Source organism: Cupressus sempervirens, chromosome 8 (assembly GCF_028749045.1).
Source record: "Cupressus sempervirens isolate cs-2001-9-10 chromosome 8, ASM2874904v1, whole genome shotgun sequence".
NCBI lineage: Eukaryota > Viridiplantae > Streptophyta > Pinopsida > Cupressales > Cupressaceae > Cupressus > Cupressus sempervirens.
Genome location: NC_143125.1, coordinates 783817312 through 783961490, shown reverse-complemented (window position 1 = coordinate 783961490; position 144179 = coordinate 783817312).

The following is a 144179-nucleotide window of genomic DNA, read 5'->3' as shown; positions in this document are numbered from 1 at the left end:
TCATCTCCTTTTTCCCTTGCTGCTCATGTGTCCCTAAGGTAAGATGGCATGTGAAAGGTAAATGATTGACAATACAACTTTCTCCCACATTTAATAAGCTACTCTAGGTTTAGGTGCCTAAGGAAAGTTTTTTTTTTAGGACATAAGAAAGGAAGCATTTATGTTGACTTTTTACCCAAGCATTGTCTCCCCTTGCAAATCGACAGGAAGGGGGTGGGTGAGGATGTGACCCCTCTCCTACTTGCACTTAATATTTTTTTTATAAAAAATTAGGAGCCTGCCAAGCCTTAAATGCTCCTAGTCGCCTCTTAAGGAAGGGGGTGCTATTATTATTATTATTTTATTTGTAACTCGAATATTCTATCATATTCATGATAGTGACCCATATATATTATATTACAAATTTTAAAAGAAGATTATTCTATTCTTTTTTTATTGACTGTATCTAGTGAGAGGGTATTTTTTTTGCTTCCCATACATTTTCTAGAGAGTGATTATACACATACAAGTCTTCTTTTTTCAAACTTAACTAATTTGTCTAGTTTCTTTCATGCAATCTCTATGGTTGCTAAGAATGAATTAGTGATGCTCTATTATTGCACTATACATTAACATTTTCTATTCTAATAAACAATTTAGCATGAAGCAAACTATCATATTGCTAATAAAATCTAATTGCAAATGGAACTCAAGAAATCTTTGAAACTAAAATTACATTGCATCAAAATTCAAAATACTTTAATGCCATCCAAATTCCATAATTTGAGCTATCTACAAATTCATTATTTTCAATTGCATATCTTACAACTAATTCACTTTCAATACTAAACATCAAACAACTAATTTATTCTCATGTAATTGAGGAGATAAAGATATCAAGGAGATCATGTCCAATTCATTTGTAATGGTATATCATGACACAAAATTCTTTTCTTTAACACATTCCAAATTTAAGTATAGATAAGACTACATCAACACAAAAAATCTCTCCTTCATGTTCCTTTCAAAATTTAATTTCAATCACAATATCAAACATGAACAAGGGTGGTGGACTAGCCATATCAAGCTATACACAATGGAAGGACCTTTTGATACATAGATTTTGTCAATCTCTCTCTATGGACATATGAATGAGAACAATAACAACTCTACTACAATACAAACTGCTTCACATAACAAGTGGAGTTTATTACTCCATTTCCAATACAATAATAAAGATTCTCCTTCTCTTATGAAAGAATGAACTATATGGACTTCAAGCTTCCAAGCTCATCAAATGAAAACCTGAAAAAGAAAGAAAAATACAAAAGAATTTAGGAACAATGGAGGCTCACCTCCCAACCTAGGCCATAAGGAGGCCACCCACTGAGCTTGGGGAAATAAGGCATAAATGGTTGCATACTACACATGCACATGCCATGTATATTCACAACAATATAACAAGTTTTAACACAATACATTACAACACATCCCATCCCAAGGCTTTTCACAAAGATTCAACAATTGAATCAAGAATAGGGTGAAGGTGGGCTCTCACCATGAGGAGGATTTTCAAGCCATGATTCACAATATACACATCTTCTCATTATCAACATTCCCTTTTGGGGCTTACAATATCTTCCCTTCAACACACCTCCTTATACTACCCAAAATGCAAGTAACCAAGATGAACACATTCCATTGAACATATGCAATCATCTCCACACATGGGAGAGTTCCTCTACCACACACCTCCTTATACATCCCAAAATTCAAGTAAGCAAGATGAACATATTCCATTGAACATATGCAATCATCTCCACACATGGGAGAGTTCCTATACCACACACCTCCTTATACCTTCCAAAATGCAAGTAAGCAATATGAACACATTCCATTGAACATATACAATCATCTCCACACATGGGAGAGTTCCTCAACTACATGTGTGAGCCCAACTAACCCCTTCACCCAAGAATCTCTTCCCTCCCAAGGGTGAGTGATGCTTCACACCCATTACACAAAACAAAAAACATGAAAACAAAGCAAGAATTGAGGAATAATTCTCACAAAACTTCTCACATGCAACACTCAAAACAAGATATTTTCCACAAACCACATCTACAATATACCAAAAATTCACCATTAAATGAAGAACACCACATCTATTCTACATACAAAATGATGAACACCATGGATCAAGGTGCCAACCTCACTCCAAGCAATGGCAATGGATAGTTGTAGTAGAGCTCCTTATCCTCTTTCTCCAAACCCTAGTTGTCTCTAAAGATAGAGAGTGGCCAAGTGAGTTTCTAATTTAGCCATACCCCTATATATCCTTCTCATTTTTGGATTCAATAAAGAATGCAATTTTTTTGGGTCTCCTAGGTCAACTAGGTACCTAACTTAAGGTACTAACATGGGTAGGGTTTATTTTTGTTACAAACTCACCTTAGAGTTACTTTATGGCCCTCCCAATGCTAGGTAATTTAATTTCAAATTTTTCCAAGGTGATAACTTTGTTCTCTTTACTAACTTTTGCAATAATCAAATTTCTCAATTAAGAAATTTTACTTCGAATGAGGTGGCCACATGATCTATCATCAACGAACATGTCATTTCACATAACAAATACAAGTGTCAAGTGACACACACATACAAAATGCACTATACATCACACATGACATGTTCAGAACCTACTGATGAAATGCATACTATGCACTTACATCACAAGTTTACAAAATAAACACATCACAACGAGGTTTACACAAAGATTCACCTTGGCAGAGTCATTTAAACATGTGCCTATAACTTTTTTCCCTGTTAGATTTCCATGGTTACTCTTCTTGCACATCAAACTTGAGCATCAATAGTCCAAGGGTTCAAATAAACATATACTACATAAGTGCACATAATAATAATATCCATATTAACATAATTCAAATTAGATTCTTTTTCCTAGTCTTTCAATTCTTCCATTTGAAATGTTAAGATATCAAAATCTACATGTCATAAGTCATCATTATCAAATTCACATCTATCTACATATCCTAACCATTCATATGCATGTCATAAAACATCATAATCAATTTAACATTTATCTGTAAATCAGAAAGCATCAAGATCAAATTAACATTTGCATTGCATCACAATCTGATATATCATGTCATAAAACTGCATCCATATATGTTTGAACATTTCTTACACAATAATAGGTTCTTAGTGCATATAACAATGTAAAACACTACTGAAGCATCAAAATCAATAGATAAAGCAATCCACTATCCATCTAAGTCTCGAATAACTGTCAAAATATCAAGGTCTCAAATATCAAAATGTAAATAAGATATCCATGCTATGACAGGTTGGGGTGAGGCCTCACATAACAAAGATGATGATAATGAACCAGAAACGAATAATGAAATTGATGTTGAAGAAGTTACACATTTTGATAATTTAAATGATGAGGAAGAGGAATAGGGGTAGGAAGCTATTGAGGAAGATGCACAAGATACTGAGGAGACTAGCCTAATGCAAATTGTTGCAGCAGTCATAGCCTCACTTCCTCATTGTCCAAGAAAAGCACTAAAAACATCAAGCCTAGAGAAAGCTTTAGTAAGGTTGATTGTGATAAACATAGTTGGCACAAGTGCTCAAACAATTTTTGCACCCATATAGCTCAGCACCCCATTGACACAAGTGACAAGCACTTCAACTACCAAATAGCCAACACTTTCCTCTACATTGGTTTTGGTAACTCTAGGTATTTCTACTATTAATATTTTGATAATAAGTGTAGTATCTATGTTTTTAGTGAGTCTTACTACTTCTATTATTGTTTCCATTCCTAGCATGCAATTAATAAATTCAAGGACAATTGAGACCAAGCCTCAAATGAGCACAAGATTTTTGGGTAAAGGAAAATAGAAGGAAGAAGACATAGATCTTGATGAGCAGATTGTTATTCCTGATTGGGACATCTCAAATCTCAATCATGATTAGATGCATATTTTTGGAGAAATTATTTAGAAGAAAGATAAGCAGTAGAGACTTAGAGAAGAAAGGAATAACGAATTCTAGATAATTAAGAATGCTAAGAATATCCTAGCAGAGGCTCTAAACATAGAAATTGATATTTCTCAACCAATTTTGAACCAATTAGCAAAGGTAGTCAAAAATTTCAATAATGATTTAAATGGACAAGACAAATTGCTTCAAAGAGCTGAGAAGAAATTTGAGAATAAAGTTTTAGAACTTATCGCTCAGCAAATTGCTATCCATCAAGTAGAATTGTCTATTATTCTAGGCTCACTAGAGACCTCTTGCAACAATGTGTCTTTACTATTCAGTAAACTCTATGATACATCAACCTTCACTAAGAAAATAAAGGATAAAATATTAAAGATTGATGAGGATTTGAAGACAGTTGCAACTTGACATGAGCTACAGGTCTGCCCATTACACTAAGATCATATTCCTGATTGATATGTAGGAAGAATTACTGAGAGAAGAGGTAAGAATAAGAGCTACATTGATAGATATATAGAATATGATTCTCCCAAACATGGATACATTGCAAAAACACATTGCACATGAAAAAATGCTCATCCATGACAACAACTTCTCCATTGTAGACCATATGATAGAACTGTCAGTAGAAGTGTAGATTGCATTGCACACATATGGGACAAGACTTTGCCACTTATCTTGAAGGTACATTCAGATTTCTTATCACATTTTGGCATTGTTGTATACTATATATATATATATATATATATATATATATATATATATATATATATATATATATATATATATATATATATATATATATATATATCATAAATCTTTGGAATTAATGTCAAAAAGGGGGAGAAGATTGAAGATTGTAGAAAAGATGTATATTGTATAAAAGGGGAGAAGATGTATATAGATGTATTGTGAAAAAGAAAGATTTATAGAAAAGAGGAGAAAATTTATATATCATATGTGAAAAGATGTAAAGTATACTATATATTATGTATGGGAGACCATTATTCTATTATTCATGTACAAAAATACATCTCTTACAAAACCAATTTTGAAAAATCTCAAAAATAATATACTCTACCAAGTTGGAGACATAAGGTGCTGGATAAAGGCGTTCTTAAACATTTTGAATTTAGTTTTGATTGATAAGTGTTTTTTTCACTAATGCCAAAGGGGAAGATTGTTGACATTTCAATCATGTTTTTTATTAGCGACATACACTTATTCATATTGTAAGTATCTACCAAGCATATTGTATAGTTAATAGTGTTAAACAAGCATTTTAGATGCTATCAATTTCTAGAGTTACTATCGAGTCCCTTGGAAAGTATTCAATTTGTGATGAGCAGTTACTACAAAGTTATTGATCAGTAGCATAAATCATGCATCATAGTATATGCCAAGTTTATCAATGCAAACCAAGTTGTGCAGTGCTTACCGAGTTTGTAGTTGATGAGATGTGAGTCTAGTGTTAACCAAGATACTCAGTGTTAACCAAGTGACTCAGTTTATACCAAGCTCATAGTGATAACATTAACTAAGCTATACAATATGAATCAAGCATTTTAGTTTATATGCCAAGTTGCATAGTATTCATCGAGTCACCAATGTAGACTAAGTTCAAGACTACTTGAAAGTGATCAGTATGGACTGAGCTTCTACGTGTATTGAGTGCATGAAAATGTCGAGCATTGATAGTAGATGTTGAGTATCAGAAGTTCACCAAGCTAATCTTTAGAACCTAAGTTTATGACGCAGGGAACTCCCCTTAATACCATAAATAGAAACAAAGAAACAATAACAAATTAAAGAACAACTATGGACTTCTTATTATCACCACAAATGTAGAATTATAGAATTCTCAATTATAATATGCTAACCCAAATGGGTACCTTTATTACAATAATCTGCAAGACAGTGCTACGAACTATCACCCAGAGCTCTACTAGACAATGTTTAAGCCTTTCTTAAATAGGTAGTTTTATGCCACCCGGGAAGGTTCTAGATGCTCAAACTTATTACCTCAGGTTGACAGACCTTAAGAATACACATAGAGTTGGCCAAATACATCTTTGACAAATTATTTTATAAATTTTGGTAGCCCAACTTTTGAAGGCCATAACGCATGAACCATTGCTCCAATTGGCTATTATAACCACTTTTTGAAAATACCAGCTCCTAATATATAGGCTTAGAACTATGCTAACACCCTTCCATCAAATTTTTTGGACCTCATTCGAGCACTCTAAGGCCTTGAATGGTGAGCCTAGAGATTTTTCTACAAATTTTTCCACCAAAAATCTGCAATAACTTCTTTGATACTTAAGTTAGAGCAATGAAATTTTTATGGTAGGCTTATATCTCTAAAATGAACCTTCCTAAAGAAAATGAGAACATTTTGAGCTTGTATGAGAAATTTACTTAAAATAGCAAGTTCTCATAAATAGTAACCACCTTGTCTACTAGTCCTTATTAAAATAGAAAAGACTGAAAATAAAATATTTTTTGGGTGATGCAAGATTGCCCTTACACCTGGGGCTATTTGAGAAGTGACCCCATCACATCTTAGGTGTTCAGGGGAAAACCAAGATGGTTGACCTCCTCCTTTGCTAGCCATAATGAATCCTCAATATGACTCTCTAGTATCTCTTCAATCTCTTTGGTAGTCAAACTAGCTATTGGAATTCTCCACTATGCATCTGCAACTTCATCTCCATCACCTCCTTCATAATGCTCTATTAAATCTAAAATATTAAATACTAGTGAAATATTCAGTTTAGTAGGTAACTCCAATTGATCCATATTTCCAGAATCATGCTTCTTCACTATCTTGCATGATCCAAACTTCTTCATCTTCAGCTTATTATATGTACCTACTAGAAAATGCTCCTTTCTCAAATGAACCATGATTTCATCTCCAATCTAAAATTACTTATATCTCCTTTTCAGATCTACCTTAGCCTTATACTATGTATTCATCTTTATGATGTGCTTCCTCACCTACTCATGGATGTTCTTCAAATGTTCAACAAAATATTCTGCTTCAACACTACTTATCTCTCCCTTATCCAACTTCCTCAATTCAAAAACATTTATGCGACTACTCCCATATACAATCTAAAATGATGATTTACCAATATTCTTATTAATAGAATTGTTATATGCAAATTCTATCTATGGTAAAATCATATCCTATCCTTTCAGTTTATCTCCAACCAAGCATCTCAACAAGTTTCCCAAACTATGATTCATAGCTTCTGTCTATCCATCAATCTGTGGATGATGTAATGAACTAAACTTCAAATCTATCTTCAACTTCTTCCACAATGTACACTAGAAATACCATCAAATTTTCTATCTTGATCCGAAACTATACTCTTTGGTAGACCATGTAATCTCACTTCTCTGAAAAAACTCTGCTACATGAACAACATCACTAGTCTTCTTGCAAGGAATAAAATATGCCATCTTTTCAACCACCAAAAAAATAGAATCATGCCTACACTGTGTCCTTGGTAATCTAAGAACAAAATCCATGCTAACATCCTCCCACAACTTCTCTAGTATAGGTAATGGCTGATACAAACCTATATTTTACTTCACTCCTTTCACCATCTAACATACTTGGCAACTTTGTACAAACTTTGTCACATCTTGTTGTAACTGTGGCCAGTAATAATTTTTAGCAACCAAAGATATAGTTTTATCTCTACCAAAATGTCTATCCAATCCTCCACTATTATTCTCCTTGATGAGGTTCTCTCTCATTGAACTTCTTGGAATGCACAACTGGCTTCTTTTGAACAATATATTATCTTGGATCATAAAATCCAACTACTTTTTCATGTCAAGTGTAATAGGTTTAGTACAAGCCTTCCATGCTTCACATAAATTAGGATCATTTGGATACAATGTACTAAGTTCCTTGAACCCAACCACCTCTATCTACATTTCTATCAAAAAAAGTTGTCTTCTACTAAGAGCATCTAAAACTTTGTTAGACTTCCCACTTCTGTGTTTCAAAAAAAATGTATAACTTTGCAAAAATTCAACCCACTTTAAATGTCTTTGGTTCAATTTTCCTTGACTATTCAAATATTTCAAAGCTTGATGATTAGTATACAAAAAAAACTATTTGGGAAGAAGATAGTGTCTCCACTTCTTCAATGCTTGAACTATAGCATAAAATTCTTGATCATAAATAGAATATTTTCTTTTTGCATCATTCAACTTCTCACTAAAATAAGCAATTGGTCTACCTTCCTAGCTCAAAACAGCTCCTATTGTAGTACCACTAGCATCACATTCTACTTGAAACATCTTGTTAAAATTAGGAAGTGCTAAAATAGGTTGCTCAGTAACTTTCTATTTCAATAGATTAAAACTCTTATCTACTCCTACAGTCCACTTAAACTCTTTCCTATCTCCTCTCATTGTTTCAATCAAGGATCCACAAATACTACTAAATCTTCTTATGAACTTTCTATAAAATGTAGCCAGTCCATAAAAATATCTTAGCTATGTTGCACTCCTTGGAGTAGGCCATTCGAGGAAAGCCTTCACTTTCTCTAGGTCCATTTTTAGACCTTCTCCTGAGACTACAAATCCCAAGTACACCAACTCCTTTAAAAAACTACACTTCTTTAGGTTTATCAACAACTTTTCTTCCCTCAACTTATCAAACACCTTGTAAATATGAATCAAATGCTCCTCCAATGTCTTACTAAAGATCAATATATCATTTAGGTAAACAATGACAAACTTACATAGAAACTCCTTTAGTACCTCATTCATGAGCCTCATGAAAGTTCTTAGTGCATTGGTTAGCCCAAAAGGCATGACTAACAACTCATATAGTCCTTCCCTCATCTTGAAAGTAGTCTTCCACTCATCACCTTCTCTAATATAGATCTGATGGTATCCACTCTTCAGATCTATCTTTGTGAAATACTGGGCTCCACTCAAATAGTCCATAATATCATCCATCCTTAGCAAATGAAATCTTACTTGATAGTGATCTTGTTGATAGCACAAGAGTCTATGCACATCCTTCATTCTTCATTCTTCTTTAGTGCCAACACTACTAGTACAACACATGGACTCAAACTCTCTTAAATCAACCCCTTCTACAACAACTCATGAACTTGCCTATTCAACTCTTCACTTTCTACTAGTGTCATTATATGCACTACCTTTTTTGGAAAACTAGCTCCTGGAACCAAATCTAATTGGTGACTAATCTTCCTCATTGGGAGCAGTCCATTAGGTACATTATCTGATACAATATTGGAAAACTCTTCTAACATATTTGTAAATTCTATAGGTACCTCCTATACTTCTTCTTTACTATCTTTAGGGGAATTAGAGAAAAACACATATGCTCATGTTTCATACCTTTATGAAACTCTTTTCCATCAACAAAACATATTCTCGAAGCACTACATACCTTTACTTCTTTATCCTTCAATGGCTTCAACTTATGTTTCACTCCATCCTTGGTTAGAGTGTAGATATTTGCTTGCCCATCATGAACAGCATGTTTTTCAAACTACCATGGCCTACACAACAACATATAACATATGTCCATGGGTATGATATCACATAGTACCTCATCCTATTAGCTCCCAATCTTGAACTTCACTAAGCATTGCTCATTGACCATAACCTTGTGGTCATCTTGCACCCAAGCAATACAGTATGGACATGGGTGTTTCTATCTCTTCAACTTCAACTTGGTAACCATCATTTCTAACACTAGATTGCCAATACTTCCACCATCAATGATCACATCACAAAACTTATCTTTACATCTACACCTTGTGCAAAACAAACTCGTTATTTGATCAAGTTCATTCTCACCACTGAGCAGGACTCTTCTATTAACTAAGACTTCTCTTTTTTTAGCATCTTCAAAATGTGAGGATCTAGAATCTTCATCAACATGTGCAACTCTCACCTGACCTTCTATTCTTTGATTTATCCTTCCTTGGATCTATGTACATTCAAATGCTCTATGCCCTTCTTCTCTGTAGTGAAGACATTTTCCACAAAAGCTCCTTCTTCTTGATCCTTGTCCTCTACCTCTTCCTCTCTAATCTCTATTATTCTGATCATGGAAATGATTAGAATTGTTTCCCCTTTGGTTTTGGTTGTTACTTTGCGCCTCATCCTTGTTCTTTTTATCATCATTATGACCTCCATAAGATCATCCACCAGATCTTCCACCATGACCCATTCCACTATTCTTATTGTCAAACTTCTTGCTCAATTTCTCCTCAACTCTTAAGGCAAACCGGTATGCCTCCTCAATACAGCTCATTTGAACCAAACTTAGCTCATCCTAAATGCTTAGCCTTAACCCATTAAGATAATGAGAAAATTTCTCCTTATTAGCTTCTGCATAGCTAGTTCTAATGAGAACTTGGTAGAACTCTTTGGTATACTCTTGAACAAATTTGTTTGCTTGCTTCATTCCTTGCATCTTCTTTCATAGATCAAGCTCATAATCCATAGGAATGAATTTTCACCTTATTTTAGCTATCATCTAATCCCATCTAGTGATTTTGTCATTTCCCTTTCTATTTTTCTTCAACTGAACCTCTTTCTACCAGATCTTTGCATGTCCCTTCAATTTTGCCTTCGCAAACTTGACCCTATCTAGATCCTCAATATCTTCATACTTAAAGTACTCCTCTAGTTCATTAATCTAGTTGATTAGCTCTTTTGGGTTAAGATTTCTTGAAAATGTGGGGACCTCAAACTTAGGTCTTTTTCCAATCTTGGAGATGGCCCTAAAAAGCATCTCTTCCTCTAGATTTAGAACTACCTCTGCTTTAGCATTTTCTTCTACTTCATCCTCATCCTCACTTTCATCTCTTATAGGAAGATTTTTTCTTCCAATGCTTGCATTTACCTTTGGAGGGCTTAGAAACCCTTAGGTATAATACCTACAGCTATTCCACCACACTCTCTTCATAGAGGCATTTTTGCACTTCCGTTGAAACCCTAGTGAAAATTTCCTTACAATCGACAATCCATCTGCACACTTAGCCCAAACCACAGTCCTGGTGTAAACTACCTCAAAATTAGCAATCTGTCCACACACTCAAGAACTCTAGCTTTGATACCACTTGATGTAGGGAACTCCCCTTAATACCATAAACTCATAATAGAAACAAAGAAACAATAGAAAATTTGAGAACAATTATGGACTTCTTATTATCGCCACAAATGTAGAATTATAGAATTCTCAATTACAATATGCTAACCCAAATGGGTACCTTTATTACAATAATCTGCAAGAAAGTGCTACGAACTATCACCCAGAGCTCTCCTAGACAATGTTTGGGCCTTTCTTAAATAGGCAATTTTATGCTATCTAGGAAGGTTCTAGATGCTCAAACTTAATACCTAGGGCCAATAGACCTTATCAATATGCATAGAGTTGGCCAAATAAATCATTGACAAATTATTTTAGAAATTTTAGTAGCCTAACTTTTCAAGGCCATAACTCACGAACCGTTTCTTTGATTGGCTATTATATCCACTTTTCAAAAATGCCTGCTCCTAATCTATAGGCTTGAAATTGCACTAGCCCCCTTCCATTGAGTTTTTAGATCTCATCCACACACTCTAAGGCCTCCAATGATGAGCCAGAAGATTTTTCTACAAATTTTTCTACCAAAAATCTGCAATAACTTTTATGATACTTAAGCTGGAGCAATAAAATTTTTATGGTAGACTTATATCTCTAAAATGGACCTTCTTATAGAAAATGAGAACATTTTGAGCTTGTATGATAAACTTACTAAAAACAAAAAGTTCCCATAAATACTAACCACCCTATCTACTAGTCCTTATTAAAATAGAAAAGATAGAAAATAAAATATTTTTGGGTAATACAAGATTTCCCTTACACCCAAGATGTTCTTGCATTAGTTTCTTCATTTGGGCTGACTTTGTAATTTATAAATTGGATTGGTACATATGTAACATATAGTATCACATCCAATATGATGGAATGATGTAATATAACAAGTAGAGGAAAGCAATAAATTGAATTACAAATGCTACAATAGTATGTGGAGTAGCAAATATTTATCTATCACAACAAGGTGATTTTTGCACTCAAAGGAATCTCATTCAACAAACCAAGTTGTAGATCAGAGATCAAGTATTGTTTCATCCTGATAGGTGGATCAGTCAAATCCTTTAACAAGGTAGACCTAACAGTCTTATGTAAATCTCTTTATTGAGTACATACTCCATTATATGTTTTTAAATCCTTTTGCAAGGTGAAACTAGTAGTCCTTATTGCTCCTAACAAGGGAAATCATCAGAAGTGATCATTCTAAGCCTTAACAAACCAACTTTATACTATAGTACTAAAGCTTGTGGGTGTCATCCCCACCCTAGTTTTACTTTCTACTTGGAATGTTTCAAGGTCACCAAATTGTGTGTTAAAAGTGTTATGTATGGTTTAATGTTTTTAGTTTCTCATGCATGTAGTTAGATCATAATATGCATGAGGGATTAATTCCTAATTAAGGATTAAATTTTATAAGTTCCTGATTGACCCCTCCCCTCTTAGTAACTTAGCCTATCATAATATTTCCAACAAAGACTTTAGACAAGGGTGCAAACTTATGTGACAACAAAACCCTATCATGTTCTTACAATGGGCATGTTTTGAAGTTGTATCAAATGCTAAATTGAAAGCAACTAACCCCTACATAGTACGTAGGTAGGTTTTCCTTTTATTTTGTTTGCTTTAGTTCCTTGTTGTTTTCTTAGTTTAGCCTATTCTTTTTTTCTAAGTTGTCACCTTTTTGTGTGAAACCATAGATTTTTGGATTCTTTCAAGCATCATTATGTTTAAATCCCCAAATAGAGTGATTTGTTGCACAAGTTTTAATTCATATATTTTTTCTTTAGGGTTTGAGTCAAGTCAAATGTCAATGTCTTGACTCTAAGTCTAGATTTCCCATAGGATGGCTTTTCTTCACATCTTTTCTTTGAGCTAAACAAATGGAGGAAATTATATGAGGAATGCATTAGTCCATGGCTAAGTGATCAGGTTTTGGAGGGTTTATTATGTATCATCCTAATGAAAAGGAGGTTTGTATCTTCTATTGATTATTTTCTAATCATCTTGAAGACAAGAATTCATGCTATGTCACAAATTTCATTAAAGTTAGTACAAATGATCCATTTCAAGATGCAAGAGAAGAAGATAATTTTTTCGAAACGGTAGAGGAACCAGGTCAAAGGTGGTCTAACTCTTTTTTATCCAATTAATGATTGATATTCAATATGTGCATCTAAGTTGTAAAGTTGAAAAGTATAAATGACTTGGAAATCAAGGTCTAATTGTTAAATAAAGGTTAGATCAATCGATGAAGTTTAAGAAGGAATTGAGAAAATTAAAAATTAACATCTCCTTAGTTGTTGGATCTCAATTGATCTATGGTTGGCATATTCCCACTTTTCAAAGATGCAAGATAAATAAAGAATGTGGGAAAGAGGGCATGTGACACATGCAATAGAAGGACTTGCACTACAAAGAAAACTAATGAATTAAGTCTTTTAATCTTGATCATCAGATCTTGAAATCAATGATCATCGCATAGTCATAGGCAGGTTAAGTTAATCATGGGGTAAGGCCCCAAACTAGCCAATGAGAAGAAATTTCATAGTCACCAATGGTTAGAGGTAACTCAAAGTTAAGAAATGATTGAGAAAATGCAAAGGAATCACATCGTTGCATGTGGTTAAAAGAAACCTTGAGTTAAGACTGTGACCCAACGATTGCGTTAACAACACATCTCAAATAGTCATTGTGTATTCATAATATTAAGTGCTAAGTTAGTCTGAGAAGTAATGATTGAGAAATGTAATAAGATTATGATAGTCACATGTTTGCAGGTTAAAAGACACTTAAGAAGTATTTAGTTGTGACCCAATGATCATAGTGATAGTCAAACCTAGATGCTTATCACATGGTCATGAGTGGTTAGAAAGTGACTCAAACTTAACCAACAAAATTGTGAATAGTTATTCAATCACATAATGACATCAAATGAAGATTTCAAAGCAAAGAAAATTGCAAATATGTGATCTGATGAATAGTCTAGTTTTTTATCTAGATTATTAGATCCTAAAAGATCGATGCTCGGTGTATTACTTCTTTTCAAAGATGTAAGATAGATAAAGAATGTAGGAATATAAGAGATTGACAAATATACATAGAGGTCTCATGGAGGAGATCTCAAATGAAAAGCATAAAAGGTTTTTCATAGCTTAATCTTGGTTGTTGATTTGAGATCGGCGATGAGAATTTAAAACTATAGTGACCATATAATATGAATTATATGTTCTTAGTGCCAAATAGTAGAATATAAAGAATTGAATATTTCTATAAGATTTTATGAAGTTACAAGAAACTGAAAAGAGATTGTATGTTTTTTAGAAATACCATAGATTCAAAATTAGTGATAATGAAGATGCCACTTGGCCACATTATTGGATAATATAATATTTTATTATCATTTTACTTTTCTATTTGTGGCTGTTGCTCTACTGGAACTAGGAGAGGACAAAAAACTATAAATGTAATCTCTTTTAACAATACAAGGGTTGGAAAACTTGATGGTGAATTGGTCTATAACTCCATTTACCCTATTTTCTTGTCATGTTTTGTTGCCTATGCATCAATTACTTTTGCATTAATATTTGAAGGATAATTATATGTGATCTTGTGATAATCAGGTGGATTCCATTTCATTTTTATATTTGTAGTTGAGGTGATTCTATTTAATTCTTTCATATATGATTCTACTTCCTCTCTTGTTCATTTCATTTCATATTATGTTAGATAGTTCATTAGGAATTGAAGGATAGATGTGTATGAATCTATTGGTAACTTGTTCAATTCTATTTCATTCAAGTCTAGTAGTCAAAGAAATTACATTTGCCCCTATGTGCATTTCTTCTCCATTCCTCTTTGCACTTAGATAATTAGCACTACATTTAAGATAGAAATAAGAGTCAAAAATTTCAAGATAATCTATTACGGTCATTCCATTGGGTGTGATAGGTTATTCAAATTCATTTTTCCTGAATTGTTTGTGCCTACAAACAATTTGGTTATCCTTTACTGCTCTCAGGTTAAGATCTTTTAATGTTAAAACTTCTGATCTCATAAAAACATATTCATTGCATATCATTACAAATCATAGGGAGTTGTACCTAGTCAATTCAGAGGGCAGTGATAAAATACTTACACTGACCCATTTGTTAGTAAGCATCCTTTTGTCTTTCCAAAACCTTGGGTATCAAAGAGTCAAATTATCAAATCTAATAGGAGGAAAAATTGTTAACAAACATACTAAAACTAACAAATAATTTCTCTCTGACTTACACCCAATTATCATCTTGAAACCTACTAATACCATAAGGATTTGGATGTTTCAATCTCTAAAACCCAAGCTGCCTAACCATTTATTTGGATACAAGATTATTAGTACTACCTTCATTGATAATAACCTTGCAATATTTATCTCCTGATTTGCAAATAGTTATGAAGAAGTTCCTTCTTTGTGTGGGTTCCTCATCATTCTTATCCAACATGATATTTCTCATCAAAAAAAATTCTCCAACTTCAAGGGAGCCAAATCTATATTGCATGTGTGCACTTTCTAATCTTCCTCTACTACCAAGTTGTGTTTGTCAATCTTTCTACTGGGACATTCAAAAGCTTGGTGTCCTTTTTTACCACATTTGAAAAAAGTAATTTTGACCACAAATTTCTTATTAGAAACTATTTGTTTACCCTTATTTTCTTTTGTCAATTTTTTACCTTTCTTTCTTCCTAACTTATCTTCTTCCTCTAGTACATATTGATAAACATATTTAACTAACCTAAGTTTCAACATACTCAATTCATGATGAATATTAAATTTCAAACTATTAACATAACATTGTCATAAAAGTTTGCACCCTTGACTAAAGTTTGACAAAAAGGTAACCTTTTGAAACATGGAAATAATCTCCAAGCTGTGAGATTTGAACTGTGAGGTTAAGTCTCTAGAGAAGGTTGGATTTCTTACTATTAGGATGCACCTAACTACTCTTTTCAAGGAAAAGAAGGAAGAAAATGCATGAAATCAAACTTCCTAGTCTAATCTAGAGGGGTGATACACCAAATAGTGTGTTTAGTCTAATTTCTACCTTGAATTGCACAGTTCATCAATATAATCCTAGAGTACATAGGTTCAATCTTTTCTTTAACTCAACAACCACATGTAGATTTGAAACTAATAGAATGTAATAAGGAAGGAGCTTAACTCTATATCATTTAAAGGAAAAATGGATACAACATAAAACTTGAAGAATTGTTAGGATTAAACCACAGATAGAAATAACAATTACATGCAAATATAACCAATATTGAAAATAACATATCACATAGAAAAGAACACAAGATACCAAGATTTAATGTGGTTCACTCAATCCCTAGGCTACGTCCACCAAATAGTACTTTTTTGATCAATCACCACAATCTAACAATCTTCCACTTGGGGATTGATCAAGCTCCACTCTAAACAACAGTAATCTCCCACTTGGAGACTAATCCTATAGCAATGTTGCTACTCCATGAGGCTCCCACTAGATCAAACCACTTTGGACTTTGTTATTCTTTTATTCATGTTCGGTCTAGAAGACCAACTAAAGCTAGAGATGAATTCAGCTTCTCCCTTATCACTACCTTGGTAAACATATCCACTAGATTTTCATCAGTATATATCTTGTCTAGCTTTAATTGTCCATCCTCCAAAATTGATCGAATGAAATGGTACTGTAACTGTATGTGTTTGGTCTTGGAATGCAGAGCTGAATTCTTGGCAAGATGAATAGCACTTTGACTATCTGTAAAAAAAAATAATTATCCTACTAAGGGTGTCCCAATTATTCCAAGAAGAATTGTAGCCATATCATCTCCTTGGTTGCCTCTATAGCAGCTACATTCTCTACATCTATAGTGGATAAAGCATTAAGCTTTTGTAACCTAGAAACCTAGGTCATGGCTACCCCACCAACAGTAAAGACATAACCTATAGTACTATGCCTGGTATTAATATCCCCTACCAAATATGAGTCAACATAGCCTTGTAAATTAGTATTAGAACCCCCCAAGTGTAAATACTTATTGGTTCAAATATCTAATAATCCATTTGACTGCATTCCAATCCTCAATTCTTGGATGACTCATATACCTGCTAACAACTCCCACTACATGTGCAATATCTAGCCTAGTACATACCATAGCATACATCAAGCTTCCTACATATAAAGCGTAGGTTACCTTGGACATCTTATCCTCCTCTTCTTATGTCTTGGGACACATCTCCTTAGTCAACTTCAAATGACCAAGTAAAGGTATGCTGACAACTTTAGCATTCTCCAAAGAGAAATGTTGCAACACCTTCTCCACATAATCAGCCTGAGATAGCATCAATTTTCTATTCTTCCTATCTCTATAAATCGTCATACCAAGGATTTTTTTTTTCTGCCCCCAAATCCTGCATAGAAAATGCATGTGCTAACTGGCATTTTAGCCCCTTAATATGATCCATGTTAGACTCAGCTACAAGAATATCATCAACATATAAACATAAAATAATGTAGTTTTCATTATCCAACCTCTTAAAATAAATAGAATGATCTGAATGACACTTGTTATAGCCATGCTCATGCATAAAACTATCGAATTTCATATACCATTATCGAGGTGTTTGCTTCAAGCCATATAAACTTTTATTCAATTTACACACTAAGTTCTCCTTACCTTTGACCTCAAAACCCTATGGATGAGCCATATATATCTCTTTATCCAAATCACCATGAAGGAAAGTTGTTTTAACATCAAGCTACTCTAAATGCAAATCTTTAGTAGCCACAATACTTAAAACAGTGTGAATAGAAGTCATCTTAACAATAGGAGAAAATATCTCATCAAAATCAATGCCCTTTTTCTATGCAAATCCTTTCACAACTAACCTAGTTTTAAATATTTTCTTACCTCCATCCTCTTCTTTTAACCTATAAACCCATGTATTCTATAAAGCTCTTTTACCTGCATACAACTTGCACAAATCCCATGACTCATTCTTCAGTAAAGAATCCATTTCATCTTTCATTATAGAATCCCATTGAATCTTAGTATCCACGAGCACATCTTCATCATAACATTGAAGTTCACTAGCATCGGTAAGTAAAATTGAATACAAAGAGGGAGAGAATCTTTCTAGAGGTCTAATTTTACTTGTTAACTATCTAACATTCATCGATGTGTGTGGTATTTGTTGTTGCAGTTATTGCACATCATGAGAAATGGATGGACCATTAGCTTTTGGAGTATCATCTAGCACTACATAATCATCTTCTTTCTTCTCATGTTGTTGCAATAGATCTTTGTACAATACTTTCTCATTGAATATGACATCACTGCTTCTTACAATTTTATGATTTTCAAAATCCCAAAGCCTATAACTAAATTCATTAATGCCATATTCAAAAAATACACATTTCTTTGACTTAGCCTCTAGCTTGGTTCTATTTTTAGATGTGAGAAAATGCTTCACAATTGAAGGTTTTGAGAAAACAATAACTCACCTTCTTACTAGTCCATGCTTCCTCTAGAACACCACAACCCAAAGTAGTAGAGGGACCTCTATTAATCAAATATATAGTAGTATTGACAATCTCCACCCACATGTATAAGGGCAACCCAACATGTAACCTCATGCTCCTTGTGCACTCCATTATAGTCTTGTTCATGCGTTCAACCACTCCATTTTCCTGTGGAGTCCTTGGAATAGTTTTATGTTTGTGAATACCATTAGTTAGCAATAATCTTCAAATTCATGACTGCAATACTCACCACCATTATCAGATCTAAGAAATCTTAATTTTTTATCAGTCTCATTTTCAACTAAGCATTTCCATTTCTTGAAAGTTTGAAATACATTAGATTTTTTTCTAAGGAAATAAACCCATGATTTTCTAGTTGCAGCATCAATAAATGTAACATAATAATGAGAGTCACCAAGAGAAGATACCTAAGCTAGTCCCCATACATCTATATGCACAAGCTCTAATTTCTCCTTTTTGTTTTTTTCTCCAATCTTTATAAAACTCACTCTCTTTTGTTTTCCATGCACACAACTTTCATAGAAACCCATATTAACACATTTTTTAGACCCGATAGAACTTTCTTTGAATGAATTATTTTCATACCTTTCTCACTCATGTGTCCAAGTCCATTATGCCACAATGTTGTATCAAAATTTGCAACAATTATTTTTTCTCCCTACTCAACTACAGCAATTGTTCCTAAACATTCATTTTTCTCTAAAATAATTAAAGTAGAAAGAACAATATGACCTATACAAAGATATAAGGTGCCTACTTTCACACCTTTTACTACTAAAAGGGAATCTTTTAAAATCTTCCAATTTTTGTCATTAAAATTAACTACATAACCCTCATCACTGAGTTGCCCTATTGAAATTAAATTCCTACTCAGCCTTGGATCATGTCTTACCTCATGTAGTAGCCAATGATTTTCATTTTGCAACTCAATCTTAACTTTTCCCTTTCCAACAATCTAATAGGGTTCATTATCCCCCAAATAAACAAGTCCAAAATCCCCTTGGACATAATCAATAAAATAACCTCTATGAGATGTAGCATGAAATGAAGCACCAGAATCTAAAACCCATGAATCATCAACACTTTCTAAAGATAGAAGCAAATCATCCTCTTTGGATTTATTACTTACCACATTTACCTCCATCTCCATCTAGTTTATCTCCTTCATTTTTCTTTCAATTTCAACAATCTTTCTTTGTGTGCCTCAGTTTCCCATAGTACCAGCAGTTGTTTGGTCCCTCGCCTTTTACTTTCCTCTTGATTTCCCACAATTTCCAAAAGTACTTCCTCTCTTAGTCATTCTACCCCTACTTTGTGCATTCAAAGCACTTCCTAATGTAGATCCACCTAAGGTTTTCCTATGAGTTTCCTCACTCAAAACAACATCGATCACATCATCATATTTTAGGGTACTAGATCTAGGAATAGAATTACTCACAGCCATTACCAAGCCATTCCAACTTTTAGGCAAAGAACACAAAATTAAGAGAGCCCTAATTTCTCCATAAAAATTGATACCCATAGAAGATAACTAACTATTAATAGTATTAAACATATTTAAAATGATCTAAAACAGATCCACCTTCTGCCATTTTAATATTAAATAAATACTTCATGAGAAATACCTTGTTTGAAGTGGAGGGCTTTTCATATAGTTTCACTAAGGTTTGCATCAATTCTTCTGTTGTCTTCACTTTTGTAATATTAAATTCCACTGATAGTTGCCAGGCATAATCGAATGCTTCCAAGTGCCTTTCTATCCAATAGATCCCATTTATCATTTGACATAGATCCTCAATTCCTTGCTTTGTCTTCTAACAGTTTCCATAAATCCTTCTGGTAAAGATAGTCTTCCATTTTCATCTTCCATAACTAGAATATTTTCCCATTAAACCTATCAACCCCCAGCTTACCTCGTTTGTCATTGCTCCCACTCAACCATGAGACTTTCCTGGGATAACTAAGAAGTTAACCCCACTCTGATACCACTTGTTAGGATTAAACCGTGGATAGAAATAATAATTACATGCAAATATAACCAATATCAAAAAATAATAGATCATAGAGAAAAGAACACAAGACACCAAGATTTAACATGGTTCACCCAATCCCTAGACTACATCCACCAAACAACAAGTCTGATATTATTACAATCAAGTAATTACAACCTAATTACAATCCATAATCCCTTACAGCTCAATGCCACCACAAGAACCAATTTTCACATCACAACTATAAAATAATCCCTAACCCTAAGCTCTTTTAAACAAGTATTTTTACCGCTTCAGGATTATAATTAATAACTACATGTTGGTCCAAAAGCCCCAAAGAATTAATGAAGTATGTACGATACTTTTTTGATCAATCACCACAATCTAACAAGAATGAAAGAAATACATTAACATAAGGAAGGAAGATATTTTACAATATATTAATGGAAGAAAGAGGTACAACAAATAAGTATATTTACTCAAAGGAAAAGAAAATTATAGTAGCAGAGTATGCAATATAGCTGATAAAGAATTAGAGAAGAGACCGATCACTTGAAAGAGTTACAGAATTTTCCTTTATAGCTTAGGCATAACTAAGAAGACTTCAACTAAAACCCTAAAACTCAACCACTATGTACAAGTTGCAAAGAAAAATAACTACTATTCTTAGAAATATTTGATTGGATGCACATCCATATTCAGAAAATATGATTTTTTCATGCAACTTAGGCTTTGAAGACATAATAATGATGACCATAACTTCTCTAACTAGTAGATGGATAACCATGACAATGGTAAAATGAAATTTTTATTTATTAGGCATTAAGTGCTGGAAATATAGGAGTAACTAGGCGGGGGGGGGGGGGGGGTGTGAATCAGTTACCACTAAAATAAATCCTAGATCCCTTAGATGTCAACAATGAAATTTAAACTAAGAAAATTGATTGATTGTTGTTACTCGGTAAATGCAATGTAAATTACTCTTAACAAATCTTAAGATATTAATAGTAACTAATTTGCAAGCATAAGAGAGATAACATGAAAAATGAGACACCAGGATTTAACATGGATTTACCCAATATGGGAAAAACCACAAATGTAACTAGTTATTATTTTTCACTCTTCTAAAGTGAGCTCTGTTAGGAGCCAACTCAATTAAAAGTTACAAAATACACTAGTAGGTGTGACCTTGTTAGAGGATTTAATCACCCTATTAGGAGTGGCCTTGTAAGAGGTCTTAAGACAATTCAATGGAACTATCACCTTGTTAGAGGATTTGTAGTTGGCTATTAAACCAACTCTATTAAAAGATTTTGGATCACTACTACAATGGTTAGAGAGTAACAATGAAATGACATGATTGTGATGCAACTAAATTGCTGACTACATATCTCTATTCTACTTCATACTTGATCCTTTCTAATTGAATAACACTTTTTTGCTCCACAAGAATACATGCTTATCCTTCAAGTTCACCTTTCCTTCTTAATTCAATCAACAGACTTGCACGCACACTAGAAATCTCAACTTGATCTTTCATTTATACCATCTAGATTGTCAAGTTGGCCCAAATTCAAATTAAAATAACCAATAATTATCACCATAGTTGGCTAGAAACAATACTTGAAATAATTAAGCTTCTTATGCCAAAACAATAAAATCCTTCATTAGCTAACCTTGCTCAATAAACACTAGTTCTGAGATGATTTCTTGTTAACCAATAGAAGCTTGGTTAGCATTGTGAACTTGCAAAAATATTTTGGTAACTGAGTGAACTCAGTTAGCAATAACTCTGACCAACTTTCCTTTGTTAACCATGTCAACTTGGTTAACATTGTTTCCTACTTGAATTCCTTTAACACCTGAGTGAGCTCGATAGATACTAACTTTGTAGAGTAAACTTCAAGAACACTCAATAAACAAGGAAAATTGTCTTGCTAACCAAGTGATCTTGGTAAGCACTAACTAACAATTGATATGAAATTTTTGTAATATAAAAGACAACACACTATTAGACAATTGTATCCAACATTAAGAACACCAAAAGATGGTTACAGGTGATCAAAGGATTCATTCACCATCCATGAGCCACTTGAAAGTATTTACAATAGAGCCAATTTAGTTGTATCTTTGATTCAACTTGATTTAATAGTCAACCTCACCACATGGCCTTATATTTTTGAAACATTCTGCCAAATCATCTTGTTTATAGCTTAGGAAAATGGAGAAAGTATTTTCATGTCTTATTTTAGGGCTCTTGATCTTACAATTTACTTTAGTATTCAAACCCATCGTATCATCTTAGATAAGGAATTTGGATTTGATGATCTTACAATCACTTATGTATCACATGATTGAGGGTTCTCTTCAAATCTTTCTTGATCTTATGATCAGTAGTTTTTCATAAGATTGAGGTGTCATTTGGAATTATGATCTTTTTCTTACTATTTCATAACATTTTCATAGCATCATCAACATGTGTCTTAGCCCATATGATCATATGACACAACTTTGTGTAGCATCTAGTTTTACCCTTTATTTCCTTATGATCTCTTGATTGCAATCAACTAACTTTGTTGTGACCTAAATTTTTTTCCCTTAACTGCTATCTCTGACTCCTGATCATATGTTTGTTATTTTCTCTCCTTTTTCATAACTTCAAAGACTCTCAAATTCACTTTATGTTACCCCTTATGACCATATGCTTTCCTACATTTTATGACATTGGACACCTTCATTGCTTGCTCTTGCAATCCTATGATCTATAGTTTTCATATCTTTTGAAGATTCAATTGCCTCATGGAATAATTCTTTATGTTCATATTCCTAGCCCCATGATTTCCATGTGTCACTACATTGCTTTCTTTCTTTGGCTAAAATTTATGCAACTCCAAAAAGTGAGAATACAACAAGCATTGATCTGCTTCTAGATCAATGACCATGATCAATAGTGGGCTTTTAAGACATTTCTTCCTTTCTTACCATCTTACAATCCTTATCTTTGTAGCTTCAAAATTATTTTTGGGAAAACTTACACTTACATGATCTTCCCCTTATTGTAAGTGTGTAACCCTTCATAACCTCAGTGACTTATGTTCTTACAATCTTGTGATCTCTTTTCTCTTGTATGGTTTTGGGTTTAGTTTTAAGCCTCTATGCTTATGTTCCCTTTAGGTATTCATAACATTGTATCACTTTCCATCTTACCATAAAACACTTATGATGACATGATATTGAATGATTGTAAGATCACAAACTTCAAAACACAAACCCTCAATGTTGCAATATATGGGATATCGTAAGATCAGGAGACTCAACATTTTCCTTTATGATCCCCCACTAGCCTTTACTTTGTAAAATTGAAAGAGGGAAAAATTAAAGGATTATAGCAGACACAAAAAATTGTAATTGTAAGATCATAACACTTGATAGAAAATATGAAAATGACATACAATCTCCCACTTAATACCAAAATCATAACATTTAAGGTGATAACTAGGGTTTGAGTTAGGCTTAAGCCACATGCATAGCACACTATGTAATCTTGATGCCATGAATAGATATCTCTAATCAAATTTCAATGATGATGATAAGGGAATGAAGAGGGGGAGACTAAAATGGCTAACACATACCTTGAAACCTTTTTCTTAGAAGATTCATGATGTCTAGATATGATATGTACCTTGTAAAGTTCTTTAGTAAATTCCTTCACGAACATATCCTTCTATCTCAAATTATACAAATTCTTAAATAATTCAAGTTCATAATATTTAGGAATGAATTTAGCCTTCAATATAGAATCCATAGTTTTCCATCTACTAATCTTAGGTTCACCATTATCTTCTCTATCTTTTTATAATTCTTTCTACCACAAGGCAACATGACCCTTCAACATAGTTTGTGCTAACCCAACTCTCTATGGATCTACAATATTCTTAAGCTCATTAATCAAATCTATTGATTCCTTAGGGTCTAATGAACGAGAATAATTTGATACTTCCATTCTATGACTCTTACCAACTTGTGCCATAGCTCTCAAAAATATTTCCTCTTTTGCACGGATCTCTACTTCAAGCACTTCAAGATCTTTAGCAACCTCCACATACTATTTTTTGTTTCAAGATTTCTTCTCAAGCCATTCAAGACATTATGGATCTCACCCCTCATCTCTACCTTGAGTCCTTGATAAATATGTTCCAACTTCATAGGACTCATCCTTCTAGAAGGCATATTGAATCAAAACAAGGTGCAAATACCTCAATATTTAGTGATCAGTCCACCAAAAAGAATTCAACAATTTTCTAATAGGCTACTAACACAACTTGTGTTATTCCTCTATGATTTTGAGCTAGAACCATGATCTTCCACCTCACAACCAAGAAGTCCAAGGATTGACAAGTCCACTAAGATCAACCACACTAAGATAAGTCACTAATTAGATCAACCTTTTCTTTGATACCATATGATGTAGTACAAGGTTAGTGTGACCCCAAAGGAGATGAAAAAACCCCCCAAAACATAAAACATAGTAAAATTACAACAAGATAAAATTGAAAAAAAACTCATTTATTTTTAATGGGTCTTGAATTGCATCAATTGAACACCATACATGTTGGGTTGTAAGGCCTTCCTCATTATGGCCAATACATTTCATATTATAGACCAACTCTAATGTTTAAAGCCTTAGCCATCACTTCCTTCTCTACTTCCTCTATCTTCCTCTGCAAGACTCAATAGCATTACATATATAACCATCTAGACCCAATAGTTGGCTTTGAGTTCACATCCTCTAATAATAGGAAATGGGGTATACGATATAGAATTGATCCTCAATGAATTAATGACCAAATACATAATAAATTATAATAACTTACATGGCCTTAGATATAGGTCCATAGACCATCCAACTATCTATATCTAAGAGAACATAATATAACTCCCAAATATAAAACCTCATCAAAACCAATGTCATGCATCATATGAATAACCACATAGTAGATCAACACTCAAGAACATGAATCATAACTCCAAAAAATTATAAAATTAAAGTTTGCAAACATATGATAGTGATCCAAGATAGGTCCATAATAAGAAGCCAAGCCCATGGAATCTAGAAAGGTAAATCAACTGATCAACAAAAATCAAACTGCCAGATAGATAACTAAAAAATAGAAAACAAAGAACATATCTTTTTCCATGATGCAAGATTGCCAATAGCCCAAGTACTCTCCTACATCATTTTTGGATCATGTGTGGACCTAAATATTGATTCATTGATTCTTACATGGTTTACATAATTTTTTCCTTATGATATAGGACTAGGCCTATGTGTTTTAATACATTTCCTATTCTTGGGGAATGTAATATATTCTTGGTTTAGCATACATGTCATAAGGCCTATATCTTGTAATGCAATGTAACCTTGTGAAAGTAGCTAGAGAATATTAAGGATCGATGTTATTAGAATTAAATTTAAATTCTTTGGCCAAATATTGTAAATAAGAAGGCATGTTGTAGACTGTCATGTATGAAGTCATGTATTTTTCAAACTAATTGTATATTTATGTCTAGTTGAATGAAAGAGAAGTTGGTATTGTTCTCACAATCTCTTGTGGTTTTCAATCTGTTTACTTGTGTTGTGTGCTTGAACAAATCTTTCCCTCCATCTATGAGTGCACCAAGTGGTATCAAAGCAAGTTTGTGTTCCTTGTGGAATTGATCATTGAACCTAGAAATTTGAAGTCTTGAGTCAATTAAGTTGTAGGGTGGAAGAGTTGAGATCTAGCCCAAAATTGCAAAAGGTTTAAAGAGTGATTCAAGGAAGTTAAGAAGTATATTGAAGTTTGTTGGAAATATTGGGACAAATAAAATTTATATTATAATTTCTACAGACTGTCCAAATAAGAGGTAGACTAATTGAGGATGTAAGTCACAATGAAGTTGAAGAGAACAGTTCCTGGAAATGAAGAACCTATACTTGAGCAAGGAGATGAAAGGTTTTTGAGGTCCTTAACTAGGGTTAATGAAAAACCTGATTTTAATTTTTTTGAATATTATTAACAAATGAATTGCTTTATTGGATTAGTGAGATGAAAAAGTATTTTGATTTTGAGAATATAAATGCAAATAAGAAGGTGAAAATTGCTAGCAATAAGTTGAAAGGACATGCATATTTGTAGTTGGATAGACAAAAGAGAGGAAAGGGAAAAACAAAATATTGTAATAATATGGTGAATTAATTGAAAGGTAAATTCTTACTCGGTGATTTTCAAGTAAGCTTATTAAAGAAAATGTAATGTCCCACTCGAAGATCCTTGGAAAAAAGGATGAAATAAAAGAAAAATATATTTTTTTAAATAAGTGTAAGTGCACATGATAACAACATAAACAAATCATAAAGATCACAACAAAGGACTGACAATCATCCAACACTAACGGATCTCTAAGCATCACCACTAACCAAAAAACATAAAAAGAAAACATAAGAGATCCACCAAGCTAAAAGAAAAAAGTTGACTCCTAAAAATTGGCTAAGTCTAAAATCCTAAAGCCTTGAAATTTGGCTAAGTCTGAATTTCTAAAGCCTAGAAATTTCCTAGAATCTTTATCTTAGCTCGTAGAGGTTTGGAACCTATCTCAAAATATTTGTTGCATATATTAAAATATATCTTAAGTATAAGGAACTTATACTTAAATGATATATAGTAAATCCCTTAGGAAGTCTATTTTGAACTAGGAAGGTGAAAAACCAAAAAGGGTATCCAAAACCAATTTTCAAACTTTCTCCCAACAAGCCTAGATAGCCGCTATTTTCCATGTGAAGCCAATAGAGTGCCAATTTTTGCGTGAAGATGTGTTGCATGTCTCACAAAGAAGTGCACTTTTGTGCAAGAAAGTGCATTTTCACGTGTGGAAACATTTTTCCAATAGAACAAATTAATGTTGGGTTTTGTGCAAAGAAGTACAAAGTTGCACGAAGAAACCCAACATGTCACATGAAGACTTGCATTCTTGTGCAATAAAATACAATCTTGCACTAGATCTCAAATCAACATGCAAGAAAAAAAAGTAGAAAAACACTAAGGAAACTATGAAACAAGGTTCCTCCACACTAGGGAGTATCAAATCCACATCTCAAGGCATGAACGCTCGAATTGTATTGAAAGACAAAATCTAGAATCTAGCCATCTAACAAATAGTGAAGGAAAAGTACAAAAAGGAAAACATCACAGAGGACTAAAAGAAACATCGTAGTGAAAGGAAAAAAAAACTAAGTACGTGGTTCCTCCCAACCATCAATAGCATAATAAGACCATTGTGGGTCCTAGCCATCCCCCACACATAACATCCCAAGCCACTAATTAGATTATTGGTACTATCATAATAAGGATGTCACTACAAAACATGCTACAAACAAAGCATAAAGAAATTTAACATGCTAGTGGAAAGCATAAGATAATCCTACAAAGTAGATAACATCACCTATCACATGCTAATCATCAAAATAATCCTACAGAGTAGATAACATCACCTATCACATGCTAATCATCAAAGTAAGAAAATGTATCAGTAAAAATATCATCTAAACATGATATACAAGCATTCCAATGATACCATAAAAATCACACGAAAACATATTTGGAACCCGAATTACCAAGTGTTGACATCCAGCAATAGTCATGCTAGAACAAAAGACCATCTCTATACATTGGTCCCTAGTAGTGGTGAATGTAGCTATGCCTCCCAACCACGTGGCACCTGTAGGTCCACACCCACCATGCTAATGGAGATAATGATCCAACTAGAAACACACATAGAAAAACATCCATGGCTAACACAAATGCCAAGCAGTATGATGACTGAATCCAAGACATAGACAATGCATAAACTACAGGTCTTGGTTAAACATCTCAATAGGCTACTATGTAGGGTCTAACATTATGGAGAGTCACTTGGCATTGACAAGCCCAAGCTAGTATTGGCAACTTTTCTTCTCAACAAAAAGCACACAACCTCAGTAGCAACTCTTCCGAATAGAAGGTGCACAACCCAAACATTTTATTATCTTATAATTATTTCCACCTAAATGTTTTAATTTAGTTATCACTTATTTAAATCTTCTTCTACCAACCAACGGGAAATAGTCACTAGGTTGCAGGATAGAAGCCCCTCCATATGCTACCCTGCCCTGTCCATGCTCATCCAACGATGAGTGTCTGTAGGCATGCAAACTCCCAACCCAACCCCAATGATCATAACTTCCAAAAATACTATGAAATATTAGGCCCCATAGGTCACCCAAAAAATGTCTGCATACATACTTATGTGTGGCGCACCACCATCACGAAGATCAACACAAGGACTAGATAAAGACACAAGCATAAAGTTACTCAACCAAAACATACTCAAGAGGACAGATGCAACATGCATCCCAATGCAACATAAAGTGTAATAGTGGTCTGATAGATATCCAAATAGGTCATCCCAGTCCACGACCCACATTGTGCCAAGAAAACCCAAGAAAATAGGGTAGCATGCAAAATGAGGTAAAAACCCCAAATTTTGAAAAAATTATGAAATTAAAACCCATTTGGCCTTTGGGTGCAAAAACCCTGAAAATCCAAAAAAAAATAAAAAATCAGACACCGTATGCAAAAATGGCTAGCATAATGGCTCAAAATCCCAAACCCCCATTCCAAAAATAGGGAAAACATTCATACCTGACCAACTAAGCAAAACTAGCATATAGAAATGGAGGGGAACACTAGTTCTCAACCTCCTAACATACTACTACAAGAAATAGAACCTAAAATGGAGTAAAAACATTAGAAAAAGAAGGCCCTACCTGATAGCAAAAGGGGCCGAATCTAAAACCCACAGAACAAAATAAATATCCCACCGAAACTATTGAAAGTGACGACAAAGCAAGAACTCCCTGAGCTAGATCTAATGAGATTGACCTCATGAAAAACCCACACTCACTACTCCTAGAATGAACAAAAATCAAATCCTTCAAAAGAGGATTCTCAAAAGAGCTCTCAAAAATCTATTTCAAAAAGTGAGAAGTGAATAATAAAAACACTTTTTCAATACTTATTCACTTTTTGAGTGAATAGTCGATTAGGGAAAATAGCTAACTATAGTAACTAGACTACAAATTGACCCAAACAAAAATAGGTTATTCTCCATAATGGAAATTCACCTAAGGCAAAGCTACCAAAAATTAAATCCAAAAAGGTTTAAAACTCAAAAACCCAAAATCACAGAAATCACTTAAATCTTTTGCGACAAAACAAAACTCTAAATGCATAGACATGCTTATTGGTCTAATCATATAATGTAGAAGAGTTGGGATTTACTAATCACCAAAAAAATTTAATTAAAATAAGGATATGTCAACCATATAGGGAGAAAATCGGTAAAATATGAATAGCTGAATCACTAACTCCATGTGCCATTGCCAAGGATATAATTCCTACATACTAAAATACATGACCAAGTGCAATTACATATAATATAATAGCTGAAGTAACATGTATTAAAATACCTATTTAATCCATTTACATCACTCACATTCATAGAAAGTGTAAAGATACAAGAATGAAGTAAATAACCATGGCATAAAATTCATCTCATAACATAATCAATAAATATGTCCAATAAACCATATAACTAGATATCCTCATAGATCTACTGTCATCTCAAAATAGCATCAACATGCAAATATGATAAACTGAACAGCATAGCAACAAAGCATCTATGGTACTAAATCAAAGTATAACATTTGACCCTCAAGTCATCTCAAAATACATATAATAATCTAGTATCAAGTATCTCTTGAATCAAAATAGACAAGGTATAGACTAAAAACACAAGAGGCGCTATAGAAAATGCATAAACTAAAGCAAAGATAGTCTAGTGTAAAGGAATACACATCAGAATTTTATAGGTTGGATATCATATATAGAAATATAGATGATGAGGTTGAAAGAATGTCAAGTTACCTCAATGGTTTGAGGACTTCTATTTAGGATGAGATTGGTTTTGTCAAAATAGAAAGCATTGACAAAGCATACCAATATGCTTTGGAGATAGAAGAAATGTTGAACAAAAGTCATAAACAAAGATAAAGAGGAAGAGGTGGAAATCTTCAAAGAGGTAGGGGTAGATCATTTGCAAGAGGTAGACCTTACTCTAATCTAAATAAAAGAAAGTTAGAATGGAAAGAAGATATTTCATACCAAGGAAGATGAGATGGATAGCCTAGAGGTAATGGTTACAAAAGAGAGCATAGGAACTACTTTAAAGGAACTTGTTTCAAATGTGGAGTTCATAGAGAATTTAAGTGTGTCATGGGAATTCAAGCAAGAAGATTGGTAACAATGTCCCAAATGACATTTTAGAAAATCCCAAAGTTGAGGAATAAACCAAAATTAGAAGGGCCCTATGTAATGAGGATCGTGATCAAGAACTAGTGATAAGGAAATGTTTATTCAAAACCATATGTAAAGTTGCAAGGAAGTGTCACAAAGTCATCATTGATAAAGGGAGTTCAAATAGTTTACCAATAGGTGATTTGGTTATCAAGTTGCAGCTGTCAAGAATGAAGCACCTAAATTCATATCAGATGGCATGGACCAAAGATAATCATAAGTTTTTAGTAAGTGAAGAGTTATAGTTATGTGAAGCCAAATCATACTCACAGGTTAATTTTTCCACTTCCTTCAATGTAGTTTCCTCCCATATTTATTCTAGGTGGGTTTGGGGGAAGCACCTGTTAGAATTATTTAGAATAACTAAGAGGGGAGTGAATCAATTATATTCGGGTCTAGTTGTACCAATTAAACTTTGTCACTAAAAATAATTCAAATATAATCATTAAGTAGATTAGTCTCTGTAGGAAATAATCAATGACATAAAACTTGTAGACCGCTATCCTAATAGTAACAAACTTGTAGAATGTAAAACATTAATAGTGAAATATCTCATATAACATCCACACAAGTATGACACTAGTATTTAATGTGGAAATTCAATTTGGGAAAAACCACCAGTAACATGCTACCAATTTTCACTCTTCTAAAGTGATCTCTATGAGGAGCCAACCTTATTAATGGTCACAATATACACTATTTAATGTGACCTTGTTAAAGGATTTAATCACTCTATTAGGCATAGCCTAGTTGGAGGGCTTAAGAACATTCCATTAGAATGTCACCTTGATGAAAGGATTTACAAATTGATTGTTAGGTCAACCTTGATTAAAGGATTTCAAAATGATACAATGGTTAGAGTGTAAAGATAGGTTGGTCTAATAAATACCACTCACTTTACAAATATAGATCACAATGTAGCTCATACATGGATCCACTGACTAGCCTTCATTATCATCTATGTCTCTAATCTTCTTGGAAATCCTTCAAACCATCACACTTCACTTCTTCATAAATCTTCTCAACCTTTTGCTTAAGTTTTCTAGTCAATAGCATCAACAGACATCTACTTGTTAACCCTTTTAGGTTATCCTTATGCCTCCTTAAATAGGTAGTTCTAATATTTATCTACTTAAACATAACTGTAGATCTTAGGGTTTGGTCAAATTCATCGAATCCATCCATCTTTTTGTTACCTCCTTGCTCTTCTAGAAACTTCTTCAAACTTCTCTTTAAATCCATACATAGAAATTCTCAAACATATTTTCTCTTGCATTAAATGCTTCAGGTCATCAATCCTTATTTTCAACACATTTCCATACTCAAAATACTCAACTTTGTTAGCCTAGAATTGAGATTCCTTCACAATTTGAAAAATGTTGTCACTTGGCCAACACTATGTTCTGACACTCAGTTATCACTGAATTACTCAATTAATACTAATTGTTCTTCTTGGCATAATTTTTGATACATGGTCAATATTGATTCTTGGTTGACATTTTATTTAGATTGGCTTATACTATCACTTGGTCAACACTAACAGCACTTGACATATACTTCTAGTTCCTTAATCTCCTCTTTTTCTCAATCAATTCTATGCATTTGGTCTTCTATTAATAATTTATTCCAGGCTTCAATGCAACTATCTTCTCCACTTGGGTTGTGATTAAACAATCATATTATCTTATCAAGGTCTAATTGATCAAGTACCTATTGTAGTTTCACATAACTCAACCTTTCCTCTAGGTCCTTTTGTTATCTCTTCTTCTCAAATCCTCTTCATCAATCATCTTAATATAGAACTTTACTTAGATAGAAATTTTCTTACCAATAAGATTTGAAATCAATGACAACATAACAATTGTTCCAATTATAGTTCCACCTGCACCACCATGATAAGGGTCAAGGGGTAATGTTCCTTGTGGATCCAAGGGCAATGCCCAAGGAAGGTGGTGCAAGGGAACCCACATGAGGAAGTTGTTTAATCTTTGAATTTCTATATGTACATAGACCATCATGCATATTATATAGATCATGTCATGTCTATGCATAGTAGGATATTGAGTGTAATAAAGGCCTATTTTATAAGGCATTGGCATGTTTGGCATCTTTATAAGCCATCATGACCAAATTGGTAAGTTGTCCTATGATCATGTAATTAGTTACTTTAGTTAAATATCAGCATAATCTAAATGTTATAGAAGGGTCACACAAATAGAAATGCATGGTAGTTTAATCTTGCTTGCATACCACAAAGTTGCACTTTAACAACAAGAAAATTCTAGCAATTTTAGAAGCCTAACAATATTTTAAATACACAAGAGCTTAAAAAACCAAGAGTATGTATATATATATTTTTTGATTGAATCATATTAGGATGTAAATGTATTAACAAAAAAAAAATATTTTTGAACAAGTTTGGATATAGGAAAAAGGAAAAAATATTTTTTTTTGTTGAAATATTGCTTTTTGTTTTCACATTTTTTATAACTTGGATAAGGTCTTAAACTTATATGGTTGGAAATAAATTTTAATTATCTTTCCAACAAATCTAGTTGGAGGTTCTAACTTATCCATATGTGGGAGAAAAGTCAAATTTATCAAGCAATGGTTGAAATTATAGGTATTATCTTTCACATTTTTGTTTGTTTCCATTTTTGGCACATGCATATATGGGAGGATAAATATCTAAAACATATATTAATGTTTAGAGGGTTGAAATATCTTTCAAATGAATCAAGTTTTAAGTCTTGAGATGCTAGTATGGGTGAGAAATGATAAAATCTTTGGCAGGAGGTCTGAAATTGCTTGGAAATCAAGGGTTTTAAAAAGAAATTCATTTATCTCCTCATTCCACCAATGAAAATTGATGGATTTTTGGATATAAGTAGTTTAGAGATTCTTTTTAAGGTTTCTACAATTCATTTTTGTCAATCATTTGATTATAATTTATTCTTGTAGGCCCTAGGCAAGTTATTTCTCTTATTTTCAAGGAATACAAACATACAAACACTTGTAACTTGTAGGCAGTAGTAAGCTAGAGTGTGAAAACTTGGTATTTAGATTTTTTTTGAATATCCTAACTAGTACAAGTGTTTTTTTTTTTGAAATAAATCTAAGATGAAGGTGCTCCCCTTGATACCATAAACACACAATAGGAACAAAGAAATTACAGTAATTTTTGAGAACAAAATATGGGCATTTTATTATCACCGCAAATGGGTAATTATAGAATTTGAAATTACAATATGCTAACCCACATGGGAAACTTCATTATAGTAATCTACAAGACAAAGCTATGAACTATCACCTAGAGTTGTCCTAGACAATGTATGGGCATTTCTTAAATAGGTAATTTTATGTCACACAGGAATGTTCTAGACACTCAAACTTAATACCTAAGGCTGACAGGCCCTAACAATACATATAAAGTCAGCCAAATACATTTTTGACATTTATTTTGAATGTTTTGGTTAGTCCAACTTTGGAAGACCATAACTTTTGAACCATTACTCTTATTGGCTATAATATCCACTTTTTGGAATCCTCAATTTTTGATCTACAGACTAAGATTTGTGCAAGCACCCATCCGTCAAGTTTTTAGGCCTCATCCAAGCATGTTTAGGCCTTCAAAACTAATCCAAAAGTTTTTGTACAAGAAATTTATACCAAAAATCCACAATAACTCTACCAATACTTATGATATGACATTAAGCCTCAACTGGCAAGCTGATATGACTAAGATGAACCTCCCCCTCTAAAATTAGGACATTCTAAGCTTGTATGACTAATTTACCAAGTAGCAAACCTCCATACAAAACAACTCTACATTAAGACAACAATTATTCAAACAATTGAAATGAAATATGTTTTAGTGATGCAAGATTTCTCTTACACCTAGGATGCTCCCGCATCAGACACTCGAGGTAATTTGAGAAGTGACCCCTTCATGTCTTAAGTGTTCAGAGGAAAACCAAGATAGTTAACCTTCTCCCTTGCTAGTCATGATGAACCTTATGCTGGCATCCCTTTCCATTTGGCCAAGTAATCTTCATAATTTATGTTCCTTGTAATTTTTCCAACACGACTGTCTAGTATCTTGTCAATCTCCTTTGTAACCCAACTAGTTGTTGGAATACTCCACTATGCTTTGGCCACTTCATCTCCATCACTTCCTTAATAATACTCTATCAAATTAGAAATTTTAAATACTAGTGAAATATTCACTTCAAAAGGCAACTCTTCTTCATAGGCATTTCCATATTCATGCCCTTTTAATATCTTGCAAGGTCAAAACTTCTTTATTTCCAACTTATTATATGCACCCACTAGAAAATGCTCCGTTATCAAATGAACCATGACTTCATCTCCAATCTAGAATTCCTTATACCTCTTTCTCACATATGCCTTATCCTTTTAGTGTATATTCATCTTTGTAATGTGCTTCCTCACCTCCTCATATATATTCTTCAAATGTTCAACAAATTCTTCTACTTTAGAACTACTTATCTCTCCTTTATCCAACTGCCCTAATTCATAAGCATTTCTAGGACTACTCCCATATACAATCTATAATGGTGATTTACTAGTATTCTTGTTGACAAAATTATTATATGCAAATTCTTCTTATAGTAAAATCAAATTCCATCCTTTTGGTTTATCTCCAACCAAACACCACAACAAGTTCCCCAAACTCCTATTCACCACCTCTATTTTTCCATAAATATGTGTATGATGTGATGAACTAAACTTCAAACCTATCTTCAATTTCTTTCACAATGTATGCTAAAAATACCCAATGAACTTGGTATCTCAATCTGAAACTATACTCTTTGGCAGACCATGTAGTCTAACCACTTCTCTAAAAAATAACTCTACCAAATGAACAAAATCACTAGTCTTCTTGTAGGGAATTAAATGTGTCATCTTTGAATATCTATAAACCACCACAAAAATATAATCATGGCCTCACTGAGTCCTTGGTAACCCAAGAATGAAATCCATGCTGACATCCTCTCACAGCTTCTCTAGTACAAGTAATGGTTGATACAACCCCATATTTTCCTCCACTCCTTTCACCATCTAACATACTCTACAACTCTATACAAACTTCTTCACATCTTGTTGCACCTTTGGCTAGTAATGATTCTTAACAAAAAAAGTAATGGTTGTATCTCTACAAAAGTGTCCAGTTAATTCTCCACTATGTTTCTCCTTGATGAGATTCTCTTTCATTGAACTTCTTAGAATGCACAATTGGCTTCCTTTGAACAACATACCATCTCGTATTATGAAATCCAACCACTTCTTCTTGGAAAGTGTAATAGGTTTTGTACAAGTCTTCAATACTTCACAAAAATTAGGGTCCTATTTATGAAAATTACTAAGTTCCTTGAACCCAACCACCTCTATCTACATTTCTTTCAACAAAATTTGTCTTTTACTAAGAGCATATGCAACTCTATTAGACTTCCCACTTCTATGTTTCAAAAAAAATGTATAACTCTGAAAAAAATTAACCCACTTCAAATGCCTTTAGTTTAATTTTTCTTGACTATACAAATATTACAAAGATTGATGATCAGTATACAAAACAAACTTCTTAGGAAGAAGATAGTGTCTCTACTTCTTCAATGCTTGAACAATAGCATAAAATATTGAATCATAAACAAAATATTTTCTTTTAGCATCATTTAACTTCTCACTAAAATAAGTAACAAGTCTACCTTCTTGGCTCAAAACAACTCCTATTGCAATGCCACTAACATCCCAATCTACTTGAAACACCTTGTTGAAATATGGAAGTGTTAAAATAGGTTGCTCTATAACTTTCTATTTCAATAGATTAAAACTCCTATCTACTCCTATGGTCCACTTAAATTCATTCCTTACCCCTCTCATTATTTTAGTCAAGGGTCTAGAAATATTGCTAAAACCTCTCATGAACTTTTTATAAAAACTAGTTAGTCCATGAAAAGATCTTTCCTTTCTAGCACACTTTGGAGTAGGCCATTCAAGGATAGCCTTCACTTCCTCTAGGTCCATTTTTAAAGCTTCTACTGAAACTACAAATCTTAGTTACACCAACTCCTTCTCCACAAAATTGCACTTCTTTAGGTTTATCAACAACTTTTTTTCTCTCAAATTATCAAACACATTTCAAATATGCATCAAATGTTCTTCTGACATCTTACTAAAGATAAAAATATCATCCAGGTAAACAATAACAAACTTTCCTAGAAACTCCTTCAGTACCTCATTCATGAGTTCCATGAAAGTGTTTAGTGAATTGATTAGCCCAAAAGACATGACTAACCACTTGTATAAATCCTTCCCTTGTCTTGAAAATAGTCTTCCACTCATCACCTTCTTTGTTGTGAATCTAATGGTATCCACTATTTAGATCTATCATTCTAAAATACACAACTCCATTCAAATAGTCCATAATATCATCCATCCTTGGCAATGGAAAACTATTCTTGACTATGACCTTGTTGATAGTGCAAGAATCTATGCACATCTTCCATTCTACATTCTTCTTAGATGCTAATACTATTGGCATTGCACATGGACTCATGCTCTCTTGATTCAACCCAGTCTACAAAAACTCATGCACTTGTCTATTCAACTCCTCACTTTCTAATGGTGTTATTTTGTGTTTTACATCATTTGGAAACTTATCTCTTGGAATCAAATCCATATAGTAATAGATCTTCCTTACTAGTGGTAATCCATTAGGCACATTATCAGATACAAATTCTAGAAATTATTTCAAGAAATATGCAACTTTTGCAGGTACCTCTTCTACTTCTTGCTTGTCATCTTTTGGAATATTGCAAAACACATATGCTTATGCCTCATACCCCATAGGAACTTCTTTCCATCAACAAAATAGACTCTAGCAAAACTAAATAGGTTTTCATTTGTATCCTTCAATGGCTTCAGCTTATGTTTCATTTCATCCTATGTCAAAGGGTAGGTATTTGCACGTCCATCATGTACAATATGTCTCTCAAACTACCATGACCTACCCAACAACAAATGAAATATTTCCATAGGCATGATATCACATAACACCTCACACTGGTATCTTCCAATCTTGAATTTCACTTATCATTTCTCACTAACCATGACTTTATGGTCATCTTGCACCTAGGCAATATGGTATAGATGTGGGTGCTTCTGCCTCTTCAACTTCAACTTTGTGACCATCTTTTCTAACACTAAATTGTTAGTAATTCCATAATCAATAATCACATGAAAATACTTATGTTCACATTTTCACATTATACAAAACAAGCTCCTTCTTTGATAATGTTCATTCTCACCACTCAATAGGACTTTTTTGTTAACTAGGACTTCTCCTCTTTTAGCATCTTTAGAATGTGATGACCTAGCATCTCCATCAACATACACAACTATGGCCTGCCTTTTAGTTCTTTTATCAATCCTTCCTTTTCATTAAGATCATTCAAATACTCTATGTCCTTCTTCTCCATAGTGAAAACATTTTCCATGAAAACCTCCTCTTCCAAATCCTTTCCCTCTTCCTATTCCTCTTTTATCTCTATTGTTCTAGTCATGGAAATGATTAAAACTATTTCCCCTTTGGTTCTAATTATTACTATTGTCCTCATCCTTGTTCTTCTAATCATCATTGTGGCCTCCATAAGACCATCCACCAAATCTTCCACCACAATGTCTTCCACTATTCTTGTTATCATTTTTCTTTATCAACTTCTTCTCAACTCTTAGAGAAAACTTGTATACCTCCTCAATACTATCATTCAAAATAGACTTAGCTCATAATTTCTCCTTATCAACTTATGCATGGTCAATTCTGATGAGAACTCGGTAGAACTCCTTGGTATACTCCTAAACAAATCTTCCTTCCTACTTCATCCCTTATATTTTCTTCAGTGGATCAAGCTCATAATCTACAAGATTGAATTATCACTTCATTTTTGCTATCATTCGATCCCATGTGGTGATTTTTTCCTTCCTTCTTCTTCTTTTCTCCAATTAGATCTCTTGCAACCATATCTTCATGTAACTCTTTAGTTTGGCCTTTACAAACTTGACCCTATCCAAATCTTCAATACCCTCATATTCAAAGTACTCTTCCAACTCATTGATCCAATAAATGAATTTCTCTAGTTAAGATTTCCCAAAAATTTGGAAACATCAAATTGAGGTCTTTTTCTAATCTTGTAAATGGCTTTAAAAAGAAATTCCTCCTGTGGGTTAAGACCTTCATCTACTACCATCTGATCAATTTTTTCATCTTCTTCTCTTTCATCCTCACTTTCATCATCTCCTACAAAAGATTCGTTCATCTACACATTTTTTCTAATAATGATTTCATTTTCCTCTAGAGGACTCTAAAACCCTTAGGTGTAACACCTATGACTCTTCTAGAATGCTCTCTTCATGGAGGCATTTTTTCTCTTCTACTAAAACTCTAGTGCAAACTACCTCACAATTTGTGATCGGTCTCCATGCTTAACCCAAAATATGGTCCTAGTCAAAGCTACCTCATAGTTAAAGATTTTCCACACACTTAAGAACTCTAGCTTTGATACAAAAGGAGCTAGATGTCACAACATATCCTGAAGAATTCCAAAAATTCAGTCTAAGAGCCAAACAAAGTGAAAGTGAAAGTTTGAGAGTTACTAGATATCTCAATGGATTAAGGATGAACATTCAAGAAGAACTTAATTTTTGTGTCATGATAGAGTTAAAAATGTTACTAATTAGCATTGAAGGTGGAAGCCAAATTGAAGAGAAGACAAGAGAAAAACAAAAGAGGAAGAGGTATAAATCAAAGGGGAAGAGAAAACTTCCAAGGAAGAGGGAAGAACCATGAAGAATACAAAGATGCCAAGAAGAAACAAGATAGAATGCAATAAATTTTAGAGGTAGAAGAGGCAATTCAAGAGGCATATTTGGTGGTAGAAGGGCAAGCCCAATAACTTGCTTTAATTGTAACAAGGAGGGAGACTATGCTTCTAGGTGTTTGGATAGAGCTACTACAAATTCACAAGGTGAAAGAAGAACGCATTTGGTACAAGAGGATGAATAACAAGAGAAGGAGATAACTAATTTAGAGAGTATATCTGAAAGAGGATAAAATTTGATGATGACAAGAACACTTTTGAACTACAACATTTGAGGTCAATTTTCAACCTTTAATTTCAACCAAGGCCCTTTTTTGGCTTTTTCAATTCTTTTTTTAGTATATGAGCTTGATTTGGTCAAAATTTTGACCAAAATGGGCTCATAAATAGAAACAAAAAAAAAAGGAGTGCGTAAGATTTATTTCACAATTTCAGCATTTTGGGTAGGAGCTAATTTGGGGGTCTTCGTACTTTGGAGGTTTGCATTCTAAGGAACTAAATTTGGAGATAGGGAAGGGCTTTTGATTTTGGGGGGGAGTTTCTAGTGCTTGCCAAAAGTTTGTTTGTTAATTTTTTATTCTATCTTGGAGGTATTGGAACTGGGGATTGCAAGAGTTAAATAATCATATCTCGTGGGAGCTAAGGATTTTAGGATTGCTCAAATTGTGCCTAGAAATATCATCAAATATTTTGGTGATTAGGATTTGAAATTGTGAGACTATGTGTATGCAATTCTAAGCTAGGAGCAGAGGTGGATCAAGTAGCATCAAGATAGTAAGAGTCAAGTTTTCAATGCATAATTTTTCTACCATGAGATGTACTAACAACACCCCATATAATTTTAGGGAACCCTTGATGCACTACATCAATAGTGTAGTCCCTCATTGATGATGGCATTTTTGTTTGAGGAGGCATTCAAAGAAATTTATCTTGCAATGTATGAGAAGATCAAAGTTTAGAAAGATTTCATCTATATTTAATGAAATAAGTAAATCAAGAAACATAATTTTCTTGTGCTCTTTAAATACACTTATATATTTGTCAAATTATGACTTTTGTTCAATAATGAATAAGATAGATCTCTTCTTTCTATAGATTTTTTCTTGTAGAGTAGCAGTCAGTGTTGGACACATGAATGCTAATGATATTCCTATGGGGGAGTATTGTGAAAACATGATTAGATCATTATCATGATGATATGTTACATTCATGACTATGTTTGGCATTGATGTCAACATACGACACATAGAGAGATACAAAATAACTAGGGCCAAAGGTACTCATAGCCATCCAAACCACCCTGCAAGATCAAACACAATGGAAACACAACAAGAAGAATAACCACTGAAGGAGGAAGAAGAGAAAACACTATATTGGTTCTTTAGATATTCAACATACATGCCCAGCTATAAGGCCTTCTGGGTTATGGCCAGATACAACATATAACTCTTAGATCCATGATCAAACATAAACTCACATTTTTAGGCACCTATCCATCTCTCTCAGAAACTCTCTCTGTTCCCTCTACCCATAATCTACTTAAAACTCAATCCTAGACCTCCTTAAATACTTGTGTGGCCACAAGTCAACCTATCACAAAACTAAACCTTACATTAAATTCATTCACAACCACAAGTCATCTCACATACATATTAACTAACTATACCAAAATTAAATCCAAGAAAGGTTAGCACAAACTGAAATCAGACACAGACTACTCAACAAATGCAAACTTTGCAAAATATTGGCACTCAGCATCCAAATGAACACTTAGCATCCACAATAGCTCAGGATCTAAAAGATCACTTGGCAGAAACAATGAACTCAACAACCAAAGGATCACTCAAAAACCAAAGGAATCACTCCATAGCAACTAAGAACTAAGCATCAACTAAATGCTCGACAACCACTAAAAGTTCAACAATGCGAGACATTGTAACTCAGCAAAACTAGGAAAACTAAAAACATGTGGGATAGCAATGCAACCTAGGATGCTCCTACATTAGACAACTAGGGTTGGAAGAAATTATTTTCCTGAATTATTGAGATGTCACAACCTAAGCTGAATCCAACTCAGATTGGGAAATCCATGAAGCATCTTCAATAGGTTTGTTCTTCCACTTCACCAAATATTCATAGTACTCTTTTCATCTTGTTATCTTACCAACTCTTTGCTCTAATATCTATTCAACTTCTTCAATCTACTTCTTAGGATAATATTTTGACACAACAACTTCATCATCTAACTCATGATACTTATATAAATTAGAAACATTAAATATAGGAGATATATCCATGTCATCAGGTAACTCAACTTCATAAGCATTTCCACTGTGAAACATCTTCAAGATCTTACAAGGTCCAATCTTCTTCATCTTTAGTTTACTATATGTCCCAATAGGAAATCTCCCTTTCTTCAAATGAACCATCACCTCATCACCAACCTGAAAATCATGATGTCTTCTAGATTTATCAACATTTTCCTTGTACTTTTGATTACTTTGTTCCAACCTCAACTTTACTTCCTTATGCAAAGACTCCATAAAATCAAAGAATTCTTCCCCTGTAGCACTTATCTTTTCTTCATCAACAACATTTCTCAAATCTCATACTCCTCTAGACTTCATTCCTATAACAATATCAAAAGGTGTTTTTCTTGTACTCCTATTCACAAAATTATTATATGCAAACTCAGCTTGTGCTAACACTACTTCCCAATTACTTGGCTTATTTCCAACTAAACATCTCAATAATTTACCCAAGCTTCTATTCACAACCTTTGTCTATCCATTTTTCTATGGATGGAATGTAGAACTAAACTTTAATTTGATACCCATCTTCTTCCACAAAGTCTTCCAAAAATGATCGACAAGCTTGCTATCTCTATCAAAAATAATACTTCTTGGTGACCATGCAATCTCACAATCTATCTGAAGATAAGTTTAGCAACATGCTCAACATCTGATGTCTTCTTATAAGGTATGAAATGAACCATCTTAGAAAATCTATCCACAACAACAAATATGGAATCATACCCCCTCACTATCTTAGGAAATCCAAGAACAAGATCTATACTAATGTCACTCCAAGGTTTCTCAGGAACAATAATAGGTGTATACTAACCAGTATTTTGACTTACTCCTTTTGCAACTTTAAAAACTCCACAACTCTTCACAAATTTTTGAATATCCTTATACATTTGTGGCTAATGGTACTTTTCTTTCAGCAAACTCAATGTCTTATCAATTCCAAAATATCCAGCCAATCCACCACTATACTTTTCCTTGATCAAATTAACTCTCATAGAACATCTAGGGATACGCAACTAAATTCATTTAAACAACATACCTTCTTAAATGAAATATTCATCATACTTATTTATGTGACCTATTAGATTTTCTACTTTCCACTCTCTCCATGCCTCAAAAAAATTAGGGTCAGTATCATACAACTCCTTCATTTCATCAAAACCAAGAACTTCAACCTTCATCTCAATCAATAAAGAACATCTTCTGCTCAATCTATCAACAACTGTATTAGTAACTCCACTCTTATGCTTGATAACAAATGTTAAATTCTATAAATACTCAAGCCACTGCATATGTCTCTAGTTTAATTTATGTTGACTTCCCAAATATCGTCAAGCTTTATGATCAATATACAATACAAACTCCTTAGGAATCAAATAATCTCTCCACTTTTTCAAGGCTTGAACGATAGCATAAAACTCCTAATCATACATGAATATTTCCTTTTAGTATCATTCAAATTTTCACTAAAAAAAGAAATAGGTTTACCTTCTTGACTCAATACAACTCCTATTGCACTACCACTTGCATCACATTCAACTTGAAATACCTTATTGAAATCAGGCAAAGCCAATACAATTAACTCAACAACCTTTTGTTTGAAAGTCTCAAAATTCTTATCAGCTCCATGTGTCCACTTGAATTCCTTTTTATCTCCCCTCATTGTCTCAGTCATAATATTACAAGTAGAACTGAAATATCTTATGAACTTCCTATAAAAACTAGCCAAACCATGGAATGTTCTTACCTCATCTACATTCTCTAGTCTAGGCCATTCCAAAATTTCTTTTATCTTCTTAGGATCCATCTCCAAACCATCAGCTGAAATCACAAATCCCAAATACACAATCTTTTCTTTCATAAAAGAACACTTTTTTAGATTAATCATCAACTCCTCCTCTTTCAATCTCTACAATACTTGTCTAACATGCTCAAGATTTCTTCCCTAGTCTTACTAAATATCAGAATATCATCCAAATAAAATAATTACAAACTTACCCAAGAATCTTTTGAGAACTTTATTCATTAATCTCATGAAAGTACTATGTGCATCAGTCAAACCAAAAGGCATAACCAACCATTCATACAAACCATCATTTTTCTTGAAAGAAATATTCCATTCATAACCTTCTCTAATTCTAATATGATGATAGCCACTCTTTAAATCAATCTTTGTAAAATACTTTTCTCTACTTAAAAAATCCATTATGTCATCCATCCTTGGCATAGGAAACCTATATTTCACTATGATTTTGTTAATGGATTTGGAATTAGTATACATTCTCCATTTTCCATTCTTTTTAGGTGCTAATAAAGTAGGTACAACACATGGACTCAAATTTTCTCTAATCAAAACTTTTTTCAACAACTCATGCACTTGTTTGTTAAATTCCTCATTTTCTAGTCAGTCTATATGGTGTTTTTTCTAGAAAACTAGCTCTAGGAATTAAATCCATACAATGACTTATAGTTCTCATTAGAGGTAAACCATCAAGTATATCCTCTACAACAATTTCTTTATATTCATTCAACAATTTTGTAATTTCTTCTAGTACTCAGTCAACACTACTAGCTATCACTTGGTTGTTACTACCAAAACTTGGTCCTCTAGGAATTACAGCAAAATAAACTTAGTTCTTTTTCATTTCTTTCTCAAATTTTTTTCCATTGACCATGCAAACTTTTATTCTAGTACAATTAACTTCATCTAGACTTTCAATCAAAGGGAAAAATATTTGTTTCTTCCCATTCACCCAAAGAGTATATTGATTCAATCTTTCATCATGTATAGTATATCTATCATATTGCCAAGGTTTGCCCAACAAAATATGACAAAAATTCATAGGCATTATATCACACAAAACTTTATCAAAGTAATGTCCACTCTTGAACTTTACAATACATTGTTCACTTACGAATATCTTATGCTCATCTTTGATCCATGAAACATGACAGGGATTAGGATTCTTTAACCTCTGCAACTACAACTTTATAACCAGCTCCTCTAATGCCAAATTTGTAGAACTTTCACTATCAATGATCACCTTGCAACATTTTCTAGCCATCTTACATCTAGTCTTGAAAAGACTTCTCCTTAAAATAGGTTCCTCATCACTTCCCTTATTACATATGGTTCTTCTCACCATCAGATTTTCACTCACCTCAAGTCCACTTGGTGAACCCTCATCATCTCCTTGAATCACATCATTTCTATTATCTTTCCCACTTTTAGAGGATCTAATTTAAAAGATCTATGTCCTTCTTTTCCACATCTGAAACATTTACCATGAAAACCACTTATAGAGTAAGAACTACCTCTTCCTCGTTAAGAACCAGTACCTTGTCGGTAAGAATTGCCACTTTTCTATTCAATCTTGGTTTTGTCATCACTCTTACATTTAGAATTTCCCTTATCTTGCATAGAATTTTTAGATCTACTACCTTCACTATAATATCTACCTCTATCTCTCTAGAATCTACCACCTCTACCTCTTTGTCTTTGTTCATGCTTCTTTGTCAAGATCTCCTCAGCTTTCAAGGCATATTGGTATGCTTCTTCCACACTTTCCAATTTCACAAAACTAATTTCATCTTGAATTCTAAATCTCAATCCATTTATGTACCTTATCATTTTTTCAACATCGTCATCCACATGTCTAGATCTGATTTCCAACCTATAGAATTCACTAGTATACTCTTTCACAATCATTTCCCTTTGCCTCAAATTTTGTATCTTTCTCAACAAGAAAACTTGGTAATTAGCAAGAAGGAATTTGTTCTTTACTGCGTTCACCATTTTCACTCAAGTTCTGATCTTCTCATTTCCTCTCCTTTGTCTATCAGTTTGCAAATGCTCCTACCACAATGAGGCATGTCCTTTCAACTTAGTAATTACAATCATCACCTTCCTATTATCAGGATTATTTTCATACTCAAGGAATTTCTCCATTTTAAAGATCCAATCCAACACAACATTGGTGTCCAATTTCCCATCATAAGGAACAACTTCTACAATAGACTTTGAATTTTCCCTAGACAACACTCTCAACAACCTTGCTTCATCTTGATCTTCCTCAAGTTCTGGATTAGGGTTTGGTGCTATTGGTTCATCATCACTTACATTATCAAGATGTGCTCCTCTACTCTAGGCTATCTCCATAGCATCTAATCTGACTACAATTTGTCTCAATATTTCTAAATTTCATTATCAACATTTCCTCTACCTCAAACCATCTTTACAAATTAGGTCCCTACAAGATTGTAACCCTATGCAAGCTATAGGTCAAATCTAAAAAATTTCAACCCTACAACCCAATTCACTCAAGGTTCTACATGATCCAATCACCACAAGGATGAGCCTCTACTCTATTACCACCTAACACAAGGAGATACAAAATAACTAGGGCCAAAGGCACTCCTAGCTATCCAAACCACCTTACAAGAGTAAACACAATGAAAACACAAGAAGAACAACCACAAGACAAAACACTATATTGATTCTTTAGATATTTTCCATACATGCCCATCTGTAAGGCCTTCTGGGTTATGGCTAGATACAACATACAGCTCTCAAATCCACAATCAAACATAAACTCCCATTTTCAAGCACCTATCTATCTCTCTCAAAAATTCTCTTATTTCCTTCTCCTCAAAATCTATTTTAAACTCAATCCTAGACCTCCTTATATACTTGTGAGACCATGGGTCTGCCTATGAAAAAACTAAACCTTACATTAAATTCATGCATAGCTACAAGTTGGCTCACATCAATATTAACTACCTATACCAAAATTAAATGTGACAAAGGTCAACCCAAATTGGAACTAGACATAGACTACTCAACAAATAAATACTTTGCAAAATACTAGCACTTGACATCCGAATGAACACTTGGCATCCACACTAGCTTGGCATCCAAAAGATTACTCGGTAGCAACTACAAACTTGGCAACCAAAGGATCACTTGAAAACTAAAGGAATCACTCAGCAGCATCTAAGAACTTGGCATCAACTAAATGCTTGGCAACCACTAAAATTTTGGCAATGCAAGACATTGTAACTCAACAAAACTAGGAAAACTGAAAACATGCAGGATAGTAGTGCAACCTAGGATGCTCTGGCATCAACATAGTAGTTTTATGTGCTATTTGATAGAAGAGCAATGGAAAGATCAAGTAGGTACATATAGATAGTTGAGAATTTTCACTAAGTGAGGTTAAAGGGGATCATACTATGTGTCTACTACACATATCCAACCTTAGAACCATAAGATATTAATTCAGGAAGAAGTTATGCAAGTTTTGGTGATGACTATTCTGAGATAGTGTTTATAAAGGCATGTTCTAGTAAAATTTTTATATCTCTTAGCAGAGTTGTTATTTTAAGAAGCTAAAGTTACAAATGTGAAGAATACATGTTGATGATGATGTGGCTAAGTTTTCTCATCATAATGACACGTGTACAAAAAGTTATTTAAGTTACAAGGTAGAAAATTAATGTTATCGCTAAGTCTAACATGTCCTTAATGTGGTTCTATAATAATTTATTGAGAAGGTTTAACAGTCAAATCAAGGAATTGTTTTTATGGATTTAATATAAAGGAAGGACATTTTCCTTTATCATGTATGTATGTATGCAAATTTGAGCAAAGCAACTTTGTTGCAAATTTTATTGTGTGATCCAAAATTTAATACTTGGATCTGAGGTTCATGACCTAGTCTACAAGGTTTGATAGTTATTGGTCCAGTTGATAGGATAGAGGAAGAAAGTTAAAGTACAATATACACAATTATTCTATAAGGAATAGTTGAGAGATCAGTTAGACAGTGAGTTTGATGATGTTGCCCCAAAAGTTGTTTTGATAGTGGGTCATTCTGTCTTCTCACAACTCCTAATAGGGTTGGAATCTCCTAAAAAGGATTCAAAGTCTCCTAACAGGGACTCATATGTACTAAATTTTGTAATAGACTCTTAACAGGGTCAATCCTCTAACAAGGAATATTTGTATTAGTACATCATCTTGTGGGCATCATTCTCATTGGGGTTTTACCTTTGATCAAGGGTTTCCCTAGTTAACATATCAAGTGTAATTGTCTATGTTCATCTTGTTATGGTTGTTATTTACTTTGGGTGAATGGTTAAGTTTATTTAAGAAAGATAAATGTTTTAATTTTTGGATAACTGATTCAACCCCCACCCCACCAGTTATCTTGGTGGACTATTGTCTCTAACAATTGGTATCAAAGCATCAGGTCCTTGAAGATAAATTTTAACAACTTTAGGAGATCCATGCTAAGTTATTTCAAAAAGGATAGTCCTAAATTAGATGGAGGAAATTTTGAGACTTGGAAGATAGAGCTTCTTGGTGAGAGATCAGAATTGTGTATAGAATTAAGCATTAAGTTTCTAGATAGAAGCACAAGTAAAGACAAATCCAAATTTGAAAAAGACATGAAAATAAAATAAGGTACTAATCTACATATAAAAAGAGAAAAAGAAGGTATGGAAATTTTTTCTTATTGGACATGTAAAGAATTTGGTCATTTTTCATCTACATGCCCTAAAAGGATAAGAAAAATTAGAAAGAGTTTACTTTCTAATGAAGATGAAGAATTTAAATCAAGTATGGAAAGATTCTTGAATGATTATGAGGATAAGAGTGAATTGAAAAAGGAATTATTAGAAGAAACAACTTTGGTAACTATTATTGGTGATTGTGAAGTGTAGACACCTAAATCTAATTACATCACTTAAGTAATCCTATTTAGTCATCTCCTAAGGCATCATTAATTAAGTATTTAATATTTAATTAATGTATTGTCATCCCCTAGTTAATTGGTTAATTTAATTAACTATAGTCCAATTGATAAAATTAAAAGATCACCCAAAATCAATTTATCAATTAAATCCCTATTCCTCTATTAAATTGAATAAATCTTAAAATCTATTCAATTTAATTCTATATCCCCATTTTATTAAATAAATCATTTAATAAAATATCTAAAATCCTAAAAGCCTCCCTAAACCCTATCCTAACCTCTTATCCAACCCATTCACACATACTAACCTCACTTAGCCACCTAACTAACCCATCCCATCAAATCTAAGCCACTTTCCCCCTAATCGCCCTCTAAATCCAAAGCCTAATCCTCACTCTAACCATGTGCACAACCTTAATCCTAGATTAAGAATCCATAACCAAATCCAAAGTCAAGACTTCCACCCACCTCCCATTTTAATATTCAAAACAAAGACTTCATCCCCCATTTTAAAGTCACAACTTCCACCCACCAACCATTTTAATATTCAAACAAAGACTTTATCCTCCATTTTAATATTCAAACAAAGACTTAACATCCTCTTTTAATATATTCAAATAAATATTTAACCTACCTCATTAAATCCCAAGCCACTTGCCTCTTAATCTCATCCTAAGCTAAGCCTAAGCTAATATTAAAACCTAAGCCTAAGTGTAAAATACGTGCCTGTCAGCCTAATCTCATCCTAAGCTAAGCCACCAACCTAGCAACCACCACAATGTCATTCCTACTCATTACAACTGCACAACCCTACCTACCTTCTCTATTCACGACCTTCTCCATCCCAACTTTGCTTCCTCTGCACTCCTCCTTTAGCCTGCTCTTCATCCTAGACAAACCTCTGCTGCTATCCATACCCATTTTCAAAGGACTCCACTACTACTTCCACACTTTGTCATTACCTCCAACGCCTCTTATAGCCTCCTCATAGCCTACGACCTTTGAAGACCGCAAACACCACTACACTCATTCATTGGGTTCTAGTCATTTTAGTAAAACATCATCATATTAAGTCACTATCTAATCATGCATAGTCCATGCTCATTGGATCTACCATGTTTTTGATTAGATAAACAAGTTTTACAGAGATCCTAAAACCCAAAAGTTAAAACAAAAAAGGCTGATAATATGCATGAAAACCCAACCAAAAAAGTATAAGTTCAAAGGCTGATAATAAGCATAAAGCCCAGCCAAAAGTAGTGTTCTAAGAAAAGACCAAGAAAAAAAACAAGTAAAACCACGGCCTAAAGCTAGAACAAAAAGCCAAAAGACAACGAGAAACAAAAGAACAGGCGAGAGTTATTCCTTGTTCTTTCGCTCCAGCTCTTGCATAACTTGAGCAGCCTCAAAGGCCAGTTGATTCTCCTCTCCTCTACTTCCAGCTGTTACACCCTTTGGTTCCCCTAGTCCTAATCAAGAATGGTGTTAACCTTTGCAAAGTCATCCTCCATTCTGGTTTCATCCCTATCTTTTCCTTCCTCATCATCCTGCATTTCTCTATCTTTGATGTAGCCCATAAGAGAGATGATGTTGTTGTTAATGGATCTTAACAAAGAGAACATCTGATTCGCTAGGTTGTGATGGTTATGTATCCTTTTTTCTGCCAGACTGAGCCTGTCAGCCAAATCTGTCATCTTGTTAGCATCCATCCCTTTCCTTATTGCCTCAAAATGTTTCACCTAATCTTTGACCTCATCCAGCTCATGAAAAAGCCATTTTATTGATCTAAAATTTGTAATGATACTATTACGAGCATTATTCAGGAGGTTCATCCCTCTCTCCCTAGCTCTGTCTGAAATAGCCACAATCACTGGGTCAATGAGTTCTTCCAGCCACTGTTCTTCTTGATTTTCCATGAGGATTTGGGGATTCATGGCCTCCCTAAACATGCCCATCTTCAAATTCTTGACATTGAAGTTTATCCAAGCTTTCCTCTTATCATTGGTCTGCATTTCCCCTTTTGCATACCCAGCTTAGCAGGTCATTTTTTTTGCCTATGACAGCCATATGGCCATGAAATTTAAACTTGCACTTTGATGATGTCAGCATGACAACATTGTATGACTTGAAGCAAGCACCCAAAACCTGGTATGCAAAGTTGGACAAGCATTTAGAAAAGATTGGATATAGAAAAGGTATAGCATATAGTAATCTCTATTGGAAAGAAATTGATGATGGATTGATGATTTTGGTAATATTTTTTGATGATATCATATTTGGAAGAAATAATGATGAAAGTGACAAGTTTGCAGAAGAAATGAAGAAGGAATTTGAAATGAGCATAATAGGAGAGATGAAATATTTTCTAAGATTACAAATTGTGCAGGACAAAGAAGGAATCTTTATTTCTCAGACTAAGTATTGTTAGTGTAGTTTTTTTTATTTCCTAGTGGGTTATTTATTTTTTCCTATATTGCTAGGTTTTTCCTACACTTTTAATAATCTCACCTAGATTAATAAAGTATGTCTTATTAGGTGAGTGGTTGGACACCTACATGCGAGCATCCATATGGTATCTTGGGAAGATACTTTGTTATATTTAGTCCAATAGATGGTTGCTCCTCATTGGTTAGTGTTGCCACCTCCTTCCTCTTCCTAGTCTATATAAGCATGCTACCTAGCTTTTATTTGTAATCTCTTGCTTTTGCATCCTCTTAATGCTATTTTTCTTCTAGCATTTGCATTACTCTCTTGGAGACCAACTCTGTGTTGCTATTTTGATTTTGTTTCACGTGCATTCATAGTTTAGATATCTATTCTTTGCACTAGTTTTCTAGGATATTAATCTTTTTAGATTCTAACATGGTATCAGCGCTATTTTATGTGAAAAAGTAGATTTTAGTTTCCTTATTTAAGGCTAATAAATCTTATTCTAGGTTTTTAAAAAATCAATATGCTCTTCTCTTGCATCTTCGGATAATCTTGAGAACCAAAAAAGTTTGACAAAAACGTTTTTAATCTCTGGGGTTTACACATGCGTTTTATGAAATATGGGTGATTGCAACATTTTTGGTTATATTGGCAACAATTTTGGTTGTTCCAATGCATCCAAGAGGCTTGAGAAACTCATATTTGACTTTCATTTCACTAAGATTAGAGATCATCAAACAAGTTGTGAAATTGGGGTTTCAATCTTAAATGTAACAACCAACTTGCACATTTGGTGTTTTCAATCAATATTGCAGGTTCTATTATGTCATTGATTGACTTAAGAAGCTGATTCTACCTTTTCATGATGTCTTTTGGTTGTTGGGGTTGTTTTTTGGTTGTTGGGGCCATTTTTTGTTGTTAAAGGCATCTGATTTACACTAAAGCCACATCTTCTACAAATCAGCAAGAAAATTGCTTTCTGGGTTTTGTTTGCAGAACTGAACAACCATCTGGGTATCTTTTATTTTTTGCATGAAATCTATATATTTTGTAGAATCAAGCATAAAAAGTTATAGTTGTACTCCTCTCTTTTGACAATCACAGATTTGAATGCAGTTTTCAAATGCCTCGTTCTTGCTCATACAGATTTCAATTCCAACAATTCTTGTTATGATATTGGCTTTTTTTGGTGCTCTATCCACTAGTGTAGTCAGTTTTTGATTTTCATACATAAATGTTTCAAAAATTGCAAATTCTAGGTCATAACTTCGCATAGTTCTCATTTTGGTAACTTTAGAGGATCGTAACTTTCTCATACAACCTCATATCGAGGCAATTCTTTTTTTGAAAGTGCATGATTTTTTTAGTAGATCACAGTGGTGCTATTTATTTCTTTGAGTATTTTTCCAAAGTTACATTTTCAGCATATGTTCTTCGTGAGGTTTTTTCAATGTATTGAAATCAAGGACACTTAGTATTTCTTGTAGTGGCAATTGTAAATGCACTAATGTAAAGTGCCTAATCATATTTCTAGGGGGGGTTCTTTGGTTGAGTAAAATGGGAGGTATTGTCTTGGCTGGATTCTCTTCTTTTTAGCATTTCTTCATCATGGGTCAAACAAATATGCCCATCCTAACTCCATACAATTACTTTGAGTGGAAATCACAAATAATAATTCACTTAAGGAAAATTGGATTAAATATGATAACTATGGGACTTGAAACTAAACCTAATAAAGATGAAGATAAGTCTAAGTGGTTTAACAAATGTGATAAGGCATATGGAACATTGTGTTTATCTATATCTCCTGATTTTCTATTTCATATTCAGTCTTTGGATACACCAAGTGAAATATGGACAAAGCTAGAAACACTATTTGGTACACAAGATTCAATGAGGGGTCATATGTTGGAAAATGAACTAATTAGTTTATGTCCAAGCAATTTAAACACAATCTAGGATTTTTTCACTAAATTTAAATCACTAAGGCTATAGTTAAAACAATGAGGAATTGAAAAGAAAGATGAACAATTGATTCTTAGTATTCTCTCTAAGCTAAGTTCATAATATTTTGTGTTTGTCTCTACCTTCTATGCAACTAAGGGTACACTTGGTACTCAATTCACCAAGCCATCTTTAGATTATTTTCTTGTTAATCTCACTTGAGAATAGGACAAGCTAATCCAGATGGGCACTCTTATGTCCTCTAAGTCACATGCCTTGGTTGCCAACCAAGGCACAAACAAACAAAAAGGACAAAGTAGTAACAAAAATAGTAAGGATAAAAAACAAAAGAATAGCAAGGAGAAGAATGATCAAATATCAGTTGCTCCAAAAGCAACTATTTATACCCCACCTTCTAAGGGCAATAAGCCTAAGAAAGAAAGGGTCCAATGTGCCTATAAATTTTTGAAGAAACAAATCGATCACTTGACACACATTCTTGAGAAGAATAATATTAGTGTACCTAAGTCTATCAAAAAAAGTTGTAATGAAGGGTATAACAAGGCAAAAGAAAATAGCAAGGGGAAAGTAAAGTGCAAGGCCCTTGTTGAAGTTGCTTCCTCACCATCCACTTGGGTTCTTGATTTGGGTGCTTCACACCACATGGCTTCATCTAAGAAAGAACTTGCATCCTTGGAGTTATGTACTATGCTTTCTATTTTGATGGGTGATGACACTCCTATTGAGGTGTGTAGTAGAGAATTTTTTGATGTGGGGGAAGGAACATTTCATGATGTTCTTGGTGTACCCTCATTATTAACTAATCTCCTATTGGTATACCAGATCACTCACACAAGTTCAAGAAAGTGGGATGAGTTCACTCCTAATTTAGTGAAGATAAATAAGTTGCACAATGATTCTATAGTTGTAGTTGGGAGAGAAAATCATTAGTCATGACTCTATCTATTTTCTCACTTTGTTCTTGATCCTCCTTTGACTATTTTTCTCACTCACTATAATAATGTGATTAAATGATGGCATGAGTAGTTTGGCCATCATAACTTCTGCTATTTGCATTAGCTCAACTAGTAGAGCATGGTCACAAGGTTCCCTTTAGTTCAATTCTTAGGCAGTGTTTTCCAAGGTTGCATTCTTGATAAGCATCCTAAGGAAAATTTTGACAAAAGTAAGGCATGGAGAGCTTCATAGATATAGAGTTGATTCACAATGATTTGGCTAGTACATTTCAACATCCTTCTTTTAGCAGGGCCTGATATACCCTCACATTCATTGATGACCTTTCTCAATATACTTGGGTGTACTTTATCAAATAGAAGTAAGAGGTATTTGATCATTTTAAAGACTTCAAAACTTTTTTAGAGAAGCAATCTGAGAAAGCCATCAAATTTTTTCACATAGACAATGGTGGTGATTATGTCAACCATTGGTTTCAGAGATTTTGCACTTCAAAGGGGATTGATTTGCAACATTCAATTCCATACAATCCTCAATAGAATGGTGTTGTAGAATGGAAGAATATATCCTTGAAGGAAATGGAAAACTATATGATTCACTCTAGATCTCTTGCACCACAATATTGGGTAGAGACCATTAAATGTGCTTGTTATATCCAAAACGGTGTTTCTCATTGAAACTTGAAGGGAGTTACTCCTTTTGAAGCTTTGAGTGGTTGGAAACCATCAATTAAGAACTTTCAAGTTTTTGGCTCTCTTGCATGGGCCCACATTCCTTCAAAGAAATGCAAGGCCTTAGATCCACAAAACAGACCTTGCATATTTGTAGGTTATCAAGATGGTGTGAAGGGTTATCAGTTACTCCACCCTACTACACATGAGTTTTTCATTAAGAGGAGTGTTCAATTTGAGGAGGGATCTTTAAGCTCACTTTCTATCACTTCTTCAACTCCTTCTACTTTGACATTAGAGTCACTTGGAATACATGATAAATCTTTTGATGAGCTAGATTCACCAGTCTTCTACCTCCACTTCCAATACAGAGAGTGATTCAGAGGACTCACCTCCTTCCTCTCTTAGTCATCATTCAAAGGTTGATGATTCCCCTCTAGATTCTCCATCTTCCAATCCACTTTGGGCTAGACAAACCTTACAGTCTATAGGTGATTGGGTTGGGGATCCATTAGACACCAAGTGGACTCATTCACAGTTCCAGGATGCTCCACATGTCTTCATCACTACTACCTTAGATCCATAGTCCTTTCATGAGGCTTCTGGTATTCCTAAGTGGGATACAACTATGTAGCAAGAGTATAGTTCCTTGATGAGAAATCACACTTGGGATCTTATCCCTCCTCCTAAGTGAAGAAAACTTGTTCGATGCAAGTAGATCTATTGGACAAAATTTGTAGCAGATGGGTCAGTTGACAAGGCTTGCTTGGTTGCCAAAAGATTCCCCCTAGTTCCTAGGATTGACTACTCTAAGAATTTTGAGCCAATTGCCTTAATGAATTCCATTCAACTTGTTCTTTCCATTTCTATAGCTAACCATTGGAAAGTACATCAGATATATGTGAATATTTCTTTTCTTTATGGTGACCTTCATGAGGAGATCTACATAAAGAAGCCGCAGGGCTTCCTTTAGGATTCTTCACTTGTGTGCCATCTTTAGAAGTCTATCTATAGCCTCTTATAGGATCCTTGAGCCTGCTATGCCAAGATGGACTCCTTCCTTCTATCAGTTGGGTTCACTCGGTGCCATTTTGATCCTAATGTCTACATTCTACAATAGGGTGATTCACTTTTATTTTTGGTTTTGTATGTTGATGACTTGTTGATCATAGGAAGTTCTTCACCCACCATTAAGGTGATCAAAGTTTCCCTTTAGGATAGTTTTTTGATGACTAACTTGAGCTTGTTGCATTACTTTCTCAGGATTGAGATCTTTCAGTCTCCTTCTGAGATCATCATCACACAGTCCAAGTATGCTCTAGATTTATTCTCGAGGTTTCATATGGCTAACTGTAAGCCTACTCTAACTCCCTTCCTTTCTAGAATCAAACTAGAGGCTTAGTGTTCTTCTCCATTTGTTGATGTCACTTTGTAGCACCAACTTGTTGGGAGTCTTATTTATCTGACTCATATGAGACTTGACATCTCATAAGTTGTAGACATGGTTTCTCAATTCATGCAAGAGCCTCATGAGCTACACTAGAAACCAACCAAGTGGATCCTTCACTACATTTAGTATTCTCACTTTTGTGGGATTCACTACACGGTAGGTATTGAACTTGATTTAGTGGGCTACAAAGATTCAGAGTGGGCAAGTGATTCTCAGGATCACAAGTCTACTTCAGGTTACAACTTCTCACTTGGTTTAGGTCCTATTTGTTGGTTGAGAAAAAAGTAGCCTGGTATTGCTTTATCTTATACTAAGGTTGAGTATCAAGGGGTTGTGAATGCTACCATTGAGGCCATTTGGCTTCAACATCTTCTCACTAAGTTTGGTATCTAGATCAGATAACCATTAGTCATATTTTGTGACAACTAGAGCACCATTCAAATCTCACAAAATTTGGTCCATCATCAGCAAACCAAACACATAGAGATCCACATGCACTACATCCAAGAGCTTATCCATGGTCACATAATCAACCTTCACTATTGTTTGACTTTTGAGCAAGTTGTTGATATCTTCACCAAACCCTTCATTAAGAGAAAGTTTCTACATTTGTGAGATTTGTTGGGGGTGTGGGATGCTTCACCTTTTGTGGGGGCCTCTTCCTCTCACTCGGAGTTCTAATTTTTTTGGGGTCTCTTTTCTCTCTTTTGGGGGAATTTTATGTACATGGGTACATCATCAAGCTTGACTTGCCGAGACCTATTTCTACAACCACCTAAGCTTCATTTATGGGGGGGTGTTAGTATAGTTTTTTAATTTCCTATTGGGTTATTTATTTTTTCCTATATTGCTAGGTTTTTCCTACACTTTTAATAATCTTGTTTAGGTTAATAAAGAATGTCTTATTAGGTGAGTGGTTGTGAGCTATTACCTTCCTACATGGGAGTATCCATTTGTTGTTTTGGGAAGATACTTTACTATCTTTAGTCTGATAGATGGTTGCTCCTCATTGGTTGATGTCACCAGCTCCTCCCTCTTCCTAGTCTATATAAGCATGCTACCTAGCTTTTATTTGCTTTTGCATCCTCTTAATGCTATTTTTCTTCTAGAATTTACATTACCCTCTTGCAGACTAACTTTGTGTTACTATTTTGATTTTGTATCATTTTCATTCATAGTTTAGATATATATTCTTTAGTTTTCTGGGTTATTAATCTTTTTAGATTCTAACAAGTATTTGAAAGATTAATTGAAAAGGTTTGGTTTGGAAAAATGTAAACCCATTTGAACACCTATGGTAACTAGACACAAGTTATCTACAAAGGATGAGACACCTACTATTGAACAAAAGAAGTATAGATCTATGATTAGAGGATTGCAATATCTAACTCACACAAAGCCAGATATAGCAAATGTAGTTGGAATTGTTACAAGATTTCAAGTTGATCGTAGAGAAGCACATTATGCAGCAGTCAAAAGGATATTTAGATACCTAAAAGGAACACTTGAGTTTAGATTGTGGTATGATAGATCTAATGATTTCACTTTATGTGCTTATACTAATATTGATTGGGCAAGTAGTATGGATAAAAGAAAGAGCACCAATGGTGGAACCTTCTTTCTTGGAGGAAGATTGGTTTTGTAGCTAAGAAAGAAGTAGGATTGTACCTGACAAAGTACAATGGAAGAAAAATATGTTGCAGTAGAAAAAAATTATAATCAAGTTGTTTGGATGAAATAGATACAAAAGGATATAAGGATAGAATTTAGTGAACTCATTGTCATACATTTTGACAACACAAGCAAAGTAAATATGTCTAAGAATCTAGTGTTGCATTCTAAGATCAAGCACATTTCTATCAAGTATCACATGTTAAGAGATAAAGTTGTAGAAAAAGAATAGTTGATGCAAGACTGCATCAATCTAGTGTAACAAAGCACTATTATTGTTTGGACTGAATGTTGATGCTTCCTATATGGGGGAGTATCTATGATGGATAGATTCATCTAGGACTCTCTTGTTGGATGTTGTTTTTGAATAGTGTCTTTGGCCACTTGAGCTAGTTAGAGATAGTTGTTGCAGAGATTGTTGGTTGCTAAAACCTTTGACATTGAAGTCAATGGAGGAGAAGTTTAGCACGAAAAATAATTTGAGAACATTGAAGGGAGAAGTTTAGCAGGGAAAATAGTTTGGGAGAAGTACAACATGGAAAGAATGATTGATGAAGAGGATTTTAAAAGAAAAGATTAATAGTCTTTTGTAGTTGGTATTCTTAGAATTAGGTTTTTTTCATCTATGTTGCCATCAATACCAAAGGGGGAGCTTGTTGGAAGAATGAATGCCGATGACATTCCTATATGGAAGTATGGTGAAAACATGATTAGATCATTATCATTATGATATGATTCATGATTTTGTTTGTCATTGATGTCAACATAGTAGTTTTTTGTGGTATCTAACAGAAGAACAACGAAAAGATCAAGTTGGTACAGATAGATAGTTGATCATTTTCACTAAGCCAAGTTAAAGGGAGATCATATTGTGTGTCTAGTACAGATAGCTAACCTTGGAAGCATAAGATATCAATTCTAGAAGAAGTTATGAAAATTTTGGTGATGATTGTTCTAAGATAGAGTCTATAGAGGCATGTTCTAGTAAACTTGTTATATATCTTAGTAGATTTGTTATTCTACGAAGTAGAAGTTATAGATGTGAAAAAGACATGTTGGTGATGATGTGGCTAAGTTCATTCATCATAATGACATGTGTAGAGAAAGTTATTTAATTTGCAAGGAGAAAGATTGAAGTTATCACTAAGTGTAACATGTTCTTAATGTGGTCCTATAATAATTAATTGAGAAGGTTTAATAGCTAACTTGGCGAATTATTTTTTTGGATTTGATATAAAGGAAGGAAATTTTCATTTATCATGTATGTAAGTATGTGAAGTGATCATAAGTAGCAAAAAGAGAAAAATGAGAAGTTGAGTAGAGTAGAGTGAAGGTGAAGGAATCTTCATTACTGAGGTTTTATTGTGTGATCCAAAGTTTGATACTTGGATCTGAGGTTTGTGACCTAGTCTACAAGGTCTGACAATTATTGGTCTAGTTGATAGGATAGAGGAAGAAAGTTAAAGTACAGTATGCACAATTATTCTACAAGGAATAGTTAAGAGATTAGTTGGAAAATGAGTTTGGTCATCTTGCCCTAGAAGTTGTTTAGATAGTGGGTCCTTCTGTCTTATCAAAACTCCTAATAGGGTTGGCACAACTCTTAACAGGGTTGGAATCTCCTAACATGGATTCAAAGTCTCCTAACAGGGACTCAGATATGCTAAATGTTGTAATAGACTCCTAATAGGGTCCATCCTTTAAAAAGGAATATTTATATTAGTACATCATCTTGTGGGCATCATTCCCACCAGTGTTTTCCCTCTAATCAAGGGTTTCCCTAGTTAACATGTCTAGAGTAATTATCTATGTGCATCTTGTTATGGTTTTTGTTTACTTTGGTTGAATGGTTAAGTTTATTTAAGGAAGATAAAAAATTTAATTATTGAATAACTAATTCCCCCCCCAACTCTTAGTTATCTTGGTGAAATATTGTTTCTAATAGTCATGACATACAATTTTGGTGCAGCAAACTTTAAAGATATGCATGTGTACAAGGAAGCTATTGAGTCTCAAGGATTGTTTGAAGAGGTATTCAAAACACTTAAAACTCTATAAGAGGTATGCAACTCAAAACTGAAATAATAGAAAGTGATTTTAATGTCTGCATTTGCAATTATAGATTGCTAGAGAGTGGGCATTGAGATTTTTTTGAGTTTACTTATCAATGATAAGATCTTGGCAAAAATGAAGTCACTTGAGTGTCATGAAAATGGATGGAAACTCCATTCATGTATGGATAATACTATAATCATCTACCATAGATTCAATCAAGGTGATCAATATCATAATAATATATGAAAGATCCTTTATATAAATTAGTTAATGAAATGAAAAATAAAATTTTATTTATTGAAAACAAATAATTAATAGCATTTGAATAAATAAGAAAATGTGATTTAACTAAATGAATAACTATATAAAATAATAAATTTATGATATAAATATGATTAAACAATAACTCATTCCTTCATAGATAAATGCATAAAACAATGATAACACGACAAAAATCAAACTTCAATTACTAGAAGTATTACACTAGCATCTGCTAAAATAACCCCTAAATAGCTAGATGATTTCAAAAAAATCTCAACTATTTAAATAAATATATTAGAGATATCCATGTTGGTAATTTCTCTCATAGCAGAATCCAGTAGTTGCTGCCAACTGGCCGCCAACACTAGAATCATATTTGATTCTGTCAATACATATCTTTTACAACCAATTACATTAGTCATATGCATATTCAGTTCTAGGTGCCTATAGAAATAATGGGCCATATCTAGTATTTTAATTACCAGTAGTTGAAGATATTAATTCAGTTGATCGAGAACAAGACCCAGCACCAATTTCATAAAGGTTGTTAGGATTTTCATATAAAGGCATATTTTATCTCGTACAATTATTTCTATACCTTTTGTGCTCAAATTTGATCAAATTTTGATCTATTTAAAGGTTGACCTCAAGAGATATTTTTGAAGGAAATAGTCTTCTTTAGATATCATTGGTATACAATGAGGGCTATTTTTTTTAGGATTTTTTTTTTACATAGAAGTTAGTTCTAGCTTTCCCTTGTGCATCTTTTAATGTATTTTCCTTAACTTATTTCAAATATGTTCTTCATGAAAGTATCATGATTTATCTTACTAATAAATGGCAATAATAGTAATTCAAATACTTCTCCATCGCCTTTGCCTCCTAGACCTCAAGTTAAATTTCTTCTCTTCTCCCTTTAGACTTTGGTGACCCTATTCCTAATAATCCCCACAAGCTTAGTTGGTTGTCTATATTTCTCATTCATCATCTTAATCACCACTACACCTCCTTTCTCTTTGACTCGTGGATCATTAGTATTCTCTAAGTTCTTTTTCTCTACCTATCAATATACTTGATTTTTTTATGGCTATCCATAGACAATTGTAGTACGTATAAAGAAGAGTTTTTCAAAAAAAAATATTTAAGATATTTGTGCTAGGTAAATAAAGCCCCAAGATCATATTCTAAATTGAATGTTTTATGGATTACTTTAGCTGACAACTAGATGATAGTGACTCACCTTCTACTACTGATACTTTAGCTCTTGCTACTTATCAGATTTGTTCCTCTCTTTGGATATGATGATTAGGGTTCTCTCTTGATACATCAATGCCTATCTTTACTCACCTCTTTAAGTGATATATTTGTATTTTTTTAAAGCATTTTTTTTAATAATGTTTATTTCATCAAAAAAAAAATTCATATACAAGAAAAGTTCAATTAGTAACAACTATAGAATGAAAGTATGTAGAAGATCTAAAAAACAATATAGCAGACAATATCAAACCATGTTTGAATTTGATATGCATTGATATTCTATTTCCAATATTATGTTAAGGTTATGATTGGCCCATATTTTTATTTTTTGTGAAGTTTGTATCATTTTAATACTTGATCATGCTTGATTCAAAGATTTTCTAATATTAAGCACTGTTAGAAATAGGGAATACTAAAAGGGGGGGTGAATCAGTATTCTACATGTCATGCCCAAAATTTTAGGGCAAAACAAAACTATTTATTATTATTATTATAAATTATTTGAGGGATAAACTTAGGGAATCACATATTGGCACATACATGTTGCCACTAGATTATTGATTACTCTTGTGTTCGAGTTACATCTACTTAGGGTCTTCAAGTATTAGCTATGTTCATAAGGTGGGTTATGTGTTAACTCTTACTACTATCTTTTATTGAAGGTAATCATTTTAATATGTTGATTTAGCATAGAGTAATATACTTAACAATGTCATGTTGCATTCACACCTCCTAGCTAGGCCTTAGATATCACAATGATATGTAATGTACATATATGGTGCGGTTTGATTGGATACCCCTTGTTAGGTATCTGGGTCAAGTGAGTTATTTCATTTAATAACCTAGTATCACAATGTCAAAAAATTAATGGGAGATCTATTTATGTTATAATTCACCAATTCTTGTATATTATTAGAATTCAAGTACTAACATATTTATTAGGTGGGGGATCCCATAAAGGGTATGTTTTTCCACTAGGCCTAAGCTATGTAGATGTATATTTTAAATGTCAATTTAGTTCTACTACCTTTTTTGAAAGTAAATTTTTACCTTTTTGATGTATATAATTGTGAATTCTTTATTGAATATAGGTTCACAAAATGGTTTGGATTAATCAATGGGTATATATATGGATGTAAACCCATATCTAACTCCAACATCATTTAATTACCATCATAAATAGGTCTCATCATATAACAACTCTATTACTCTTCCACTCTAACTTCCATGTTTTCAAATTACAAGGTAGTCGAATAAATAACCTCACAACTAATTGACCTATAATTAACAAGCAATTTATTCCCTAACACTAACTATTTACTAATTCATTCATATTATCTACTAGTCAAATTAAATTTGTACACTACCACACTTACTAACTTATATCATTCACCAATTCATTAATTCAATAACTTCCAAATTATATACTACTATGCAACTTCTAATTTCCTAGGTTTGTGAACCCTCAATTGATTTACCTATGCCACTCCTTAGATACATATCACTTAAAATTTAACTCATTTCTAATCTAATGCACAACTTACCATTTTTCTAATTTTCTTACGTATACCAATTAACATATCCTATTAACTAATTATACTTCTACTATCATTTGCATTCATCTTCACTAACACTAAGTTAAATCTAAATTTATCATTAGTAAACCAACCTAGTTCCTAAAACCTAACTACTCACTTTACTTTAAACCCAATACTACTTTCCTAGTTTCCATGACCCCCTTGACTTTCCTAAACACTAAGCTGTATATGAAATTATTCTACATTCCATAACACCCTTAATTCACATGTACCTATGTCTACTTCTCCCCATGTGATGGAGGGTGATGTGAGTAGTAAGGAAGTCTACGTGAATGGATGGGGCATAGCCTTTGTCCTAGAACAAAGTGTCGATGGCTACAGAAGGGAGTTGGTGGAGAGAGAACTACCAACCCAAAGGGGCCCCTCTCCTCATTATATTTATTTATATTTTCTTTTTTCACCTATTTACATGCCCTCTTCAAAACTTGGTCTAAGGGTTACTAAATGATGCATGCCTTGGTAAAGACATTCGCTTGAATTTCTTTCCAATTTTAACTTTATCCAATCATTTCTATTACGTGGGTTGATGTGGATAAGGTCATAAGTAGGTAGTTTTTATTTTATTTTTTGTGTGTGCCTATTCCTAAAAGCCTATATATATATATATATATATATAATAGGCTTATATTTAATTATTTATTTTTAGAGTTTCATGCATGTTAGGTTTATGTATTTGAGTATAATAGTCAAAAATCCTATGGCATTTTCTTTGATTATTTTATTGGACTATATTGGGAGCTAAGTTCATTTTCATTTCTCCATAAAAAAGATAGAGAGTTAAATATGCATCTACATCTTGTATTTACTATGAGAGTTTATACTATGTTGTCTCCTTGGTTGCATAATCTTTTGTTCCAACTAGGATATTGTAAGACTTTTGATATTGTCTTCACATGTCAATGTAGGACTCTAATTTAGTGAAGTTATTTTGAATCCCCCAATAACAATAAACCTAACCCAATAATGCAATGAACAAAGTTAATGAACTATTGGATCCCTCTTTCTTTTACAAATGGAACTTGAATATTGTTGCTCATTGAATTGATGCAGATGAAATTTATTTATATAAATTATTTTTTGAGATGCAACTTCTTATATTGGTTCTTGAAATGAATGAAAAACATGCTAGCAAGACATATGCATTCCTTAAGTAATAATAGAACTGGCTACTAGAATGAATCTCTTTTACATCTCACTTATGTCTACTATGATAAATCAATCCTACCCTTTTCGATGCAACTAGAAGCAGAATATTAAATCTTGTAATAAAAATACATAAGATAATAACCAAATTCTTTCACCCCTTCCATGAGTCCATCCTTCACACTAATATACATAAAATGAGGATCTTATCCTTTCAACACAAAACACAAACAAAAATAAAAGTATTGTATTCTCAAATATAATTTTCAATGACATAAAGAAGGATTCATCCTTTAAAATACATCACACAAGACATATCTTTCTCTCCACCAATACAAGGGAATAACCCTAGCTTCTTCTTGGATCCCAAGAGCACAAAGCTTGCAAAAACATTTACACAAGAACCATGCAGGTTCACCTCCCGTCCTAGGCTTCTATGAAGCCACCCACCAAACTGGGGAAACAAGACTTAAACGAAGTTACACTCAAATAGCTAACAATGCATACAACAAAACTTTACAATACATATACAATCCCTTCAAGGTTTAACATAGTGATTCACCATTAGAATAATGAAACATTTGGTGAAGGTGGGCTCTCCAAAGAGGTGAATTTCATATCCACATATACATATACATTTGCAATTGCATAATGCTTCTTCAAGGCTATCAAATACATCCTCCTCATCAAATCACTACATTTATACCTCCCATAATAACAAACAAGACATATGGCTTCAATGGAGCCCATACTCCATGAAAAAGAAAACCCTCTCCAAGAGGAAAATCTCTCAACTTCATGTTGAGCCCAACTAACCCCTTCACCCAAGGCATTTCTTCCCTCCCAAGGGTGAGTGAAGCCTTCACACACACAAAAAAAAAAGGAAAAATATGCAAGAGAAATCCACCACAAGTAAATGCACATACCCACAATCTCACACAACACATTACATGCATTTTAATACAAAATTAACAATAACAACATCATTGAGTAAGTGCAATCAGAGTTATGGCATGGGCACCAACCTTAGTCCAAGCTAAAGGAAAAATGAAAGTTGTTGAACAGCTCCTTTCTTCTTAGTTCTCCCTTCTTCCAAACCCTAATTGTCTCTAAACTTAGAAAGTGGGTGAACACCCCACTAGTTTGTCCAACTCCCCAAAAAAGACTCTCCCACTATCTCTTTTGGGCAAAAAACATCAAGCCACTATCTCTTATGACTTCGTCCCTACCAATTTTTCTACCTTGACTAAATGGAAAGATGGAAATGGACTCATGGGACAACTCAAGTTTCAAATTGGTGAGAGAATTCATTGGTTAAGGGGTCCCCTAGGCTAGCTAAGCACTAAAATGGTCAAATTTAGTCCCCTAACATGTTAACATGTGGGTAGCTTATTTTCACAAAAGTGGCACTTTTGGACCACTTATTGACCCTTCAAAATCCTTGTCAAGTTTGAATTCAAATTTCCCTTGATGGTGACCCATCCTATCCTTTCTCCAAGTGAATTTATTTAATCTTTAAAAAGGTAATTAATTTAAGGTTAAGTGCAACCATGACTTAACACACATGCAAACTTACATTTACAAAATAAACACATCATAACGAGGCTTTGAATCTTTCCAAAGATTCACCTTGGCTATACTATGTCCACATAAGTTTGGGCCTTGTTTCCTCGATTAAATTCCATGGTTCAATTACCTGCACACTAAACTCAAACATCAGTAGCCTAATGAAAAATCATATAAATGCATGTATGTAGGTGCATGACAATTTCACATTAAATAGTTCACCTTAACAAAATAATCAAATTTTATTTTCTAATCATTTTCATATAAGGCATTTAAAACTTTAAAATATTAGAATTTACATATCAACTTTAATATCTAGTCAACTGATCCAACTCATTCTAAACCATGTCATAATCCATTTCCCATCCTAATGATGAAATGTTGAATCTGTATTGTTAAGTCATCTGTCATGAAAATTAGTTTTGAATACATATCTTAAGTAAAAATCACCAAAACGTAAACATCATAACTAATATCCTTTGATTCAATTAAATATAGTTTGATTACTAACAATATCTAGTTATTATTATGAGATAATACATTATAAGTTGTATCAATTATGTCAAGTAATCAGGATGTTTGCATAGTCGTGTCACATAGTTTCAAAACCAATCATAGAATAAATCCATTACATTTTATTGGGCCAAAAATATATCCTTATGAATATCATCATATCCATCTAATATGACTTTCACAATAATTAACTTATTACATTACATCATACTGAGTTCTACCATGTAGACTCTTATTTAATTTTGATAACAATTTTCATCTATGACTATTAGTAATATTCACAAGGGTGAGTATTGATTCATCTTTCCATAATAACCATCTAATTCAATTATCCTACTAAGCCATAAAATATCATGAACCCATTGACATAGTTTCTAAGTTATGACACCTTGAGCCTTTATTACATAGGGTCTTATCTTATCAATCTAATGTAATTTTGAATAAGGTACTTAGCACTAAACTATATATTAATTTTGATAAGATCTCAAGTTCATTGCGGATCATACTTAGATCCCAAAACTTTCTTATCATCATTATGTCATAAGGTGTATGGCAACAATATATAATTCACATTCTATACACAAGAGGCAAAAATAAGACATCTCATCTCCTTTTGTTTCCTAGTTCTAACCATATTTGTTTATTAAGATTTATAGTAGGGTACTGGGCAAGGGGCCTTATACTAAAAAAATTTGTCACCAACTAGATATTATTTATTACTTTGAACCATGCATAAGAAAGTAAACAAGTAATGTTGAATAGTAATAATAACCATGCATAAAGAGAACTCATAACACCATATTTTGTTAACTAGGGAAACCCTGGCCAAGGGAAAACCCTAGTGGGAATGATGCCCACAAAGATATATTGATATATATGTTCCTTGTTAGAGGATGGACCCTATTAGGAGTCTATAAAATCATTCAATACATAGGGGTCCCTATTAGGAGACTGTGAATGTGTGTTAGGAGATTCCAACCCTATTAGGATAGTTGTAGAATAAGTATGCAAGAAGAGCTCACTACCCAAACAAGTAACTAAACTTTAAGTTCCTCAAATAAAAATGTATAGATCTCTAATCTCAACTTGATCTTAGAACACAAAATCAAGTTCTCAAAAACTTTGCATATGTTGCTTCACAAAAATTTTGCATATCACTTTTTACATCAAAATGCATACTTAATCTCGCAAGATATTTTTTGTATAAATAACATGCCTTTTCACAAATTTATTCTAGGTCAGCTAAGACCAAAATATACTTTTCCAACTTAGAGTAAACATCTAGTATGTTAGCCCTAACTAGTCAAGTAATTATTTTGTACACAAAATAATTCCTTCAGCTATCATTTTGATGTCCTATACATCTTAATTATCATTCTTTCATACTATCTATACTTATGTCCGAGGTTATACACATCATTACCAACATGTATATTGTCTCCATCTAACCTCGCTAGTCATAATATGACATCAAGAACAGTTTACATATAAAACAATGTACTATTGTAAATAATTTGCATACTTAGACAATTTTCTGAGTACCAAAAGCTAAGTATTTTTATTTCTGAGGTTTTCTACAACATGTTCATCATGTGTTGCCATTAATGATAGTAATTACATCATTGCATGTGGCCAATTGTCAACAAGCTCATTATGATTATATGAAGAAGCTATGTCAAGGGGGGAGTAGTTAGTGTTTTCATGACTCTAACTCTTATCATTCTAATTGTGAAGCTTCTTAAATTGAATTGTATCTAAGACTCTTTCAATTGAAGAATATTTGAATACTTAGAATTATATCATATTTGTAGTGATGCTAGAAGTAGAGAGATGAATGAGAAGTATGGGAGAGTATTTGCATTATCTTCTAAGAATTTATGGATAAACACAAGTTATTACATTAATATTGTAATTTTTATAGTATCTTACTGCTTGGTTCTCATTTGAACAATGAAAAGATTGTGGTATACTATGCTTATTTTGTAGGGTTGTCCTTATGTTTGAGGCTTTAAATTTTGTCTCTTTTCCATTATTATTACATTCTTTGAATAACTTAGCTAAGGTTTCAATAGAAGTACTTAGCTTAGATCAAAAGAAACACCTATTACTTGGAGCATGAGATACTCTATTCAATTTTACTTCTTAGCCTTCTTTCCAATAAGGTTGGCTTAGAGTGTCATGTCTTGTTTTGTTCTCACCTTGTCTTATCATTTTATGCCAATTCTTGTTTAGGTTCTGCATTTCGAAGTGAGAAGTATCCTTTGTGCTATGCAACAAGACCTTGCCTTGCACTCTCCAATCAAAGTAGTATTGGCCAATAGCTTGGATTCCTTTTTGATACATAGCATACATAGACATCATACCTCTTGCTTCACTACCCTAAATATTCACTTTGAGGTTGCTAAAAAATTCTAGAAAAATAGAGCTTAGGATCAAAGATAACTACTTTGAGTTTGTTGAATAGTTTTGGGAAAAGAGAGCTTGGGATCAAACACAACTAATTTAAGAGCAAGCCAAAAAACCAATCTCACTAATAGATAATAATCTCTAAGGTTCATCTTCTTAATAGGAATTTAGAAAGAACCAAACACAAATTTTAAAAAATCATTATACACAAGATAATAGCTCTCTCTCTCTCTCTCTCTCTCTCTCTCTCTCTCTCTCTCTCTCTCTCTCTCTCTCTCTCACACACACACACACACACACACATTTTGTTCAACATATTTATAGGATTTTCTAGATCCTATTTTATAGGGAACAACTCTCCAAATATGAGTTGTTTTGAAAATCTTACTACAATCCAAACTATAATTACTTCCAATTATAGGGTTTTCTAGATTTTATTTTATAGGTTAGAAATTAGGCTAGGGCTTGCTAGAACTAGCTTCATTGGGTGCATAAAACTGATCTATTGGTTGGTTGACCTCCTACAAACCAAGAATGAACTATTCCATCCAAAAAATATGACCCACAATCTTTTCTTATTGATTACTTGCTCAAACATTGCATTCTAAGGCTAAATACATAGTCATATTTAGCCTAGGGCATTAAGTTTGAAGTGGCTAATGGGCTTCTCCTATCTTAAGCCTTTGAAGTCTCAAAATGCATCCTACCTACTTGAATTTTGCTCAATTTCCAAGGTTGAAATTGCAAGTTATGGCCATTTCTTCACTTCAAACCCTTGAAATGAGGGTTTTAGACCCACAACCAAAAAATTTTGTATAACTACCTTGAAACTCAATCAAATTCAATCAAATCAATTGCAAATGAAAGGTAACATAGGCATCCAACTTCACATGTGCATCACCTATCTATACTAATACATACATAGCTGTACAAAACAAAAAAAATCCATAAAATAGGTTTTTCCCTTCATAAATGTTGATTTTTTCATACAACTTGATGATTAGTTATGAAATAGACACAATGAGTCTTAAATACCTTCATCCAATCAGTTAAAACCAACTTTTGATGGTTATGAACATTGGGAGGCCAAAAAGACATTTTTGAAAACTTTTCTAAAATTGCATTTTTGCATATTTGCAATTTCTTATCAAATATGACAACTTTTTGCATTTTTATCCTAATGAAAACAAACTAATCGCAAACCTTTAGGAATGGTAGGAAATGCATGTCAAAGGTGAAACAAACATGTTTTCTATTATTGAACATCAGTCAAAATCAAGAAATGTGTGTTTTAGTGATGAAGTTCAGAAACTAATGAAATAAAACATATTTAAGAATTTACATCTTCAAGAAGAATTAAGAATGAAGTGACACAAAGGAGGATATTAACAAAGAGCATCGTAGGTGGACAACTTTTCATTTATTATAATATAGGTGAATTTGAGCAAGTTTTGACCAAATATTTCTTTCAAAACCATATGTGCAGATATAAACATTAAGTACAACATGTCCAATATTTTTGTAGAAATACACATTAATTATACCAAATTTTTATTTCAAAACTATATGTGCAAATATAAACATTAAGTACAACATGTCCAATATTTTTTTAGATATACACATTAATGACACTAGATTTTTTCTTTCAAAACCATATGTGGAGATATAAATATTAAGTACAACATGTCCAATAATTTTGTAGATATATTTTCCTATGAAGAAAGACCATGCCTAGTAATATGAACTCAGAACAAACTAATGAGACAATTGCTAGATTGTGGTCTCATTTTTGAAGAAAAGTTGATAAATGTAATTTTCCTTGAAAAAAGTGTAAGGGTTGAGAGAATCAAAGAATTCTAATCACAATAGCCCAAAGTCATTGTAGGCAACATGGTTACATTGAAGGGGGCTACAATTTTCGTTGATTGGTGAATGTGGATTTCCAACTAGAGAAACATGGAGGTGTAAATATCCAAGCTAAGGATAACACTCCCATGAAAGAAGATGATAATGTCTTAGAGGACATTATTGAAGAAGATGGTATTGGAACAAATGATGAAGATGCTCATGATGATGGTACTAGTGTAATGCCCCACCAAGGAATCCAAAGAACTAATCTAAAATTTCACTAAGTTTGCCCAACAAATTTATTTTTTAAACATGAAAGTAAAACCATCTACATCATACATATGATAACGGAAGCATCAATTCAAGTAAACATAACACACATAACAGATTACATTCTTTATGAATCCCTTAACATTGTATCACATCTAAATTAACTATTCATCTAACATCACATCCTTAGCAATAATACATCCAATATTAATCCATGATGCAATTAAAGTAAATGAATCCAATAACATACATGATACATCATCATAACCATAAATTATCAAACATAATTAACTAAGTGCACGGTTCCTCCCAACCATAAATAGCATCATTAGACCATCATGGATCCTAGCCATCCTTTCGTGCGTAACATTCCAAATCACTGAAGAGATCATCAATATTAACATAGTAGGAATATCACACCTAAATCATACTACATCATATGCAGAAAGTAATTTAACATGCAAAGTAAAGCATAATCTAACATATGAAAATCATCAATATAAGAAACATACCAGTAATTACATCCATCATTAGGTATATCATCTATCATAATGATCCAAAAATAGACTGAAGATAAATACCAACCAAGAATGCTCCAACCACGGTGTCTCAAATGGAACTCAAATGATAAGAATGGAAAAACACTACCACTCGACTGCGTGGAACCTAAGTGGTCCACTCCCACCATGTTGAGGAGATAATCTCAAGTCCCAAATAGGCTATCAAAATCACATGGCATGAAAATACTCTCTAAGTCCAAATATCCTAAAAGTATACTAACTCAAAGGTTCTAATCACAAAACTAGCATCTAATTCCTAGAGGCACATAATGACATGTAGGAACCTACTATGCAAGCGGGAAAGTGTCATCGCATATATCATGTAGAAGTTATCGTGGCTATTAGCTAAACTCCACGGGTCCCTACTGATCCTCATGCGACCACTAGTATCCTCTCATACTGATAAGGCATATTATAGAATGCAAGGTCGCAACCATGTGTTCTCTCTACTCCCATCCTAGTCTGTACAAGCACTCGAGGCATGGGTGAGAACCAAAGCAATTATATTTTTAGGTTCATTTAATCCCCATTTAGTGTAAATGTTATCACTTATTAACAAAACTTACAATGAGTTACCCTGACAACCACTTCCCGACACTACAAGTAGATAACCTACCCTAAGCTCAAGCTCATGGAATCATAAAATCACCCCAGTCCTATAGAAGCAACTGGAAAGAAATACCAAAAGATAATCCACAATAAGAATCATCAAATATCCACAATAAAAGAACCAAATCTCCATGAGCATCTAAAAAACATCATAGATAATCATGACCACAATAGTTCTCTATTGGCAACTAAAGGTATCCCTGATAATCATAATAATCATTGGTTCTCAATAACCAAAATATATCTCAAAATCATACTGATCGAAGCCTCCAAAATGGTTGAGTCAAAACATGTCACAACATGACATCATCAAAAAATAAATCAACATTTCAGTCCCATCATGGCGACTAGAAAGTAATCCAAGGATAACTAATTGATGACTCAAAAATGGTTAAGTTAAGTGTCGCAGATACAAATACATCTTAGCTTCACACATGAAGACTGAAAAGCAATAACAATCAGTAAATACAAATATTTCATAGAGCATACGATCACATTACCATCGTTGGGTTTAGAAAGATCGAGACCAAATAAGATCAACATGCCATCACATCTCATAACCCTTGAGCCTCTGGTAACATCCTAAGACTGGTCAACACTAGTCAACCCAAAAACCCAAAACAAGAAGCATAAAGAATACACAATGCAAACACATATTTTGGTTTACTAAAATCACATAGCTGAATAATGTGTGGAGTTTCAGTTTATGTTTACCAGTATACTTCAAGTGTATAGGATTTATCATTTAACCTACAAGTCAACCCATTTGTTCCCCAATAGCATTATCCTTCCATTAATTAAAAATAATATACTAAGAATAACTTAAGGGTAAATACTTTGCTCATTAAATTGATCATCATTGACCTTTAATTAAATTGTTCTCTTTATTTAACTAAGATCCATATTCTAATTGATTAACTCTTCTTTAATGTTACTTCAACTTCTCAACATAATCAGAGGATCATTATTCGTTAAATTATAAGAGAGCCAATTATCAATCTTCGAATAAGAAGATTATAACTTTATTAAAATGATCAATTAAACATAGGTACACAATCCATGATCTTTTTAACATTCTAATAGTTCTCAATTAAATATTACTAAGTCTCACCATTAAAATATCTAAGGTCATTATTCAAGTCATGAGAGCACGACTTGTCAACTTTGATGTAAATACTTCACAACTTCACTAAAAGAATCAATATTACCATATCAATTAAAAATTTATTACATATCTTAATTATTAATTTAATTTAATTAACTCTAATTAATTAATTTAATTAATAATTACATAACCATACCAACATCTCAATGAAAATCAGTTGACTAATAACTAACAATAGTTTGTAGGTAAAAAATCAACTACAACCCAATACACAAATAATCATATTAATAGTTCAATAATAATAACTTGTTAATATTTAATAACAAGCTATATTGGAAATCTTATTAATAAATTTATAATGAACACATTCGTCATTCTATCAATGAATACTAACTTTTCCTTAACAAATCCATATTATTGATAATCATTTCAGTTAAACCCCATTTGATTCAACTAATTATCAATCACCTATATTCCATTTCATTTACATTAGGATTAATAATAGTTTAATAACTAATAAAAAGTTAAAATAAATCTACAATAGCAGATTCTTTATTATTTTTGCTAACAACAATGTCACTAGTAAATTAAATATGACTTCCTTAAGAATTGTTCCCCGAATAAGATTTATCAATAATCAATAGTTAATTTATAATTTCACAAGGACAATCATTTGTCTAAAATAATCTTTAATGATTCTAAGTATAATAATCACCAACTCCATTAATCACAATTTCATTCATGATAACATAAATTCATTTCCATTGTATTTTTCCCCCCTTAATTTGATCTCAACTAAATTCTTAATACTATACTTCAATTATTAACTAATCTCAATTAGATTGAACTTAATTGAATTAATTAATAATTATATAAAATTATCTATACTATCTTTCATTAATAATTTGTTAAACTTAAATAATAACTCACTAATAATTTTAATATTCAATTATAATGATCGATATTCGAACCAATCAATGAATAACAACTAAATCATTAACATCTCTTTCATTTAATCTATATTATCAATAATCATTTCAACCAAAAATCTATATCACATAACTTAATTATTTCAATTAAAATAATCTTATTAACCTTAATTAGACTAAATTCTAATTAAATAATTTGATTAATTTAAAACTATATATTATTTATTTATAAATCTTTGAATATTAAATTTTCATTATTATTATATATACATATATGTGTGTGTGTGTGTGTGTGTGTGTGTGTATATATATAAACACATAACAATATTTAATAATTTACCTAATAACATTGATATATAAAATTGAATTATATAATCGATTGATAAAAGCAAATATAACATATGCTTTCATTGTCGTACCCTACATGTTGGTAACTTTGGGTGCAGGTATCGGGGATTGTTCACCCCTGTAATCTTTGTACGTTCACCTGCGACTATTGTCGCTATAAATACTGTTGTGCCACGACTGCCACAGGCATGTCGTCAGTCGCAAATACCCTGCGACATCAAGTCGCCAACCAAAGATAAGATAAGTGGGGGTACGGGGGGGCTTGGGGGGTATACCCCGCCCCTCAAAAACATATATAATTTTTATTATAAACATTTTTATAAAACGTTTTGTGATATACAATCCACTGTCACGATTTTGTTTTAAAAGCAACATTCTAAAATAACATATATATATATATATATATATATATATATATATATATATATATATATATATATATATATGTATATATATATATATATATGTATATATATATATATGTATATATATATATGTATATGTATATATATATGTATGTATGTATATATATATGTATATATATGTATATATATATGTATGTATATGTATATATATGTATATATATATGTATATGTATATGTATATATATATATATGTATATATATATATATGCATATATGTATATATATATATATATATGCATATATGTATGCATATATGTATATATATGTGTGCATACATATATGTATATATATGTGTGTGTGTGTGTGTATACAAATCATTAATCAGTATTATGGAATTGTAAATATATATGTGTGTGTGTGTGTGTGTGTAGATTTTATATATATTTAGAAAGAGAACACATATATATAACTTTAAATAAGAAGAGCTTTCAAATTCTTGAAATTAAGAATTTTTTCTTTAAAATAATTGTTCACTAACTTTACTCATTAAATTCCATCTAATAGGTTGACTATAAATTTTGAACCCATTTTTAAATCTATTTTTCAATTCGCTTCTAATTCGAACCCAAGCCCGATCTAGATCTAGTTCCTTGTTGAATTGAAATTAGGGTTTTCTAATATTTTCTTGCAACCAAATAAGAACATACATAACTAGATTCCAATTTCAAAATTGTAGATTCAATCATAGAGCGTATTCAAACACATATAACAGACATGATGAAGACAGGAAGAGAAAGAGTACAAATAGAATAAACAAAAATCACAAGTACACTTGGGCACTGATGTTAATTTGCCATGCCTCAGAAGTCCATAGAAAAATCCCTTCCTTCTCCAACATTCGCAATTCCTCCAAGATCCAAGCCAACTAAAATTCCTTATGACTAGAAGTGCTTGAAGAAGCATAGGAGCATGTAGAAACATATGAGCATGTAGAAGCATATGAGCTTCTCAAATGCATGTAAGCTTTGAAGCTTGTCCAAACACACTAGGAGAGCCTCTATTTAAAGGCCTCTAAGATGCATCTAGAATGTCTCTAGAAACAACTAGAAGATAAGCATGAGTCTTCTCCAACCTTCTAGATGAGTCATAAGGTTGTAGACACCATGTGCTCAAATAATATGCTAACTCTTAAGTGTAGACAACTTGTGCATACTTAGAGTGCAAACTCCTGTGTTGTCTACATGACAACTCCCGAGAATTTGCAAACTCCTATGTGAGCAAATATTAAAATAATGCACATTAATTAATGTAATATTTACTTTACTCTTTCCAATTTAATTTATTTATTATTTTTAAATCTCATGCACTAACTTTAATAATTTCACTTGTTCAAAACTAATTATATTTATATTTTAATCACATGCACACATCATGCAATCTAGAATCTTTTAATAATTTTAATATCTTTTCCACTTTTACATTCATTTTTGAGACTTAATTGCTAAAATATTTATTAACTTAAATAAATATTATCGCATTCCAACTTTAAAATTATAACTTTTATCTTCAAATTTAATTATTTTATTTAATTAATTTTTCAATTAATTAAATAAAATAAATATTAAAATATCATATTATTTTTTCATTAAATTAAACCATTAATTAAATCTTTTAATTAGGCTTAATTAATAGAAAATACTCCACGGACTCTCAAGGTAAAATACGAAAATCCATCATAGCAAAATACATACAAAATCAAACCAAGGGTTAATATCATGAATTACGTCATCCGACACATTCAGAGGGTACTCAACTCAGATACTTGTCCTAATTTTCAATTAGGACAAATGGCTTAAAAGGTTGGGATTTGGACTTGAGAATTTATCTCCCTCTCTAACCATTAAGATAATGTGATAGGGTACGCTCATCCTGGCAATTCAAAGAAGTCGATACTCGATACCTACAACCTGCATAAAAACCATGCATATACAAGCACAATATATACTAAACTAAATAGGCAATGGCAAGAAGTGGTGCATCGTGTAGATCCTGACTAGCAGGTGACTACGACTCCCTTCTTTAACCACATCAGAAATGCCATCCATAAAAACAAACACGCACACCATACACATGCAAGTATGGGGTAAGTATCCATAAGAAAACACATATAATAATAAGCCATTTTCAATAACTACAAACACTGAAAATAATCATCATACATACATGAAATGTAGAGTCTAAGTAATCTCATCACATATCAACTAAATCCATAGCACAATATCTGATAATCTCGAAACAATGCTACTAACCATCAACATAAAACTAGTCATGATAGCAAAAATGTGACCTAGGGGTAGGCACTACAACTAGCACATTTGATAATGATGATAAAGATGATCTTGATATACCTTTTCTTAAGAAGGCATACAAGCCCCTATACCAAGTCTCCCAAACAACTCTTCTCTCTGCTATAGTGTTGTTCGTGAACTTGAAGGTTATGAATGGTTTATCCAATGTAGCAATGTCATACATGCTAAGGTATGCCATTTTTATCATCTTCAATTTTAGCATACCATTACTATTCATTATATTAACATTTCATTTTTTTTTAAATTTAAAAGGTGATTTTTAGTTACCATCATCAAACATTTTACCTTGTTCATACTGAAAATTATCTATAATTATGAATCAAATTGGAATGAAGTATCAAATAATACATGCATATCCCAATGTTCACAGTCTATACCATAAACAATATGAATTTGTAACAAAATGCCCTAATTGTCATATTATTAGATATCGGTCAGATCAAATAACAAAAAAGGTGTCTCACAAGGTGTTTTGATACATTCTCATTATTCCACATCTTGAACAATTATTCAAGTACACTAGCTTGGCACAATTTATGGATTACCATGCACGTAATAGAAGTCAAGATGACATTATGTGAATGCCTATAGATGGATCTACATTTAAAGAGATAGAAAAAATATGGCCACACTTTAAAGAAGAACCTCATAATCTCAAGCTTGCATTGACAACAGATGGTGTCAATCCATTTGGAGATATGAGATCTGTTTACTCAATGTGGCCTATTTTTGTCATTAATAATAACATTGCTCTTTGGATGTCCATAAAGAGGGAACACATAATGTTGTCAATGATTGTACCAAGTATTTTTCATTTAATAGTTATCTAAATTAATTTATAAATAGTGAATCAAAATGGTCATAATAATTATGTAATGTTTATATTCATTCAATTATTAGGTGAGTACCAAATTAAAGATATGAATGTGTATATTGAGACCCTAATTGACAAGTTGTTGAAGTTATGGAATGGAGTCATTATGTATGAAATCTATAGACTAATAGGACAAAAATAATTTCAATTTCATGCAATGCTTGTATGGACAATATATGATGCCCCTGGGCTAACTTATTTTTGCTTTATGTTATATTGTTAAGGTCGCATATTTTTGGTATGTTATAGTGCTTACACATTATTTTTGTATGTTTAAGTTGTACATAATTATTATACATGATCTTTTAGGTCTTTAGAGACAGGAAAAATTCACATGTCCAATTTGTGGTCCAAAGATGAAATCTCATCATTCAAAAAATTTAGAAAAGTAGGTGTTTGATGAGTTTAGGCACTTTTTTCCACAATAATCATAAGTATTGAATTATTGAAAAAAATATTTTTAATGGGAAAGAAGAGACAACATCAAAGCCATGAAGAATGACACCTCATCTATGAAAATTAGAATATGATCAAATAAATAATAAAGGTAATGTTTAGTTTGTGGTCTGAAGTTTGAAATTTATATTTTGATATTGTCTTTTATTTAGTAATGATGTAATATATGCTTGTAAAGTTCATCAAGGCATCAATGACCAACTTCTTAGAGGAATAAAAAGTTATCCTACTCTACTCAATTTAGTAGGTTATCATACTACAAAGATCTCCTAATCATGCATTTGTTTGATGTTGTGCATATTGGAAAGAATGTAATAGAGGCACTATGGAAAATATTGGATGGGAGGTGTGATAGAGAAGTAATTACCAAAATTTGTAATGATATTCATGAATCTAATCATGCACTGAAAAAATTTATTGAATCAAATAGCAATAGAGACCACATAAATACAAGTGCCCTTCCTTGATTATTAACAAAATAGCAAAGTGATGCATTAAAAGAAGTCATTAAAAAAATTTCATTAGATTTGTGGAAAATATAAGTAGTCTTATATCAAAGAAAGATGATTTTGGATAAAGGTTGAAAATACATGATTGGCATACCTTCATCAAGGTAAATCATGTTCTCTATTTATAATATATTTGTAAAATTACATGTACTACCTATTGTATTATTTCATAATATATTGAAAAGATCATTTTTTAATGATTGCAATGCATCCTACCTCTATCCCTCCCATGCTTATTTGACAATAGTATTAAACAAGTTATATATGATCTTAGAAAATATATGAGGTTAGAAGTGTTATTTATTAAAAAATTTGTACATATATTATATTTATGACTTGCTTTACTTTTTATGTAGTTTATTGTATATTTTTATCTAAAATCTTGTTTATATGTTCTTACATATTGAATCTCTTTTAGGTGGTTATCATCTAAAGAAATTGATGAAAAAAGATATAAAATATTAGAAGAGAAAAATTCCATAGTTTATGTGTGAAATGCAAAAGTATCTACCTTCAACTTTTTTCAATGCTTAAGAACACTATCTCAGACATCAAGTTAAGGAGAATGAATTGTGTGGACCTGTACAAACTAGGTCAATGTGGGTGGTTGAGAAAAACTTGAAATTTATAAAAGGCTTGGTTCAACAAAGAGAACATCTTGATGGATATATGCTATACCAGACCATGGTGTACATTAGTGAATATCCTCTCAAATTTGTATTAAAATTTCACGTAGATTACATTTGGGAACCCAACACCATTAATAGATTCGAAGGAAAGTACTTGATGGGGAAGATAGATTGAGGAAAATGAGAAATAATTATGAAATGTTATTATAGTTAATTAATCATTATCCATCATCAATATAAGTTTTTTCTTACTGGTTTAGTTTTTTTCTTTATAGTTGGTTGTGAGTGGGATGCACTACATTTATATTTTGCAAACAATATTGATTGGATGACAGTGTGGATTCAATAGTCTCAAGAAAATGATCTCTCATTAACATGGGATGGTGTTGCATCATTGGTTAAAGAAGCTCATCAGAATGGAGATCTCAATGTTATGCCAATGGTACTTGATCTAGAATATGGCTTAAGAGATAGAAAGGTGTGTAGAAGATTACTAATCATGACCCATAAGTTTAATATCAACTCATAGATCAATGCAAAAAAATTTGAAGTGATTGAATAATTGTAGATCAAACACCACAAAGCTATGTACTACCATGGTTGTAAATTTTTCATTAAAAAGTTAGATGAAACAAAGAAAACTTGTGATTTTTGGATAAGTGTAGTCTTTGAGGTCACCAATATTTTTTCTAGAAATGGCATACATCCTCAACAATCTAAAAATTGATACTATGGCATTTTGGATGATATACTTGAGTGCAATTTTAATTCATTCAAATTAGTTCTATTTATTGTTAAATGTTTTAGGCTATGATTGAATCAAAATGATCTTGATAGGACTATTATTGAACATGATAGGGGATTTACAATGATTAATACAAGGTCATTTGAGCCAGTTGGAGATGATCCCTATGTTCTTCCAAGCCAATGTGAACAAGTATTTTACTTTAGTGTTCCACATAAGCTAGGTTGGTCATTTGTTATTAGACATGATCCAAGAGGAAGGTTGGTAAAGTATAATGTGATGGAAGAAGATACTAAAGAATCAAAAGATGAAGTAAATGATGATCATGAACAATTGTTACAAATGATAAAGAAGAAGATGATGATGATGATTCTAGTGATACTAATAATGATGATATTGATAATCATGATCATGTTGATGAAGATAATGATGGTCAAGGTGATGATGGTCATGATAATGGTGATGAAGATGATAATCATGGCAATGAATATTGTCATGGTGATGACAATGATAAAAGTTACAAGTATGATGATGGTGATGATGATGATGACATGGATGAAGATGATGAGCAATGAAATGTATGTTGATGTATGATCAATGTCAAGTATGATGGGGTCATGATTTATTTATAAAAAAAAATTTGACTTGTATGTTTTTATAATTAAGTTATTGTATGTTGATGTCTATTGTCATGGATTATATACATTGATATTGGATAGCTACCACACATAAAGTAGAGGTAAGTAATTAAAAATATAAAATGATTTTGATATATGCATCATGTAATTTTTGTCTTCTATGTAATTTGTAGCATATATATCATGTAATTTTTGGCTAACTTTAGATAAATGATTTACATATGCAAGCTATTTAACTCCTTCAACCAGGATCTTGCACAGTCACATGGATCAATAGGTATAAGTCAATAGGCCCTATAGATATAATTTTTTATTTGCATATCTTCTCTTTACCATCAACATCAACTTTAGTCCTAGTATGTCTCTCATTTTATGGATTGCGGGTATTACCAAATAGGTATTTGTCTAATCTGTCTTCCTCGAGTGAGAAAAATGTGGGAATATCGATTGCAATGTACAATCTACTATTTTATTAATAATTTTTTTTGGTAAGTCTATTAATTTCTTTTTTTTTTTGATTTCTAAGAATTACTAATCTTTTTAATAGGGTGACATGGATACACCATAAGGCACAGGTGAGGATGTACTAGCTCACACACCTTCTTCAACGAAGGTAAACTTTAATTAGTGTAATTGTACAAATTATATAGAAACAAATAGTATATTATTATGTTCTTTTATTTATAAATTTGGAGCTATTTTGAGGGAATTTTATTGATATTGATGTCACAACTTGATACTTATTGATAGGGAAAAGTGAAAATGACAGTAGATCAAATGTGATCTGAAACACAAGCATCATTTGTGGATGACATCATATATAGTGCTAACCCCATATTCATGGCCCATAAGCTCATAATAAAATATAGTGATGAAATTTTTAACCTTGTCCTTGAGAGAAACATAACTAAGAAGACAGAGGCACTAAAAAAAGAATTGATACTTACAGTCAATTATTTAAAGGTAAGTAGTAATTAATCTTAAGCAATAATAAAAGTTCAATAGATGTTTATATTTTATAGTATCTTATGGATCATGGTCTAAAATATTATGTGTTCTTCTCATAGGATTTTGTGACACCTACGAGACTACATTTTTAATATGGTAAGGGTTGTAGTGCACAACCTGCATGTAAGTAGTACTTTCTCTTTACAACATTATAACACTTAACTTTGATCTTTATCCATTGCAAATAAATAAATAAAAATGTTGCCAATGTCTCTACTAACAATGTGGCTTGCTCCTTTGGATGGCCTTGAAAATCATAGTTTGATTTATGGTCCAAAGTCCATAAAATAACTCCTATGAGAAGAAAGAATGTGGCAGCTATACACCACATTAATTTTTGCACTATTGTAGTTACAAAGATAACCCTAGTATGTATTGGAAATATATATGACAGGCTAAGTTATTAAGAGGGGAGGGGTAAATCAGTGACTTATAAAACTTAATCCTTTATGTATATTAAGATCTAATTGCATGCATGAAAAGCTAAAAGCATTAAAACATTCATAACACTTTTGACACACAATTTGGTAACCCAAAAATCTTCAAAATAGATAGTAAAATTGGGGAGGGAATGATACCCACAAGCTTTAGTACTACATTATAAAGTTGGCCTATTAAAGCTTTCAATGATCACTTCTGATGATTAACCATATTAGGAGCAATAAGGACTATTAGGCCCACTTTGCAAAATTATTTAAAAACATATAATAAAGTATGCACTTGGTAAAAAGATTTACAAAATACTATTAAGTCTACCTTGTGAAAAGATTTAACTAATCCACCTGTTAGGATGAAACAATGGCTGATCTCTGATCTGCAACTTGGTTTGTTGAATGAGATTTCTTTGAGTATTATAATCACCTTGCTATGATAGATAAATATTTGTTGCTCCTTATACTATTGTAGCCTTTGTATTTTGCACTTCTGCTCTTTTTTGCTTGTTACATTACTTCCATTCTCTATTTTGGATATGATATAATACATTACATATATACCAATCTAATTTATAAATCAACAAAGTAACCTATAATACAAGTTTACACAAAATACACAAATTTGGCCCAACTACAAGAACTCGAGTTCTGAAGACTAGCTCGGTGAGGTTTTGATACTTGACATCCATTGTCAATGCCCAAAATTGTCATCCACTTGGTAGACATAAAAGCTTGGTCCATACTAATCACTTCCAAGTAGTCTAAACTCAATCTGCACTGGTGACTTGGTGAATATTATGAAACTTAGCATATAAATTGAATCACTTGATTCACACTACATAGCTAGGTAAATGCTATCACTATGAGCTTGGTATAAACTAAATCACTTGGTTAACACTGAGTGGCTCAGTCAACACTAGATTCACATTGCTATAATTGTGAACTCGGTAAGTACTACACAACTCAGTTTGTACTGAGGAATTTGGTAAACCTTATAAAGCTTAGTTTACACTGTTGATCATCATCATGGTAGAAACTACTTGGTGCAAATAGAACATTATTCCTTGGACTTAGCAAGAACTATAGAACTTGGTAGAGTCTAAAATGATTGGTTAACTATGTTAACTATACAATACACTCAGTAGATACTTATAATCTGAATAAGTATGTGTCACTAATAACAAACTGATATAATTCTTTACAATAACTGAGAGGGGGGGGGGGATGGGTGAATCAGTTATTCAAGGTCCAAATGCCCTAATAATACTTTTTCTACACATCTTTAATGGTGCATAATTGAAATTATCATTCATGCAATTTTAATATTGAAACAACTATGGAAAGTAAACATGCATCACACCATAACACTAAGAATTTGATAACCCAGAAACCCTCCAGGAATAAGAAGGTAAAACTGGAGTGGGGATGATACCCACAAAATAACTGTGCAATTGATTTCAACCACTTCTGATGGTCTGCCCTGTTAAAAGCCTACCTTGTTAAAGGGTACAACACATTGTTAAATGTGACCTTGTTAGAGGATTTCACCATACTGTTAGAAATGGACCTAGTTAAAGGACTTTGGAACATTCACTTGAAATGTCACCCTATTAAAGGATTTACAACATGACTATTAAACCAACCTAAGTCCATAGGATTTATCTTAACTGTTACAATTTCTAGAGAGTAACAACAATGGCTTTCGATTTGACACAACCTACAACATATCTTGCAAATTACAGATCATACTTTGGTTCAATCCTTTGCTTGGCTTTAATCACTTCAGCTCTGATAGCTTGTCATCTCAAGCTTCATCTCCTTGAGTCTTCTTGCTCATCATACCAATGCAATCATATATGTGGTCATCTAGTGAAACTGAGTATTTGTGCTCTGTTTCTCCTTAGCACCTTCTTCAGCACTTCATGCTTTCATGCTTGACCACCACTCATTTTCTTCATGACCTTATGACTCCTTAAATAGAAATCTGAAATACCTTTCCCGCTCGATTCACCCTCTTCAACTTTAATGGATTAGGTAAGATACAATGTATCTATCCCATATTTTGCTCTTATCTAAAAACTTCATCTAGAATCCAATTGTATTTGTCAAAAATAGTTTACATAGTGTTCTGTGCCACCAGCTCATCATTCTTATCTTCTATCTGATTCACATTATTCTAGATAACTACCATGTCAGCTCAGATCTTGTGAATCTTCAATTTTCAAAATAATGCAGCAACACGGCATTATTGATTTACTAATGCTCGACACCTAAATAGATTCAGTGAAACTCAACTCTTGAAATTTACTCAGCACTTCAATATCACTCAACACTTATATCTTACTCGGCACTTGTATCTTGCTCAGCACTTGTATCTTGCTCGACACTTGTATCTTCACTCGGCACACACTAAGTTGTACTTTTCTCAACTTCAACTAAGAGTCTATTTGGCACTAACTAACTTGCCTTGAATTTTGACATGTCTTGGTGTATCCATCTTTTGTGTCTTAGAGTATGTCATCAATACACTATTTCATCAATGGCCTAGTTATTCCTTATACTTTATTAAAACATCATAACTTCAACCTTTCTCTAGGTACTCTAGTTACATCTTATTGATTGCCACCTCCTTGTCAATCAAAAAACTTATAGTATTTGGACCACTAAAGCAATTGTCATTCCTGCAAGTAGCAAGTTTGACATCAATGACAAAACAATAATTGAAAACATTCTTTACTAGTTCTATTACTCTTCATGGCTTTTCAATCATTTCCAACACAAACATGATTGTAATGTCAACAATCTCCACCTTTGGCATTAATGACAAAAATAATTATCAATCAAAACTCAATCCAAAGAGTTTAAGAACACCTTTTATTCATCACCTTGTCTCTCCAACTTGGTAGAGTACTCTATTTTTGAGATTTTTCAAAATTTGTTTTATAAGAGATGTATCTCTAAGTATCTGTACATATATAATTCTCCACCATACATATATACAATATACTTTACATCTTTTCACATCTTCTCCCCTTTATGTATACTACATCTTATATTATATCTTCTCATCTGCTATAATATACATCTTCTCCCCCTTTTTTATATTAATGCCAAAGATGTATGCTATATACTATACAATAATACCAAAATGTGACAAGAAATATGAATGTACCTTTAAAATCAGCGCTATTGTATTGTCCAAATTTTCTTGCAACACCTTGCATGTGTGCAATGCAACTTGAACTTTTTCTAAAAGTTCTATCATGTGATCTACAATTGAGAAATTATTATCATGAATGAGCATTTTGACATGTGCAATATATTTTTGCAATGCATCCATGTTTGGGAGAATAATGCCCTATATGTTTATCAGTGTAACTCTTATCTTGGCTTCTTCTCTAAGCAATTCTACTTGCATATCAGTTAAGAAACTGATCGTTGTGTAGTGGGAAGAGCTATAACTCGGGTCAAGTTCCAATTGTTGTGCAGTTTCTTGTGGATCTTCATCAATCTTTGAAAGTTTTTCTTTAATTTATTTAGTGAAAATTGAAATATCACAGAGTTTACCAAATAATAAAGACACATTGTTGCAAGAGTTTTCTAGTGAACTTAGAATAGTAGATAGATCTACTTGATGAATAGCAATCTTTTGAGCAATAAGTTCCAAAACTCTATTCTCAAATTTCTTCTTGTTAGGAATGCTTTAGAATTGGGGGGGAGGTTGAATCGGTTATTCAAGGTCCAAATGTCCAATTCAAACTTTTCATCAAGTAAAGTGTGCCCATCTAACTATTCATTCATCCAAGATTTAACTTTCCTATTTAGTAAGTTACTGTAAATCAGCATGCAAATATAACACATGAAAAGATCAACACATAACATAGTGATTTATATAGAAACCCAATTTGGAAAAAACCACCAGTAACATGCTACTCAATTCTCACTCTTCTAAAGTGATGCCTTGTGAAAGGTCTGCCCTATTAAAGGCTATAACACACTATTAAATGTGGCTTGGTTAAAGGATTTAACCACCTTGTTAGAAGTGGACTTGGTTAGAGCACTTCAAAACATTCACTTGGAATTTTACTCTGTTAAAAGATTTACAAATGGTTGTTAACTAAACCTAAGTCCATAGGATTTTCTTTTACCCTAACTGATAAAATTGCTAGAGAGTAACAATAAGGGTTTTTGACCTGATTGTAGCATACAACTTATCTTGCAGATTTTAGATCACTCATCAGCTCATAATAGTGCCTGGCTTTCAGTCTCTTGCAATTTTGATAGCTTCCCCTCCTTTCAAACTTTGACTACTTGAGTCTCCATGCTCAATGTACCAATGCAATCCTCTCTTTCTGACCACTAATTGAAGCAGATTCTTTGTGCTCTATTCTTCCTTCTCCTACATGTCTTCTCCTTGACACCTTTTCAACCACTTTGCAATTTGGCACTCCAACAGCTCTTTCTTCTTGGCCTATGACTTCTTAAATAGAAGTCTAGAACTTCTTTTCCTACTCAATTCTTCCCTCTTTTAATTTTTTAGTTTGAATGGATTAGGTAGGATTCATTGAATCTAAACCACATTTTGTTCCTTCTAGAAAAATCATGAAAAATCCTCTTGAATTCTCTCAAAAATGGTTTACATAGAATTTTGTGCCACCAACTCATCATCCTTATCCTCCAACTAGTTCACAAAATTCAAGGTAACAGCTTTGTTAGCTTAGATCTAGCAAATCTTTAACATTTTCAATAATGCAGTAGCTCAGCACTATTGAAATTTTTGTGCTTGACACATACTGTGTTACTCAGCATCAACTATGTTTTACTGATGCTCAGCACCTATTATGGATTCACTTGGCATCCACTAAGATTTTCTAATGCTTGGCTCCTTCTATATCACTCGACACTTGAATCTCACTCGGCATCTAAAGTTTACTTGGTACACACTAGATTTTTCATTTGCTTGGCTCTAACTAAAATTTTGCTCAACTTAAACTAACTTGCTCGACACTTACTAATGAGCTTAGTTTAAGCTTTGCAATCAACCTTGTTCCAACTCATACTTCTACTATTTCTAAGCGTGATCAACCTCTATATCTTCAAGTATGTTATTAATACATCATTTAACCATTGTCTTAACTAATCCTTGCACTTCATTACAAAACCATAACTCAACCTTTCCCTTAGGTTCTCTTGTTACATCTTGTTGATTGAATCCTCTTCATCTATCAACTAACTGATAGTACTTGGATCTTATAAGCAATTTTCATTCCTACAAATAACAGGTTTGACATCAATGACAAAACAATAATTGGAAACATTCTTTATTAACAATCTCCATCTTTCAATCAATCTTCTTCTTACAATGATCTTTTTCAATCAGATTTCCAGCAATCTCCTTTTTTGGCATTGATGGCAAACAAAACTAATCAACCATCAGACCAAACTATTCAACCATGTAGAATAGTAAATCAAATGCCAAAAGGAGTACGAAAGAGATTGTATAATTTTCAATTTTTCACATCTCCCTTTCTGATCTATATCTTGATTATTTTACTTTTGCTTCTCCCTCTTAGTTGTTGTTTCCTTTTTGTCCATCTAACATTCTTTCTTTGTCCATAAATCTGATCAATTCCTTCATTATTCTTTATCTTCTCCCTTTATCCATTTGAATGTTGTTGATCAGTTTTTGGTTACTTCTCCCTCTTTGACAACAATGCCGAAGACATATTATCTTAGCATCTTTAGCATGCAAGTGTAAGATTTGTAGGTTCTTTCAGTTTCTCCCTTTGTCACCTTGCTTGTGACTAATTTGGTACTTTATCATTTTAATTACTTCGGGCATGATCCTAAATTAAATATCCTTTGCATCAATGTGCAATATTTCAATAATCAATTCATTTGATGCAAGGCAGTCTTTGTTGTTACTTAAGTAGCCTTGGCTATAGGTATCACCCTTAACTTACCTCTAAGATATTCAAAAGCATCTTTAGGTCGTGCTTTTGTGAAGATGTCAGCAATCTATTCCTTTGAGGTAACATATTCCATTCTCACTTGCTTATCTTCCATCAATTCTCTTACATAGTGATACTTGATTGCAATATGCTTGGTTTTGGCATGCATTACAGGATTCTTTGATATGTTGATAGCACTTGTATTATTACAATAAAGTATCATAGGCTCATTCACTTATTCATTCATACCTTGCAGTAGATATTTGATCCATACAATATTGGTGCAATTGATAGTAGTTGCAACATATTCAGCTTCTACTATTGACTGTGAGGTACAACTTTGCCTTTTGCTAGTCCAAGTAATCAATCTTTTACCTAAGAAAAGTGCTCCTCTAGTGGTGCTTTTTCTATCATCAATATTACGTCCCCAATCTACATTAGTGTAGTCTCTTAACTCAAACTTTTCACTTCCCTTGTAGTAGAAACCAAAGTTGTCAGTTCCTTTTAGGTATCTTAGTATTATTTTTACTGCCATCAAATGATTTTCCCTTGGATTTTCAAAAAATCTTTCTACTATTCTAATATCTAATACAATGTTTGGTCTACTATATACAACATACTGCAACTTTCCAATCATTGATCTATACATTGTTTGATTCACTTCAACTAACTCATCATTCTTTGATAACTTATGTCCTGTCACTATTGGTGTGGTGACTAGTTTTGAGTCTTTTAATCCAAATTTCTTGAGTATTTCCTTGATGTATTTTTATTGGGTCAAAAATATGCCATGCTTCAATTGATGTACTTGCAATCCAACAAAGAATTTGATTTCTCCAAACATTGACATTTCAAACTCATGTTTCATTTGATCAACAAAATCTTTACATAGAATATATTTTCCTCCAAATATTATATCATCAACAAAGATTCCATATATCAAAATGTCTTTACCTTTTTCTACCTTGATGTATGGGTTATTGTTGTCATCTGTTCTCTCAAATCCTATCTTCACAAGATATTTGTGTAGTCTCTCATACCATGCTCTAGGTGCTTGCTTCAAGCCATAGAGTGCTTTATGCAGTTTGCAAACCATATCTTTGTTGTTGTCATCAACAAATCCCTCTAGTTGTTCTATGTAAACTTCCTCTTCTAGTATACCATTTAGAAAAGAAGACTTTACAACCATTTGGTAGACCTTGAAACCTTTGTAAGCAGCATATACAAGTAGTGTTCTTACGCCTTCCATTCTTACAATAGGGGCAAATGTTTCCCCATAGTTTAGTCCTTCTTCATGTGCATAGCCTTTGCAAACTAATCTGGCTTTGTTTCCTGTTATCTCACCATTCTCATCAAGTTTGTTCCTAAAAACCCATTTTGTATCAATTACATTCTTATCAACTGGTCTAGGAACTAAATTCCAGGTTTTGTTCTTCTTAATCTGGTCTATCTCCTCTTCCATAGCTTTATACCAGTCATCATCTTTTAGTGCTTCTTTTACTATTTTAGGCTCAACCTTGCTCAACAGCCATGATTCATTCCTTAGTCTATTCCTTGTGATTGGTCTATAATCCTTATCACCAATGATTTGTTCTGCAGGGTGATGTCTCCTCACATACATGGCTAGTATTGGTTCTGTTCTTCTTTCCATATTTGATCCTTCAGCTTCAAAGTCATTTTTCTCTTCTTCATCTAGTATTTCATCATCTCTTTCATGTAAACTATTTTCAAAATTAGAATGTGCATTTTCTTCATTCTACAACTCAGCTTCTAAATGCAACTCGACATTCACTAGTTGTGGCTCAGCTGATACTAAAATTTTTTGTTGATTCACAACTTGATTGGCATCATTATCTTCAATAGTCATTCCTTCATAGAAGTAAAAAAAAGATCTATAATCTTTTGATTTCTTGGATTCATCAACTTGGACTTTTGCATGCTCATCAAAATTTACATTTGCACTCTCCACAATCTTGTTAGTGTTAGTATTCAAATATTTATATGCTTTGCTTCTAGTGGAGTATCCAAGGAATACGCCTTCATCACTTTTTGCATCAAACTTTCCATTTATAATGCTTTAAGAATATAGCATTTGCAACCAAATATTTTGAAGTGTTTTACATTAGCTGAGTGACTATACCATAATTCAAAAGGTGTTGCATTTGTTCCTTTCTTGACTTGAACTCTTTTCAAAGTGTAAATAGCAATACTTACAACTTCTCTCCAGTACTTTAGAGAAACATTTTTCTGCATCATCAATGTTCTTGCATAGTCTATCACTGATCTATTCCTTCTTTTAGCAATTATATTCTATGGTGGAGTTCTTGGTGCTGATGTTTGCCTTTTGATACCTTTTTCATTGCAAAATATCTCAAAAAATTTTGATGTAAACTCTCCTCCTCTGTCTAATCTTAGGTACTTTAGACTTTTACCTATTTCCTTCTCAACTCTAGCCGAATACCACTTAAATATTTGAAATTTATCATATTTTTTCTTTAAGAACATGGTAGTCATCATCCTAGAATAGTCATCTACAAATAGTATTATGTATCTATCTCCTAGGTAGCTTTGAACTTCTATTGGTCCACATAAATTAGTATGGACTAGCTCTAGTACTTCTTTAGATGTGTAGATTTTTCTTTTAAAGCTTGATTTGGTCATCTTTCCTAGTTGACATTGTTTGCACATTATATTTTCAAGCTTCTTTAGTTTAGGCAAACTTCTAACTTTCTTCTTTTTGCTGATGCTAATTAGATCATCAAAGTCAACATGACGCAGCCTTTTATATCATAACCACACATCATCAAGTCTAACAACAAGACATGTTGCATCTTCCATATCTAGGTAAAATAATTAACTCCTAGTTTGCTCACCTTTTCCTATCAGATTTCCATCAGTGTTATAGATTTTGGCAGATTTGTTTCCAAATTCTACTTTGCAACCTACATTTCCTAACTGTGATACACTCAAAAAATTGTAGTTCAATCCTTCAACATAGTATGCATTATCACATGAAATTTTTTCTATAAGTTTAATAGAACCTTTGCCTTTGATTTGACATGCAACATCATTTCCAAATCTAACACTATTTTCATCATATTGAGTAAAGGTAATAAACTTACTTTTGTCTCATGTCATGTGATGTAAACACCCACTATCTATGATCCACTTATCATTCTTGTTCACATAGGTTACCAATTCTATTGCTTCATCTTCATCTAATTCATCTTTCATAGGCACATAGACTACTTCATCATCATTCTCATCAGAATCTTCTTCAACAATGTAGCATCTTTTTCCTTTGTCCTTGTAATCTCTGCTATCATCTTCTCTCTTGTTCTTATACTTGTTTCCTTCTTTGTAATTCTTCTTCTGTATACACCTTGTAGCAATATGACCTACTTCATTTCAATTAAAACAAATGATAGGGAGCTTACCTTTGAATTTACCTTTTCCTCTATAGAATCTTCTAGCTAGTAATGCTTCCAACTGTTCCACATCTTCTTCATCTATACTACTATCACTGGATGAATGTTTTCCTTTTCTACTCTTCTTCTTTGATTTCACCTCCTTAGTGTCTTTCAGTATCAACTCGGCCTTGAAAGAAGATTCAAGGTTCTCAAGTCTATAGTTGTCAAAGTTGGATAGTTCAAATGTAGTAAGTCTTCCCACTATTTCTTCAAATGTTAGTGTGTTTACTTGTACACACCTTAGCTCTTGGATGGCTGAAACTCTAATAGCATAGATGGGGAGTAGGATCCTTAAGTATTTTCTATTGATAGTCTCATCTTCCAATTGGCCACCCAAACTTCTTATTACACTTACCACTTCTTTCATTCAAGAACCATATTGAGCAGCATTCTCACCTTCTTCCATTTTCATGTCATCAAACTTTTCCTTGAGGCTTTCTTTCTTTGCTCTCTGAATATTCTAATCTCCTCCATAGATATCTAATAGGGCTTTCCACATTTTGAATGTTGTGTCACATCCTTTGATGTCATCAAATTTAGCATAGTTGAGTGCAAAGGTAATCTCCAACATTACCTGATTGTACTCCTTCCTTTTGTTCAAATCATCTATAGCGAGGGGTCTAGTTGGGTCTACATGCTCCATTCTAATTGAGGTTTTTGCATAATCACCTATTGATCCAAGATGCAATTTCATCAAACTCTACAATGCAATGAAGTTGTCTTTGTTGACCTTGGGAACTTCTCTCTTGGACATCTTGATCTTCCTCCTTCTAGTACCTTTAAACAAAATCAACAGATGGATCTGATACCAATTGTTTGAAATGCTTTAGAATAACTAAGAGGGTGGGTGAATTAGTTATTCAAGGTCCAAATGTCTAATTCAAACTTTTCATCAAGTAAAGTGTGCTCATCTAACTATTCATTCATCTAAGCTTTAACTTTCCTATTCAGCAAGTTACTATAAATCAGAGTGCAAACATAACACATGAAAAGATTAACACGTAACAAAGTGATTTACTTACACACCCAATTTGGGAAAAACCACCAATAACATGCTACTCAATTCTCACTCCTTTGAAGTGATGCCCTATGAAAGGCCTTCCCTATTAAAGGCTACAACAAATTGTTAAATGTGACCTAGTTAAAGGATTTAACCACCCTATTAGAAGTGGGCTTGGTTAGAGGACTTTAAAACATTCACTTGGAATGATACCCCATTAAAGAATTTACAAATGGCTATTAAACCAACCCAATTCCATAGGATTTTCTTTTACCCTAACTGATACAATTGCTAGAGAGTAACAATAAGGGGTTTTGACCTAATGGCAGCATACAACTTATCTTGTAGGTTTCAAATCACTCATCAGCTCATAACATTGCCTGGCTTTTAGTCCCTTGCAATTTTGACAGCTTTCCCTCCTTTCAAGCTTTTCCTACTGGAGTCTCCATGCTCGATGTACTAGTGCAATCCTCTCTTTTTAACCACTAATCAAAGTATAGTCTCTATGCTCTATTCTCCCTTCTCCTAAATGTCTTCTCCTTGACACCTTTTCAACCACTTCACAATTTGGCACTCCAGCAACTCTTGCTTCTTAGCCTATGACTTCTTAAATAGAAGTCTAGAACTTCTTTTCCCACTCGATTCTTCCCTTTTTTAATTTTTCAGTTCAAATGGATTAGGTAGGATTCATTGAATCTAACCCAGATTTTATTCCTTCTAGAAACATCATAAAAAAATTTCTTGAATTTTCTCAAAATTAGTTTACATAAAATTCTGTGCCACCAGCTCATCATCCTTATCTTCCAACTAGTTCACAAAATTCAAGGTAACAACTTTGTAAGCTTAGATCTAGAAAATCTTTGACATTTCCAATAATGTAGTAGCTTGGCACTATTGAAATTCTAGAGCTCAGCACATATTGTGTTACTCAGCATCAACTACATTTTACTGATGCTAGGAACCTGTTGTGGATTCACTCGGCATCCACTAAGATTTTATGATGCTCAACTCCTTCTATATCACTCGATACGTAAACCTCACTTGGTACTTGAAGTTTACTTGGCACACACTAGATTTTTTATTTGCTTGGCTCTAACTAAAAATTTTCTCAACTTAAACTAACTTGCTTGGCACTTACTAATGAGCTTAGTTTAAGTTTTGCAATCAACTTTGTTCCAACTTATACTTCTAGTGTTTCTAAGTGTGACCAACCTCTGTATCTTCAAGTATGCTATCAATACATTATTTAACCATTGTCTTAACTAATCCTTGTACTTCATTAAAAAATCATAAATCAAAATTTCCCTTAGGTGCTCTTATTACATATTGTTGATTAAATCCTCTTCATCAATCAACTAAGTGATAGCACTTTAGAAAATTCACTTGAAATGTCACCATGTTAAAGGACTTTAGAACATTCACTTGAAATTTCACCATGTTAAAGGATTTACAAATGACTATTAGGCCAACCTAAGTCCATAGGATTTTCCCTCTATCCTAACTAATACAATTGCTAGAAAGTAATAATTAGGGATTTTGAACTGATTGCAGAATACAACTTAACTTTCAGATCTCAGATCACTTCTCAGCACATACCATTGCCTAGCCTTCAATCTCTGCAACCTTGATAGCTTTCCCTTCTTTCAAGCTTTGTCTCCTTGAGTCTCCATGCTTAATGTACCAATGCAATCATCTCTTCATGACCACTTATAGGAGTAGAGCCTCTATGCTCTTCCTTCTCCTAGATGTCTTCTCCTTGATACCTTTCTAACCACTTCACAATTTGGCTATTTAGCAATAGTAGCATTTGCTTCTTGGTCTATAACTCCTTAAATAGAAATCTTGGAGTTCCTTTCCTACTCAATTCTTCCATCCATTAATTTCAATTTTTATGGATTAGGTAGGATTCATTGTATCTAACCCATATTTTTTTTCCTCTAGAAACTTCTTGAATAATCCTTTTGAATTTTCCCAAAAATGGTTTACATAGGATTCTAAGCCACCAGCTCATCATCCTTATCCTCCAATTATTCACAAAATTCAAGGTAACCACTAAGTCAACTCAGATTTTGTGAATCTTCATCATTTAAAATAATGTAGTAGCTCGGCACTCTTGAAATATTGATGCTCGACACATACTGTGTTACTCAGCATCAACTGTGTTTTTCCTATTACTCAGCACCTGAACTTCACTCAGCACCAACTAAGGTTTTCTAATGCTTGGCACCTAAACTTCACTTGGCACCAACTAAGATTTTTTGATGCTCGACAATTGAACTTCACTCAAAACCAACCAAGATTTTTTGATGCTCAACACCTAAACTTCACGTTGCTCGGCTTCAACTAAGAATTTGCTCGACTTCAACTAGCTTACTTGGCACCCACTGATGAACTTAGTTTAAGCTTTGCAGTCAACCTTGCTACAACCTATACTTATAATGTTTCTAAGTGTGACCAACCTCTATATCTTTGAGTATGCTATTAATACATCATTTAACCATTGTCTTAACTGATCCTTGCACTTCATTACAACATCATAACTCAACCTTTCCCTTAGGTGCTCTTGTTACATCTTGTTGATTAAATCCTCGTCATCAATCAACTAAGTGATATTACTTAGATCTTATAAGAAAATGTCATTCCTACAAGTAGCAGGTTTGACATCAATGACAAAATAATGATTGAATTTTGTTAACAATAATCTCCCTCTTTGATCTTCAACAATGAGCTTTTTAATCAAATTTCCAACAATCTCCCACTTTGGCATTGATGGCAAACCAAACTGATCAATCATCAAACTAAAATATTCAACCAGAAGCTAACTAGGTTAGAATAGTAAGTCAAATTCCAAAAAGAAAATTTGTGTTAGCATTAGTTCTCATATCTTCATCTACTATTCTGATTGCTTCATTTTTGCTTCTCCCTCTTAGCTATTGTATCCTTGTTTTTTGTTTCTCTCGCTCTGTATTGATCATCTTCTGTTGTTCTAATCAACTTTTGATTATTTCTATCTACTTCTCCCTCTATCTTTATCTCTATCTTCATTTGATTAGAATCTACATTTTCTTAACATTTCTTGATTAGATTCTCCATTTTCTTAACATTGCTCCCTCATACTTTCGATCATCAGCATTTGATCAATTTTTCACAACTTCTCCCTCTTCAACAACAATGCCAAAGACATATTAGCATCTTAATATGCAAGTGTAGCTTTTGTAGGTTCATTCAATTTCTCCCTTTGTCACCTTACTTGTGAGTAATTTGAAACTTCTACACTTTAATTACTTTAGGCATGAATCCTAAAGTAAACATCCTCTACATCAATGTGTAAAATATTCAACAATTAGCTCATTTGATGCAGGATAGTCTTGCTTATTCTTAAGTAGCCTTGGCTAGGGGTATCACCCCTAACTTACCTCTAAGATACTCAAAAGCATCTTTAGGTAGTGCTTTTGTGAAGATGTCAGCAATCTACTCCTTTGAGCTAACATATTTCATCTTCACTTTCTTATCTTCCACCAATTCTCTTACATAGTGATACTTGATTGCAATATGTTTGGTTTTAGCATGCATTATAGGGTTCTTTGATATGTTGATAGCACTTGTATTATCACAATAATGAGTCATAGGGTCATTTACTTCTTCCTTCATGCCTTGTAGAAAATGTTTGATCCATACAATATTGGTGCAATTTATAGCGGTTGTAACATATTAAGCTTTAGTAGTGGACTGCGAGGTACAACTTTTCTTTTTGCTGGTCCATGTAATCAATCTTTTTCTCAAGAAAAGTTCTCCACTGGTACTTTTTTTGTCATCAATATTACCACCCCAATCTGCATCAATGTGGGCTCTTAACTCAAAATTTTCACTCCTCTTGTAGTACAAATCAAATTCATTAGTTCCTTTTAGATACCTCAGTATTCTCTTTGCTACCATTAAATGATTTTCTCTTGGATTTGTAAAAAATCATGCCACTATTCCAATAGCTAATGTAATTTTTGGTCTACTATGTACATTATATTGCAACTTTCCAATCATTGATCTATACAATGTCTTATTGACTTCATTAGACTCATCATTCTTGGATAGCTTATGTCTTGTTGCCATTGGTGTGCTGACTAGTTTTGAGTCTTCTAACCCAAATGTCTTGAGTATCTCCTTGATGTATTTTGATTGGAACACAAATATGCCATACTTCAAATGATGTACTTGCAATCCAACAAAGAATTTGATTTCTCCAAACATTGACATCTCAAACTCATGGTTTATTTGATCAGCAAAATCTTTACATAGAACATCTTTTCCTCCAAATATTATATCATCAACAAAGATTTTAGATATCAAAATATCTTTACCTTTTTCAGCTTTGATATACAAGTTTTTTTTGTCATTTATTTTCTCAAATCCTATCTTCACAAGATATTTTTGCAGTCTCTCATACCATGCTCTAGGTGCTTGCTTTAATCCATAAAGTGCTTTGTGTAGTTTGCAGACCATATCCTTGTTCTTATTATTAACAAATCCCTCTAGTTGTTCAATGTAGACTTCCTCTTCCAATATACTATTTAGAAAAGTAGACTTGACATCCATTTGGTACACTTTGAAACCTTTGTAAGAAGCATATGCAAGCAGTGTTCTTAATCCTTCCATTCTTGCAACAAGGGAAAATGTTTTCCCATAATCTAGTCCTTCTTCTTGTGCATAGTCTTAGCAAACTAGTTTGGCTTTGTTCCTTTTTATCTCACCGTTCTCATCAAGTTTTTTTCTAAACACTCACTTGGTACCGATTACATTCTTATCAGCTAGTCTAAGAACTAGGGTCCAAGTTTTGTTCTTCTCAATCTAATCTATCTCCTCTTCCATAGCTTTATACTAGTCATCATCTTGTAGTGAATCCTTCACTATTTTGGGTTCAACCTTGCTCAATAGACATGATTCATTCCTGAGTCTATTCCTTGTCATTGGTCTAGCATCCTTGTTACCAATGATTTGATTAGCAAGGTGATGTCTTCTTACATATTTGGCTAACCTTGGTTATGTCCTTCTCTCCATGTTTGATCCTTTAGCTTTAGAGTCATTTTGATCTTCTTCATCTTTCACTCCATTATTTCTCTCATGTATACTATTTTTAGAGTCACAATGTGCATTTTCTACATTCTACAACTTGGCTTCTAAATGTAGCTTGGCATTCACTGGCTCTGACTCGGCTAATACTAAAATTTTTTGTTGATTTCCAACTTGATTTGCACTATTGTCTTCAATAGTCATACCTTCATAGAAGTATACAAAGGATCAATAATCCTCTGATTGCTTGGACTCATCACTTTGGACTTCTACATGCTCATCAAAATTTACATTTTCACTCTTCAAAATTTTGTTAGTGTTAGTATTCGAACACTTATATGCTTTGCTTCTAGTGGAGTATCCAAGGAATATGCCTTCATCACTTTTTGCATCAAACTTTCCATTTCTGGTATCTTTAAGAATATAGAATTTACAATCAAAGACTCAAAATGTTTAACATTAGGTGATGACCATACCACAATTCAAAAGATGTTGCATTTGTAACTTTCTTGACTTGGACTCTATTCAGGGTGCAAATAGCAATACTTACAGCTTCTCTCCAATACTTTAGTGCAACATTTTTCTCTATCATCAAGGTTCTAGCAAAGTCAATCACTAATCTATTCCTTCTTCTAGCAATTCCATTCTTTGGTGGAGTTCTTGGTGCTAATGTTTTCCTTTTGATGCCTTTGTCATTGCAGAATATCTCAAACTCCTTTGATGTAAACTCACCTCCTCTTTCTGACATTAGGCATTTTAGATTCTCCCTTGTTTCCTTCTCAACTCTAGCCAAATACCACTTGAACATTTGAAATGCATCAAATTTTTTCCTTAAAAATATAGCAGTCATCATCCTGGAATAGTCATCTACAAATAGCATTATGAATCTATCTCCTAGGTAGCTTTGCACTTCTATTGGTCCACATAAGTCTATATGGACTAACTCTAGTACTTCTTTGGAAGTGTATGTTTTGCTTTTGACACTAGACTTAGTCATCTTCCCTAGTTGACATTGTTTGCACATTGTGTTTTCAAGTTTCTTCAATTTTGGCAACCCTCTGACCTTCTTCTTTTTTCTAATGCTGATCAAATTATCAAAATTAACATGACACAGTCTTTTATGCCACAAGCATACATCTTCAAGTCTAACAACAAGACAAGTTGCATCTTCCATATCTAAGTAAAATAGATTACTCCTAATTTTTTCACCTTTTCCTATCAAATTTCCATCAGTTTCATAGATCTTGGAAGTTTTGTTTCCAAACTCTACTTTGCAACCTACATTGCCTAACTGTGATACACTCAACAAGTTGTAGTTCAATCCTTCAACATAGTATGCATTATCACATGAAATTTTCTCTGTGAGTTTAATGGAATCTTTTCCTTTGATTTGACATGGAGCATCATTACCAAATATAACATTATTTCCATCATATTGAGTAAAGGTAATGAACTTACTTTTATCTCTTGTCATGTCATGTGAGCATCCATTGTTTATGATCCACTCGTCATTTTTGTTCACACAGGTAACCAATGTTGTTACTTCATCTTCATCTTTATTTGATTCATCCTTCATTTCCACATAGACTACTTCATCATCATTCTCATCAGAGACTTCTTCAACAATGTAGCATCTTTTTCCTTTTTCCTTGTAATCTTTGCTATCATCTTCTCTCTTGTTCTTATACTTGTTTCCTTCTTTGTAGTTCTTCTTTTGTGTACACCTTGCAGCAATATGACCTGCTTCATTACAATTGAAACATATGATAGGGAGCTTACCTTTGAATTTACCTTTGCCTCTATGAAATCTTCTAGCCAATGGTGCTTCCAACTGTTTTGTATCTTCCTCATCTGTGCTGCTATCACTGGATGCATGCTTTCCTTTTCTTCTCTTCTTGTTTGATGTCTCCTCCTTAGTGTCTTTTATTGTCATCTTGGCTTTGAAAGCAGATTCAAGGTTCTCAAGTCTATAGTTATCAAAGTTGGATAATTCAAATACAATAAGTCTTCTCACTATTCTTTCGAAGGTTAGTGTGTTTCCTTGTACACACCTCAGCTCTTGGATGGTTGAAACTCTAATAGCATAGATAGGGAGCAAAGTTCTTAAGTATTTTCTGATGATAGTTTCTTCTTCCAATTTACCACCTAGACTTCTATAGTAAGAGGTCCAGTTGGATTTACATGTTCTATGCCAATTGAGGTTTGTGCATAATCACCTATTGATCCAAAAATTTCATCAGACTCTGCCATGTAGCAAAGTTGTCTTTGTTGAGTTTGGAAACTTCTCTCTTGGACATCTTGATCTTCCTACTTCTAGTACCTTGAAAGTAAATCAGAAGATGGCTCCGATACCAATTGTTAGAAATGCTTTAGAATAACTGTGGGGGGTGAATCAATTATTCAAGGTCCAAATGTCTTAGTCAAACTTTTTCACTAAGTGTAGTGAGCCCATTTAGCCATTCATTCATCCAAGCATTAACTTTTCTAATCAGAAAGCTATTGTAAATCAACATGCACGCATAACACATAAAAGATCAACACATAACATAGTGATTTATGTGGAAATCCAATTTGGAAAAAACTACTAGTAACATGCTACTCAATTCTCACTCTTTTGAAGTGATGCCTGGTGAAAGGCCTGCCCTGTTAAAGGCTTACAACACACTATTAAATGTGACCTTGTTAGAGGATTTAACCACTCTATTAGAAGTGGGTTTGGTTAGAGAACTTTAGAACATTCACTTCGAATGTCACCTTGTTAAAGGATTTACAAATGGTTGTTAGGCCAACCTATGTCCATAGGATTTTCCCTCGATCCTAATTGATACAATTGCTAGAGAGTAACAATTAGGGATTTTGACCTAATTGAAGAATACAATCTAACTTGTAGATCTCAGATCACTTCTTAGCTCATACCATTGCCTGGCCTTCAATCTCTACAACTCTAACAGCTTGTCCTTCTTTCAAGCTTTGTCTCCTTGAGTCTCCATGCTCAATGTACTAGTGTAATCATATCTTCACGACCACTTATAGAAGCAGAACCTCTATGCTCTTCCTTCTCCTATTTGTCTTCTCCTTGACATCCTTCTAACCACTTTGCAATTTGGCTCTTTAATAGCAGCAACATTTACTTCTTGGTCTGTGACTCCTTAAATAGAAATCTTGGAGTTCCTTTCCCAATCAATTCTTCCATCCTTTAATTTCAATTTGTATAGATTAGGTAGGATTCATTGTATCCAACCCATATTTTGTTTCCTCTAGAAACTTCTTGAATAATCCTTTTGAATTCAACCAAATATGATTTACATAGAATTTTGTGCCACCAGCTCATCATCCTTATCCTCCAAATAGTTCACAAAATTTAAGATAACCAATAAGTCAGCTCAATTTGGAAAATCTTCATCATTTAAAATAATGCAGCAGCTCGGCACAATTGAAAAACTGGTGCCTGACACATACTGTGTTACTCAACATCAACTATGTTATTCTTGATGTTTGACACCTGAACTTCACTTGTCACCAACTAATATTTTCTTATGCTTGGCACTTGAACTTCACTTGGCACCAACTAAGATTTTTTGATGCTTGACACTTGAACTTCACTCAGCACCAACTAAGATTTTCTGATGCTTGGCACCTGAACTTCACATTGCTCTGCTCCAACTAAGAATTTTCTCGACTTCAACTAGCTTACTTGGCACCCACTGATGAGCTTAGTTTAAGCTTTGAAGTCAACCTTGTTACAACTTATACTTCTAATGTTTCTAAGTGTGACCAACCTCTATATCTTTGAGTATGTTATCAATACATCATTTAACCATTGTCTTAACTGATCCTTTCACTTCATTACAACATCATAACTCAACATTTCCCTTAGGTGCTCTTGTTACATCTTTTTGATCAAATCCTCTTCATCAATCAGCTAAGTGATAGTACTTGGATCTTATAAGAAAATTTCATTCCTACAAGTAGCAGGTTTGACATCAATGACAAAACAATGATTGAAAACATTATGTTAACAACAATTTTCCTCTTTGATCTTCAACAATGAGCTTTTCAATCAAATTTCCAACACTTTCTTGGTAGTTTCCTATCTCTGTTCCTCTTCCTCATCATCTACATTGTCATAATGTGTTACTTCTTCATCAATTTCCTCATCTTTTTCATGTTCATCATCATCTTCATCCTTGTCACTAACATGAACCACAAAATCACTCTACTTGTGAAGATTGAAAATGTTCTTCCATGTTTTGGTGGCATTCTTTATCACATGTTCAATGTCATTTATCAATATAAGACAAGTGTTGAATCTCAAGGTAACCTTTTCTTCATTCTTATTTAATGGTTCTCTTACTTCCTTATCATTCAAACTCGGCATGAGTTGCCTTAGGGTCTACTCTTATATGTCTTTAGCAGTTTTCATAGCATTCTCCCATCTTGGCTTGATCTTCTCCATTAGATCACTCAGAATCAGTTGAACAAGCTGGTCTAGGGAATACTTCTACTTACCCATCTTAGACATTATCATGTCTTCTACTTGCTTCTATTCCTCTGTAGTACTAGTCTCATACTTTAGTGATCTAAAGTTTGTGATATTGGCTCCTGAGTCTATTTTTTTTAACCTTTCCTTAAAGGTGAGTGGAGGCCTTTTAAAGATCACGTCTCCTCCTTTGTCAAGTTTCTTCCTAGATGCCCTCCTCGTGAACATAGCAGTAGATGGTTTTGCAAGTTTGGTTATAATAACCTTACCTTTCTTCTTTGAAGGCTCTTCTTCCTTTGATTTCTCTTCATCTTCTACTTCATCTTCCTCAATATCATCATCTTTTCCTTTAGTCATTAGAAAAGTGGTGCTATATTTCAATTTTGCAATTATCTTCTTCCCTATGTTGGTTTCCTGAGGGAGTTTGATTTCAAGTTCAATTCTTTCCTTTTCTTCATTATAGTTACCAAAATATGATCATTGGTTCAATAGTGACCTTGGTTTCATCTATGTTTACCTTACAGCCTAGAGGTTTGACTCATACAATTCTTAGTATAGCTGCTTGTATATACACTTTATCACTATCAACCATGAAAAAATATCATCTTTGTAATCATCAACAAGTTTTGTTGGGATCCTAAATCTATTATTCATCTTATCTTTGAACGCATCAAAGTAATTGTCCACAATACTCACATAGTTTTCTCTCATTTCAGCTATATATTCATTAATCTGATAAAGAATAGGTACATCCTTCCTCCATATGACTATACCTTTAGATGGGAAGAAATTTTGCACATATGAAAAGAGACAAGTTAAGAGTGAACCAAACTTATAGGGATTGTATACTCTCCATATTATGGTTGAACTAGTTCAACATCAACTCGGCAAAGTCAAGTGACAGGTTATTCTTGACCACTTTGTATGTGATATCCACTACTTCGCATGACACAATATTGAGTCTTCTTGAGTTGTATATTTTGTGTGAGATGATATGTATCCCAAACTTTAGTTCCATATCTATAACACAGCTAATTTTCATTCCCCTTCCATCCCACTCGACAAGGGTTTTCTTCTCAAACTCAACTTGACTTAGGGTTTTGGTCATTTTAACTTTTGCCAACATAGGAAGACCAGTGATCTTATGGATCATCTTCTTGGTTATCAAAATAGGTTTTTCCAACCATAGCTAACCATTATGAACATGGTTGAGTATAAATCTTATCCATTTGATCTAAAAATCTTGTGACATATGCAGAATGTGAGTCAAACCCTTCACTTCAAGGTGTTGATGCTCTAATTTTAACACACCATTCACACAACTTTTCTAGGGTTTCATCCATTTCCAATGTTCCAATATCTTGAATAGTACAATAAAAATGTGAACAAATGTCATTGATTAAAAATACTTTTGGTGGCATTTGCAATTGAGCTCCACTTGGATCTAGGGTTTCTGTGATGGTAGGACTCGGCTTAAAGTATGGTACCTTCCATTCCATGCCTTAAACTAACATATTAGATCCTTTCTTTGATTTGCTAATGGTGGATGTCATTTCACTCAATAAGGTTTTTGAAGACATGAAAATGTCCAACAGTAATTCACTTAGATTGCTTAGATGCTCAGAAATCACTTTGCACAAAAAGCTTTCAAAAATTCATGATGAGAAATGAATTCATTTTCATCCTTTTATCAAGTTTCACCTTTCGATCTCCATAAATGCTTGGTATGATTTTTTGCTCAAATGAAAAACTGGCCTCCACTTCACTTATATTTAATTCTCAATAGAGTCATCCATGACTCAGTTTCCATACAAAACTTAGTTACTCCTGACCTTTCTCGGTAGGGTCTTGCAACCCAACCTCACTCGGTAAGGATTGTAACCCAACCTTACTTGGTAATGATTAGCACCTTCTTGATTGCTCATTGATCCCTTTACATCTTAAATGCTGATATAGATCTTTTATTTTGTTGACTAGAATTGATGTGAGATGTCTCCTTTAGAATCATAGTTCTAGTACTCCTTATGAGATCAATTGGAATTATTGGAGTCACCCAACTCTTGATTGAGATGTTCATTATTTCTCAGACTTGCATTCTCTAAATATTTTGGAATCCATTATTGTCTTATTTTCCTTCTAATGCTATCAATCTTAGTTTTCTTTTCATCTTCAATTTTTCTAATATTCATATAGTTCTTGGCAAGATGACCAAGTTTTGTATAGATAAAACATCTTCTGGTGGTGTCTCTTGTCCTCATGTGATGTTTTACACAATTCATTCCAATGTTTCCAATTCTTCCACAGTAATGACATCTACACCAAGTTTTATAGTCCCAACAAAATATAGCGTTTACAATCTATTTTGTTGGGTTCAATATCTCAGTTTTGCATTCTGATGATTTGTGCCCATGCTTCTTGCATTTGTGACATTTTCCTTCAAATTTAGGTTTCTCTTTGCATTTATTAGCTCTATGTCCATTGTTGAGATAATGGGTGTTGCACACATTGCATAATATTATTATTTTATTATTTTATTTTTATTATGTAATGTTGTATCTAGATGGACGTGCAACATGTAAAGATTCCCATGAAATATTCTTGATGAGTTGTATTGTAACATTGTGAAAATATTTTATATAATTATTTAATATTGGGGAAAAGAATTAAATGCCTAATATTAAATGTGGGGTCAGTGGGTTAGGTAGCACATGGTTTTAGCACATGGTTTATGTAATACCACTTAGTGGTTTTGTGGGACTTGCTACTATATAAGCAGCCACAAGGGTAGTTGTTGTAGAGAGAGTGACAAAGAGAAGAAAAAAGGCAAGAGTCGAGTGGGACAAGGCTTGACAGGTTAGCCAAGGGAGCATTTGTGAAGGTTGGAAGCATGGCATGGGATGTGTGGATTCATGCTTGTTCACATAGTTTGCTCGGTTGTGGCTATGGCCGTGAAGGCTTCCATGGTTGTATGGCAATGGTATTTTTGCTGAATAATACATGATGATGGATGCTTTTGGAGGCTGAGTTTTTTTTCCTCAATGAGGGTTTCCCAGGGTATATCTTGTGTCACAATTTTGTGGGTATGTTGTCTATTCTCTTGCATGTGGATTTTAATTCCGTGTTTATTTCAAATTTATTATGGGTTATGTGGAAACGGTTATATTATTTCTTGCCAAGTTTCCTTACAATTGGTATCAGAGCTATGGTTTTATTATTGTAACCCTAGATTGAATCAATGGGAATGCATGAGAGGATAAAAGAAAGGGCAAGATATATGAATGATTTATTGCAGATCTGAGGGTTTTGGATTTGTTGTTATGATGGGATGTTAAAAGATTTGGGCATGTGAAATTGTTGGAGAAAAGAAATCTTTTTTTTTTTTGGATGTTTCATTTAAATGAGGGTTTTGGGGGGTAGCTTGCAGAAATGACCTCCTGAGTAAAAACAGACCCTACCATTGGATCTTGGTCGACATTTCCATAAATTTTGATATATATGCCCTAGTTTGGCCATGTTCAGAGGAAATGAAAGAGTTTTTTGGTTTCAGCCCATGATGGCCGTCAAATTTAATCTCGTCAGAATTTTTGTCACTGAAAAAAAAAAAAAATGAAAAATCGTACTGAAAATGGTAAAAAGACTGTCTTAGTAAAATGGCCATAACTTTCTCTCAGAATATCGAATTTCAGAGTTCTTACAGGCGTTGGAAAGCTAATTCAGAGCACTACAAGATGGTGTAGATTTGTTTTTATGATTTTGAAAAAAATTTAGGTTTTAAGAGCCCTAAAGTCAGATGTTATTTATTTTGAGCACGAATTGGGGCATAACTTGGGCATACGGAGTCGGATTTTGGACTTCAAGTAGTCAACGGAAAGCTCTTGGAGAGCTCTACAAATTGGTTTAGATTTGTTGCAGGTTTAGCATGATTTATTTGTTGATATATTGATCTGAACAGTTTATAGGTATATTTTGACTATGGTAACATTATGAGTTTATGGCATTGGAGATTTAAAATTTGATGTCATTATATACTCAGTTCATATTTCAATTTGGTCTCATGATGATATGGTTATCAATGTTTGGATTTGGATATGCATGATGACTTGTTAGGTCTACAAGTTGTGCAGTGTTGTAAGCGGTCTATACTTACAGGTTGCATTTATAGCTTGGTTATGGGTTGTCTTTGCCTATTGATCTTTCATTATTGGTGCATATTCAGATTGGTGGCTTGGATTTGGGTTGTCTATGCTCTAAGTCACATGATTTTATCTTCATGTAGAAGGGATGAGATGTTATTACCAGGTACAGTCATGGCAGAGGATTGTGGTTGACTATGCTGACAGGTTGGACATATTGAGAGCCAGATGCTCGGTTCATGGATGTGATCATGGTGTCATAGATTTTGGCATGACATAATTGGATATACAGGTACATCCTTGATGTTCATTAGTTTGGATTTCTAATTTGGTTATGGTGGTATATCTTCGTGGTTGAGGATCATGGTTATTTGATTTCTTTTGAGGAGCTCATGATGTTCACTTTGAGTTCTTTGATGGTTTGATGCCTTGGTTGATTCTCATGGTTAGAGGATGGTTCTTTTCATCATTATGTCATGGATAGCTTGGATACATGGTTTAGTGGGAGCTTGTGACAATGATGGGGTGACACTACAGGATTAGTTCCTGGTTTGGTTTATATCTTCTTGGTTTGGAGAGGAGGGATTTTATGATGCCATAGGTGACTTGGTACCACGGTTGAGTGGGAGTTGTTGGCATTGATATATTTATTGAGTTTTTGCAAATGTTGGAGGTTTGTCTTAGATCCTGTTGCTGCAGAAGCATCTTTGACATTTGCATGGTGCACTTGTTATCTTCATGGTGTATGAAGATGGTTAGATCTTGAGGACTCATGGAGTTCTTGCTTATCTTCATGGTATGTGGAGATGGTTCTTCCTGGTATGTGGAGATGGTTTTCTTCATGGTGTGTGGAGATGGTTGCATCTTGAGGACTCACAAGGTTCTTGGTAAAGATGTGGTTTATGCTTCTATTTGGCATGTTATCCTTGGTATGAGGATGGTTTCATTATTATGTCATGGTATACTCTTGATACGCGTTTAGAGTTTTGACATGTTATGGTGTGTTCATTTGGAGCATGTTATCTCTTTAGTTGAGATGGTAAGATCATGTTGTCATGTTTATGTTCCTGAGGACATGGTTGAAACTTTGACATTGATCTTGGTTTAGTTTCTTGGTATTGAGTACACTGATCATAAGCTAGATACTTCATGATATTGCTATGTTGCATTTGGAGTTGGCATAGATTGATTGGTTATAGGTGCTCATGGATACTTAGAGATGGTGGTGACATTGATTTATCTTGGATTAGAGAAGTATTTGTTGAGACGGTTGATGGTTTTAGCAGGAAGTCCGAGGGGTAGTCACCTGATATGGACTTGAGAGGAGATTGTTCTTAGATGAGTCTTGGTTGGAGACTTGAGTATCTTGATGAGCATTCTCATTCCCCACTCTTGGTCTACTCGAAAGTTTGCTACTTGAGAGGTATAGCCCATTATTTTCTCTTAGTTGCATTATATTTATGCTTGTCTTTCATGGATATGGATCTTAAGCTATGGTACATGAGTTAGTTCTAGAGGGTTCATTTGAGAGATGGTTTAGCCTTGGTTATCTCCATGTGCATATGTTGTTATGTTGGTTGATTTTGGGAGATGGTTTTATATTTGGGCATATTCCTTGGATTAGGAATGGTTTTATTGAGTTTGATCTTCTTGTGAGAGGCTTACATCCATGATTAGCTATATGGTTTGGTTTGGATGTTGTTGAGGCTTCTTGTTGGGATTTTATGGAGGAGATCATACTTGCACAGTTTACATCTAGAGGTGTGTGTAGAAGGACATGATACAGGTTATGATTTGCATGGTTTCTCTGATCTTGGTTATCTTCTTGGATGTTCAGTTTTGCTTACATTGGATTTGAGATTGGTTAGAGATTGTGATCACTGGTTTGTGCTCATGCATGTCATGTGAGAGATGACATGGTTATTTCTTTCTCTTTCCACTGTTGGTTGTGGAGAATTTGGAAGACTATTGGAGACTTGTTATGAGAGTTGTTCTTGCAGGATATCAGTTTATGTATTGTGGATGTCCTTGATACTACATGGATTCACTTCTTTGAGATGTTGTGAGTGGATTGGTTATAAATTTGACATTATCTTTTGTAGTGGGAGCTTCTTGGTATATATGTGGCAGGTATTGCTCTTGAGGCTTGTGATTGCAGGTTGCAGATTGGATATGTCAGTGATATGAGATTCACTTGTTACACCTTTGAGGTATGGATAGTTGGATGGGTTTGGCACTTTGTTTTGGGTGCTATTTCAGCTATGGATATTTTGACAACTACAGATATATGTGATTACCTTTAGATCAGGTTATTTGTGCTTAGAATTTCAGTTGGTACATGATTTTATGATGTTCTAATGCGACAGGTTGGGTGGCTTTCTCTTTGGATGGCTTCTATGTATGTCCAGTGGGAGTGGCATAATAGGAGGTGAGATCATTCATGTTCGAGATGCTGGATACTTTGATTTTGTTGTGGGTACCAGGATGGAGCACTTGGTTTATTTTGATCCATGATGGTGGATGTGTTGGGAGGGACTGTTCCCTTGTTCATTTATGTGGCTACGGATTGACCCTATGCAATGTATACAACAAGTGGGAGATTTTTGAGATAATGGGTGTTGCATACATTGCATAATATTGTTATTTTTTTTTATTTTTTTTATTATGTAATGTTGTACCTAGATGGACGTGCAACATGTAAAGATTCTCATGAAATATTCTTGATGAGTTGTATTGTAACATTGTGAAAATATTTTATGTAATTATTTAATATTGGAGAAAAGAATTAAATGCCCAATATTAAATGTGGGGTCAGTGGGTTAGGTAGCACATGGTTTTAGCACATGGTTTATGTAATACCACTTAGTGGTTTTGTGGGACTTGCTACTATATAAGCATCCACAAGGGTAGTTGTTGTAGAGAGAGTGACAAAGAGAAGACAAAAGACAAGAGTTGAGTGGGACAAGGCTTGACAGGTTAGCCAAGGGAGCATTTGTGAAGTTTGGAAGCATGGCATGGGATGTGTGGATTCATGCTTGTTCACATAGTTTGCTCGGTTGTGGCTATGGCCATGAAGGCTTCCATGGTTGTATGGCAATGGTATTTTTGCTGAATAATACATGATGATGGATGTTTTTGGAAGCTGGGTTTTTTTCCCTCAATGAGGGTTTCCCAGGGTATATCTTGTGTCACAATTTTGTGGGTATGTTGTCTATTCTCTTGAATGTGGATTTTAATTCCGTGTTTATTTCAGATTTATTATGGGTTATGTGGAAACGGTTATATTATTTGTTGCCAAGTTTCCTTACATCCATGCTAATTGCAATTGTAGCATTTTCCATTGAATTTAGCTTTCTCATTGCCCCAACATTTTTTTGATGTACGTCCTATCTTACCATAGTGACTGCAAGTAGGTCTTTTAGTCTTTTGAGCTCCTTGCTTGGATGATTCACCTTCTTCTGTATATCCAATTCTTTCTTTTCCTTTCTATATGTAATGAATTTTCTCATTCAATTGATTCATGTCTGGTTGAGATTTCATCATCCTCTCATTGGTTTGCTTTTTAGTATTTAGATCATTCAGCAATCTTTCATTCTCTGATCTTACATTCATGATTTTTTAATTTGCATTAGTGAGCTAATTAATGAAGTCTACTTTCTGAAGGGATGGATGTTGAATTTCATTGTTCTTTCCTTCTATCTCATCTTTTATCCTATTTTTCTCTTCCATGACTTCACATAATTTGATTGACTATATTTCTTTCTCTCTTTTCAGCTTTCTTACTCCTTCTTGAAGTGTACTATTATTTTCCAATAGTTCTTTGATTGCCTCATTTGCTTCATTTGAATTGCTTGAATGGATGTCATCAATTATTTCTTCAATGTAGAGTTGGTCATTCATCTGTACTGTAAAATCTTTTCTTCTTTTCAAGGATTGAGAGAGTTGCTCCTTTTCTTTCTTGAGTTGTCTAATAGCCAATTCCAAATCTAGCTTCTCATTGTCAATAGCCTTGTCAAGACTAAATACCTCCATAGCCTCTGATCTTTGCTCAAGTTGTTAAACTTTTCTCTGAAAACCACAATACTCTGATACCAATTTTTGGAAATATATATGATAGGCTAAATTTTTGAGAGGGGAGGGGTGAATCAGTAACTTATAAAACTTAATCCTTTATGTATATTTAGATCTAATTGCATGCATGAAAAACTGAAAGCATTAAAATATTCATAACACTTTTGAGACACAATTTGGTGACCCAGAAACCTTCCAAATAGAAAGTAAAACTGGGGTGGGGATGATACCCACAAGCTTTAGTACTACTATATAAAATTGGCCTATTAAGGCTTGTAATTATCACTTCATGTGATTTTCTCTATTAGAAGCAATAAGGATTACTAGGTCCACCTTGCAAAAGGATTTACAAACATACAATAAAGTATGCACTTGGTAAAGAGATTTTAAAAAGACTATTAAGTCTACCTTGTAAAAGGATTGAACTAATCCACCTATTAGGATGAAATAGTGGTTGATCTCTAATCTGCAACTTGGTTTGCTCAATGAGATCCCTTTAAGTATTCTAATCACCTTGTTCTGATAGATAAATCTTTATTGCTCCTTATATTGTTGTAGCCTTTATATTTGGCCCTTATGCTCTTTTCTACTTGTTACATTACTTCCATTCTATATTTTTGATGTGATACAATACATTACATATATACCAATCCAATTAACAAATCAACAAAGTTAGCTACAATACAAGTTTATACAAAATACACAAAGCCAGCCCAACTGTAGGAACTCAAGTTCAAAAGACTAGCTCGGTGAGGTTATGATACCTAGCATCCATTGTCAATGCTCAGCATCATCATGCACTCAATAAGCATAGAAGCTCAGTCCATACTAATCACTTACAAGTATTCTGAACTCAATTTACACTGGGGACTCAATGAATATTGTGAATCTCAGCATATAAACTGAAAACACTTGATTCACACTACATAGCTCGATAAATACTATCACTACGAACTCGGTATAAACTGAATCACTTGGTTAACACTAAGTGGCTTAGTCAACACTAGATTCACATCGCTATAACTATGAACTCAATAAGCACTGCACAACTTAGTTTGCATTGAGGAACTCGATAAACCTTATGAAGCTTGTTTTACACTATTGATCACCATCATGGTAGAAACTACTCGGCACAAACTGAATACGGTTCCTTGGACTCAGCAGCAACTATAGAACTTGGTAGAGTTTGAAATGCTTGGTTAACTCTATTAATTGTATAATATGCTCAGTAGATACTTATAATATAAATAAGTGTATATCAATAATAACAAACATGACTATAATGTCAACAATATGCATATACAAATTAACTCTAGTGCACCAAAAAATACAATGTGAGAATTATATCTTTCCATCCATAAAAACCAATCATAGTTGCAACTACCATCATTCCACACATATCATCTATATATGCAACCACAATAAGAAGCTATCCATTTTTCCCATAGAAACCAATCATTCCACACTAATATGATGAGAGAGTTTGATCTATTACTCCAAATGAAGAATTGGTAAATAAAGTTCATTGGATACATGTGAAACAATATGAGGAATAACAAAAGATTATGGCCCTACTAGTGCAACATTGTTTGTTTTCATCAACATTATAACACTTAACATTGATTTTCAAATGCTTCTAGCTAGTATCCCATTTGATCTTTATCCATTGGAAATGTCTTTACTAATAATGTAGTCTTCAACTCATGATTAAGTGTGGACACCTTCATCAGTCATCACTTTGATATTGTCAATTGCATTGTCAAAACCAAGGAGCTTGCATACATCTTCAACTATGCCAAGTACAACTAGTCAAACCTTGTTTTTCTATATTTTTTAATTTGCTAATCATGCATTATTTTTTCTTTGGGGTGGATTTTATACTCATGGACCTATTTAGTGCATGAATAGATACACCATCACTTGATAGAACAACACATACCCATACTACTGAAGCTTAACCATTTCCTAGAGCAGCCCATGTGACTAGTACATGTTTATTTGTCAGGACATTATTGTTGGACAAGAAAACTATGTTTCTATTAAAATTACCAAAGCTTCTAGATTCTTTAAATGTGTTATTGTTTATAGTGCAATTGTACTTTACATATACATAACTCATTTTGGGCTGATAATCCCATGATTTTTTTGTAGGAAATGATGTTTTCTATGATCATCTTTCTAAAGTGACATTGAAGTTGTTTGGACCCACCATACTTAAAAGGTACACAATTTCATATCATTACTACAATGTTTTTTATTTTCTTCCATTTATTGTACTATATTACATTTATTGATCTAAAAAAATAATTTTATTTTAAAAGGTGGAATGAACAGGTTCCTAAAAAAAATTAGTTGATTACATATTTTGAGGACCTTTTTGGAAAAAACATTTTTTACAGTGCCCTACTTAAAAGAGCATCCAAGCATATAAAGACAATGAGGGACCAGTATAGAAGGGGCTAAAGGATAACCCAAAGTATGAGTGTTTTGAGGAGAATAGAAGTATATCTTGCATTGTATTTTCAACAAGAAGTTGAAACTAGTGATTCATGATTTGTGTTGTAACAGAGATGATCCTCTAATTTTATATCTCGCTTGTTCATTTTTGAAGTTCGTTCTTTTTGTATTCATGAAGTTGGTGCTTCAGGTGTAAGGGACTAGTGTTCCTTGAAATTGGTGTTTCTAAAATAGGGTATTGGTGCTTCCCAGAGTTGTAGCTCTAAAAAATTTTCCCAAGAGGCCAATAAAGTTTCAAATTCAAAGTGATTTTTTACTCTAAGGATTTTTCCATGTTAAATAATTGTGTCACTTTTTTATTCATTAACTATCTTGCTCGTGTGTTAAATTTGTATAACTTGTAATTGTTTCAAGTTTTTAAAAGTATTTTAAACCACTGATTCACACACCCAGCCCCCCCACCCCCCACCTAGTGGTTTTTGTATTCCAACAAGTGTTATTAGAGCAAGGTTACCTATATGAAGTTTAACAACTTTGGGTAGACTTTGGTTGAGTGGAATACTTATCTTTTGTGGCTCAAGATAGTTCTTCAAAGGTTCCTATTTTTTAGGGATCAGATTATGCTTTTTTGGAAGTAATGATGAAAACATATTTGTTATCTATTAATGTTGATGTTTGGGATTCATTTGTTAATGGTTATAAAGTTTCTAATACTGTACCTATAGATCATGATGAAAAGAAGAAGTATGAAACTAATATTAAAGCTAAATTTTCTATAATTAACAGTTTCTAAAGATGTTTTTGTTAAGGTAATGCATTGCAGTTCTTCTAAAGAAGTATGGGACAAATTGAAAAATGCATATCATGGTAATGATAGAGTTAAAGAAGCCAAGATACAACATTTGAAATCAAGATTTGAAGAACTTAAGATGGGTAATGATGAAAAGGTAGAGTATTATCTCCTTAAGATAGATGAAAATGTAAATGGCATAAGAGGACTTGGTGAAAATATTGATGATATTGATGTTCTAAAGAAAGTTTTGAGATCTCTTCCTAATAAATTTGATTCTAAGATATGTTCTTTAGAAGAAAAGTTAGAAATACTAACAAGTATATAATGGAAAATATTTGTTGGCTCCTAATTTAATAGTTTTGGAAATAACCAAGAAACCCAACCAATACATCTAAGGTTAGCAAATTTCTATGATGGATGTACTTGACTGTAGTCTTGGGCCAACTATAAGGATAAATCCTTCTTCTTCTTCAACCTCTGTCAGACCTAGGCGGGTGGACCTCAGATTCTTTATATGGTACTAGTGTAAAGGCATACAACTAAATCTAGAAAAACAAATAAAATCCCTTAATCTTCTATGTTTATGCAAGAATCCTTTGATGAAATAGCTACTTAACAGAGCACATGAACTTGATAAACTAAGTGAGGAGAACCTCTTTTAATTCTTAAACAGAAAGGAAAGATATTTGATTAAGATTTGTAGCTCAACATAACTCGGGTATGCAACAACAAAGAACATGCATCCCTCAAGATGACTAGTCCCTTATCCATTGGGCATCAACTAAACCTTAACATGCAGATGGATACCTAAATTATACTCATATATTCAAGCATGTGATCTATCTATTTGACTTGCAAATAGACATCAGTCTTCATAACAACTCTCCTACTTATTGTAAAATCCTTTTGGTGTAACCTGCAACCCTATCAGTATAAACAAGCATTTACTTGGCTTCTTTGTTCCAATAGAAAATTCATTCTAATATACAACCTTAAGGGATTGCAACTAAATTCAAGACCTTGGTTCTTAAGCATAGAACATTGCAAGTAATAGAAGGAGATGAGAATCAGAATAAAACTAAGAAAGGTGAAACTCTTGTATTAATTTCCTTTAAAACAATACATCATCTGCATATCAAAACTCAAAAAATACACAAAGAATGACTGTGTAATATAACAAATTCCCCAAAAGAAATACAATATGTTTTTCATAACAGAAGAACATTGAGAAAAATGGTATCACAACTATGAGAAAATCTCACAGAATTGAAACCAGACTGGTCTAGTCTCACAATCCTCCTAAAATCTTCCAAGAATTGGAACCCTTACAATAAGCAGAAAAGGAAGATATATAGGAGAGAAAATCTTTTTGGGTCTCAAATTTGAATTTGACATGTGTCCCACTAAAAGAGTCTTTAATCTAGAGTTGTTGAAACTGAACTTCCCCATCTACTTGCACTTTGAAAACCATAAATGATGCCAACATATCTTATGTATCCCCACTTGAAATATGCAAATATCTCATGAAGGAATATCAAGAAATCATCACAATCTATACTGAGGCTCCAAAAATCTGATCTCAACATGCCACATTTTCTTTGTCGTGAACTTCAACATTATGTAGTTGCCAAAAAAAATAATTGCTTCAACCACCTCCAAAAACATTCAATTCATCCTTACAATTGCTGGTGAAGTCAAATCAGATGAAAACATATCTAAATTTGATTGTAATTTCATCTGCAACATTAAATTTGCACTTCTTCTCTGTATAATTCTCATTGCAACTCTCCGGATCACCGAATAAAATTTATGTGCCCTGGCTCTGAAACCTCTTTATGCTCTGCTAATTTATTGCAATTCTATATTTCAAATAATGGTGAGATCGTAGATTATATTCTAGCATTGAAATCACATGAATGAGCTCTGCACCATATTTAACTCTTAGTAACTATTACCTCTAAATTGCAATCAGCTTTAAATTTTATTCATAGATTTTCACCACATCAAGTGGTTCTAATTCAAAAATCAATGAACTTTATATCCCTAAGAGTGGGGTCATGTGTCTCATTACTACTTACCTACATTCCTTAAATTTCTTGCATCTTAAAATTGTGGGTAAGCGCCAACCATTGATCAAGACAAGATCAATGATTACAAAATAAAAACTACGCTGACCCACACTTCATCTTAACATGTTGGCGGTCAACCCAATAAAATAACTCCATTTTTTCCTTTCTTCTAATGTTGGCATTTCAAATTGGGCCCATGGGTGACTGAGGACACGTTTCATCAACTCACTACCTCGCTATACATAACTTTTGAGCACCTTTCTATAGTGAGCTAGCGATAACCATTGATTTTTCTTTGATCCTGTAGTAGATATTTAATACAACCCTTAAGAGAACAATGGTGGGTCCCTCACTCGCTATGTCGCATAAACTAAACATCGTGCAACTTTTTATAGTGAGATGGTGAGTATCGTTGATCTATGCTTGATCTAATGATTTAGAATCATTTACATGTTCTATGCATGGGGAGTGGGTCCAAGATATTGTTGTTGCTGAGCTGGCTTAACATGCTGGCACACATATATATTATTTAATTTCCAATGACATCATTTTTCCTTGACTCTACTTTGTTTTTCATTTTCAAGTATGTTGCTACCTCGCTACCGGCAAAAATCACAAACTTTGCAGTAGCGACATAGTGAATTTCGATAGAGTTAAAAACTTTTGACCTATAAATGCTAAGTAGGATGCCACCATGTCACTTAATTTGCACAACTCATTTTTGACGAATCACTTGTTCAAGGCCCATCCCTTTTAAAATTTTGATTACATCACAACCTTCCAACTAGTCACTACCTCACTACTGACAGGTCACATAGATTTTCTAATAGTGATATAGCAAGTCGCCGGAGAAACTTCAATTTCAGTGACACCATTTGTGAATTCCTCCTTGTGCATCCTTTCTAAAACTAACAATCCTAGGAGATAGCATGTGACCATAATTCCTTCATATTAATATAGTTTTTTCGGCATTAGACTTCACTTTTCAACACCAAGACATAGTTCTCCAATGGTCGCTACATTGCTATAGGAAACAACCTCACAACTTTTTATAATGAGTATGTGACATTCGTTGATTCTAACAAGATCCAACAGTGGGATAAGATTTTTCAAAAGGACTCAACAATGACCTCGACATAGGTGGGAAAGAAAATTTAGTTGCTGTTAAGACCTTCGTGCCAAAATAAGATTTAAAAGGCAAGACCTAGGGTTTAACACAGATTTTAAAAGATATCAAAAATATGAGACCAAAACCTAAAACCCTAGGACCTAACAAAAGAACTCACATCTAATTTTTTCACCATGATTCTAAGAAAAAATAATATGTAAAAAATCAGACCAACAATGGCTCTGTCTGGGGATGATAGACTACTTGAGTCTATGCAAGAATTCAGAATCTTTCAAAGAGCAGACCACATACTTGGTACAAGGATCAAAAAAATTTCAAAAAGCATAGAACAACACACAAAAACAAGAAACAAGAAACCAAACTATACAGAGAGACTATTTATAGGGATTTACAAAATATACAGAATGTACAAGAAAACCAAGAACCCTAAAACTATTGTTCATGGAAAACAAATACTTTTAAGAAAAGTACCTCTTCAAGAATTGTCCATGAACTAGCAATTCAAGAATACCTCAAGTTAAATCCTTCAAAAAATATGAATCTTCTCCATTTTTATCATAGATGTTATGTAGGCCAAGATAGATTGGATCAAATTTACCATACTTTCCTTTATCTTCCAATCTAGCATTCCACATCAGTACCATGTCACCTATTTCAAATTTCCTATTACTAGCTCTTTTGTCATATAAATGCTTCATTTGTGATTGCAACTTGGCATTTTGAACAACAGATTCTCTCCTTCTTTCTTCTAGTTGCAATATATCATCCATTCTGAGTTTCATCTCATCAATGATATCATCTTCACACAATTGAACAAATCTATACATCTCTTTGAGATTATTTTGTGGAAGTTTAGCCTATATACCATAGACCAAATCAAATAGGGCACATCCAACGGCCTTTTTCACAGTAACCCTATCAGCCCACAGAGCTAATGGAAACTTTGACTCCCAAGCCTTCCTGTTTTCTCCTAAGATCCCCTTGATAATTTTTAATATACTATTATTACTTGATTCTACTTGACCATTCCCTTGAGGATGACAGGGTGATGATGTGTACTCTGTAATGCCATATTTCCTACAGAGTTCTTTATACTCATTAGATCTAAAACACATAGCATTATCAATTATTTTCTTCTGTGGACAACGAAATCTAGTTATAATATTATTTAAAATGAAGTTGATCACCACTTTGCTTGTTGCATTCTTGGTAGAGATTTCTTCCACCCATTTAGTGAAATAATCAGTGGCCACTAGGATCCAAGAATGTCCACCACTAGATTTATTTGAAATCTTACCTATGAAATCAATTCCCCATTGTTGAAATGGTGCTTATACTTCAACTGGTCTTAATGGAAAATTTCTAGAGAATTTTAACTTTCCACTAAACCTTTGACAAGCATCACAAACTTTTACAAACTCATGAGTATCTCTGAAGAGTGTAGGCCACCAAAAACTAGCTCTCAAGATTTTATGGGTAGTAGTTTTTTCCATATAGTGACCACCACATACACCTGCATGCATTTCTTTTAGGATCCTTTTAGATTCATTTTCATCTACACATTTCAAAAGTACCCCCTCCATATTCCTCCACCATAATTGACCTTGCACTATAACATACCTTATAGACTGCAACTTGAGGGATCTTTTCTGGTTATCTATTAACTCTGATGGAGATTTCATGTTTTGTAAATAATAAATTATGTCTTTGTACCAGTCAGAGATATCCATATCACAAAGATTCTCCCTGCAACTATCATCAAGTTGATTAATTTGGTTTGCCTCTAGATTAGCTTTTGTCATCAACTTTTCCAAACCTTGACCCCTAACCAGTTTAGTAATCTGAATATCAATGTTAAACTCTTGTATCCTATTAATCCATCTACACCTCCTACCAGATACCTCTTGTTGTGAAAAAATGTCTTTCATAGTAGCAGTAGGAATAAAAGCAATGACAATAGCTCTCATTAATTAACATCTAAAATCTTTCACCCCTTTTATTGGTGCATATGCCTATTTTTCATTGATATCATACTTAAGCTCTACTACTTGCAAAGACTTACTGAAGAATGCAATAGGTTGCTCATAACCGTCTTCATTTTCTTGTAACAATACTGCAACAATAGTGTGAAATGAGGCAAAAGAACATATATGCATTGGTATATCATAATCTGGAGCTCTGAGAACAGGGGCATCTTTAATAGCTTGCTTAATTTTTTGAAATGCAATACTAGGTTCACCTTCCCATTTTATCTCAGATCCCTTCTTTAGCATTCTTGATATAGGCCTACTAATCTCTGCAAAATTTGTCACAAATATCCTAAGAAAATTGATCTGTCCAAAGAATGACTAAATGCCTTTAACACTCTTGGGTTTCTGAATCTTATCTATTGCTTCTACCCTTTCAAGGTCAATCCTTGCTCCATGCTTGCCAACTAGATGTCCTAACAATTTTCCTTCAATGACACCAAAGTTACATTTCCTTGGATTTAAAGATATTCCATATTTAAGGGCTCTGATAAATACCTTTTCTAGGTGCATGCAATGATCATTTTCATCCTTGGAGTAAGTAGTAAGGTCATCCTAATATACAACCAGAAACTTGTCAATAATATCAGCAAAAGCTACATCCATAGCCCTTTGAAAAGTAGCTCCAGCATTAGTAAGCCCAAAAGGCATCCTGACATAAACATAAGTACCCCATGGAGTAGTGAAAGTAGTTTTAAATTGTTCAGATTCTTTAACAACTACTTGATTATAACCTAAAAACCCATCCATCATTGACGTAAGCTCTAAACCAGTGACCCTTTGCAACATGGCTTCCATATTTGGCAAACCATAATTATCTTTTAAGGAAGATACATTGAGATTTTTGAAGTCAACACATAACCTTATGTGTCCATTTTCTTCCTGATAGGAACTAAATTGGATACCCAAGAAGAATGTCTGATAGGCTTTATGATCCTAGCATCTCTTAATTTAATCAATTCTTCTTGCATTTTGGGAGCCAAGGTTGGGTTTATTAGCCTTTTTCTTTGTCTAAAAGGCTTAGCATTTGGTTTAAAAGGGACTTCATGTTGAAAAAGATCTTCAGTATAGGCCTTCAGATCATCATATGACCATGCAAACACATGTCTATATTTCCTTAGCAAGTTTATTGAATCTTTCCTAATTTTAGGAGGCAATTTCTTACCAATATATACCCTTTTAGGTGTTTCCTGAGTTCCCAAGTTCACCTCCTCTAAATCCTTGGCACTATATGCATTAGCATCCATTTGTGACCTATCTTGGTTGTCAAAAATGGTTTCTAAAATAACTAGACCCTTTGGAATTTTATTTGTCTTCAATTGCACAACTTCTTGCCCAAAAATAGTATCTTTTCCATCTACATTTTCCACATAGGCTACACAATCAATTTCTTGTCCTAACAACATATGCTCACAATTCAAAAATATCATAATATCCTTATCATCTTCAAACACTTGCCAATTGTGAACATTATCAGGGATAGAAGGTCTAGTTTGAATCTCAATTTTAGACACACCAGCAAATGTGATATCATTAGGTTTTATTGCTATATTTTCTAGCAAATCTGCCATTTTATTATTTGTCCTATCCTTCCAAATTATTCCAAATGCATCAAAACATTCAACCATGTCCCACGCTGCATTTCTATACTGTTTCAATCTTTTATTCTTTGACACATAAGCATTTCTTAATTGGGATACCACCAATTCAGAATCTCCTACAACGTGTAAACACTTTATCCCATGCTTATGAGCTAATCTAAGACCTAAAAATAAAGCCTCATATTTTGCTATATTGTTAGTACAAGGGAAACTCAAAGTAAAAGAGAATTTGTATGTTACCCCTGCTGGAGATATCAACAAAATGCCTGCACCAAATCCATCTTTGCAACATGCACCATCAAAAAACATATTCCATAGATCACCCTTGTCTATTTTTGTTGTCAACTTTTGCTTCTAAGTAAGACTTATGCTTAGATTTCCTCAAAGTCAAAACCTCAACTCTAAATGCATTAATATCTATATCCACAAAATTTGTCATGTTGTCATCTTCCTCTATCATGTATATACTCTTAGGTTCCCTATTGACTTTTATCAAATTTCCCTTAATATTGAAAGTAGCAAATGACCAATCACACTATAAACTCCCACCCATATCAGCACTCCACTTTCTTGATAACAACATGCCATGTTGAGGTGGGATATCAACAACCAATAGACTCATAGTAAGCTCTTTGTTAGGGCAGGCTATTAATCTATATGGAAAAGAGTTTATAGTGCCTATAACTGTCACTTCTCTTTTATCCATAGCACAACATCTTCTTTGAGTAGTATCCACCTTCAAGCCTAATTCCTTCATTATTTCAAAAGGCATCACAATGTTGGAAGCACCAGAATCAATCATGCAATTTTTTAATGTTTTACCATTTACTAAAATGCTCAAGAAAAATGGTTCAACATTTCCCAAACACTGATTTATAGAATTATCTAAAAACATTTGAGGAATTTGAGAGACAACTCCTTCAACTTCATATTTCTTTACTTCTTCTTTACTGCTTTCTTTGGAACTATGATTTTCACTACAATCCCTACTTACCTTTACATCAGTATTTCCCAACCATGCTATAGCTTTATTTTAGTGTTTAGGGATTCTTAGCAATTCAGACAATGGAACCTTAATAGTAATCTAAGACAAAATAGCAAGCATATCTATGGAAGAACCAAGAGGATCATCATTAGTCACATTCCTTTTCTCATCTTGTTTATCCAAAGTGTTCAGAGCATTTTGATGATTCTTATCATGTTTTGTGATGATCTTTGATACCTTCTCATCTACTTTTCTAGGGACATTATTCGAAAACTCCATATCTTTAGGATTTCCTCCTTTCTTATGTTCCCATCTTCTATTAGTAATTTTAATCCTCACAACAGGAGCTTCTTTAGGTTTCACAATTTCCCCCTTCTTAGGATCAGCCCCTTTTATGAAGATACTAGCTACCTTATTACTTTTATCTCTCTGAGCCATGAACCTGAGCTATCATATTAGCAGTAATTTAATCAATCTCTTCTTTAGAAGGTTTTCTTAGTGTTACTTCTTCTTTTGCATTTACCATGTTACACACATTGTCTTCTACATCACTCTCATCAAAAAATATTTGATGTTGTATCACATTTTGAAACTGTCTTTGGTCATACGCATCTCTGTCATAATATTCATAGTTAGAATAATGTGATTCAAACATATTGCATCCTACATCATCATTATTTTCTCCCTACTCATGATAGTTTTCTATTACAGCTTGATTTCCTTGGAATGACAATGCTACTGCACAAGATTCAGGAGAATGGGGCAATTGACATGCAAAGCACCATGTAGGTTTAGCAACAAACTCAGGATCATCTACCAAATTTATAGAATTTTTTGACAAAGGATCAAGGGTCACCTTATTGTTGTTGTTCTTGGGAAGAGGGATACTAGGCTGACCATCCTTCCAAGTAGTATTATAAGGAAAATTTTGTAGCCTATTTTTTCTATTAAAATTTTATTGATAAGGGGCACTATTATCAGTGGGGTTCCTATCATTCTTCATCTGAAGAAGATTCAGACCTTTTATAGCATTTAGAATCTGACTCATTTCACTAGGCTCTTTCTTTTTTCCTCCTATGGCTTTATTTTCTTCCTTTTTATTTCCCTTATTCCCAAATAACCTAGGATCATCTCTTTTTCTTTATAATCTTCTTGAAATCCTCAAATTATTTTCTATATTAATGGTAATCCTGAAAGTATCTCTTAAGGTCCTAGGCTCTTTATCCCTAAGTTGGTATGCCATTTTACCATCAAAAGCATTCAGATAAGTGATCAAACATACCTTGTCATCAATTCACATGGCTTGCATTAGCTTGTACATCCTTTTTTGAAATCTAGTGTTAAATTTAGTAACATATTCATTAGGCAATCTCTTGATATTATTGAATTCACTCAAAATATAGCTCTGATTTTTCTTGTCACAATATTGCTCTTTGAAACAATACTCAATATCTTTCCAATCAACAATAGACAATTCAGGAAGTCTCTTGAACCACTCTCTAGCATCTTTAGTTAACGACTGCACAAACAACTTCATAATGACATCTTCGACTTCAACCTCATAATCACTCATCATATCAAGAAAAGTCCTTAAATGGTCTTCACAAGAGATAGCATTATTTCCATCAAAACATATTTTCCTATAGCCTTCTAATTGAACAGGTCTTCTTTGTAAACAAATCTTGGGGTGATTAGCATTTTCTTTCTTAGTATTATTCGTAGTATTGCTAGTGCTAGTATCACCAATAGATTTTTTAAGATCTACTTTTAGTAACGATGAAGACAAGAAAGAACTAGATACCTTGCATCATTAGATCCATCATCATCTTTAGGCATAGTTTCCAATTGCTTCTTGGTAATTTCCAAGAATTTGATCTTATTGGTCATCTCAGTTATAGTAGCCTTACTTTCTGTAATCTCCAATCTCTTGGCTAAAGCATCCCTTTCTTTTCTTCTCTTTTCCAATTCAATATCAAAAAGTGACATGGAATCATGGATTTGAACTATCTTTACTGGCTCATTGATCTTAATATCAATCTCCTTTTGTTTTCCTTTGTCCTTAGCCCCTACAATAGGTTCCACATTTTTTACTCTATTGTTATCAACTTCTAGAGTAGTATAGTTCCTAATTTTTTGTATTATAGGTCCCTCTAGATTCATTTTTTGAGTTTCCAAAAAAATTTGCTCTTGCCCCGTAAGTTGTTTGACTTGTCCCACAATCTCAGGCTGCTAGGCACTAGCTGCTATCTCATTTTTCTTCTTCATAGCAGTGATTTGCCTAAGTAATTCTTTCTTTTCGTCATAAGCCTTCATGATCTTTTCTCCCCTTTCCTTTTGAAATCTCCTATTTATAGCTTCTTGCTCAGCAAGCTATGCTTTCAAATTTTCGTTCTCATCAGGATCAAGGATAGTGAAGTCAGACCCATTTCTCATCATTAAAACTTTTAGGTTCTAAGTGTCTAGGTCTAACCTTTTCAAGAGCATAATCTGACATGAAAGGGTTTTTGCTACGTTGGAAAAGATTGTTACTAGTCCTATCCTTAAGACCAAATGTGTGTGGTTGCACAACCCTCTCTTGGCATATCATTTCAAGGGTATTATAGAAACTTCATTAGACAAAACTGGATGAGATCTCAGACCTTTGGAGAAAGGCACTTTTTTAATAGCAAAATGTTGAATGTTAACTTTCCCTACTAGTTGCTCCTGTGAATAGCTCCCTTTCTGCATCTAATTTCCCTTCATAGCCCAATTCTATCTTCCTCTAGGAGGGAGATCAGTTTGTAATTTGATTCCTGGGTTTTTCCTCACATTTGCCTATGTATTTCTTTTATTTTCCATGTTTTTGAGACAACAAATTTCTTAATATTGACACTGGTTAAAACCTTTTGAGTCGCCACCCACACTATCAGAATGGGAAAAAGAACTGAACAAATGATAAATCCTTTAGTGATAGTCTCGAGAAAAATTTATACAAATTCCAAATTAACGGGAAACCTCAACATGAAATTCTTACTTCAAACTCTACCCAAGGTAAACACAGATCTTAAATGATATACTAGTTTATGACAACATAGAACATATTCCCTAGCAGAGTCGCCATCTTGTTGGCTCCTGATTTAACAATTTTGGAAATAACCAAGAAACTAGATCAATACATCTAAGGTTAGAAAACTCCTATGATGGATGTACTTAACTAAAGTCTTGGGCCAACTATAAGGATAAATCCTTCTTCTTCTTCAGGCTCTATTAGACCTAGGCAGGTGAACCTTAGATTCTTTATATGGTACCAGTGTAAAGGCATACAACTGAATCTGGAAAAATAAATAAAATCCATTAATCTTCTATGTTTATGTAAGCATCCATGAATGAAATAGCTACTTAATAGAGTAGATGAACCTAATAAACTAAGTGAGGGAAAACTCTTTTAATTCTTAAACACAAAAGAAAGATATTCAATTAAGATTTGTATCTCAACATAACATGGGTATGCAACAATAGAGAACATGCATCCCTCAAGTTGACCAGTCCCTTATCCATTGGGCATCAACTAAACCTTAGCATGTAGATGGATACCTAAATTATACTCATATATTTAGGCATGTGATCTATCTATTTGACTTGCAAAATAGACATCAATCTTCATAACAACTCTCCTACTTATTATAAAATCCTTCTAGTGTAACCTGCAACCCTATTAGTATAAACAAGCATTTACTTGGCTTCTTTGTTCGAACAACAAATTCATTCTGATATACAACCTTAAGGGATTGCAACTGAATTTAAGACCTTGGTTCTTAAGCATAGAACATTGCAAGTAACAGAAGAAGGAGATGAGAATCAAAATGAAACTAAGATAGGTGAAACTCTTGTATTAATTTCCTTGAAAACAATACATCATCTACATATCAAAACTTAGAAACTACACAAAGAATGATTGTGTAATATAACAAATGGCCCAAAAGAAATACAATATGTTGTTCATAATAGAAGAACAATGAGAAAAATGGTATCACAACAATGAGAAAATCTTAGGAAATTGGAACCTAACTAGTCTCACAATCCTCCTAAAATCTTCCAAGAATTGGAACCCTTACAATAAGTAGAAAAGGAAGATATATAGGAGAGAAAATATTTCTGGCTCTAAAATTTGAATTTGACGTGTCCCACTAAAAGACTCTTCAATCTAGAGTTGTTGAAACTGAACTTCCTCATCTACCTGCACTTTGAAAACCATAAATGATGCCAAAATATTTGATATATCCCCACTTAAAATATGCAAATATCTCATGAAGGAATATCAAGAAATCATCACCATCTATACTGAGGCTCCAAAAATCTAATCTCAACATGCCACATTTGCTTTGCCTTGAAATTCAACATTGTGAAGTTTCCAGAAAAAACAATTGCTTCAACCACCTCCAAAAATATCCAATTCATCCTTACAATTGTTGGTGAAGTCAAATCAGATGAAAAAATATCTAAATCTAATTGCAATTTCATCTGCAACATTAAATTTGCACTTCTTCTCTGTATAATTCCTGCTACAACTCTCTAGATTGTTGGATAAAAATTTTGTGCCCTGACTCTAAAACCTCTTTATGCTCTGTTAATTTCTTGCAATTCTATATTTCAAATAATGGCAAGATTGTAAATTATATTCGAGCATTGAAATCACATGAATGAGCTCTGCACCATATTTAACTCTTAGTAACCATTACCTCCAAATTGCAATCAACTTTAAATTTTATCTATAGATTTTCACCACATCAGGCTATTCTAATTCAAAAAGAAACAAACTTTATATCCCTAAGAGTGGGGCCACATGTCTCATTACCGCTTACCCACATTCCTTAAATTTTTTGCATCTTAAAATTGTGGGTAAGCGCCAACCATTGATCAAGACAAGATCAATGATTACAAAATGAAAACTAGGCTGACCCACACTTCCTCTTAACATGTTGGTAGTCAAACCAATAAAATAACTCCATTTATACCTTTCCTCTAATGCTGGCATTTCAAACTGGGCCCACGAGTGACTGAGGACATGTGTCATCAACTCGCTACCTCGCTATACATAACTTTCGAGCACCTTTCTATAGGAAGCTAGCAATAACCATTGATTTTTCTTTGATCCTGTGGTAGACATTTGATACAACCCTTAAGAGAACAATGGTGGGTCCCTCACTCGCTATGTCGCATAGACTAAACATCGTGCAACTTTTCATAGCGAGATGGTGAGTATCATTGATCTATCCTTGATCTGACGATTTAGAATCATTTACATGTTCTATGCATGGGGAGTGGGTCCAAGATATTGTTTTCATTGAGCTAGCTTAATTTCTAGTGACATCATTTTTCCTTGACTCTATCATGTTTGTCATTTTTAGGTATGTCACTACCTCACTACCGATGAAAATCACAAACTTCGCGGTAGCGACATAGCGGGCTACGGCAAAGTCAAAACTTCCAGCCTATAAATGCTAAGTAGGATGCCACCATGCCACTTAATCTACACAACTAATTTCTGACGAATCACTTGTTTAGGGCCCATCTCTTTTAAAATTTCTATTACATCACAACCTTCAGACTAGTTGCTACCTCACTATCAGCAAGTTGCATAGATTTTTCGATAGCGACATAGCGAGTCACCGGAGAAACTTCAATTTTGGTGATACCATTTGCAAATTCCTCCTTGTGTGTCCTTTCTGACATTGACAATCCTAGGAGATAGTACATGACCCTAATGCCTTCATATTAATACAATTTTTTCGGTGTCGAACTTCACTTTTCTGCACCAGGACATAGTTCTCTGATGGTCACTACATTGCTATAGGAAACAACCTTGCAACTTTTTATAGCAAGTATGCAAAATCCATTGATTCTAACAAGATCCAATGGTGGGATAAGATTTTTCAAAAGGACTCAACAATGACCTTGACGTAAGCGGGAAAGAAAATTCAATTGATGTTAAGACCTTCACGCCAAAATAAGATTTAAAAGGCAAGACCTAGGGTTTAACACAAATTTTAAAAGATATCAAAAATATGAGACCAAAACCTAAAACCCTAGGACCTAACAAAAGAACTCACATCTAATTTTTTCACCATGATTCTAAGAAAAAATAATATGTAAAAAATCAGACCAACAATATTCATGGAGCACTTGTAGCTTCTAAAATGAGAAAGTTTGGCAAACAGGAATCCACAAGCAAAGAAGTAGCATTCAAGGTGGAAAATAAAGTAAAGCAAGTCCCTTCAGAATCAGAAGATCTTGATGTTCTTGAATCACATTTATCAAGGAAATTAAATAAAGGAGTAGGTAAATACAAAGGTAAACTTCCTTTCAAATTCTTTAATTGTGGTAAAATAGATAGTTAGCATCTAAATGTCCTTATAATAGTCATGATGAAGTAGATGATGAGAAAGAGAAATCAATTAAAAAGAAATTCTATAACAAAAAGAATTTCTTTAAGAAGAAGAAGAGTTTGATTTTTGATGTATTAGATAGTGACTCTAGTAGTTTTGAATGTGATGAAAATGAAGTTTCATTCATGGCTATAGAAAGTACTTGTCAAGAATTAGATAGTGATGATGATGGTGAACTTGTTGAGGCTGATTTAGAATGTGAATTTTCTTATGCACTTAAAAAGATCAAGAAATTAAAAAGGAATTTTAAGTGTTTAATAAAATCAATTCCTAAAAGAAAAAGAGAACTTCGAAAAAGAAACTAAGGACTTAAATCAAGAAGTTATAGAATTGAAATTACAAATTGAGGAACAAAAGAGAATTGTCTTTGTCACTAAGGAAGAGTTGAGTTCTAAAGATTGGGAATGTACAAGGTTAATGAATGAAGTAGTATCATATAGAAGAAAGTTAGAAAAATATGAGAACACTACTTTGGATGATATATTAAGGAAACAAAGAAGAACTAATAATCTAACAAGAATTGGTTTTGAACTTAGACAATGTACTAGTGACAAGGAAGATAAATCTTTATTCGAGATATTTAAATCTAAAAGTAAGGATACAAATCAAAATTCTACCACTTCAAATGTGGGTAAAAATTCAGATTTTAATCAGATTCCTAATGATAAAAATCACGTTATATCAAGCACTTCATTCATGGGTAAAAGATACTCAAACTAGTTCACTTCTTTCTTTGATGGGTATTGCTTCATGTGTCATCAATATGGACATAGAATAAGTAATTGCATATACATTTCAAGGAGGTATTCAAAGTTTCATTTTGGTTTTTTTTTTTCCTAAAATGAATAGTCTAAGATGTTACAAATGTAATCTCTTTGATCATGTTGGGAGTAATTGCAAAACTAAGTCAATTCAGAATGATCAATCTTATGCTAGTCTACAAGTTGATAAAGAATTTGATATTAAAGTGACTAAGATATGGAGGCCTAAGACTAATAAGTCTATGTTTGTTCAAATGGATCTATATTCTAAAGAAAAGGACTTTTGGATAATTGATAGTGGTTGTTCTAGACACATGAAAGGAGATAGAACAAAGTTTGACAAATTGATTAACTACAAAGGTGGCAATGTTAGTTTTGGTGATGATTCTTCAAGGCAAATTAAAGGTTTGGGATCTTTGATGCTTAGTAAAAAAATGTCCATTCATCATGTGTATTATGTTGATGGATTAAAGTACAATCTTCTAAGTGTTAGTCAAATTTGTGATCATGGATATGAAGTTGTTTTTGATCACCATGGTTGGAAAACCAAATTAAAATCTGGATAGTTGGTTGCATCGAGTAAAAGATCTAAAGAGAATGTATACAATTCAAAAGATATCACAAATACTAACAATCATGAAGATGTTTGTCTTATGGGACAAGTGAATGAAATTTGGTTATGGCACAAAAGGCTTGGGCACTTGAATTTTGACAACTTGGTAAAAGTTAGTAAGCATCATAAAGTAAGAGGTATGCCATGTATAAGTAAGCCAAAGAATGTTATTTGTGAAGGGTGTCAACATGGTAAACAAACAAAGCATCTTTTCCTTCAAAAGAATATTTTGCTTCTAAACCATTCCAATTAGTACATACTAATTTTTGTGGTCCTACAAGGACAATGTCATTAAATGGTGAAAAGTATTTCATGCTTTTTATAGATGATTATACAAGAATGACATGGGTAACATTCTTAACACATAAATCAAAGGCATTTAACAAGTTTAAGATTTTTAGAAAAAAGGTTGAAAATGAGTCAGACATGAAGATTAAATGCTTATAATTAGATAAAGGTGGTGAGTTTACTTCAGGTGAATTTTTTGATTGTTGTGAAAAATATGGCATCAAAAGACAATATGCAGCATCCAAGATACCTCAACAAAATGGAGTTGTTGAGAGAAAGAAGCAAATAGTGAAAGAAATGGCAAGGACTATGTTAGATGAATCTAAAGTACCAAATAGGTTTTGGAAAGAAGTAGTTCTAACAGCAGTTTATATTTTAAACAAGGCACAACTAAGGGTAAAAAATAAGTAAACTCTTTATGAATTATGGTATGGACATCCTACATCTATTAAGCATTTTAGAATTTTTGGAAGTAGATGATTCATTAAGAATTCTGATAAAAATAGGAAGCTTTGATTTAAGATGTGATGAAGGAATCATTTTAGGATATTCTTCTCAAAGTAAATCTTACAAATGTTTTAATAAAAGGTTGAATAAACTTGTTGAAACTATACATGTGAAAGTGGACGAAGTTCTGCAAGATAAAAGGGAAATAAGAATGGATAATACTTTCCTACAAGACGGTGATAAAGACTTGAAAGAAGTAGATAATAAAATTTTTGAAGCTAAAGAAGAGATAAAAGATCAAATAGAAACACCAAAACCCATAGGTAAAAAGGCTACAAGAACAAGATTGAAGAAGTATCATCCTCAAGAACATATTATAGAGGATAAACATGTAGGTATTGAAATGAGAACACAAACTACATCTAGTGAATGTGCTAATCTCTATTTGTTATCTCAAATTGAACCTAAATTGTATAAAGAAGCTAGTATGGATGAGTTTTGGGTTAATGCTATGAAAGAGGAACTAAGTCAAATTGAAAAAAAATAAAACTTGGGAATTAATGCCTAGACCTAAAGATAAAAATTTAATAGGTGCTAAATGGGTCTTTAGAAATAAAGTTGATGAAAATGGAAAGATATAAAGGAACAAGGCTAGATTGGTTTGTAAAGGTTATGCACAAATAGAAGGTGTGGACTTTATTGAAACTTTTGCACTGGTGGCTAAAATTGAAGCAATTAGAATCTTTCTTACATATTCAACTTTTAAGGGCTTTAAAATGTACCAAATGGATGTTTAAACAACATTTCTTGATGTTATCTTGATGAAGAGTTTTATATGGATCAACCCAAAGGATTTGAAAACAAATACTATCCTAATCATGTTTACAAGTTTAAAAAGGCTCTTTATGGTTTGAAACAAGCTTTGAGGGCTTGGTATTCTAGGTTGGATCAATATCTTATCATAAATGGCTTCAAAAGAGGTGGTGTTGATTGCAATTTCTACATATATGGTACATGTAATTATGTTCTCATTGTTTTTGTTTTTGTTGGTGATATAGTGTTTGGATCCAATGATGATGCTTTAATTAAAGGTTTTTCAAAGCTTATACAATCTAAATTTGAAATGTCCATGCTTGGAAAACTATCCTATTTTCTTGGGTTTCAAATTTCTCAGTTGGAAAATGGTATATTCTTATCCCAAACTAAGTATGCAAAAGAAATGTTAAAGAAATTTCATATGGAAGATTGTAAGCCTATGGGAAAACCAATGATAATAGATGTAAACTTACTAAAAATGATGATTCTCTTGATGTTGATCAAACTACTTATAGATCCATGATTAGTAGTTTACTATATCTCACAGCTTCAAGGCCTAATATCATGCATGTTGTATGTTTGGTTGCAATAATTTCAATCTTCACCTAAAGAATCTCATGTTGTGGTAGTTAAAAGAATTTTTAGATATATTTAGGGTACATTGGATTATGGGATTTGGTATCCTAAACATGATGATTTCAGATTTGTTGCTTATACTAACTCAAATTGGGTAGGTTGTCTAGATGAAAGAAAAAGTACTTCAAGAGCAACATTTTTATTGGGTAATAAGCTAGTGTGTTGGCATAGTAAGAAGCAAGAATCTACTACACTTTCTACTACAGAGGCTGGATATATAGCCACCTATTCTTGTTGTCAATAGGTTCTTTGGATGGTTCAAACTTTATAAGATATGAAAGTAATAGTGTCTAAACCAGTTCCTATCTATTGTGATAATCATAGTGCAATCAGTATTTCTAAGAATCCAATTATGCATTCACACACCAAGCACATTGATATTCATTATCATTTCATAAGGGAACATGTCTTGAATGGTAATGTTGAATTGGAATTTGTTCATTCTTTAGATCAACTTGCTGACATATTTACAAAACTTCTTTCAAGAGCCACAATTGAAGGGTTAAGAACAAGATTGGGGGTTTTACCCTCTCTTCTCTTGCATGAGTTCATAAATGAGTGATAGGTTTTAGGGGGAGCATATTTTTCTTATCTTTTTGTTACACTGAAACCTTGATATATCTCCTTTGTTATTGATGTCAAAGGGGGATAAAAATGAAGAAGATGTCTACATGATGTATATATAGGTATAGGTATATAGGTTTAAATAGAAGATATACAAGTACAAATGGGTATGCAGGTGGAATTTGGTATTGACATCAATGCCAAAGGGGGAGTATGTTGAACCTTAGTATTTGGTCTTTAATTGTTGTCATTGATGTCAATAATGAGCATATAGTATGGCTAACATCATTTAATTATCTTATTTGATGTCCTTCAATAGTGTTTAAAACATATTCAAGACAAATACTTAAGTGTTATACAACTAACACTTAATGTTCACATTGGTTTTGAAAATGGATATAAAAAAATAGTTTTTCTCTATTAGAAAGTTGACAAGATTTTTTATCAAATAGACCCCAACTATAATTCCTTTTTGGAAAGGTCTTAGAGTTATCTCAAATGGGTCTTTGTTAGTTTTTGCATAACACGTGTATGGAAAGAGAAAAAGTCTATTTATCAGAAATAGTTACCAAATTGTTGTGACAGTTTTAGTAGTTTTGAGCGGTTCTGATCTAATGGAAGTTTGGGGTATGTACCTACCTCTAAAATTTTGAATTTCTTTGTTTATAAGTAGAGGATACATTCCTCTAAAACATCCAATAGGTGGTTTTGATAGAAGACGCAGAATTGGTGTGGAATTCCTTGTAGACAGAATAGTTTGCAAGCAAATTTTTTACAGCAAAGAAGAGGGTAATGCTTTATGTTTCCTATTTCATTTTTGTTATTTCATTTTCATTGCAGAAGTTTATCATAGGTAGAAGAAGGGTTATATATTTCTTCTTCATTCATTCATATCAGTATTTGATCAGATCTTTTAATGGAAAAAGAAAATACATTTGGATATTGGATGTTTTGAGGAGAATATAAGTATATCTTGCATTGTGGTTTCAACAAGAAGTTGAAACTAGTGATTCATGATTTTTGTTGTAATAGATATGATCCTCTAATTTTATATCTCACTTGTTCATTTTTCAAGTTGGTGCTTTAGGTGTAAGGGATTGGTGTTCCTTGAAATTGGTGTTTCTAAAACAAGGTGTTGGTGCTTCACAGTTGTAGCTCTAAAAGATTTTCCCAAGAGGCCAATAAAGTTTTAGATTCAAAGTGGTTTTTTATCCTAAGGGGTTTTCCACATTAAAATATTGTGTCACTTTGTTATTCATTAACTATCTTGCTTATGTGTTAAATTTTTTATAACTTGTAATTGCTTGAAGTTTTTGAAAGTATTTTAAACCACTGATTCACCCCCTCCCCCAGTGGTGTTTGTATTCCAATAATAAAAGGTATGTCATGATAGTATTAAGAAGAATTTAATTATGTACTAATTAGTGATCTTTGTAAATATGTAATCTTAGTATTAAGAAGAATTTAATTATGTACTAATTAGTGATCTTTGTAAATATGTAATCTAACATGTTTCAAACTTTTTATAGACTGCAGGACACATCAAAAGCTTTAGAAGTGAGACTACAAAAGGTTGTCCACCACAAACTTGGCTCTAGTGGCTATATAAATCTTCACTCTTGACTTGTAAGTAGCAAAAATGGAATTTCATATTAAAAAAATTATAATGTTGCAAAAAAATTGTGTAATCAAATCATACATTCAAAACTGATGATATTTAGCAAAAAATATAGCACACAAATTTCAATATAGAGCCAACAAATGAAGATTAAAAAAATTCCCTTTATGAAAGGCTATAAAGTCATGTTTGTACACCTCGCCAAGAATTTAAAAGCCATACCCAAGAATCTGGTGCACCAATAAAGACACGGGTAAATTGGTCAAATGAAAAGTAGATCAAATTGAATAGTTGAGAAATTTATTTTTTGGTGTTAGTTTCCAACATAAATTGACTACATAACAATGTGCATAACATTTCACTATAGCCTTCAAATCCTATCACAGGACTTGCAAGTGATGAAGGCCATGATGTGCATCATAGTGGTGGAGGTATTAATTTTCTATTGGAAATTAATTATGCAATTATGTATGAATACAATTTAACATCTTCAATTGTAATTTGACGTGTAACCTTTTTTGAATATTTTAGAGCATGTTGAACATCATGGTGAAGGAGTGGCACATGTTTGAAGTGTTCAACATGTTGATGTGGCAGCAGATCAAAATGTTATCGTACATAATGTAGCATTTTTAGGTAAGAAAAATGCATGTTACGTTCTACTAGTTAATGAAATATTTGTAATAGGAAAAAAAAAGAAAGAAAAAAAGAGTATGCCAATTTAACCCATTTACTTGTTATTGCAACAGAAACCCCTGTAGTGCAGCAACCTCATACTCCTCAAAATAGGAGGAGGCATCATAATTTGACATTACATGTGCCACAAAAGGAGGAGAATGAGGAAGATATTGATGATTCTATCAGCCTTTTCCTTAAGAAAGCTAAGAAAAACAAAAAGAAGAAATCTTTTTTTTTTAAATGCTCTTTGATAAAACCTTTTTTGATAAACTTTATTGGATAATGAAAGAACGTTGTTTAAGTAATTATCTACGAATGTTGCTTATTAATATTGATTTTTATGCCATGTTAATGAATATTGTTATGTGTTAATGAAGTCTTGAGAAGTATTACATATTAATTAATTTTATATCATATTAATGAATGTTATGTGATTTGATTGAATGTTATAGTTCATAAATAGATGAATGAAAGAATGAATGAAGTATGTAATTAGATGATAATGGAGAATTTAGATTGATTTTTGGGGGAAGGGGTGAGGCCAAATGAGCTTCCACCTTTGTGGTTGGCCTCATTAAGTAGAGAATATTAAAATATTCTCAAAACCAAGTGGAGCTCAAACTGACATACCTTCATTAATTAATCAATTTCATTCATTTTAGGTCTAGAATGATGGGCTGATACTCATGTGGTATATGTATGAACCTTTGAAAATAATGAACTCTTTTTTATTTGAGCTATTCTCAATTGAGATCTTTTGTTTAGTTGCTTGCTAATGGCAAATAACTTGAAGTAGTGTATCTATTTGAATGTGGTCATCATAAATGTTAAAGCATGTAGCTTTGGTTTTTGAGTGTCATGTGCCTAAAGTTGGATGCACCATCTTCAAGGAACTCCAATTTAGTTTGTGGACACTTAAACTGTTCTACACCTATATCTCTTCCATTTGATAAGATTGAATTACTAATATTTCCTTAGAGATGATACCTCTTTTCTAGTCTTTCATGATTAATCATAGTTGAAAGGTTGCATGTGCATTCATTTTGCTAGTTTATTCCATAACCAAAGTAGAAACCCAATATTTTGATGACAAAAATTTTGCCTTCTTTTGATTATTTTGGGTTTAATTTCCATTTCGTCATGCAAATTTTGAAAAGGATTAATGTTGTGGCTGCCAAGGTTGAAGGAGATGTTGATTCACCAATATCTATATTGGAAGATGAGGTGAAGAATTTACCTTTTGTATTTTCTTTTTCTTCTAATTCTATCATGGAAAAGTAGGGCTCAAATGACAACGATGATGCAAAATTTACCCAGCCTGAGGTAAGAGGTGTTGGTAGGGGTCACAAGAGAAGAGGGAGTGCTAGTAAGAAGAATGATGCAAAAGATTGCAAGGTATGCTAAAAGAAGGCAATGATGTCCAATGCAATAAGTTCCTAAATGTTATCTATCTATTAAAGTTTGTAGTAATATGTACATGATTATTGATGAAGGTGTATATGATCTTGTAGAGAAACTAGGAAGGAAAGTTGACACACCATTAATAAAATTCTATATTTAATACTTTTATTATTAAAATGCAACTTGCAATATGTTTTGTTGCATTCTGTATACAAGATAAATTGATATAAAATTTCAATTAGATTACAATGAGTATACAACTAGAACTTATCTAATTTTTTCTTTAATTTACTTGTAATAAATTGCTATATTTTTTCATAGTATTGTTACTATCATAAACATGTAGACAATTCTAGCCAAAATCCAAAGTAGACAATAGAATTAACTTCTCTCCATATAACTATAAAAAAAATGTCTTGACAGTAATTCTATATGATATGATATCCTATTCTAAATCTAGCCCTTATAATTATAGGCATTGGATTGGTTACATAGTGAAAGGGTATGCCCCTTCGTTTACAAAATTTACAACTAACTGACTCATTAATAATTAATTGTATACATGTAAAACAAGTTTATAGAACAAAGGCTTATGCTATCAATTTTAATGATGATTATTCAATAAAATCATTGTGTTGCCTAATGTGTTCTGCATATTTGATATCTCCCAGTAAATCTACATTGTTGATTACTTCTCTTACCTTGATCTCAATTTTGAACATCTGCTCCATCTGCATGTCAGCCTTTGACATCTCCAAGTCATTGTTATGTGTAGCTTCTAGGGCTCATTCTTGCATCACATAACACATATCCATCCATCCCTCTCAGTCAATGGTGTCCCCATTTGCAACATGCTAAGATATAATTCTATATTATGTAACCAATTCCTCCATTAACCTAAACGAAAACTTAAATTCCTATGAATATGCAATATGATCCTCAATCAACCTTTTTGCTTCCTAAGTATCTTCATCTTCTCAAGGGTATTCTTTTCTTTGACCAAGCTATTATAAATCTCATTATATCTCAAAGATAGGGTTTATATGTATTGTAAATATCCCAAACCTAACCTAATTTGTCAACCAACTTCTTAAAATGATTTTTGATCAAAGTGCCAAAGACTTCTCTTCTAATCATTGAAACATCTTTCAATTTTGCATTCTCTTCTTGCAATTTCTTTAATTCAATTCTTGCAATTTCTTTAATTCGATTCTCAGAGCATCAGTAGATTATTGTATCATTGGTTACACATGAGGTTGCCCTAACTCTAATATATGTTCATATAATGTCTTCCATTTATCCCTCTCAAATGTCACTTGCTTCACACTTGCTTGATTAAACAATGCCAAGTCTACTTGCAACCTTGTTAGGGTCTATCACCCCTACTTTTAGTGTCATCAAATGACCAAAATATTGATCAACATCAATAATTTGTGACCTTTTGTGTGGGTGCTATAAGGCCCATAAAAACATTGATTTTTCATCGTCCACAAATCTTGAACCAATTATGACATCTTTAACTCCATGTACATCTAGTTGCATATCCTTTTTACCAGATTTAGTTAAACTATCAAAAATGTATGATGCACTCAAATCCCAACTAGGCAAAACCATCACCCCTACTTCATTCAATAGTTGTCTTCCTCTTGTAGGAGTCATATTCTCAACTTCCTTTTTGATAGCTTCCTTCAAATTTCTCATTAGTTCTAGTTCATTCTCAAGAGAGATATTTTGGATATTTTGTCTTAATAATTTGCCTCTGTGTTTATACAAAATAGTCATAAACTCCTTGAATTTGATAAAAGAATAATCATTTACAAATTTTCTTGACTCCAAAAGTCTTCCATCCTTCTCAGAATTTATCTTGTCAAGGATTTGCACATCATGCTCCAAGGGCTAAAGTACTGGCTTGTCTATAGTTCTTGAAATTAGAATAGGGGAATTTGGAATCTTTTGAATGTCTTCTTTAAATTATTCTCTAGCTTTTTCCCTTTGTTCTTCCAATTCCAATTTTGTTCCTGAATCTATTGTAGTACTTCTTTCCACTCCAAATTATTGAAACCCTCCTCCTATTCAATGCCTTGGTGAATATAATCACCCAATTTATGTGTTTTCCTACAAGCATGAATGTATCCTTCTAGATCATAATGACTCCAGGAATCCATGGTGTACATGTATTATTCATTCTACAATTTCTCTCCAATCTTGTCATATGACTTAGTTGCACAAATAATAAAGTCTCCAAAAGATAAAGTTTCTAGAAGGAAACTATGATTTATATGTTTACCTCTGAAATGTTGTTTGCTAGATTTAGACATCCACCTTACAATTTCTAGATATGCAATTATATTAGGCACTTATGCTGGTAATCTGTATGGCCTTCCTTCAAACCCAAATAATCTAATACAAGTGAAGTAATCATATGTAGACCAATCTCCCAATTGTGTTTGATTTTCTCTCCCAACCCATTGTCCCTAGGTCTTAAAAATATTTTAATATCAGGGCTAATTGAGAGAAAAAACTAATGTCCAAACAAAGTGTACAAAGATTGAACAAAATGATCTTCAAATGTAAGGTAACAAGAAGTAATAAACCTATAATACCATACTGGTGTCCACATTTGAACAGGCTTCATTTCTCCATTAGACTCTCTCAAATTAAATTTCAAACCCTCACTCCACAATCCTCTTATTTGCCCAAAATATAAAACCATATGCATAAGCAAGGAATAATGTTTAAAAGTAATGTACTTAACATCTTCAAAATTAACAAAAGAAGTATGAATATTATCAACAACATACTCTGTGTAATCATAGGGTCTAGGCTCCATCATTTGAATGTTTGATGCTAACACCATGGGCCCAATTTTCATCAAATAAAGTGCTTCCATCCCTCCTACTTGTCCACATTATTGGTATGTCATCTCTAAGTATCTCTTAAAAAATTTGATGCTAAATGGAGGTCCATCTACTACAATAAGAGGCTCCTTTTCTATTTTGTGCAACATCAATTTCCATTGCATGTATGAAATATATGGCCTCTCATACTCAATTTTTAATTTTGTGAATGACAACCTTTTAGTTAGACCATCAATGAGTCTAAAAGCTTCATTTAGAGATTCAGTATATATCTCCATGAATTTCTCCCAATCCTTGTCATATATGCATCTATCTTCAGCATTATATTCTCTTATAATGACCTTGAGTAACTCCATATTCACAAACACATTTGGCACTATCAATTTTCCTAAATTCATCTCCCAAGGATGATAAATAGGTGCCTTGTGATTTCTCCTCACATAATGATATAAAAAGAGCTTGTAACCCCTCATCCTAGTCCATACATCTCCAATTTCATTTACTTGTCTTCAATTTTGTCTCAGGATGTTAATTTTCTTCTTCTTGACTTAGGACCTACAAAAGCCATATGCCCAATGAGGTCTTCATTCAATTTCTCTGGTTGCACTTCATCATCTGCTTTCTACTTCTTCTCTACTTTACCCTTTTTGACTTTCTTGGCTTTCCTCTTCTGGGTAGAACCAAAACACTCCATGAAACCTTCTGAAGCTTTCTTTGAGTAACTCTATAAAAACTAAATACAAATAGCAATCTCACAATTTTCATTTACAAATTTGTGAGCTCAAACCAATAATAATTTTCTTTTATTACCACACAGACTGCATTCATGCATTTACTTCCACATGAATTGAAACATGGAGCCATTTTTTATTGTTGTGGCAAATGAACTAGTTGTTAGAAGTCATTTCATGCACTTATTTTCGTGCCTAATGAAACATATTTAAACATTTGATCACTACAACTTTCAGTGATATAAATATATGAAATTTTGATTGCTATATCATGTTCTCACAAATAGTGAATTACTTTTAACTTCATGTCTATTGCTATAGCAATGGCTATATGACCATTTCTTATCACTATACTAGAAACCCTTCAAATGTGATGTCCAATACACCTTCTCACTATTAGGTATGGTGATATCAAAACTTTAGCCTTCGATATCGGCACTTGAAATATTTCTATAACATATAGTGATATCCCATAGCTCATCGTTGATCACTATATCTCCATAACACAATATGTGATCAATGATCACATTTAACTTATCACTGCAACTCATAGTGATACCTTTTAATAATACAACCATCCATCACTATAAGTTACAGTGGTCTCAAAGTTTCATTGTTAATCATTATATCCTTTTTGTGCTCTCATCGTTCAGTGATGGATCGTGATCGGTATGACATACAGTGATAGATGAAGACTTACCACTCATCACTATATTGAAATTCCATATCCTCTACTCACCAATGAGATATATCACTATACTAGAAACCCTTCATCTACAGTCTTTGATACACCTTCTTGCTATTAGTTATGGTGATATCAAAACTTCATCCTTCAATATTGGCACTTATAGTTGCTATAATGTATAGTGATATCCCACAGCTCATTGTTGATCATTATATCTCTATAACACAAAATGTGATCGATGACCACATTTAACTTATCGCTAGAACTCACAATGATGCCCCTTTAATAATTCAACCATCAACCATCCATCACTATAACTTACAACGATCTCCAAGTTTCATCACTAATTGCTATATCTTTTTTGTGCTCTCATCGCTCGGCAATTGATCATGATTGCTATAACATGTAGTGATATATGAAGTCTTATCTCTCATTGCTATACTAAAATTCCATATCCTTTGCTCACCAATGAGATATATCAATATAAGTTATAGCGATAATTACATTCTATCAGTCATAACCATATTAATAATGAGTCTTCTCCATACATCAATGAATCTAATCACTATATGCTATAGTGATTTCATACCCTACTTCAAGCTACCCAAATTACAATTGCTTAAAGATACCCCCAAACAACGATTGTTGAAAGATACCCCAATATTTGATGCCTCATCACTATAGTTGTAGTGATAATCTAAAAAATGAGAATATCTTCATGAATTCAAAGAGGAACAAGGCCTAGATGGATCAATGGATATTTCCATGTGATGAGTAAGCCCTAGGAGTGCAATTTTGCAATAGGATTCTTTGACTTGAGTGATAAATAGCTATTTTCTATCAAAACACAAAGAGCTGCAATAAATGATTCTTTATTTTGATCAAAAAATCTATCTAGGAAATACAAAGGTAAGAAATGAAACTGGGTAAAAGGTGAACAAATATTTACAAAATATTGAGTTTCACTAGAAGGGACAGACTTATCTTGTAGAGAAAGTGTAAGAGGATGCCTTCATTTTATTGATCTTTTAGGGAGTGAGAGAATTGATAAGTCAGAGGTCACTAGGGAAAGACTTTAAGAAGCAACACGCATAAACAAATCTCTCTCTACTCTTGGGGATGTTATATTATTTTTTAACTAATAAGAGTGCACATGTCCCATATTGTAACTAAAAGCTGACCCAAATTCTTCTAGATTCCTTGGGTGGCCAAGAAAAGACATTCATGTTTGTACATCTCAATCCAAACATGACTCTTACTTGGAGACAATCAGTGCTTTGAAATTTGCAAAGAGATTGTCCAGCTTGGAACTAGGTGTTGCACATAGCAACAAGGAAAGAAAGGATATTAGAGATCCCAAGGAATATATTTCCAAATTGAATGAAATCATTGCAAGAAAATATGTTGAGCTCAAGCATTTGCAAAAATTGAATCCTTGAAGATGTCCAGCACACTGTTAATAAAAATCATATACATATTTTGTAATTTTTTGTAGATGAATTATATGTAATTGTTGTGATACCTAATCTTGTTAATATTAATTATGTGACTATGACTTATTTTTATCAATTGAGGTTTTTTATTTATGCATTTGTTATGTTTTCTTAGTATTCAGTTGTGTGTTTTTATAAAATTTCTTAAGAAATTAGATATTAGAAACTTAAAAATTTACCAAATATTCATTGCATCTAGATGGCTTTGAAATAAGTGAAACATCGATGTTATACAAAAGATCAGTGTTTGTCTTTAATCACTATAAATATGATTACTTTAGACATATAGTGAAACTATTATGCATGTTAATGTAGGTAGTAGGCACTTTAACAAATGCCTTGGTAGAAGTCATGTGCTAGTCTTGTGTGCTTATTTATCTTAATCTCTCCTAAAGCATGTGTAATATATTTTCTCTTTAAACATCTCAATAGATTTTTGTAGCAACTATCCCATCCAAAGGGAATGCTTCTCATGCTTTAACTTTCCATTGCATCTTGTACCTATAATCTTTCAAATTCTCAACTCAAAGTATGTTGATATTTTTGACTCTATCATCCACTTATATGAAATAACAAGGAAACTCTACTTGAAAGATAGTACCTAAAATGTGGCTCAAATAGTTTCTCTCTTCTTTTGTACTGGCATATCTTTATAATATAATAAAAACTATCAACACTCCCTTAACTATTTTACATATCTACTAAAATGGTTATCAATGAGAACATTTCAATATCACTTATGGTATTTTGAGATATAAAATATTGTTTTAAAAGCATTTTTTATTATCTTTTAGATGTAATATATTGTTTTAGAAGTGTTTTCTATTACTCTATTTTGAGCTATTTGATTCAAAAATATATTTAGTTAAACTTTGCAATTGCAACTAACATGTGTTGAGGTTCACCATACTAAACACTACAAACATTTCCAAGTGATGAAGAACATTTGTACTTTGCCAAATGATGCTCTAGGTTGCTTGTCTACTTGAAGTCCTTGTGAATGTACCTTCTTCTTTTCCATTCTTATCAATGCTTACATCTTGTTGTCCACATTGATTAGTCATGTTCTTAGATACCTTTTGGAAGTGTATACCATGTACCATTCTTCTAGACCTTTGTTTCTTCCTCTTGTGATTTGGATCTAATGACCAAATGATTATAAAGAAAAATAAGTAACATAGCCCTTCCACTATGTGATTTGACACATCCTTGTGAAGTCTATCGTGATTGAAATTTGTATCACATGAAGATACACCTACCACAAAATCATACTTAGTATCAAAAACCAAAGCAATACCTGCATACTAGTATAGATTGTCCCCATACACATGCTTGGAATAGTTTTCACATGACTCTTCATTATTATGATGTCCTCATCTTCAAGTTCCTCAAGCCTAGATACCCCTATACCTATCAGCAACTTCTCATCATCATTTTGCCCATCTTTTTCAACCTTTCACCATTCCCTTGGTGTCTACCTTTTTATTCTTAGCCTTGACTATCCTTGTGAAAAAAAAATTGCACAATCTTCAAGGGACATAAAATGGTACCAACTAGTATCATTATTTCTTCATCAAGCTTTTCTTCCTCTTTATCTTCATCTACAACTTCATGAAGACTTTTTATGAGATGTATTCTATAAAAAATTACTGGCCAACCTAACACCATAATTTATACATTTTCATACATAGGTGAGCTACTTTGGAGGAATTAATAACCTACTCATATTTTTTGTAGCTTCTTTTGAGGGTATAATTATGAATTTGAAACTTTTGAAATAGGAATTTTATGAGGATGGATTACAAGGAGGGAATAAAATCTTTGAGTTCCTCAATGACATAATAATTAGATATGCAAACCACCATAACCTTCTATGACCTGAGACTGTGGAGTCATTGTTTGTGTTGCACTGCATAACTCAAGATCCCAACTAAGATGTTTATGAATATTAATTGTATCCTACTACCTGTTACAAAATCTAATTTTTGTATCTTTTTTAAATCATTATTTTTCAATTCATTAGTTGATTTGACCTTTCTCTTCTTCTTGATTATTTTATAATGGCAAGAGTTTTTTGAAAAATGATATCGTATATTGATGCAAGAGCATCAAGCTTGGATTTTGGTGGAGTTAAGGTTTGTGTGATTGGGGATGTGTTGGATACACATTGGGGAACCTTTTCCTATGAATG